The sequence below is a fragment of the Capricornis sumatraensis genome, unplaced genomic scaffold (assembly GCF_032405125.1).
Source record: "Capricornis sumatraensis isolate serow.1 unplaced genomic scaffold, serow.2 scaffold10, whole genome shotgun sequence".
In the NCBI taxonomy this organism is placed as follows: domain Eukaryota; kingdom Metazoa; phylum Chordata; class Mammalia; order Artiodactyla; family Bovidae; genus Capricornis; species Capricornis sumatraensis.
In genome coordinates this window covers 3,052,940-3,196,670 of record NW_027184621.1, presented here as the reverse complement: position 1 = coordinate 3,196,670, position 143,731 = coordinate 3,052,940, and positions in this window count along the sequence as shown.

Sequence of the window (143,731 nt, the reverse complement as noted above, 5' to 3'; positions counted from 1 at the left end):
CCCGTCGTAACTCGAGAACACCTGCCGCAACTCGAGAAAATCCAGGAAATTCTCCCTTTCAGGCGAGATGAGGCCTATTTCCGATGAGGCGTCTGGAGACTAATGACACCTAACCTCTGGAACTTCGAAAGGGTCTTTCAAACCCTTGCTGCAACTCAAGAAGTTCACCGCCATACCCGTCTCCACTCGAGAGGAAGCACGATGGTCCCGCCCACATCCAGAGGAGCCCCGTTTCCCCCTCGTATCTCGAGATGAGGGAACCTTTCCCTGCTTTAGACGGGAAAGAATTCCCGGCGTTCCCGTCGCATCTCAAGAGGAGGCACTCTCAACAGGAAAGGCGAGAGGAACTCCATGGTCGTACCACCTTTCCAGGAGTCCCCAGATGTCTCAGTCCATTCCAGAGGAACCTCTTTGCCCTGCACTGGCTCATCTTTCACGCCGAGGATCGACTCACACCACGGTGGCACATGGGACAGCCCTGTGGGAAAGCCTCGAGGGAAAGCCTCGAGGGAAAACCACAGATCCTTTGATCCACGCGACAGGAAGCGTGACATTGCTGCTACAGCCTGGAAGGAAAGCGCACGTGCATGCCCCCACTCGAGACGAGGCCTGACTCCCCTGGGGAGACTCCAGAAGTACCCAAAGATCCATGTCAGCCCCTGAGAGGAATCCTCGGTTCCGGCCCTGACTCCACACAAGGTTTTTGGCCCCGGTATCGACGGGAGAGGAATCCCGAGAGGCCCCCTAGCACATCGCATGGGGACTGGCCTCTCCTGAGGCCACCAGGGCGGGTCCCTGAGGTCCCCGTCGTAACTCGAGAACACCTGCCCCAACTCGAGAAAATCCAGGAAGTTCTCCCTTCCAGGCGAGATGAGGCCTATTTCCGATGAGGCGTCTGGAGACTAATGACACCTAACCTCTGGAACTTAGAAAGGGTCTTTCACACCCTTGCTGCAACTCAAGAAGTTCACCGCCATACCCGTGTCCACTCGAGAGGAAGCACGATGGTCCCGCCCACATCCAGAGGAGCCCCGTTTCCCCCTCGTAGCTCGAGATGAGGAATCCTTTCCCTGCTTTCAACGGGAAAGAATTCCCGGCGTTCCCGTCGCATCTCAAGAGGAGGCACTCTCAACAGGAAAGGCGAGAGGAACTCCATGGTCGTACCACCATTCCAAGAGTCCCCCAGATGTCTCAGTCCATTCCAGAGGAACCTCTTTGCCCTGCACTGGCTCATCTTTCACGCCGAGGATCGACTCACACCACGGTGGCACGTGGGACAGCCCTGTGGGAAAGACTCGAGGGAAAAACACAGATCCTTTGATACACGCCACGGGAAGCGTGACATTGCTGCTACAGCCTGGAAGGAAAGCGCACGTGCATGCCCCCACTCGAGTCGAGGCCTAACTCCGCTGGGGAGACTCCAGAAGTACCCAAAGATCCATGTCAGCCCCTGAGAGGAATCCTCGGTTCCGGCCCTGACTCCACACAAGCTTTTTGGCCCCGGTATCGAAGGGAGAGGAATCCCGAGAGGCCCCCTAGCACCTCGCATGGGGACTGGCCTCTCCTGAGGCCACCAGGGCGGGTCCCTGAGGTCCCCGTCTTAACTCGAGAACACCTGACGCAACTCGAGAAAATCCAGGAAGTTCTCCCTTCCAGGCGAGATGAGGCCTATTTCCGATGAGGCGTCTGGAGACTAATGACACCTAACCTTTGGAATTTCGAAAGGGTCTTTCACACCCTTGCTGCAACTCAAGAAGTTCACCGCCATACCCGTCTCCACTCGAGAGGAAGCACGATGTTCCCGCCCACATCCAGAGGAGCCCCGTTTCCCTCTCGGAGCTCGAGATAAGGGATCCTTTCCTGCTTTCAACGGGAAGGAATTCCCGGCGTTCCCGTCGCATCTCAAGAGGAGGCACTCTCAACAGGAAAGGCGAGAGGAACTCCATGGTCGTACCACCATTCCAAGAGTCCCCCAGATGTCTCAGTCCATTCCACAGGAACCTCTTTGCCCTGCACTGGCTCATCTTTCACGCCGAGGATCGACTCTCACCACGGAGGCACGTGGGACAGCCCTGTGGGAAAGCCTCGAGGGAAAGCCTCGAGGGAAAACCACAGATCCTTTGATGCACGCGACGGGAAGCGTGACATTGCTGCTACAGCCTGGAAGGAAAGCGCACGTGCATGCCCCCACTCGAGACGAGGCCTGTCTCCCCTTGCGAGACTCCAGAAGTACCCAAAGATCCATATAAGCCCCTGAGAGGAATCCTCGGTTCCGACCCTGACTCCAGACAAGGTTTTTGGCCCCCGTATCGACGGGAGAGGAATCCCGAGAGGCCCCCTAGCACCTCGCATGGGGACTGGCCTCTCCTGAGGCCACCAGGGCGGGTCCCTGAGGTCCCCGTCGTAACTCGAGAACACCTGCCGCAACTCGAGAAAATCCAGGAAGTTCTCCCTTGCAGGCGAGATGAGGCCTATTTTCGATGAGTCGTCTGGAGACTAATGACACCTAACCTCTGGAACTTCGAAAGGGTCTTTCACACCCTTGCTGCAACTCAAGAAGTTCACCGCCATACCCGTCTCCACTCGAGAGGAAGCACGATGGTCCCGCCCACATCCAGAGGAGCCCCGTTTCCCCCTCGTAGCTCGAGATGAGGGATCCTTTCCCTGCTTTCAACGGGAAAGAATTCCCGGCGTTCCCGTCGCATCTCAAGAGGAGGCACTCTCAACAGGAAAGGCGAGAGGAACTCCATGGTCGTACCACCATTCCTAGAGTCCCCCAGATGTCTCAGTCCATTCCAGAGGAACCTCTTTGCCCTGCACTGGCTCATCTTTCACGCCGAGGATCGACTCACACCACGGAGGCACGTGGGACAGCCCTGTGGGAAAGCCTCGAGGGAAAGCCTCGAGGGAAAACCACAGATCCTTTGATCCACGCGACGGGAAGCGTGACATTGCTGCTACAGCCTGGAAGGAAAGCGCACGTGCATGCCCCCACTCGAGACGAGGCCTGTCTCCCCTGGCGAGACTCCAGAAGTACCCAAAGATCCATGTCAGCCCCTGAGAGGAATCCTCGGTTCCGGCCCTGACTCCACACAAGGTTTTTGGCCCCGGTATCGACGGGAGAGGAATCCCGAGAGGCCCCCTAGCAACTCGCATGGGGACTGGCCTCTCCTGAGGCCACCAGGGCGGGTCCCTGAGGTCCCCGTCGTAACTCGAGAACACCTGCCCCAACTCGAGAAAATCCAGGAAGTTCTCCCTTCCAGGTGAGATGAGGCCTATTTCCGATGAGGCGTCTGGAGACTAATGACACCTAACCTCTGGAACTTCGAAAGAGTCTTTCACACCCTTGCTGCAACTCAAGAAGTTCACCGCCATACCCGTCTCCACTCGAGAGGAAGCACGATGGTCCCGCCCACATCCAGAGGAGCCCCGTTTCCCCCTCGTAGCTCGAGATGAGGGATCCTTTGCCTGCTTTCAACGGGAAAGAATTCCCGGCGTTCCCGTCGCATCTCAAGAGGAGGAACTCTCAACAGGAAAGGCGAGAGGAACTCCATGGTCGTACCACCATTCCAAGAGTCCCCCAGATGTCTCAGTCCATTCCAGAGGAACCTCTTTGCCCTGCACTGGCTCATCTTTCACGCCGAGGATCGACTCACACCACGGAGGCACGTGGGACAGCCCTGTGGGAAAGCCTAGAGGGAAAGCCTCGAGGGAAAACCACAGATCCTTTGATCCACGCGACGGGAAGCGTGACAGTGCTGCTACAGCCAGGAAGGAAAGCGCACGTGCATGCCCCCACTCGAGACGAGGCCTGACTCCACTGGGGAGTCTCCAGACGTACCCAAAGATCCATGTCAGCCCATGAGAGGAATCCTCGGTTACGGCCCTGACTCCACACAAGGTTTTTGGCCCCGGTATCGACGGGAGAGGAATCCCGAGAGGCCCCCTAGCAACTCGCATAGGGACTGGCCTCTCCTGAGGCCACCAGGGCGGGTCCCTGAGGTCCCCGTCGTAACTCGAGAACACCTGCCGCAAGTCGAGAAAATCCAGGAAGTTCTCCCTTCCAGGCGAGATGAGGCCTATTTCTGATGAGGCGTCTGGAGACTAATGACACCTAACCTCTGGAACTTCGAAAGGGTCTTTCACACCCTTGCTGCAACTCAAGAAGTTCACCGCCATACCCGTCTCCACTCGAGATGAAGCACGATGGTCCCGCCCACATCCAGAGGAGCCCCGTTTTCCCCTCGTAGCTCGAGATGAGGGATCCTTTCCCTGGTTTCAAAGGGAAAGAGTTCCCGGCGTTCCCGTCGCATCTCAAGAGGAGGCACTCTCAACAGGAAAGGCGAGAGGAACTCCATGGTCGTACCACCATTCCAAGAGTCCCCCAGATATCTCAGTCCATTCCAGAGGAACCTCTTTGTCCTGCACTGGCTCATCTTTCACGCCGAGGATCGACTCACACCACGGTGGCACGTGGGACAGCCCTGTGGGAAAGCCTCGAGGGAAAACCACAGATCCTTTGATCCACGCGACGGGAAGCCTGACATTGCTGCTACAGCCTGGAAGGAAAGTGCACGTGCATACCCCCACTCGAGACGAGGCCTGACTCCCCTGGGGAGACTCCAGAAGTACCCAAAGATCCATGTCAGCCCCTGAGAGGAATCCTCGGTTCCAGCCCTGACTCCATACAAGGTTTTTGGCCCCGGTATCGACGGGAGAGGAATCCCGAGAGGCCCCCTAGCAACTCGCATAGGGACTGGCCTCTCCTGAGGCCACCAGGGCGGGTTCCTGAGGTCCCCGTCGTAACTCCAGAACACCTGCCGCAACTCGAGAAAATCCAAGAAGTTCTCCCTTCCTGGCGAGATGAGGCCTATTTCCTATGTGGCGTCTGGAGACTAATGACACCTAACCTCTGGAACTTCGAAAGGGTCTTTCACACCCTTGCTGCAACTCAAGAAGTTCACCACCATACCCGTCTCCACTAGAGAGGAAGCACGATGGTCCCGCCCACATCCAGCGGAGCCCCGTTTCCCCCTCGTAGCTCGAGATAAGGGATCCTTTTCCTGCTTTCAACAGGAAAGAATTCCCGGCGTTCCCGTCGCATCTCAAGAGGAGGCACTCTCAACAGGAAAGGCGAGAGGAACTCCATGGTCGTATCACCATTCCAAGAGTCCCCCAGATGTCTCAGTCCATTCCAGAGGAACCTCTTTGCCCTGCACTGGCTCATCTTTCACGCCGAGGATCGACTCACACCACGGTGGCACGTGGGACAGCCCTGTGGGAAAGCCTCGAGGGAAAGCCTCGAGGGAAAACCACATATCCTTTGATCCACGCGACTGGAAGCGTGACATTGCTGCTACAGCCTGGAAGGAAAGCGCACGTGCATGCCCCCACTCGAGACGAGGCCTGACTCCCCTGGGGGGACTCCAGAATAACCCAAAGATCCATGTCAGCCCCTGAGAGGAATCCTCGGTTCCGGCCCTGACTCCATACAAAGTTTTTGGCCCCGGTATCGACGGGAGAGGAATCCCGAGAGGCCCCCTAGCAACTCGCATGGGGACTGGCCTCTCCTGAGGCCACCAGGGCGGGTCCCTGAGGTCCCCGTCGTAACTCGAGAACACCTGCCCCAACTCGAGAAAATCCAGGAAGTTCTCCCTTCCAGGCGAGATGAGGCCTATTTCCGATGAGGCGTCTGGAGACTAATGACACCTAACCTCTGGAACTTCGAAAGGGTCTTTCACACCCTTGCTGCAACTCAAGAAGTTCACCGCCATACCCGTCTCCACACGAGAGGAAGCATGATGGTCCCGCCCACATCCAAAGGAGCCCCGTTTCCCCCTCGGAGCTCGAGATGATGGATCCTTTCCCTGCTTTCAACGGGGAAGATTTCCCGGCGTTCCCGTCGCATCTCAAGAGGAGGCACTCTCAACAGGAAAGGCGAGAGGAACTCCATGGTCGTACCACCATTCCAAGAGTCCCCCAGATGTCTCAGTCCATTCCAGAGGAACCTCTTTGCCCTGCACTGGCTCATCTTTCACGCCGAGGATCGACTCACACCACGGTGGCACGTGGGACAGCCCTGTGGGAAAGCCTCGAGGGAAAACCACAGATCCTTTGATCCACGCGACGGGAAGCGTGACTTTGCTGCTACAGCCGGGAAGGAAAGCGCACGTGCATGCCCCCACTCGAGAAGAGGCCTAACTCCCCTGGGGAGACTCCACAAGTACCCCAAGATCCATGTCAGCCCCTGAGAGGAATCCTCGGTTCCGGCCCTGACTCCACACAAGGTTTTTGGCCCCGGTATCGACGGGAGAGGAATCCCGAGAGGCCCCCTAGCAACTCGCATGGGGACTGGCCTCTCCTGAGGCCACCAGGGCGGGTCCCTGAGGTCCCCGTCGTAACTCGAGAACACCTGCCACAACTCGAGAAAATCCAGGAAGTTCTCCCTTTCAGGCGAGATGAGGCCTATTTCCGATGAGGCGTCTGGAGACTAATGACACCTAACCTCTGGAACTTCGAAAGGGTCTTTCACACCCTTGCTGCAACTCAAGAAGTTCACCGCCATACCCGTCTCCACTCGAGAGGAAGCACGATGGTCCCGCCCACATCCAGAGGAGCCCCGTTTCCCCCTCGTATCTCGAGATGAGGGAACCTTTCCCTGCTTTAGACGGGAAAGAATTCCCGGCGTTCCCGTCGCATCTCAAGAGGAGGAACTCTCAACAGGAAAGGCGAGAGGAACTCCATGGTCGTACCACCATTCAAGGAGTCCCCAAGATGTCTCAGTCCATTCCAGAGGAACCTCTTTGCCCTGCACTGGCTCATCTTTCACGCCGAGGATCGACTCACACCACGGTGGCACGTGGGACAGCCCTGTGGGAAAGCCTCGAGGGAAAGCCTCGAGGGAAAACCACAGATCCTTTGATCCACGCGACAGGAAGCGTGACATTGCTGCTACAGCCTGGAAGGAAAGCGCACGTGCATGCCCCCACTCGAGACGAGGCCTGACTCCCCTGGGGAGACTCCAGAAGTACCCAAAGATCCATGTCAGCCCCTGAGAGGAATCCTCGGTTCCGGCCCTGACTCCACACAAGATTTTTGGCCCCGGTATCGACGGGAGAGGAATCCCGAGAGGCCCCCTAGCACATCGCATGGGGACTGGCCTCTCCTGAGGCCACCAGGGCGGGTCCCTGAGTTCCCCGTCGTAACTCGAGAACACCTGCCGCAACTCGAGAAAATCCAGGAAGTTCTCCCTTCCAGGCGAGATGAGGCCTAATTCCGATGAGGCGTCTGGAGACTAATGACACCTAACCTCTCGAACTTCGAAAGGGTCTTTCACACCCTTGCTGCAACTCAAGAAGTTCACCGCCATACCCGTGTCCACTCGAGAGGAAGCACGATGGTCCCGCCCACATCCAGAGGAGCCCCGTTTCCCCCTCGTAGCTCGAGATGAGGGAACCTTTCCTTGCTTTCAACGGGAAAGAATTCCCGGCGTTCCCGTCGCAACTCAAGAGGAGGCACTCTCAACAGGAAAGGCGAGAGGAACTCCATGGTCGTACCACCATTCCAAGAGTCCCCCAGATGTCTCAGTCCATTCCAGAGGAACCTCTTTGCCCTGCACTGGCTCATCTTTCACGCCGAGGATCGACTCACACCACGGTGGCACGTGGGACAGCCCTGTGGGAAAGTCTCGAGGGAAAACCACAGATCCTTTGATATACGCCACGGGAAGCATGACATTGCTGCTACAGCCTGGAAGGAAAGCGCACGTGCATGCCCCCACTCGAGTCGAGGCCTGACTCCCCTGGGGAGACTCCAGAAGTACCCAAAGATCCATGTCAGCCCCTGAGAGGAATCCTCGGTTCCGGCCCTGACTCCACACAAGCTTTTTGGCCCCGGTATCGACGGGAGAGGAATCCCGAGAGGCCCCCTAGCACCTCGCATGGGGACTGGCCTCTCCTGAGGCCACCAGGGCGGGTCCCTGAGGTCCCCGTATTAACTCGAGAACACCTGCCGCAACTCGAGAAAATCCAGGAAGTTCTCCCTTCCAGGTGAGATGAGGCCTATTTCCGATGAGGCGTCTGGAGACTAATGACACCTAACCTTTGGAATTTCGAAAGGGTCTTTCACACCCTTGCTGCAACTCAAGAAGTTCACCGCCATACCCGTCTCCACTCGAGAGGAAGCACGATGGTCCCGCCCACATCCAGAGGAGCCCCGTTTCCCTCTCGGAGCTCGAGATGAGGGATCCTTTCCTGCTTTCAACGGGAAGGAATTCCCGGCGTTCCCGTCGCATTTCAAGAGGAGGCACTCTCAACAGGAAAGGCGAGAGGAACTCCATGGTCGTACCACCATTCCTAGAGTCCCCCAGATGTCTCAGTCCATTCCAGAGGAACCTCTTTGCCCTGCACTGGCTCATCTTTCACGCCGAGGATCGACTTACACCACGAAGGCACGTGGGACAGCCCTGTGGGAAAGCCTCGAGGGAAAGCCTCGAGGGAAAACCACAGATCCTTTGATCCACGCGACGGGAAGCGTGACATTGCTGCTACAGCCTGGAAGGAAAGCGCACGTGCATGCCCCCACTCGAGACGAGGCCTGTCTCCCCTGGCGAGACTCCAGAAGTACCCAAAGATCCATATAAGCCCCTGAGAGGAATCCTCGGTTCCGACCCTGACTCCACACAAGGTTTTTGGCCTTGGTATCGACGGGAGAGGAATCCTGAGAGGCCCCCTAGCAACTCGCATGGGGACTGGCCTCTCCTGAGGCCACCAGGGCGGGTCCCTGAGGTCCCCGTCGTAACTCTAGAACACCTGCCGCAACTCGAGAAAATCCAGGAAGTTCTCCCTTCCAGGAGAGATGAGGCCTATTTCCGATGAGGCGTCTGGAGACTAATGACACCTAACCTCTCGAACTTCGAAAGGGTCTTTCACACCCTTGCTGCAACTCAAGAAGTTCAACTCCATACCCGTCTCCACTCGAGAGGAAGCACGATGGTCCCGCCCACATCCAGAGGAGCCCCGTTTCCCCCTCTTAGCTCGAGATGAGGGATCCTTTCCCTGCTTTCAACGGGAAACAATTCCCGGTGTTCCCGTCGTATCTCAAGAGGAGGCACTCTCAACAGGAAAGGCGAGAGGAACTCCATGGTCGTACCACCATTCCAAGAGTCCCCCAGATGTCTCAGTCCATTCCAGAGGAACCTCTTTGCCCTGCACTGGCTAATCTTTCACGCCGAGGATCGACTCACACCACGGTGGCACGTGGGACAGCCCTGTGGGAAAGCCTCGAGGGAAAGCCTCGAGGGAATACCACAGATCCTTTGATCCACGCGACGGGAAGCGTGACATTGCTGCTACAGCCTGGAAGGAAAGCGCACGTGCATGCCCCCACTCGAGTCGAGGCCTGACTCCCCTGGGGAGACTCCAGAAGTACCCAAAGATCCATGTCAGCCCCTGAGAGGAATCCTCGGTTCCGGCCCTGACTCCACACAAGCTTTTTGGCCCCGGTATCGACGGGAGAGGAATCCCGAGAGGCCCCCTAGCACCTCGCATGGGGACTGGCCTCTCCTGAGGCCACCAGGGCGGGTCCCTGAGGTCCCAGTCTTAACTCGAGAACACCTGCCGCAACTCGAGAAAATCCAGGAAGTTCTCCCTTCCAGGCGAGATGAGGCCTATTTCCGATGAGGCGTCTGGAGACTAATGACACCTAACCTTTGGAATTTTGAAAGGGTCTTTTACACCCTTGCTGCAACTCAAGAAGTTCACCGCCATACCCGTCTCCACTCGAGAGGAAGCACGATGGTCCCGCCCACATCCAGAGGAGCCCCGTTTCCCTCTCGGAGCTCGAGATGAGGGATCCTTTCCTGCTTTCAACGGGAAGGAATTCCCGGCGTTCCCGTCGCATCTCAAGAGGAGGCACTCTCAACAGGAAAGGCGAGAGGAACTCCATGGTCGTACCACCATTCCTAGAGTCCCCCAGATGTCTCAGTCCATTCCAGAGGAACCTCTTTGCCCTGCACTGGCTCATCTTTCACGCCGAGGATCGACTCACACCACGGTGGCACGTGGGACAGCCCTGTGGGAAAGCCTCGAGGGAAAGCCTCGAGGGAAAACCACAGATCCTTTGATCCACGCGACGGGAAGCGTGACATTGCTGCTACAGCCTGGAAGGAAAGCGCACGTGCATGCCCCCACTCGAGACGAGGCCTGTCTCCCCTGGCGAGACTCCAGAAGTACCCAAAGATTCATATAAGCCCCTGAGAGGAATCCTCGGTTCCGACCCTGACTCCACACAAGGTTTTTGGCCTTGGTATCGACGGGAGAGGAATCCCGAGAGGCCCCCTAGCACCTCGCATGGGGACTGGCCTCTCCTGAGGCCACCAGGGCGGGTCCCTGAGGTCCCCGTCGTAACTCGAGAACACCTGCCGCAACTCGAGAAAATCCAGGAAGTTCTCCCTTCCAGGCGAGATGAGGCCTATTTCCGATGAGGCGTCTGGAGACTAATGACACCTAACCTCTCGAACTTCGAAAGGGTCTTTCACACCCTTGCTGCAACTCAAGAAGTTCACCGCCATACCCGTCTCCACTCGAGAGGAAGCACGATGGTCCCGCCCACATCCAGAGGAGCCCCGTTTCCCCCTCTTAGCTCGAGATGAGGGATCCTTTCCCTGCTTTCAACGGGAAAGAATTCCCGGCGTTCCCGTCGCATCTCAAGAGGAGGCACTCTCAACAGGAAAGGCGAGAGGAACTCCATGTTCGTACCACCATTCCAAGAGTCCCCCAGATGTCTCAGTCCATTGCAGAGGAACCTCTTTGCCCTGTACTGGCTCATCATTCACGCCGAGGATCGACTCACACCACGGTGGCACGTGGGACAGCCCTGTGGGAAAGCCTCGAGGGAAAGCCTCGAGGGAAAACCACAGATCCTTTGATCCACGCGACGGGAAGCGTGACATTGCTGCTACAGCCTGGAAGGAAAGCGCACGTGCATGCCCCCACTCGAGACGAGGCCTGACTCCCGTGGGGAGACTCCAGAAGTACCCAAAGATCCAAGTCAGCCCCTGAGAGGAATCCTCGGTTCCGGCCCTGACTGCACACAAGGTTTTTGGCCCCGGTATCGACGGGAGAGGAATCCCGAGAGGCCCCCTAGCACCTCGCATGGGGACTGGCCTCTCCTGAGGCCACCAGGGCGGGTCCCTGAGGTCCCCGTCGTAACTCGAGAACACCTGCCGCAACTCGAGAAAATCCAGGAAGTTCTCCCTTCCAGGCGAGATGAGGCCTATTTCCGATGAGGCGTCTGGAGACTAATGACACCTAACCTCTCGAACTTCGAAGGGGTCTTTCACACCCTTGCTGCAACTCAAGAAGTTCACCGCCATACCCGTCTCCACTCGAGAGGAAGCACGATGGTCCCGCCCACATCCAGAGGAGCCCTGTTTCCCCCTCGTAGCTCAAGATGAGGGATCCTTTCCCTGCTTTCAACGGGAAAGAATTCCCGGCGTTCCCGTCGCATCTCAAGAGGAGGCACTCTCAACAGGAAAGGCGAGAGGAACTCCATGGTCGTACCACCATTCCAAGAGTCCCCCAGATGTCTCAGTCCATTCCAGAGGAACCTCTTTGCCCTGCACTGGCTCATCTTTCACGCCGAGGATCGACTCACACCACGGTGGCACGTGGGACAGCCCTGTGGGAAAGCCTCGAGGGAAAACCACAGATCCTTTGATCCACGCCACGGGAAGCGTGACATTGCTGCTACAGCCTGGAAGGAAAGCGCACGTGCATGCCCCCACTCGAGACGAGGCCTGTCTCCCCTGGCGAGACTCCAGAAGTACCCAAAGATCCATATAAGCCCCTGAGAGGAATCCTCGGTTCCGACCCTGACTCCACACAAGGTTTTTGGCCTTGGTATCGACGGGAGAGGAATCCCGAGAGGCCCCCTAGCACCTCGCATGGGGACTGGCCTCTCCTGAGGCCACCAGGGCGGGTCCCTGAGGTCCCCGTCGTAACTCGAGAACACCTGCCGCAACTCGAGAAAATCCAGGAAGTTCTCCCTTCCAGGCGAGATGAGGCCTATTTCCGATGAGGCGTCTGGAGACTAATGACACCTAACCTCTCGAACTTCGAAAGGGTCTTTCACACCCTTGCTGCAACTCAAGAAGTTCACCGCCATACCCGTCTCCACTCGAGAGGAAGCACGATGGTCCCGCCCACATCCAGAGGAGCCCCGTTTCCCCCTCTTAGCTCGAGATGAGGGATCCTTTCCCTGCTTTCAACGGGAAAGAATTCCCGGTGTTCCCATCGTATCTCAAGAGGAGGCACTCTCAACAGGAAAGGCGAGAGGAACTCCATGTTCGTACCACCATTCCAAGAGTCCCCCAGATGTCTCAGTCCATTGCAGAGGAACCTCTTTGCCCTGCACTGGCTCATCTTTCACGCCGAGGATCGACTCACACCACGGTGGCACGTGGGACAGCCCTGTGGGAAAGCCTCGAGGGAAAGCCTCGAGGGAATACCACAGATCCTTTGATCCACGCGACGGGAAGCGTGACATTGCTGCTACAGCCTGGAAGGAAAGCGCACGTGCATGCCCCCACTCGAGACGAGGCCTGACTCCCGTGGGGAGACTCCAGAAGTACCCAAAGATCCATGTCAGCCCCTGAGAGGAATCCTCGGTTCCGGCCCTGACTGCACACAAGGTTTTTGGCCCCGGTATCGACGGGAGAGTAATCCCGAGAGGCCCCCTAGCACCTCGCATGGGGACTGGCCTCTCCTGAGGCCACCAGGGCGGGTCCCTGAGGTCCCCGTCGTAACTCGAGAACACCTGCCGCAACTCGAGAAAATCCAGGAAGTTCTCCCTTCCAGGCGAGATGAGGCCTATTTCCGATGAGGCGTCTGGAGACTAATGACACCTAACCTCTCGAACTTCGAAGGGGTCTTTCACACCCTTGCTGCAACTCAAGAAGTTCACCGCCATACCCGTCTCCACTCGAGAGGAAGCACGATGGTCCCGCCCACATCCAGAGGAGCCCCGTTTCCCCCTCGTAGCTCAAGATGAGGGATCCTTTCCCTGCTTTCAACGGGAAAGAATTCCCGGCGTTCCCGTCGCATCTCAAGAGGAGGCACTCTCAACAGGAAAGGCGAGAGGAACTCCATGGTCGTACCACCATTCCAAGAGTCCCCCAGATGTCTCAGTCCATTCCAGAGGAACCTCTTTGCCCTGCACTGGCTCATCTTTCACGCCGAGGATCGACTCACACCACGGAGGCACGTGGGACAGCCCTGTGGGAAAGCCTTGAGGGAAAGCCTCGAGGGAAAACCACAGATCCTTTGATCCACGCGACGGGAAGCGTGACATTGCTGCTACAGCCTGGAAGGAAAGCGCACGTGCATGCCCCCACTCGAGACGAGGCCTGACTCCCGTGGGGAGACTCCAGAAGTACCCAAAGATCCATATAAGCCCCTGAGAGGAATCCTCGGTTCCGGCCCTGACTGCACAAAAGGTTTTTGGCCACGGTATCGACGGGAGAGGAATCCCGAGAGGCCCCCTAGCACCTCGCATGTGGACTGGCCTCTCCTGAGGCCACCAGGGCGGGTCCCTGAGGTCCCCGTCGTAACTCGAGAACACCTGCCGCAACTCGAGAAAATCCAGGAAGTTCTCCCTTCCAGGCGAGATGAGGCCTATTTCCGATGAGGCGTCTGGAGACTAATGACACCAAACCTCTCGAACTTCGAAAGGGTCTTTCACACCCTTGCTGCAACTCAAGAAGTTCCCCGCCATACCCGTCTCCACTCGAGAGGAAGCACGATGGTCCCGCCCACATCCAGAGGAGCCCCGTTTCCCCCTCGTAGCTCGAGATGAGGGATCCTTTCCCTGCTTTCAACGGGAAAGAATTCCCGGCGTTCCCGTCGCATCTCAAGAGGAGGCACTCTCAACAGGAAAGGCGAGAGGAACTCCATGGTCGTACCACCATTCCAAGAGTCCCCCAGATGTCTCAGTCCATTCCAGAGGAACCTCTTTGCCCTGCACTGGCTCATCTTTCACGCCGAGGATCGACTCACACCACGGTGGCACGTGGGACAGCCCTGTGGGAAAGCCTCGAGGGAAAGCCTCGAGGGAAAACCACAGATCCTTTGATGCACGCGACGGGAAGCGTGACATTGCTGCTACAGCCTGGAAGGAAAGCGCACGTGCATGTCCCCACTCGAGACGAGGCCTGACTCCCCTGGGGAGGCTCCAGAAGTGCCCAAAGATCCATGTCACCCCTGAGAGGAATCCTCGGTTCCGGCCCTGACTCCACACAAGGTTTTTGGCCCCGGTATCGACGGATGAGGTATCCCGAGAGGCCCCCTAGCAACTCGCATGGGGACTGGCCTCTCCTGAGGCCACCAGGGCGGGTCCCTGAGGTCCCCGTCATAACTCGAGAACACCTGCCGCAAATCGAGAATATCCAGGAAGTTCTCCCTTCCAGGCGAGATGAGGCCTATTTCCGATGAGGCGTCTGGAGACTAATGACGCCTAACCTCTGGAATTTCGAAAGGGTCTTTCACACCCTTGCTGCAACTCAAGAAGTTCACCGCCATACCCGTCTCCACTCGAGAGGAAGCACGATGGTCTCGCCCACATCCAGAGGAGCCCCATTTCCCCCTCGTAGCTCGAGATGAGGGATCCTTTCCCTGCTTTCAACGGGAAAGAATTCCCGGCGTTCCCGTCGCATCTCAAGAGGAGGCACTCTCAACAGGAAAGGCGAGAGGAACTCCATGGTCGTACCACCATTCCAAGAGTCCCCCAGATGTCTCAGTCCATTCCAGAGGAACCTCTTTGCCCTGCACTGGCTCATCTTTCACGCCGAGGATCGACTCACAACACCGTGGAACGTGGGACAGCCCTGCGGGAAAGCCTCGAGGGAAAGCCTCGAGGGAAAACCACAGATCCTTTGATGCACGCGACGGGAAGCGTGACATTGCTGCTACAGCCTGGAAGGAAAGCGCACGTGCATGCCCCCACTCGAGACGAGGCCTGACTCCCCTGGGGAGACTCCAGAAGTACACAAAGATCCATATCACCACTGAGAGGAATCCTCGGTTCCGGCCCTGACTCCACACAAGGTTTTAGGCCCCGGTATCGACGGGAGAGGAATCCCGAGAGGCCCCCTAGCAACTCGCATGGGGACTGGCCTCTCCTGAGGCCACCAGGGCGTGTCCATGAGGTCCCCGTCATAACTCGAGAACACCTGCCGCAACTCGAGAAAATCCAGGAAGTTCTCCCTTCCAGGCGAGATGAGGCGTATTTCCGATGAGGCGTCTGGAGACTAATGACACCTAACCTCTGGAACTTCGAAAGGGTCTTTCACACCCTTGCTGCAACTCAAGAAGTTCACCGCCATACCCGTCTCCACTCGAGAGGAAGCACGATGGTCCCGCCCACATCCAGAGGAGCCCCGTTTCCCCCTCGGAGCTCGAGATGTGGGATCCTTTCCCTGCTTTCAACGGGAAAGAATTCCCGGCGTTCCCGTCGCATCTCAAGAGGAGGCACTCTCAACAGGAAAGGCGAGAGGAACTCCATGGTCGTACCACCATTCCAAGAGTCCCCCAGATGTCTCAGTCCATTCCAGAGGAACCTCTTTGCCCTGCACTGGCTCATCTTCCACGCCGAGGATCGACTCACACCACGCTGGCACGTGGGACAGCCCTGTGGGAAAGCCTCGAGGGAAAGCCTCGAGGGAAAACCACAGATCCTTTGATCCACGCGACGGGAAGTGTGACATTGCTGCTACAGCCTGGAAGGAAAGCGCACGTGCATGCCCCCACTGGAGACGAGGCCTGACTCCCCTGGGGAGACTCCAGAAGTACCCAAAGATCCATGTCAGCCCCTGAGAGGAATCCTCGGTTCCAGCCTTGACTCCACACAAGGTTTTTGGCCCCGGTATCGACGGGAGAGGAATCCCGAGAGGCCCCCTAGCAACTCGCATGGGGACTGGCCTCTCCTGAGGCCACCAGGGCGGGTCCCTGAGGTCCCCGTCGTAACTCGAGAACACCTGCCCCAACTCGAGAAAATCCAGGAAGTTCTCCCTTCCAGGCGAGATGAGGCCTATTTCCGATGAGGCGTCTGGAGACTAATGACACCTAACCTCTGGAACTTCGAAAGGGTCTTTCACACCCTTGCTGCAACTCAAGAAGTTCACCGCCATACCCGTCTCCACTCGAGAGGAAGCATGATGGTCCCGCCCACATCCAAAGGAGCCCCGTTTCCCCCTCGGAGCTCGAGATGATGGATCCTTTCCCTGCTTTCAACGGGGAAGATTTCCCGGCGTTCCCGTCGCATCTCAAGAGGAGGCACTCTCAACAGGAAAGGCGAGAGGAACTCCATGGTCGTACCACCATTCCAAGAGTCCCCCAGATGTCTCAGTCCATTCCAGAGGAACCTCTTTGCCCTGCACTGGCTCATCTTTCACGCCGAGGATCGACTCACACCACGGTGGCACGTGGGACAGCCCTGTGGGAAAGCCTCGAGGGAAAACCACAGATCCTTTGATCCACGCGACGGGAAGCGTGACAGTGCTGCTACAGCCGGGAAGGAAAGCGCACGTGCATGCCCCCACTCGAGAAGAGGCCTAACTCCCCTGGGGAGACTCCAGAAGTACCCAAAGATCCATGTCAGCCCCTGAGAGGAATCCTCGGTTCCGGCCCTGACTCCACACTAGGTTTTTGGCCCCGGTATCGACGGGAGAGGAATCCCGAGAGGCCCCCTAGCACCCCGCATGGGGACTGGCCTCTCCTGAGGCCACCAGGGCGGGTCCCTGAGGTCCCCGTCGTAACTCGAGAACACCTGCCACAACTCGAGAAAATCCAGGAAGTTCTCCCTTTCAGGCGAGATGAGGCCTATTTCCGATGAGGCGTCTGGAGACTAATGACACCTAACCTCTGGAACTTCGAAAGGGTCTTTCACACCCTTGCTGCAACTCAAGAAGTTCACCGCCATACCCGTCTCCACTCGAGAGGAAGCACGATGGTCCCGCCCACATCCAGAGGAGCCCCGTTTCCCCCTCGTATCTCGAGATGAGGGAACCTTTCCCTGCTTTAGACGGGAAAGAATTCCCGGCGTTCCCGTCGCATCTCAAGAGGAGGCACTCTCAACAGGAAAGGCGAGAGGAACTCCATGGTCGTACCACCATTCAAGGAGTCCCCAAGATGTCTCAGTCCATTCCAGAGGAACCTCTTTGCCCTGCACTGGCTCATCTTTCACGCCGAGGATCGACTCACACCACGGTGGCACGTGGGACAGCCCTGTGGGAAAGCCTCGAGGGAAAGCCTCGAGGGAATACCACAGATCCTTTGATCCACGCGACGGGAAGCGTGACATTGCTGCTACAGCCTGGAAGGAAAGCGCACGTGCATGCCCCCACTCGAGACGAGGCCTGACTCCCCTGGGGAGACTCCAGAAGTACCCAAAGATCCATGTCAGCCCCTGAGAGGAATCCTCGGTTCCGGCCCTGACTCCACACAAGCTTTTTGGCCCCGGTATCGACGGGAGAGGAATCCCGAGACGCCCCCTAGCACCTCGCATGGGGACTGGCCTCTCCTGAGGCCACCAGGGCGGGTCCCTGAGGTCCCAGTCTTAACTCGAGAACACCTGCCGCAACTCGAGAAAATCCAGGAAGTTCTCCCTTCCAGGCGAGATGAGGCCTATTTCCGATGAGGCGTCTGGAGACTAATGACACCTAACCTTTGGAACTTCGAAAGGGTCTTTCACACCCTTGCTGCAACTCAAGAAGTTCACCGCCATACCCGTCTCCACTCGAGAGGAAGCACGATGGTCCCGCCCACATCCAGAGGAGCCCCGTTTCCCTCTCGGAGCTCGAGATGAGGGATCCTTTCCTGCTTTCAACGGGAAGGAATTCCCGGCGTTCCCGTCGCATCTCAAGAGGAGGCACTCTCAACAGGAAAGGCGAGAGGAACTCCATGGTCGTACCACCATTCCTAGAGTCCCCCAGATGTCTCAGTCCATTCCAGAGGAACCTCTTTGCCCTGCACTGGCTCATCTTTCACGCCGAGGATCGACTCACACCACGGAGGCACGTGGGACAGCCCTGTGGGAAAGCCTCGAGGGAAAGCCTCGAGGGAAAACCACAGATCCTTTGATCCACGCGACGGGAAGCGTGACATTGCTGCTACAGCCTGGAAGGAAAGCGCACGTGCATGCCCCCACTCGAGACGAGGCCTGTCTCCCCTGGCGAGACTCCAGAAGTACCCAAAGATCCATATAAGCCCCTGAGAGGAATCCTCGGTTCCGACCCTGACTCCACACAAGGTTTTTGGCCTTGGTATCGACGGGAGAGGAATCCCGAGAGGCCCCCTAGCACCTCGCATGGGGACTGGCCTCTCCTGAGGCCACCAGGGCGGGTCCCTGAGGTCCCCGTCGTAACTCGAGAACACCTGCCGCAACTCGAGAAAATCCAGGAAGTTCTCCCATCCAGGCGAGATGAGGCCTATTTCCGATGAGGCGTCTGGAGACTAATGACACCTAACCTCTCGAACTTCGAAAGGGTCTTTCACACCCTTGCTGCAACTCAAGAAGTTCACCGCCATACCCGTCTCCACTCGAGAGGAAGCACGATGGTCCCGCCCACATCCAGAGGAGCCCCGTTTCCCCCTCTTAGCTCGAGATGAGGGATCCTTTCCCTGCTTTCAACGGGAAAGAATTCCCGGTGTTCCCATCGTATCTCAGGAGGAGGCATTCTCAACAGGAAAGGCGAGAGGAACTCCATGTTCGTACCACCATTCCAAGAGTCCCCCAGATGTCTCAGTCCATTGCAGAGGAACCTCTTTGCCCTGCACTGGCTCATCTTTCACGCCGAGGATCGACTCACACCACGGTGGCACGTGGGACAGCCCTGTGGGAAAGCCTCGAGGGAAAGCCTCGAGGGAAAACCACAGATCCTTTGATCCACGCGACGGGAAGCGTGACATTGCTGCTACAGCCTGGAAGGAAAGCGCACGTGCATGCCCCCACTCGAGACGAGGCCTGACTCCCGTGGGGAGACTCCAGAAGTACCCAAAGATCCATGTCAGCCCCTGAGAGGAATCCTCGGTTCCGGCCCTGACTGCACACAAGGTTTTTGGCCCCGGTATCGACGGGAGAGGAATCCCGAGAGGCCCCCTAGCACCTCGCATGGGGACTGGCCTCTCCTGAGGCCACCAGGGCGGGTCCCTGAGGTCCCCGTCGTAACTCGAGAACACCTGCCGCAACTCGAGAAAATCCAGGAAGTTCTCCCTTCCAGGCGAGATGAGGCCTATTTCCGATGAGGCGTCTGGAGACTAATGACACCTAACCTCTCGAACTTCGAAGGGGTCTTTCACACCCTTGCTGCAACTCAAGAAGTTCACCGCCATACCCGTCTCCACTCGAGAGGAAGCACGATGGTCCCGCCCACATCCAGAGGAGCCCCGTTTCCCCCTCGTAGCTCAAGATGAGGGATCCTTTCCCTGCTTTCAACGGGAAAGAATTCCCGGCGTTCCCGTCGCATCTCAAGAGGAGGCACTCTCAACAGGAAAGGCGAGAGGAACTCCATGGTCGTACCACCATTCCAAGAGTCCCCCAGATGTCTCAGTCCATTCCAGAGGAACCTCTTTGCCCTGCACTGGCTCATCTTTCACGCCGAGGATCGACTCACACCACGGTGGCACGTGGGACAGCCCTGTGGGAAAGCCTCGAGGGAAAACCACAGATCCTTTGATCCACGCCACGGGAAGCGTGACATTGCTGCTACAGCCTGGAAGGAAAGCGCACGTGCATGCCCCCACTCGAGACGAGGCCTGACTCCCCTGGGGAGACTCCAGAAGTACCCAAAGATCCATGTCAGCCCCTGAGAGGAATCCTCGGTTCCGGCCCTGACTCCACACAAGGTTTTTGGCCCCGGTATCGACGGGAGAGGAATCCCGAGAGGCCCCCTAGCACCTCGCATGGGGACTGGCCTCTCCTGAGGCCACCAGGGCGGGTCCCTGAGGTCCCCGTCGTAACTCGAGAACACCTGCCGCAACTCGAGAAAATCCAGGAAGTTCTCCCTTCCAGGCGAGATGAGGCCTATTTCCGATGAGTCGTCTGGAGACTAATGACACCTAACCTCTGGAAATTCGAAAGGGCCTTTCACCCCCTTGCTGCAACTCAAGAAGTTCACCGCCATACCCGTCTCCACTCGAGAGGAAGCACGATGGTCCCGCCCACATCCAGAGGAGCCCCGTTTCCCCCTCGTAGCTCGAGATGAGGGATCCTTTCCCTGCTTTCAACGGGAAAGAATTCCCGGTGTTCCCATCGTATCTCAAGAGGAGGCACTCTCAACAGGAAAGGCGAGAGGAACTCCATGTTCGTACCACCATTCCAAGAGTCCCCCAGATGTCTCAGTCCATTCCAGAGGAACCTCTTTGCCCTGCACTGGCTCATCTTTCACGCAGAGGATCGACTCACACCACGGAGGCACGTGGGACAGCCCTGTGGGAAAGCCTCGAGGGAAAGCCTCGAGGGAAAACCACAGATCCTTTGATCCACGCGACGGGAAGCGTGACATTGCTGCTACAGCCTGGAAGGAAAGCGCACGTGCATGCCCCCACTCGAGACGAGGCCTGTCTCCCCTGGCGAGACTCCAGAAGTACCCAAAGATCCATATAAGCCCCTGAGAGGAATCCTCGGTTCCGACCCTGACTCCACACAAGGTTTTTGGCCTTGGTATCGACGGGAGAGGAATCCCGAGAGGCCCCCTAGCACCTCGCATGGGGACTGGCTTCTCCTGAGGCCACCAGGGCGGGTCCCTGAGGTCCCCGTCGTAACTCGAGAACACCTGCCGCAACTCGAGAAAATCCAGGAAGTTCTCCCTTCCAGGCGAGATGAGGCCTATTTCCGATGAGGCGTCTGGAGACTAATGACACCTAACCTCTGGAACTTCGAAAGGGTCTTTCACACCCTTGCTGCAACTCAAGAAGTTCACCGCCATACCCGTCTCCACTCGAGAGGAAGCACGATGGTCCCGCCCACATCCAGAGGAGCCCCGTTTCCCCCTCGTAGCTCGAGATGAGGGATCCTTTGCCTGCTTTCAACGGGAAAGAATTCCCGGCGTTCCCGTCGCATCTCAAGAGGAGGAACTCTCAACAGGAAAGGCGAGAGGAACTCCATGGTCGTACCACCATTCCAAGAGTCCCCCAGATGTCTCAGTCCATTCCAGAGGAACCTCTTTGCCCTGCACTGGCTCATCTTTCACGCCGAGGATCGACTCACACCACGGAGGCACGTGGGACAGCCCTGTGGGAAAGCCTAGAGGGAAAGCCTCGAGGGAAAACCACAGATCCTTTGATCCACGCGACGGGAAGCGTGACAGTGCTGCTACAGCCAGGAAGGAAAGCGCACGTGCATGCCCCCACTCGAGACGAGGCCTGACTCCACTGGGGAGTCTCCAGACGTACCCAAAGATCCATGTCAGCCCATGAGAGGAATCCTCGGTTACGGCCCTGACTCCACACAAGGTTGTTGGCCCCGGTATCGACGGGAGAGGAATCCCGAGAGGCCCCCTAGCAACTCGCATAGGGACTGGCCTCTCCTGAGGCCACCAGGGCGGGTCCCTGAGGTCCTCGTCGTAACTCGAGAACACCTGCCGCAAGTCGAGAAAATCCAGGAAGTTCTCCCTTCCAGGCGAGATGAGGCCTATTTCTGATGAGGCGTCTGGAGACTAATGACACCTAACCTCTGGAACTTCGAAAGGGTCTTTCACACCCTTGCTGCAACTCAAGAAGTTCACCGCCATACCCGTCTCCACTCGAGATGAAGCACGATGGTCCCGCCCACATCCAGAGGAGCCCCGTTTTCCCCTCGTAGCTCGAGATGAGGGATCCTTTCCCTGGTTTCAAAGGGAAAGAGTTCCCGGCGTTCCCGTCGCATCTCAAGAGGAGGCACTCTCAACAGGAAAGGCGAGAGGAACTCCATGGTCGTACCACCATTCCAAGAGTCCCCCAGATATCTCAGTCCATTCCAGAGGAACCTCTTTGCCCTGCACTGGCTCATCTTTCACGCCGAGGATCGACTCACACCACGGTGGCACGTGGGACAGCCCTGTGGGAAAGTCTCGAGGGAAAACCACAGATCCTTTGATATACGCCACGGGAAGCATGACATTGCTGCTACAGCCTGGAAGGAAAGCGCACGTGCATGCCCCCACTCGAGTCGAGGCCTGACTCCCCTGGGGAGACTCCAGAAGTACCCAAAGATCCATGTCAGCCCCTGAGAGGAATCCTCGGTTCCGGCCCTGACTCCACACAAGCTTTTTGGCCCCGGTATCGACGGGAGAGGAATCCCGAGAGGCCCCCTAGCACCTCGCATGGGGACTGGCCTCTCCTGAGGCCACCAGGGCGGGTCCCTGAGGTCCCCGTATTAACTCGAGAACACCTGCCGCAACTCGAGAAAATCCAGGAAGTTCTCCCTTCCAGGTGAGATGAGGCCTATTTCCGATGAGGCGTCTGGAGACTAATGACACCTAACCTTTGGAATTTCGAAAGGGTCTTTCACACCCTTGCTGCAACTCAAGAAGTTCACCGCCATACCCGTCTCCACTCGAGAGGAAGCACGATGGTCCCGCCCACATCCAGAGGAGCCCCGTTTCCCTCTCGGAGCTCGAGATGAGGGATCCTTTCCTGCTTTCAACGGGAAGGAATTCCCGGCGTTCCCGTCGCATTTCAAGAGGAGGCACTCTCAACAGGAAAGGCGAGAGGAACTCCATGGTCGTACCACCATTCCTAGAGTCCCCCAGATGTCTCAGTCCATTCCAGAGAAACCTCTTTGCCCTGCACTGGCTCATCTTTCACGCCGAGGATCGACTTACACCACGAAGGCACGTGGGACAGCCCTGTGGGAAAGCCTCGAGGGAAAGCCTCGAGGGAAAACCACAGATCCTTTGATCCACGCGACGGGAAGCGTGACATTGCTGCTACAGCCTGGAAGGAAAGCGCACGTGCATGCCCCCACTCGAGACGAGGCCTGTCTCCCCTGGCGAGACTCCAGAAGTACCCAAAGATCCATATAAGCCCCTGAGAGGAATCCTCGGTTCCGACCCTGACTCCACACAAGGTTTTTGGCCTTGGTATCGACGGGAGAGGAATCCTGAGAGGCCCCCTAGCAACTCGCATGGGGACTGGCCTCTCATGAGGCCACCAGGGCGGGTCCCTGAGGTCCCCGTCGTAACTCTAGAACACCTGCCGCAACTCGAGAAAATCCAGGAAGTTCTCCCTTCCAGGAGAGATGAGGCCTATTTCCGATGAGGCGTCTGGAGACTAATGACACCTAACCTCTCGAACTTCGAAAGGGTCTTTCACACCCTTGTTGCAACTCAAGAAGTTCAACTCCATACCCGTCTCCACTCGAGAGGAAGCACGATGGTCCCGCCCACATCCAGAGGAGCCCCGTTTCCCCCTCTTAGCTCGAGATGAGGGATCCTTTCCCTGCTTTCAACGGGAAACAATTCCCGGTGTTCCCGTCGTATCTCAAGAGGAGGCACTCTCAACAGGAAAGGCGAGAGGAACTCCATGGTCGTACCACCATTCCAAGAGTCCCCCAGATGTCTCAGTCCATTCCAGAGGAACCTCTTTGCCCTGCACTGGCTAATCTTTCACGCCGAGGATCGACTCACACCACGGTGGCACGTGGGACAGCCCTGTGGGAAAGCCTCGAGGGAAAGCCTCGAGGGAATACCACAGATCCTTTGATCCACGCGACGGGAAGCGTGACATTGCTGCTACAGCCTGGAAGGAAAGCGCACGTGCATGCCCCCACTCGAGTCGAGGCCTGACTCCCCTGGGGAGACTCCAGAAGTACCCAAAGATCCATGTCAGCCCCTGAGAGGAATCCTCGGTTCCGGCCCTGACTCCACACAAGCTTTTTGGCCCCGGTATCGACGGGAGAGGAATCCCGAGAGGCCCCCTAGCACCTCGCATGGGGACTGGCCTCTCCTGAGGCCACCAGGGCGGGTCCCTGAGGTCCCAGTCTTAACTCGAGAACACCTGCCGCAACTCGAGAAAATCCAGGAAGTTCTCCCTTCCAGGCGAGATGAGGCCTATTTCCGATGAGGCGTCTGGAGACTAATGACACCTAACCTTTGGAATTTTGAAAGGGTCTTTTACACCCTTGCTGCAACTCAAGAAGTTCACCGCCATACCCGTCTCCACTCGAGAGGAAGCACGATGGTCCCGCCCACATCCAGAGGAGCCCCGTTTCCCTCTCGGAGCTCGAGATGAGGGATCCTTTCCTGCTTTCAACGGGAAGGAATTCCCGGCGTTCCCGTCGCATCTCAAGAGGAGGCACTCTCAACAGGAAAGGCGAGAGGAACTCCATGGTCGTACCACCATTCCTAGAGTCCCCCAGATGTCTCAGTCCATTCCAGAGGAACCTCTTTGCCCTGCACTGGCTCATCTTTCACGCCGAGGATCGACTCACACCACGGTGGCACGTGGGACAGCCCTGTGGGAAAGCCTCGAGGGAAAGCCTCGAGGGAAAACCACAGATCCTTTGATCCACGCGACGGGAAGCGTGACATTGCTGCTACAGCCTGGAAGGAAAGCGCACGTGCATGCCCCCACTCGAGACGAGGCCTGTCTCCCCTGGCGAGACTCCAGAAGTACCCAAAGATTCATATAAGCCCCTGAGAGGAATCCTCGGTTCCGACCCTGACTCCACACAAGGTTTTTGGCCTTGGTATCGACGGGAGAGGAATCCCGAGAGGCCCCCTAGCACCTCGCATGGGGACTGGCCTCTCCTGAGGCCACCAGGGCCGGTCCCTGAGGTCCCCGTCGTAACTCGAGAACACCTGCCGCAACTCGAGAAAATCCAGGAAGTTCTCCCTTCCAGGCGAGATGAGGCCTATTTCCGATGAGGCGTCTGGAGACTAATGACACCTAACCTCTGGAACTTCGAAAGGGTCTTTCACACCCTTGCTGCAACTCAAGAAGTTCACCGCCATACCCGTCTCCACTCGAGAGGAAGCACGATGGTCCCGCCCACATCCAGAGGAGCCCCGTTTCCCCCTCTTAGCTCGAGATGAGGGATCCTTTCCCTGCTTTCAACGGGAAAGAATTCCCGGCGTTCCCGTCGCATCTCAAGAGGAGGCACTCTCAACAGGAAAGGCGAGAGGAACTCCATGTTCGTACCACCATTCCAAGAGTCCCCCAGATGTCTCAGTCCATTGCAGAGGAACCTCTTTGCCCTGTACTGGCTCATCATTCACGCCGAGGATCGACTCACACCACGGTGGCACGTGGGACAGCCCTGTGGGAAAGCCTCGAGGGAAAGCCTCGAGGGAAAACCACAGATCCTTTGATCCACGCGACGGGAAGCGTGACATTGCTGCTACAGCCTGGAAGGAAAGCGCACGTGCATGCCCCCACTCGAGACGAGGCCTGACTCCCGTGGGGAGACTCCAGAAGTACCCAAAGATCCAAGTCAGCCCCTGAGAGGAATCCTCGGTTCCGGCCCTGACTGCACACAAGGTTTTTGGCCCCGGTATCGACGGGAGAGGAATCCCGAGAGGCCCCCTAGCACCTCGCATGGGGACTGGCCTCTCCTGAGGCCACCAGGGCGGGTCCCTGAGGTCCCCGTCGTAACTCGAGAACACCTGCCGCAACTCGAGAAAATCCAGGAAGTTCTCCCTTCCAGGCGAGATGAGGCCTATTTCCGATGAGGCGTCTGGAGACTAATGACACCTAACCTCTCGAACTTCGAAGGGGTCTTTCACACCCTTGCTGCAACTCAAGAAGTTCACCGCCATACCCGTCTCCACTCGAGAGGAAGCACGATGGTCCCGCCCACATCCAGAGGAGCCCTGTTTCCCCCTCGTAGCTCAAGATGAGGGATCCTTTCCCTGCTTTCAACGGGAAAGAATTCCCGGCGTTCCCGTCGCATCTCAAGAGGAGGCACTCTCAACAGGAAAGGCGAGAGGAACTCCATGGTCGTACCACCATTCCAAGAGTCCCCCAGATGTCTCAGTCCATTCCAGAGGAACCTCTTTGCCCTGCACTGGCTCATCTTTCACGCCGAGGATCGACTCACACCACGGTGGCACGTGGGACAGCCCTGTGGGAAAGCCTCGAGGGAAAACCACAGATCCTTTGATCCACGCCACGGGAAGCGTGACATTGCTGCTACAGCCTGGAAGGAAAGCGCACGTGCATGCCCCCACTCGAGACGAGGCCTGTGTCCCCTGGCGAGACTCCAGAAGTACCCAAAGATCCATATAAGCCCCTGAGAGGAATCCTCGGTTCCGACCCTGACTCCACACAAGGTTTTTGGCCTTGGTATCGACGGGAGAGGAATCCCGAGAGGCCCCCTAGCACCTCGCATGGGGACTGGCCTCTCCTGAGGCCACCAGGGCGGGTCCCTGAGGTCCCCGTCGTAACTCGAGAACACCTGCCGCAACTCGAGAAAATCCAGGAAGTTCTCCCTTCCAGGCGAGATGAGGCCTATTTCCGATGAGGCGTCTGGAGACTAATGACACCTAACCTCTCGAACTTCGAAAGGGTCTTTCACACCCTTGCTGCAACTCAAGAAGTTCACCGCCATACCCGTCTCCACTCGAGAGGAAGCACGATGGTCCCGCCCACATCCAGAGGAGCCCCGTTTCCCCCTCTTAGCTCGAGATGAGGGATCCTTTCCCTGCTTTCAACGGGAAAGAATTCCCGGTGTTCCCATCGTATCTCAAGAGGAGGCACTCTCAACAGGAAAGGCGAGAGGAACTCCATGTTCGTACCACCATTCCAAGAGTCCCCCAGATGTCTCAGTCCATTGCAGAGGAACCTCTTTGCCCTGCACTGGCTCATCTTTCACGCCGAGGATCGACTCACACCACGGTGGCACGTGGGACAGCCCTGTGGGAAAGCCTCGAGGGAAAGCCTCGAGGGAATACCACAGATCCTTTGATCCACGCGACGGGAAGCGTGACATTGCTGCTACAGCCTGGAAGGAAAGCGCACGTGCATGCCCCCACTCGAGACGAGGCCTGACTCCCGTGGGGAGACTCCAGAAGTACCCAAAGATCCATGTCAGCCCCTGAGAGGAATCCTCGGTTCCGGCCCTGACTGCACACAAGGTTTTTGGCCCCGGTATCGACGGGAGAGTAATCCCGAGAGGCCCCCTAGCACCTCGCATGGGGACTGGCCTCTCCTGAGGCCACCAGGGCGGGTCCCTGAGGTCCCCGTCGTAACTCGAGAACACCTGCCGCAACTCGAGAAAATCCAGGAAGTTCTCCCTTCCAGGCGAGATGAGGCCTATTTCCGATGAGGCGTCTGGAGACTAATGACACCTAACCTCTCGAACTTCGAAGGGGTCTTTCACACCCTTGCTGCAACTCAAGAAGTTCACCGCCATACCCGTCTCCACTCGAGAGGAAGCACGATGGTCCCGCCCACATCCAGAGGAGCCCCGTTTCCCCCTCGTAGCTCAAGATGAGGGATCCTTTCCCTGCTTTCAACGGGAAAGAATTCCCGGCGTTCCCGTCGCATCTCAAGAGGAGGCACTCTCAACAGGAAAGGCGAGAGGAACTCCATGGTCGTACCACCATTCCAAGAGTCCCCCAGATGTCTCAGTCCATTCCAGAGGAACCTCTTTGCCCTGCACTGGCTCATCTTTCACGCCGAGGATCGACTCACACCACGGAGGCACGTGGGACAGCCCTGTGGGAAAGCCTTGAGGGAAAGCCTCGAGGGAAAACCACAGATCCTTTGATCCACGCGACGGGAAGCGTGACATTGCTGCTACAGCCTGGAAGGAAAGCGCACGTGCATGCCCCCACTCGAGACGAGGCCTGACTCCCGTGGGGAGACTCCAGAAGTACCCAAAGATCCATATAAGCCCCTGAGAGGAATCCTCGGTTCCGGCCCTGACTGCACAAAAGGTTTTTGGCCACGGTATCGACGGGAGAGGAATCCCGAGAGGCCCCCTAGCACCTCGCATGTGGACTGGCCTCTCCTGAGGCCACCAGGGCGGGTCCCTGAGGTCCCCGTCGTAACTCGAGAACACCTGCCGCAACTCGAGAAAATCCAGGAAGTTCTCCCTTCCAGGCGAGATGAGGCCTATTTCCGATGAGGCGTCTGGAGACTAATGACACCAAACCTCTCGAACTTCGAAAGGGTCTTTCACACCCTTGCTGCAACTCAAGAAGTTCCCCGCCATACCCGTCTCCACTCGAGAGGAAGCACGATGGTCCCGCCCACATCCAGAGGAGCCCCGTTTCCCCCTCGTAGCTCGAGATGAGGGATCCTTTCCCTGCTTTCAACGGGAAAGAATTCCCGGCGTTCCCGTCGCATCTCAAGAGGAGGCACTCTCAACAGGAAAGGCGAGAGGAACTCCATGGTCGTACCACCATTCCAAGAGTCCCCCAGATGTCTCAGTCCATTCCAGAGGAACCTCTTTGCCCTGCACTGGCTCATCTTTCACGCCGAGGATCGACTCACACCACGGTGGCACGTGGGACAGCCCTGTGGGAAAGCCTCGAGGGAAAGCCTCGAGGGAAAACCACAGATCCTTTGATGCACGCGACGGGAAGCGTGACATTGCTGCTACAGCCTGGAAGGAAAGCGCACGTGCATGTCCCCACTCGAGACGAGGCCTGACTCCCCTGGGGAGGCTCCAGAAGTGCCCAAAGATCCATGTCACCCCTGAGAGGAATCCTCGGTTCCGGCCCTGACTCCACACAAGGTTTTTGGCCCCGGTATCGACGGATGAGGTATCCCGAGAGGCCCCCTAGCAACTCGCATGGGGACTGGCCTCTCCTGAGGCCACCAGGGCGGGTCCCTGAGGTCCCCGTCATAACTCGAGAACACCTGCCGCAAATCGAGAATATCCAGGAAGTTCTCCCTTCCAGGCGAGATGAGGCCTATTTCCGATGAGGCGTCTGGAGACTAATGACGCCTAACCTCTGGAATTTCGAAAGGGTCTTTCACACCCTTGCTGCAACTCAAGAAGTTCACCGCCATACCCGTCTCCACTCGAGAGGAAGCACGATGGTCTCGCCCACATCCAGAGGAGCCCCATTTCCCCCTCGTAGCTCGAGATGAGGGATCCTTTCCCTGCTTTCAACGGGAAAGAATTCCCGGCGTTCCCGTCGCATCTCAAGAGGAGGCACTCTCAACAGGAAAGGCGAGAGGAACTCCATGGTCGTACCACCATTCCAAGAGTCCCCCAGATGTCTCAGTCCATTCCAGAGGAACCTCTTTGCCCTGCACTGGCTCATCTTTCACGCCGAGGATCGACTCACAACACCGTGGAACGTGGGACAGCCCTGCGGGAAAGCCTCGAGGGAAAGCCTCGAGGGAAAACCACAGATCCTTTGATGCACGCGACGGGAAGCGTGACATTGCTGCTACAGCCTGGAAGGAAAGCGCACGTGCATGCCCCCACTCGAGACGAGGCCTGACTCCCCTGGGGAGACTCCAGAAGTACACAAAGATCCATATCACCACTGAGAGGAATCCTCGGTTCCGGCCCTGACTCCACACAAGGTTTTAGGCCCCGGTATCGACGGGAGAGGAATCCCGAGAGGCCCCCTAGCAACTCGCATGGGGACTGGCCTCTCCTGAGGCCACCAGGGCGTGTCCATGAGGTCCCCGTCATAACTCGAGAACACCTGCCGCAACTCGAGAAAATCCAGGAAGTTCTCCCTTCCAGGCGAGATGAGGCGTATTTCCGATGAGGCGTCTGGAGACTAATGACACCTAACCTCTGGAACTTCGAAAGGGTCTTTCACACCCTTGCTGCAACTCAAGAAGTTCACCGCCATACCCGTCTCCACTCGAGAGGAAGCACGATGGTCCCGCCCACATCCAGAGGAGCCCCGTTTCCCCCTCGGAGCTCGAGATGTGGGATCCTTTCCCTGCTTTCAACGGGAAAGAATTCCCGGCGTTCCCGTCGCATCTCAAGAGGAGGCACTCTCAACAGGAAAGGCGAGAGGAACTCCATGGTCGTACCACCATTCCAAGAGTCCCCCAGATGTCTCAGTCCATTCCAGAGGAACCTCTTTGCCCTGCACTGGCTCATCTTCCACGCCGAGGATCGACTCACACCACGCTGGCACGTGGGACAGCCCTGTGGGAAAGCCTCGAGGGAAAGCCTCGAGGGAAAACCACAGATCCTTTGATCCACGCGACGGGAAGTGTGACATTGCTGCTACAGCCTGGAAGGAAAGCGCACGTGCATGCCCCCACTGGAGACGAGGCCTGACTCCCCTGGGGAGACTCCAGAAGTACCCAAAGATCCATGTCAGCCCCTGAGAGGAATCCTCGGTTCCAGCCTTGACTCCACACAAGGTTTTTGGCCCCGGTATCGACGGGAGAGGAATCCCGAGAGGCCCCCTAGCAACTCGCATGGGGACTGGCCTCTCCTGAGGCCACCAGGGCGGGTCCCTGAGGTCCCCGTCGTAACTCGAGAACACCTGCCCCAACTCGAGAAAATCCAGGAAGTTCTCCCTTCCAGGCGAGATGAGGCCTATTTCCGATGAGGCGTCTGGAGACTAATGACACCTAACCTCTGGAACTTCGAAAGGGTCTTTCACACCCTTGCTGCAACTCAAGAAGTTCACCGCCATACCCGTCTCCACTCGAGAGGAAGCATGATGGTCCCGCCCACATCCAAAGGAGCCCCGTTTCCCCCTCGGAGCTCGAGATGATGGATCCTTTCCCTGCTTTCAACGGGGAAGATTTCCCGGCGTTCCCGTCGCATCTCAAGAGGAGGCACTCTCAACAGGAAAGGCGAGAGGAACTCCATGGTCGTACCACCATTCCAAGAGTCCCCCAGATGTCTCAGTCCATTCCAGAGGAACCTCTTTGCCCTGCACTGGCTCATCTTTCACGCCGAGGATCGACTCACACCACGGTGGCACGTGGGACAGCCCTGTGGGAAAGCCTCGAGGGAAAACCACAGATCCTTTGATCCACGCGACGGGAAGCGTGACATTGCTGCTACAGCCTGGAAGGAAAGCGCACGTGCATGCCCCCACTCGAGTCGAGGCCTGACTCCCCTGGGGAGACTCCAGAAGTACCCAAAGATCCATGTCAGCCCCTGAGAGGAATCCTCGGTTCCGGCCCTGACTCCACACAAGCTTTTTGGCCCCGGTATCGACGGGAGAGGAATCCCGAGACGCCCCCTAGCACCTCGCATGGGGACTGGCCTCTCCTGAGGCCACCAGGGCGGGTCCCTGAGGTCCCAGTCTTAACTCGAGAACACCTGCCGCAACTCGAGAAAATCCAGGAAGTTCTCCCTTCCAGGCGAGATGAGGCCTATTTCCGATGAGGCGTCTGGAGACTAATGACACCTAACCTTTGGAACTTCGAAAGGGTCTTTCACACCCTTGCTGCAACTCAAGAAGTTCACCGCCATACCCGTCTCCACTCGAGAGGAAGCACGATGGTCCCGCCCACATCCAGAGGAGCCCCGTTTCCCTCTCGGAGCTCGAGATGAGGGATCCTTTCCTGCTTTCAACGGGAAGGAATTCCCGGCGTTCCCGTCGCATCTCAAGAGGAGGCACTCTCAACAGGAAAGGCGAGAGGAACTCCATGGTCGTACCACCATTCCTAGAGTCCCCCAGATGTCTCAGTCCATTCCAGAGGAACCTCTTTGCCCTGCACTGGCTCATCTTTCACGCCGAGGATCGACTCACACCACGGAGGCACGTGGGACAGCCCTGTGGGAAAGCCTCGAGGGAAAGCCTCGAGGGAAAACCACAGATCCTTTGATCCACGCGACGGGAAGCGTGACATTGCTGCTACAGCCTGGAAGGAAAGCGCACGTGCATGCCCCCACTCGAGACGAGGCCTGTCTCCCCTGGCGAGACTCCAGAAGTACCCAAAGATCCATATAAGCCCCTGAGAGGAATCCTCGGTTCCGACCCTGACTCCACACAAGGTTTTTGGCCTTGGTATCGACGGGAGAGGAATCCCGAGAGGCCCCCTAGCACCTCGCATGGGGACTGGCCTCTCCTGAGGCCACCAGGGCGGGTCCCTGAGGTCCCCGTCGTAACTCGAGAACACCTGCCGCAACTCGAGAAAATCCAGGAAGTTCTCCCATCCAGGCGAGATGAGGCCTATTTCCGATGAGGCGTCTGGAGACTAATGACACCTAACCTCTCGAACTTCGAAAGGGTCTTTCACACCCTTGCTGCAACTCAAGAAGTTCACCGCCATACCCGTCTCCACTCGAGAGGAAGCACGATGGTCCCGCCCACATCCAGAGGAGCCCCGTTTCCCCCTCTTAGCTCGAGATGAGGGATCCTTTCCCTGCTTTCAACGGGAAAGAATTCCCGGTGTTCCCATCGTATCTCAGGAGGAGGCATTCTCAACAGGAAAGGCGAGAGGAACTCCATGTTCGTACCACCATTCCAAGAGTCCCCCAGATGTCTCAGTCCATTGCAGAGGAACCTCTTTGCCCTGCACTGGCTCATCTTTCACGCCGAGGATCGACTCACACCACGGTGGCACGTGGGACAGCCCTGTGGGAAAGCCTCGAGGGAAAGCCTCGAGGGAATACCACAGATCCTTTGATCCACGCGACGGGAAGCGTGACATTGCTGCTACAGCCTGGAAGGAAAGCGCACGTGCATGCCCCCACTCGAGACGAGGCCTGACTCCCGTGGGGAGACTCCAGAAGTACCCAAAGATCCATGTCAGCCCCTGAGAGGAATCCTCGGTTCCGGCCCTGACTGCACACAAGGTTTTTGGCCCCGGTATCGACGGGAGAGGAATCCCGAGAGGCCCCCTAGCACCTCGCATGGGGACTGGCCTCTCCTGAGGCCACCAGGGCGGGTCCCTGAGGTCCCCGTCGTAACTCGAGAACACCTGCCGCAACTCGAGAAAATCCAGGAAGTTCTCCCTTCCAGGCGAGATGAGGCCTATTTCCGATGAGGCGTCTGGAGACTAATGACACCTAACCTCTCGAACTTCGAAGGGGTCTTTCACACCCTTGCTGCAACTCAAGAAGTTCACCGCCATACCCGTCTCCACTCGAGAGGAAGCACGATGGTCCCGCCCACATCCAGAGGAGCCCCGTTTCCCCCTCGTAGCTCAAGATGAGGGATCCTTTCCCTGCTTTCAACGGGAAAGAATTCCCGGCGTTCCCGTCGCATCTCAAGAGGAGGCACTCTCAACAGGAAAGGCGAGAGGAACTCCATGGTCGTACCACCATTCCAAGAGTCCCCCAGATGTCTCAGTCCATTCCAGAGGAACCTCTTTGCCCTGCACTGGCTCATCTTTCACGCCGAGGATCGACTCACACCACGGTGGCACGTGGGACAGCCCTGTGGGAAAGCCTCGAGGGAAAACCACAGATCCTTTGATCCACGCCACGGGAAGCGTGACATTGCTGCTACAGCCTGGAAGGAAAGCGCACGTGCATGCCCCCACTCGAGACGAGGCCTGACTCCCCTGGGGAGACTCCAGAAGTACCCAAAGATCCATGTCAGCCCCTGAGAGGAATCCTCGGTTCCGGCCCTGACTCCACACAAGGTTTTTGGCCCCGGTATCGACGGGAGAGGAATCCCGAGAGGCCCCCTAGCACCTCGCATGGGGACTGGCCTCTCCTGAGGCCACCAGGGCGGGTCCCTGAGGTCCCCGTCGTAACTCGAGAACACCTGCCGCAACTCGAGAAAATCCAGGAAGTTCTCCCTTCCAGGCGAGATGAGGCCTATTTCCGATGAGTCGTCTGGAGACTAATGACACCTAACCTCTGGAAATTCGAAAGGGCCTTTCACCCCCTTGCTGCAACTCAAGAAGTTCACCGCCATACCCGTCTCCACTCGAGAGGAAGCACGATGGTCCCGCCCACATCCAGAGGAGCCCCGTTTCCCCCTCGTAGCTCGAGATGAGGGATCCTTTCCCTGCTTTCAACGGGAAAGAATTCCCGGTGTTCCCATCGTATCTCAAGAGGAGGCACTCTCAACAGGAAAGGCGAGAGGAACTCCATGTTCGTACCACCATTCCAAGAGTCCCCCAGATGTCTCAGTCCATTCCAGAGGAACCTCTTTGCCCTGCACTGGCTCATCTTTCACGCAGAGGATCGACTCACACCACGGAGGCACGTGGGACAGCCCTGTGGGAAAGCCTCGAGGGAAAGCCTCGAGGGAAAACCACAGATCCTTTGATCCACGCGACGGGAAGCGTGACATTGCTGCTACAGCCTGGAAGGAAAGCGCACGTGCATGCCCCCACTCGAGACGAGGCCTGTCTCCCCTGGCGAGACTCCAGAAGTACCCAAAGATCCATATAAGCCCCTGAGAGGAATCCTCGGTTCCGACCCTGACTCCACACAAGGTTTTTGGCCTTGGTATCGACGGGAGAGGAATCCCGAGAGGCCCCCTAGCACCTCGCATGGGGACTGGCTTCTCCTGAGGCCACCAGGGCGGGTCCCTGAGGTCCCCGTCGTAACTCGAGAACACCTGCCGCAACTCGAGAAAATCCAGGAAGTTCTCCCTTCCAGGCGAGATGAGGCCTATTTCCGATGAGGCGTCTGGAGACTAATGACACCTAACCTCTCGAACTTCGAAAGGGTCTTTCACACCCTTGCTGCAACTCAAGAAGTTCACCGCCATACCCGTCTCCACTCGAGAGGAAGCACGATGGTCCCGCCCACATCCAGAGGAGCCCCGTTTCCCCCTCGTTGCTCGAGATGAGGGATCCTTTCCCTGCTTTCAACGGGAAAGAATTCCCGGCGTTCCCGTCGCATCTCAAGAGGAGGCACTCTCAACAGGAAAGGCGAGAGGAACTCCATGGTCGTACCACCATTCCAAGAGTCCTCCAGATGTCTCAGTCCATTCCAGAGGAACCTCTTTGCCCTGCACTGGCTCATCTTTCACGCCGAGGATCGACTCACACCACGGTGGCACGTGGGACAGCCCTGTGGGAAAGCCTCGAGGGAAAACCACAGATCCTTTGATGCACGCGACGGGAAGCGTGACATTGCTGCTACAGCCTGGAAGGAAAACGCACGTGCATGTCCCCACTCGAGACGAGGCCTGACTCCCCTGGGGAGACTCCAGAAGTGCCCAAAGATCCATGTCACCCCTGAGAGGAATCCTCGGTTCCGGCCCTGACTCCACACAAGGTTTTTGGCCCCGGTATCGACGGGAGAGGAATCCCGAGAGGCCCCCTAGCAACTCGCATGGGGACTGGCCTCTCCTGAGGCCACCAGGGCGGGTCCCTGAGGTCCCCGTCATAACTCGAGAACACCTGCCGCAAATCGAGAATATCCAGGAAGTTCTCCCTTCCAGGCGAGATGAGGCCTATTTCCGATGAGGCGTCTGGAGACTAATGACACCTAACCTCTGGAATTTCGAAAGGGTCTTTCACACCCTTGCTGCAACTCAAGAAGTTCACCGCCATACCCGTCTCCACTCGAGAGGAAGCACGATGGTCCCGCCCACATCCAGAGGAGCCCCGTTTCCCCCTCGTAGCTCGAGATGAGGGATCCTTTCCCTGCTTTCAACGGGAAAGAATTCCCGGCGTTCCCGTCGCATCCAAAGAGGAGGCACTCTCAACAGGAAAGGCGAGAGGAACTCCATGGTCGTACCACCATTCCAAGAGTCCCCCAGATGTCTCAGTCCATTCCAGAGGAACCTCTTTGCCCTGCACGGGCTCATCTTTCACGCCGAGGATCGACTCACACCACGGTGGCACGTGGGACAGCCCTGTGGGAAAGCCTCGAGGGAAAGCCTCGAGGGAAAACCACAGATCCTTTGATGCACGCGACGGGAAGCGTGACATTGCTGCTACAGCCTGGAAGGAAAGCGCACGTGCATGCCCCCACTCGAGACGAGGCCTGACTCCCCTGGGGAGACTCCAGAAGTACCCAAAGATCCATGTCACCCCTGAGAGGAATGCTCGGTTCCGGCCCTGACTCCACACAAGGCTTTTGGCCCCGGTATCGACGGGAGAGGAATCCCGAGAGGCCCCCTAGCAACTCGCCTGGGGACTGGCCTCTCCTGAGGCCACCAGGGCGGGTCCCTGAGGTCCCCGTCGTAACTCGAGAACACCTGCCGCAACTCGAGAAAATCCAGGAAGTTCTCCCTTCCAGGCGAGATGAGGCCTATTTCCGATGAGGCGTCTGCAGACTAATGACACCTAAACTCTGGAACTTCAAAAGGGTCTTTCACACCCTTGCTGCAACTCAAGAAGTTCACCGCCATACCCGTGTCCACTCGGGAGGAAGCACGATGGTCCCGCCCACATCCAGAGGAGCCCCATTTCCCCCTCGGAGCTCGAGATGAGGGATCCTTTCCCTGCTTTCAACGGGAAAGAATTCCCGGCGTTCCCGTCGCATCTCAAGAGGAGGCACTCTCAACAGGAAAGGCGAGAGGAACTCCATGGTCGTACCACCATTCCAAGAGTCCCCCAGATGTCTCAGTCCATTCCAGAGGAACCTCTTTGCCCTGCACTGGCTCATCTTTCACGCCGAGGATCGACTCACACCACGGTGGCACGTGGGACAGCCCTGAGGGAAAGCCTCGAGGGAAAACCACAGATCCTTTGATCCACGCGACGGGAAGCGTGACATTGCTGCTACAGCCTGGAAGGAAAGCACACGTGCATGCCCCCAATCGAGAAAAGGCCTGACTCCCCTGGTGGGACTCCAGAAGTACCCAAAGATCCATGTCAGCTCCTGAGAGGAATCCTCGGTTCCAGCCCTGACTCCACACAAGGTTTTTGGCCCCGGTATCGACGGGAGAGGAATCCCGAGAGGCCCCCTAGCAACTCGCATGGGGACTGGCCTCTCCTGAGGCCACCAGGGCGGGTCCCTGAGGTCCCCGTCGTAACTCGAGAACACCGGCCGCACCTCGAGAAAATCCGGGAAGTTCTCCCTTCCAGGCGAGATGAGGCCTATTTCCGATGAGGCGTCTGGAGACTAATGACACCTAACCTCTGGAACGTCGAAAGGGTCTTTCACACCCTTGCTGCAACTCAAGAAGTTCACCGCCATACCCGTCTCCACTCGAGAGGAAGCACGATGGTCCCGCCCACATCCAGAGGAGCCCCGTTTCCCCCTCGGAGCTCGAGATGAGGGATCCTTTCCCTCCTTTCAACGGGAAAGAATTCCCGGCGTTCCCGTCGCATCTCAAGAGGAGGCACTCTCAACAGGAAAGGCGAGAGGAACTCCATGGTCGTACCACCATTCCAAGAGTCCCCCAGATGTCTCAGTCCATTCCAGAGGAACCTCTTTGCCCTGCACTGGCTCATCTTTCACGCCGAGGATCGACTCACACCACGGTGGCACGTGGGACAGCCCTGTGGGAAAGCCTCGAGGGAAAGCCTCGAGGGAAAACCACAGATCCTTTGATGCACGCTACGGGAAGCGTGACATTGCTGCTACAGCCTGGAAGGAAAGCGCACGTGCATGTCCCCACTCGAGACGAGGCCTGACTCCCCTGGGGAGACTCCAGAAGTGCCCAAAGATCCATGTCACCCCTGAGAGGAATCCTCGGTTCCGGCCCTGACTCCACACAAGGTTTTTGGCCCCGGTATCGACGGGAGAGGAATCCCGAGAGGCCCCCTAGCAACTCGCATGGGGACTGGCCTCTCCTGAGGCCACCAGGGCGTGTCCATGAGGTCCCCGTCATAACTCGAGAACACCTGCCGCAAATCGAGAATATCCAGGAAGTTCTCCCTTCCAGGCGAGATGAGGCCTATTTCCGATGAGGCGTCTGGAGACTAATGACACCTAACCTCTGGAATTTCGAAAGGGTCTTTCACACCCTTGCTGCAACTCAAGAAGTTCACCGCCATACCCGTGTCCACTCGAGAGGAAGCACGATGGTCCCGCCCACATCCAGAGGAGCCCCGTTTCCCCCTCGTAGCTCGAGATGAGGGATCCTTTCCCTGCATTCAACGGGAAAGAATTCCCGGCGTTCCCGTCGCATCCAAAGAGGAGGCACTCTCAACAGGAAAGGCGAGAGGAACTCCATGGTCGTACCACCATTCCAAGAGTCCCCCAGATGTCTCAGTCCATTCCAGAGGAACCTCTTTGCCCTGCACTGGCTCATCTTTCACGCCGAGGATCGACTCACACCACGGTGGCACGTGGGACAGCCCTGTGGGAAAGCCTCGAGGGAAAGCCTCGAGGGAAAACCACAGATCCTTTGATGCACGCGACGGGAAGCGTGACATTGCTGCTACAGCCTGGAAGGAAAGCGCACGTGCATGCCCCCACTCGAGACGAGGCCTGTCTCCCCTGGCGAGACTCCAGAAGTACCCAAAGATCCATATAAGCCCCTGAGAGGAATCCTCGGTTCCGACCCTGACTCCACACAAGGTTTTTGGCCTTGGTATCGACGGGAGAGGAATCCCGAGAGGCCCCCTAGCACCTCGCATGGGGACTGGCCTCTCCTGAGGCCACCAGGGCGGGTCCCTGAGGTCCCCGTCGTAACTCGAGAACACCTGCCCCAACTCGAGAAAATCCAGGAAGTTCTCCCTTCCAGGCGAGATGAGGCCTATTTCCGATGAGGCGTCTGGAGACTAATGACACCTAACCTCTGGAACTTCGAAAGGGTCTTTCACACCCTAGCTGCAACTCAAGAAGTTCACCGCCATACCCGTCTTAACTCCAGAGGAAGCACGATGGTCCCGCCCACATCCAGAGGAGCCCCGTTTCCCCCTCGTAGCTCGAGATGAGGGATCCTTTCCCTACTTTCAACGGGAAAGACTTCCCGGCGTTCCCGTCGCATCTCAAGAGGAGGCACTCTCAACAGGAAAGGCGAGAGGAACTCCATGGTCGTACCACCATTCCAAGAGTCCCCCAGATGTCTCAGTCCATTCCAGAGGAACCTCTTTGCCCTGCACTGGCTCATCTTTCACGCCGAGGATCGACTCACACCACGGTGCCACGTGGGACAGCCCTGTGGGAAAGCCTCGAGGGAAAGCCTCGAGGGAAAACCACAGATCCTTTGATCCACGCCACGGGAAGCGTGACATTGCTGCTACAGCCTGGAAGGAAAGCGCACGTGCATGCTCCCACTCAAGTCGAGGCCTGACTCCCCTGGGGAGACTCCAGAAGTACCCAAAGATCCATGTCAGCCCCTGACAGGAATCCTCGGTTCCGGGCCTGACTCCACAGAAGGTTTTTGGGCCCGGTATCGACGGGAGAGGAATCCCGAGAGGCCCCCTAGCAACTCGCATGAGGACTGGCCTCTCCTGAGGCCACCAGGGCGGGTCCCTGAGGTCCCCGTCGTAACTCGAGAACACCTGCCGCAACTCGAGCAAATCCAGGAAGTTCTCCCTTCCAGGCGAGATGAGGCCTATTTCCGATGAGGCGTCTGGAGCCTAATGACACCTAACCTCTGGAACTTCGAAAGGGTCATTCACACCCTTGCTGCAACTCAAGAAGTTCACCGCCATACCCGTCTCCACTCGGGAGGAAGCACGATGGTCCCGCCCACATCCAGAGGAGCCCCGTTTCCCCCTCGTAGCTCGAGATGAGGGATCCTTTCCCTCCTTTCAACGGGAAAGAATTCCCGGCGTTCCCGTCGCATCTCAAGAGGAGGCACTCTCAACAGGAAAGGCGAGAGGAACTCCATGGTCGTACCACCATTCCAAGAGTCCCCCAGATGTCTCAGTCCATTCCAGAGGAACCTCTTTGCCCTGCACTGGCTCATCTTTCACGCCGAGGATCGACTCACACCACGGTGGCACGTGGGACAGCCCTGTGGGAAAGCCTCAAGGGAAAGCCTCGAGGGAAAACCACAGATCCTTTGATCCACGCCACGGGAAGCGTGACGTTGCTGCTACAGCATGGAAGGAAAGCGCACGTGCATGCCCCCACTCGAGACGAGGCCTGACTCCCCTGGGGAGACTCCAGAAGTACCCAAAGATCCATGTCAGCCCCTGAGAGGAATCCTCGGATCCGGCCCTGACTCCAAACAAGGTTTTTGGCCCCGGTATCGACAGAAGAGGAATCCCGAGAGGCCCCCTAGCAACTCGCATGGGGAATGGCCTCTCCTGAGGCAACCAGGGCGGGTCCCTGAGGTCCCCGTCGTAACTCGAGAACACCTGCCGCAACTCGAGAAAATCCAGGAAGTTCTCCCTTCCAGGCGAGATGAGGCCTATTTCCGATGAGGCGTCTGGAGACTAATGACACCTAAACTCTGGAACTTCGAAAGGGTCTTTCACACCCTTGCTGCAACTCAAGAAGTTCACCGCCATACCCGTCTCCACTCGAGAGGAAGCACGATGGTCCCGCCCACATCCAGAGGAGCCCCGTTTCCCCCTCGTAGCTCGAGATGAGGGATCCTTTCCCTGCTTTCAACGGGAAAGAATTCCCGGCGTTACCGTCGCATCTCAAGAGGAGGCACTCTCAACAGGAAAGGCGAGAGAAACTCCATGGTCGTACCACCATTCCAAAAGTCCCCCAGATGTCTCAGTCCATTCCAGAGGAACCTCTTTGCCCTGCACTGGCTCATCTTTCACGCCGAGGATCGACTCACACCACGGTGGCACGTGGGGCAGCCCTGTGGGAAAGCCTCGAGGGAAAGCCTCGAGGGAAAACCACAGATCCTTTGATCCACGCGACGGGAAGCGTCACATTGCTGCTACAGCCTGGAAGGAAAGCGCACGTGCATGCCTCCACTCGAGACGAGGCCTGACTCCCCTGGGGAGACTCCAGAAGTACCCAAAGATCCATGTCAGCCCTTGAGAGGAATTCTCGGTTCCGGCCCTGACTCCACACAAGGTTTTTGGCCCCGGTATCGACGGGAGAGGAATCCCGAGAGGCCTCCCAGCAACTCGCATGGGGACTGGCCTCTCCTGAGGCCACCAGGGCGGGTCCCTGAGGTCCCCGTCGTAACTCGAGAACACCTGCCGCAACTCGAGAAAATTCAGGAAGTTCTCCCTTCCAGGCGAGATGAGGCCTATTTCCGATGAGGCGTCTGGAGACTAATGACACCTAACCTCTGGAACTTCTTAAGGGTCTTTCACACCCTTGCTGCAACTCAAGAAGTACACCGCCATACCCGTCTCCACTCGAGAGGAAGCACGATGGTCCCGCCCACATCCAGAGGAGCCCCGTTTCCCCCTCGTAGCTCGAGATGAGGGATCCTTTCCCTGCTTTCAACGGGAAAGAATTCCCGGCGTTCCCGTCGCATCTCAAGAGGAGGCACTCTCAACAGGAAAGGCGAGCGGAACTCCATGGTCGTACCACCATTCCAAGAGTCCCCCAGATGTCTCAGTCCATTCCAGAGGAACCTCTTTGCCCTTCACTGGCTCATCTTTCACGCCGAGGATCGACTCACACCACGGTGGCACGTGGGACAGCCCTGTGGGAAAGCCTCGAGGGAAAACCACAGATCCATTACTCCACGCGACGGGATGCGTGACATTGCTGCTACAGCCTGGAAGGAAAGCGCACGTGCATGCCCCCACTCGAGCCGAGGCCTGACTCCCCTGGGGAGACTCCAGAAGTACCCATAGATCCATGTCAGTCCCTGAGAGGAATCCTCGGTTCCGGCCCTGACTCCACACAAGGTTTTTGGCCCCGGTATCGACGGGAGATTAATCCCGAGAGGCCCCCTAGCAACTCGCATGGGTACTGGCCTCCCCTGAGGCCACCAGGGCGGGTCCCTGAGGTCCCCGTCGTAACTCGAGAACACCTGCCGCAACTCGAGAAAATCCAGGAAGTTCTCCCTTCCAGGCGAGATGAAGCCTATTTCCGATGAGGCGTCTGGAAACGAATGACACCTAACCTCTGGAACTTCGAAAGGATCTTTCACACCCTTGCTGCAACTCAAGAAGTTCACCGCCATACCCGTCTCCACTCGAGAGGAAGCACGATGGTCCCGCCCACATCGAGAGGAGCCCCGTTTCCCCCTCGAAGCTCGAGATGAGGGATCCTTTCCCTGCTTTCAACGCAAAGAATTCCCAGCGTTCCCGTCACATCTCTAGAGGAGGCACTCTCAACAGGAAAGGCGAGAGGAACTCCATGGTCGTACCACCATTCCAAGAGTCCCCGAGATGTCTCAGTCCATTCCAGAGGAACCTCTTTGCCCTGCACTGGCTCATCTTTCACGCCGAGGATCGACTCACACCACGGTGGCACGTGGGACAGCCCTGTGGGAAAGCCTCGAGGGAAAGCCTCGAGGGAAAACCACAGATCCTTTGATCCACGCCACGGGAAGCGTGACATTGCTGCTACAGCCTGGAAGGAAAGCGCACGTGCATGCCCCCACTCGAGACGAGGCCTGACTCCCCTGGGGAGACTCCAGAAGTACCCAAAGATACATGTCAGCCCTTGAGAGGAATTCTCGGTTCCGGCCCTGACTCCACACAAGGTTTTTGGCCCCGGTATCGACGGGAGAGGAATCCCGAGAAGCCTCCCAGCAACTCGCATGGGGACTGGCCTCTCCTGAGGCCACCAGGGCGGGTTCCTGAGGTCCCCGTCGTAACTCGAGAACACCTGCCGCAACTCGAGAAAATCCAGGAAGTTCTCCCTTCCAGGCGAGATGAGGCCTATTTCCGATGAGGCGTCTGGAGACTAATGACACCTAACCTCTGGAACTTCGAAAGGGTCTTTCACACCCTTGCTGCAACTCAAGAAGTTCACCGCCATACCCGTCTCCACTCGAGAGGAAGCACGATGGTCCCGCCCACATCCAGAGGAGCCCCGTTTCCCCCTCGTAGCTCGAGATGAGGGATCCTTTCCTGCTTTCAACGGGAAAGAATTCCCGGCGTTCCCGTCGCATCTCAAGAGGTGGCACTCTCAACAGGAAAGGCGAGCGGAACTCCATGGTCGTACCACCATTCCAAGAGTCCCCCAGATGTCTCAGTCCATTCCAGAGGAACCTCTTTGCCCTGCACTGGCTCATCTTTCACGCCGAGGATCGACTCACACCACGGTGGCACGTGGGACAGCCCTGTGGGAAAGCCTCGAGGGAAAGCCTCGAGGGAAAACCACAGATCCTTTGATCCACGCGACGGGAAGCGTGACATTGCTGCTACAGCCTGGAAGGAAAGCGCACGTGCATGCCCCCACTCGAGACGAGGCCTGACTCCCCTGGGGAGACTCCAGAAGTACCCAAAGATCCATGTCAGCCCCTGAGAGGAATCCTCGGTTCCGGCCCTGACTCTACACAAGGTTTTTGGCCCCGGTATCGACGGGAGAGGAATCTCGAGAGGCCCCCTAGCAACTCGCATGGGGACTGGCCTCTCCTGAGGCCACCAGGGCGGGTCCCTGAGGTCCCCGTCGTAACTCCAGAACACCTGCCGCAACTCGAGAAAATCCAGGAAGTTCTCCCTTCCAGCGAGATGAGGCCTATTTCCGATGAGGCGTCTGGAGACTAATGACACCTAACCTCTGGAACTTCGAAAGGGTCTTTCACACCCTTGCTGCATCTCAAGAAGTTCACCGCCATACCCGTCTCCACTCGAGAGGAAGAACGATGGTCCCGCCCCCATCCAGAGGAGCCCCGTTTCCCCCTCGGAGATCGAGATGAGGGATCCTTTCCCTGCTTTCAACGGGAAAGAATTCCTGCGTTCCCGTCGCATCTCAAGAGGAGGCACTCTCAACAGGAAAGGCGAGAGGAACTCCATGGCCGTACCACCATTCCAAGAGTCCCCCAGATGTCTCATTCCATTCCAGAGGAACCTCTTTGCCCTGCACTGGCTCATCTTTCACGCCGAGGATCGACTCACACCACGGTGGCACGTGGGACAGCCCTGTGGGAAAGCCTCGAGGGAAAACCACAGATCCTTTGATCCACGCCACGGGAAGCGTGACATTGCTGCTACAGCCTGGAAGGAAAGCACACGTGCATGCCCCCACTCGAGACGAGGCCTGACTCCCCTGGGGAGACTCCAGAAATACCCAAAGATCCATGTCAGCCCCTGAGAGGAATCCTCGGTTCCGGCCCTGACTCCAGACAAGGTTTTTGGCCCCGGTATCGACGGGAGAGGAATCCCGAGAGGCCCCCTAGCAACTCGCATGGGGACTGGCCTTTACTGAGGCCACCAGGGCGGGTCCCTGAGGTCCCCGTCATAACTCGAGAACACCTGCCACAACTCGAGAATATCCAGGAAGTTCTCCCTTCTAGGCGAGATGAGGCCTATTTCCGATGATGCGTCTGGAGACGAATGACACCTAACCTCTGGAACTTCGAAAGGGTCTTTCACACCCTTGCTGCAACTCAAGAAGTTCACCGCCATACCCGTCTCCACTCGAGAGGAAGCACGATGGTCCCGCCCACATCCAGAGGAGCCCAGTTTCCCCCTCGAAGCTCGAGATGAGGGATTCTTTCCCTGCTTTCAACGCAAAGAATTCCCGGCCTTCCCGTCACATCTCAAGAGGAGGCACTCTCAACAGGAAAGGAGAGAGGAACTCCATGGTCGTACCACCATTCCAAGAGTCCCCCAGATGTCTCAGTCCATTCCAGAGGAACCTCTTTGCCGTACACTGGCTCATCTTTCACGCCGAGGATCGACTCACACCACGGTGGCACGTGGGACAGCCCTGTGGGAAAGCCTCGAGGGAAAGCCTCGAGGGAAAACCACAGATCCTTTGATCCACGCCACGGGAAGCGTGACATTGCTGCTACAGCCTGGAAGGAAAGCGCACGTGCATGCCCCCACTCGAGCCGAGGCCTGACTCCCCTGGGGAGACTCCAGAAGTACCCAAACATCCATGTCAGCCCCTGAGAGGAATCCTCGGTTCCGGCCCTGACTCCACACAAGGTTTTTGGCGCCGGTATCGACGGTAGAGGAATCCCGAGAGGCCCCCTAGCAACTCGCATGGGGACTGGCCTCTCCTGAGGCCATCAGGGCGGGTCCCTGTGGTTCCCGTCGTAACTCGAGAACACCTGCCGCAACTCGAGAAAATCCAGGAATTTCTCCCTTCCAGGCGAGATGAGGCCTATTTCCGATGAGGCGTCTGGAGACTAATGACACCTAACCTCTGGAATTTCGAAAGGGTCTTTCACACCCTTGCTGCAACTCAAGAAGTTCACCGCCATACCCGTCTCCACTCTAGAGGAAGCACGATGGTCCCGCCCACATCCAGAGGAGCCCCGTTTCCCCCTCGGAGCTCGAGATGAGGGATCGTTTCCCTGCTTTCAACAGGAAGAAATTCCCAGCATTCCCGTCGCATCTCAAGAGGAGGCACTCTCAACAGGAAAGGCGAGAGGAACTCAATGGTCGTACCACCATTCCTAGAGTACCCTAGATGTCTCAGTCCATTCCAGAGGAACCTCTTTGACCTGCACTGGCTCATCTTTCACGCCGAGGATCGACTCACACCACGGTGGCACGTGGGACAGCCCTGTGGGAAAGCCTCAAGGGAAAGCCTCGAGGGAAAGCCACAGATCCTTTGATAAATGCGACGGGAAGAGTGACATTGCTGCTACAGCCTGGAAGGAAAGCGCACGTGCATGCCCCCACTCGAGACGAGGCCTGACTCCCCTGGGGAGACTCCAGAAGTACCCAAAGATCCATGTCAGCCCCTGAGAGGAATCCTCGGTTCCGGCCCTGACTCCACACAAGGTTTTTTGCCCCGGTATCGACGGGAGAGGAATCCCGAGGGGCCCCCTAGCAACTAGCATGGGGACTGGCCTCTCCTGAGGCCACCAGGGCGGGTCCCTGAGGTCCCCGTCGTAACTCGAGAACACCTGCCGCAACTCGAGCAAATCCAGGAAGTTCTCCCTTCCAGGCGAGATGAGGCCTATTTCCGATGAGGCGTCTGGAGACTAATGACACCTAACCTCAGGAACTTCGAAAGGGTCATTTACACCCTTGCTGCAACTCAAGAAGCTCACCGAAATACCCGTCTCCACTCGGGAGGAAGCACGATGGTCCCGCCCACATCCAGAGGAGCCCCGTTTCCCCCTCGGAGCTTGAGATGAGGGATCCTTTCCCTGCTTTCAACGGGGAAGATTTCCCGGCGTTCCCGTCGCATCTCAAGAGGAGGCACTCTCAACAGGAAAGGCGAGAGGAACTCCATGGTCGTACCACCATTCCAAGCTTCCCCCAGATGTCTCAGTCAATTCCAGAGGAACCTCTTTGCCCTGCATCGGCTCATCTTTCACGCCGAGGATCGACTCACACCACGGTGGCACGTGGGACAGCCCTGTGGGAAAGCCTCGAGGGGAAGTCTCGAGGGAAAGCCACAGATCCTTTGATAAATGCGACGGGAAGAATGACATTGCTGCTACAGCCTGGAAGGAAAGCGCACGTGCATGCACCCACTCGAGACGAGGCCTGACTCCCCTGGGGAGACTCCAGAAGTACCCAAAGATCCATGTCAGCCCCTGAGAGGAATCCTCGGTTCCGGCCCTGACTCCACACAAGGTTTTTGGCCCAGGTATGGAAGGGAGAGGAATCCCGAGGGGCCCCCTAGCAACTAGCATGGGGACTGGCCTCTCCTGAGGCCACCAGGGCGGGTCCCTGAGGTCCCCGTCGTAACTCGAGAACACCTGCCGCAACTCGAGGAAATCCAGGAAGTTCTCCCTTCCAGGCCAGATGAGGCCTATTTCCGATGAGGCGTCTGGAGACTAATGACACCTAACCTCTGTAACTTCGAAAGGGTCATTCACACCCTTGCTGCAACTCAAGAAGTTCACCGCCATACCCGTCTCCACTCGGGAGGAAGCACGATGGTCCCGCCCACATCCAGAGTAGCCCCGTTTCCCCCTCGTATCTCGAGATGAGGGATCCTTTCCCTGCTTTCAACGGGAAAGAATTCCCGGCGTTCCCGTCGCATCTCAAGAGGAGGCACTCTCAACAGGAAAGGCGAGAGGAACTCCATGGTCGTACCACCATTCCAAGAGTCCCCCAGATGTCTCAGTCCATTCCAGAGGAACCTCTTTGCCCTGCACTGGCTCATCTTTCACGCCGAGGATCGACTCACACCACGGTGGCACGTGGGACAGCCCTGTGGGAAAGCCTCGAGGGAAAGCCTCGAGGGAAAACCACAGATCCTTTGATCCACGCGACAAGAAGCGTGACATTGCTGCTACAGCCTGGAAGGAAATCGCACGGGCATGCCCCCACTCGAGACGAGGCCTGACTCCCCTGGGGAGACTCCAGAAGTACCCAAAGATCCATGTCAGCCCCTGAGAGGAATCCTCGGTTCCGGCCCTGACTCCACACAAGGTTTTTGGCCCGGGTATCGACGGGAGAGGAATCCCGAGAGGCCCCCTAGCAACTCGCATGGGGACTGGCCTCTCCTGAGGCCACCAGGGCGGGTCCCTGAGGTCCCCGTCGTAACTCGAGAACACCTGCCGCAACTCGAGAAATTCCAGGAAGTTCCCCCTTCTAGGCGAGATGAGGCCTATTTCCGATGAGGCGTCTGGAGACTAATGACACCTAACCTCTGGAAATTCGAAAGGGTCTTTCACACCCTTGCGGCAACTCAAGAAGTTCACCGCCATACCCATCTCCACTCCAGAGGAAGCACGATGATCCCGCGCACATCCAGAGGAGCCCCGTATCCCCCTCTTAGCTCGAGATGACGGATCCTTTCCCTGCTTTCAACGGGAAAGAATTCCCGGCGTTCCCGTCGCATCTCAAGAGGAGGCACTCTCAACAGGGAAGGCGAGCGGAACTCCATGGTCGTACCACCATTCCAAGAGTCCCCCAGATGTCTCAGTCCATTCCAGAGGAACCTCTTTGCCCTGCACTGGCTCATCTTTCACGCCGAGGATCGACTCACACCACGGTGGCACGTGGGACAGCCCTGTGGGAAAGCCTCGAGGGAAAGCCTCGAGGGAAAACCACAGATCCTTTGATCCACGCCACGGGAAGCGTGACATTGCTGCTACAGCCTGGAAGGAAAGCGCACGTGCATGCTCCCACTCAAGTCGAGGCCTGACTCCCCTGGGGAGACTCCAGAAGTACCCAAAGATCCATGTCAGCCCCTGACAGGAATCCTCGGTTCCGGGCCTGACTCCACAGAAGGTTTTTGGCCCCGGTATCGACGGGAGAGGAATCCCGAGAGGCCCCCTAGCAACTCGCATGGGGACTGGCCTCTCCTGAGGCCACCAGGGCGGGTCCCTGAGGTCCCCGTCGTAACTCGAGAACACCTGCCGCAACTCGAGCAAATCCAGGAAGTTCTCCCTTCCAGGCGAGATGAGGCCTATTTCCGATGAGGCGTCTGGAGCCTAATGACACCTAACCTCTGGAACTTCGAAAGGGTCATTCACACCCTTGCTGCAACTCAAGAAGTTCACCGCCATACCCGTCTCCACTCGGGAGGAAGCACGATGGTCCCGCCCACATCCAGAGGAGCCCCGTTTCCCCCTCTTAGCTCGAGATGAGGGATCCTTTCCCTGCTTTCAACGGGAAAGAATTCCCGGCGTTCCCGTCGCATCTCAAGAGGAGGCACTCTCAACAGGAAAGGCGAGAGGAACTCCATGGTCGTACCACCATTCCAAGAGTCCCCCAGATGTCTCAGTCCATTCCAGAGGAACCTCTTTGCCCTGCACTGGCTCATCTTTCACGCCGAGGATCGACTCACACCACGGTGGCACGTGGGACAGCCCTGTGGGAAAGCCTCGAGGGAAAGCCTCGAGGGAAAACCACAGATCCTTTGATCCACGCCACGGGAAGCGTGACATTGCTGCTACAGCCTGGAAGGAAAGCGCACGTGCATGCTCCCACTCAAGTCGAGGCCTGACTCCCCTGGGGAGACTCCAGAAGTACCCAAAGATCCATGTCAGCCCCTGAGAGGAATCCTCGGTTCCGGCCCTGACTCCACACAAGGTTTTTTGCCCCGGTATCGACGGGAGAGGAATCCCGAGGGGCCCCCTAGCAACTAGCATGGGGACTGGCCTCTCCTGAGGCCACCAGGGCGGGTCCCTGAGGTCCCCGTCGTAACTCGAGAACACCTGCCGCAACTCGAGCAAATCCAGGAAGTTCTCCCTTCCAGGCGAGATGAGGCCTATTTCCGATGAGGCGTCTGGAGACTAATGACACCTAACCTCAGGAACTTCGAAAGGGTCATTTACACCCTTGCTGCAACTCAAGAAGCTCACCGAAATACCCGTCTCCACTCGGGAGGAAGCACGATGGTCCCGCCCACATCCAGAGGAGCCCCGTTTCCCCCTCGGAGCTTGAGATGAGGGATCCTTTCCCTGCTTTCAACGGGAAAGATTTCCCGGCGTTCCCGTCGCATCTCAAGAGGAGGCACTCTCAACAGGAAAGGCGAGAGGAACTCCATGGTCGTACCACCATTCCAAGCTTCCCCCAGATGTCTCAGTCAATTCCAGAGGAACCTCTTTGCCCTGCATCGGCTCATCTTTCACGCCGAGGATCGACTCACACCACGGTGGCACGTGGGACAGCCCTGTGGGAAAGCCTCGAGGGGAAGTCTCGAGGGAAAGCCACAGATCCTTTGATAAATGCGACGGGAAGAATGACATTGCTGCTACAGCCTGGAAGGAAAGCGCACGTGCATGCACCCACTCGAGACGAGGCCTGACTCCCCTGGGGAGACTCCAGAAGTACCCAAAGATCCATGTCAGCCCCTGAGAGGAATCCTCGGTTCCGGCCCTGACTCCACACAAGGTTTTTGGCCCAGGTATGGAAGGGAGAGGAATCCCGAGGGGCCCCCTAGCAACTAGCATGGGGACTGGCCTCTCCTGAGGCCACCAGGGCGGGTCCCTGAGGTCCCCGTCGTAACTCGAGAACACCTGCCGCAACTCGAGGAAATCCAGGAAGTTCTCCCTTCCAGGCCAGATGAGGCCTATTTCCGATGAGGCGTCTGGAGACTAATGACACCTAACCTCTGGAACTTCGAAAGGGTCATTCACACCCTTGCTGCAACTCAAGAAGTTCACCGCCATACCCGTCTCCACTCGGGAGGAAGCACGATGGTCCCGCCCACATCCAGAGTAGCCCCGTTTCCCCCTCGTATCTCGAGATGAGGGATCCTTTCCCTGCTTTCAACGGGAAAGAATTCCCGGCGTTCCCGTCGCATCTCAAGAGGAGGCACTCTCAACAGGAAAGGCGAGAGGAACTCCATGGTCGTACCACCATTCCAAGAGTCCCCCAGATGTCTCAGTCCATTCCAGAGGAACCTCTTTGCCCTGCACTGGCTCATCTTTCACGCCGAGGATCGACTCACACCACGGTGGCACGTGGGACAGCCCTGTGGGAAAGCCTCGAGGGAAAGCCTCGAGGGAAAACCACAGATCCTTTGATCCACGCGACAAGAAGCGTGACATTGCTGCTACAGCCTGGAAGGAAATCGCACGGGCATGCCCCCACTCGAGACGAGGCCTGACTCCCCTGGGGAGACTCCAGAAGTACCCAAAGATCCATGTCAGCCCCTGAGAGGAATCCTCGGTTCCGGCCCTGACTCCACACAAGGTTTTTGGCCCGGGTATCGACGGGAGAGGAATCCCGAGAGGCCCCCTAGCAACTCGCATGGGGACTGGCCTCTCCTGAGGCCACCAGGGCGGGTCCCTGAGGTCCCCGTCGTAACTCGAGAACACCTGCCGCAACTCGAGAAATTCCAGGAAGTTCCCCCTTCTAGGCGAGATGAGGCCTATTTCCGATGAGGCGTCTGGAGACTAATGACACCTAACCTCTGGAAATTCGAAAGGGTCTTTCACACCCTTGCGGCAACTCAAGAAGTTCACCGCCATACCCATCTCCACTCCAGAGGAAGCACGATGATCCCGCGCACATCCAGAGGAGCCCCGTATCCCCCTCTTAGCTCGAGATGACGGATCCTTTCCCTGCTTTCAACGGGAAAGAATTCCCGGCGTTCCCGTCGCATCTCAAGAGGAGGCACTCTCAACAGGGAAGGCGAGCGGAACTCCATGGTCGTACCACCATTCCAAGAGTCCCCCAGATGTCTCAGTCCATTCCAGAGGAACCTCTTTGCCCTGCACTGGCTCATCTTTCACGCCGAGGATCGACTCACACCACGGTGGCACGTGGGACAGCCCTGTGGGAAAGCCTCGAGGGAAAGCCTCGAGGGAAAACCACAGATCCTTTGATCCACGCCACGGGAAGCGTGACATTGCTGCTACAGCCTGGAAGGAAAGCGCACGTGCATGCTCCCACTCAAGTCGAGGCCTGACTCCCCTGGGGAGACTCCAGAAGTACCCAAAGATCCATGTCAGCCCCTGACAGGAATCCTCGGTTCCGGGCCTGACTCCACAGAAGGTTTTTGGCCCCGGTATCGACGGGAGAGGAATCCCGAGAGGCCCCCTAGCAACTCGCATGGGGACTGGCCTCTCCTGAGGCCACCAGGGCGGGTCCCTGAGGTCCCCGTCGTAACTCGAGAACACCTGCCGCAACTCGAGCAAATCCAGGAAGTTCTCCCTTCCAGGCGAGATGAGGCCTATTTCCGATGAGGCGTCTGGAGCCTAATGACACCTAACCTCTGGAACTTCGAAAGGGTCATTCACACCCTTGCTGCAACTCAAGAAGTTCACCGCCATACCCGTCTCCACTCGGGAGGAAGCACGATGGTCCCGCCCACATCCAGAGGAGCCCCGTTTCCCCCTCTTAGCTCGAGATGAGGGATCCTTTCCCTGCTTTCAACGGGAAAGAATTCCCGGCGTTCCCGTCGCATCTCAAGAGGAGGCACTCTCAACAGGAAAGGCGAGAGGAACTCCATGGTCGTACCACCATTCCAAGAGTCCCCCAGATGTCTCAGTCCATTCCAGAGGAACCTCTTTGCCCTGCACTGGCTCATCTTTCACGCCGAGGATCGACTCACACCACGGTGGCACGTGGGACAGCCCTGTGGGAAAGCCTCGAGGGAAAGCCTCGAGGGAAAACCACAGATCCTTTGATCCACGCCACGGGAAGCGTGACATTGCTGCTACAGCCTGGAAGGAAAGCGCACGTGCATGCTCCCACTCAAGTCGAGGCCTGACTCCCCTGGGGAGACTCCAGAAGTACCCAAAGATCCATGTCAGCCCCTGACAAGAATCCTCGGTTCCGGGCCTGACTCCACAGAAGGTTTTTGGCCCCGGTATCGACGGGAGAGGAATCCCGAGAGGCCCCCTAGCAACTCGCATGGGGACTGGCCTCTCCTGAGGCCACCAGGGCGGGTCCCTGAGGTCCCCGTCGTAACTCGAGAACACCTGCCGCAACTCGAGCAAATCCAGGAAGTTCTCCCTTCCAGGCGAGATGAGGCCTATTTCCGATGAGGCGTCTGGAGCCTAATGACACCTAACCTCTGGAACTTCGAAAGGGTCATTCACACCCTTGCTGCAACTCAAGAAGTTCACCGCCATACCCGTCTCCACTCGGGAGGAAGCACGATGGTCCCGCCCACATCCAGAGGAGCCCCGTTTCCCCCTCTTAGCTCGAGATGAGGGATCCTTTCCCTGCTTTCAACGGGAAAGAATTCCCGGCGTTCCCGTCGCATCTCAAGAGGAGGCACTCTCAACAGGAAAGGCGAGAGGAACTCCATGGTCGTACCACCATTCCAAGAGTCCCCCAGATGTCTCAGTCCATTCCAGAGGAACCTCTTTGCCCTGCACTGGCTCATCTTTCACGCCGAGGATCGACTCACACCACGGTGGCACGTGGGACAGCCCTGTGGGAAAGCCTCGAGGGAAAGCCTCGAGGGAAAACCACAGATCCTTTGATCCACGCGACGGGAAGCGTGACATTGCTGCTACAGCCTGGAAGGAAAGCGCACGTGCATGCTCCCACTCAAGACGAGGCCTGACTCCCCTGGGGAGACTCCAGAAGTACCAAAAGATCCATGTCAGCCCCTGACAGGAATCCTCGGTTCCGGGCCTGACTCCACAGAAGGTTTTTGGCCCCGGTATCGACGGGAGAGGAATCCCGAGGAGCCCCCTAGCAACTCGCATGGGGACTGGCCTCTCCTGAGGCCACCAGGGCGGGTCCCTGAGGTCCCCGTCGTAATTCGAGAACACCTGCCGCAACTCGAGCAAATCCAGGAAGTTCTCCCTTCCAGGCGAGATGAGGCCTATTTCCGATGAGGCGTCTGGAGCCTTATGACACCTAACCTCTGGAACTTCGAAAGGGTCATTCACAAACTTGCTGTAACTAAGAATTTCACCGCCATACCCGTCTCCACTCGGGAGGAAGCACGATGGTCCCGCCCACATCCAGAGGAGCCCCGTTTCCCCCTCAGAGCTCGAGATGAGGGATCCTTTCCCTGCTTTCAACGGAAAAGAATTCCTGGCGTTCCCGTCGCATCTCAAGAGGAGGCACTCTCAACAGGAAAGGCGAGAGGAACTCCATGGTCGTACCACCATTCCAAGAGTCCCCCAGATGTCTCAGTCCATTCCAGAGGAACCTCTTTGCCCTGCACTGGCTCATCTTTCACGCCGAGGATCGACTCACACCACGGTGGCACGTGGGACAGCCCTGTGGGAAAGCCTCGAGGGAAAACCACAGACCCTTTGATCCACGCCACGGGAAGCGTGACATTGCTGCTACAGCCTGTAAGGAAAGCGCACGTGCATGCCCCCACTCGAGACGAGGCCTGACTCCCCTGGGGAGACTCCAGAAGTACCCAAAGATCCATGTCAGCCCCTGAGAGGAATCCTCGGATCCGGCCCTGACTCCAAACAAGGTTTTTGGCCCCGGTATCGACAGAAGAGGAATCCCGAGAGGCCCCCTAGCAACTCGCATGGGGAATGGCCTCTCCTGAGGCAACCAGGGCGGGTCCCTGAGGTCCCCGTCGTAACTCGAGAACACCTGCCGCAACTCGAGAAAATCCAGGAAGTTCTCCCTTCCAGGCGAGATGAGGCCTATTTCCGATGAGGCGTCTGGAGACTAATGACACCTAAACTCTGGAACTTCGAAAGGGTCTTTCACACCCTTGCTGCAACTCAAGAAGTTCACCGCCATACCCGTCTCCACTCGAGAGGAAGCACGATGGTCCCGCCCACATCCAGAGGAGCCCCGTTTCCCCCTCGTAGCTCGAGATGAGGGATCCTTTCCCTGCTTTCAACGGGAAAGAATTCCCGGCGTTACCGTCGCATCTCAAGAGGAGGCACTCTCAACAGGAAAGGCGAGAGAAACTCCATGGTCGTACCACCATTCCAAAAGTCCCCCAGATGTCTCAGTCCATTCCAGAGGAACCTCTTTGCCCTGCACTGGCTCATCTTTAACGCCGAGGATCGACTCACACCACGGTGGCACGTGGGGCAGCCCTTTGGGAAAGCCTCGAGGGAAAGCCTCGAGGGAAAACCACAGATCCTTTGATCCACGCGACGGGAAGCGTCACATTGCTGCTACAGCCTGGAAGGAAAGCGCACGTGCATGCCCCCACTCGAGACGAGGCCTGACTCCCCTGGGGAGACTCCAGAAGTACCCAAAGATCCATGTCAGCCCTTGAGAGGAATTCTCGGTTCCGGCCCTGACTCCACACAAGGTTTTTGGCCCCGGTATCGACGGGAGAGGAATCCCGAGAGGCCTCCCAGCAACTCGCATGGGGACTGGCCTCTCCTGAGGCCACCAGGGCGGGTCCCTGAGGTCCCCGTCGTAACTCGAGAACACCTGCCGCAACTCGAGAAAATCCAGGAAGTTCTCCCTTCCAGGCGAGATGAGGCCTATTTCCGATGAGGCGTCTGGAGACTAATGACACCTAACCTCTGGAACTTCTTAAGGGTCTTTCACACCCTTGCTGCAACTCAAGAAGTACACCGCCATACCCGTCTCCACTCGAGAGGAAGCACGATGGTCCCGCCCACATCCAGAGGAGCCCCGTTTCCCCCTCGTAGCTCGAGATGAGGGATCCTTTCCCTGCTTTCAACGGGAAAGAATTCCCGGCGTTCCCGTCGCATCTCAAGAGGAGGCACTCTCAACAGGAAAGGCGAGCGGAACTCCATGGTCGTACCACCATTCCAAGAGTCCCCCAGATGTCTCAGTCCATTCCAGAGGAACCTCTTTGCCCTTCACTGGCTCATCTTTCACGCCGAGGATCGACTCACACCACGGTGGCACGTGGGACAGCCCTGTGGGAAAGCCTCGAGGGAAAACCACAGATCCATTACTCCACGCGACGGGATGCGTGACATTGCTGCTACAGCCTGGAAGGAAAGCGCACGTGCATGCCCCCACTCGAGCCGAGGCCTGACTCCCCTGGGGAGACTCCAGAAGTACCCATAGATCCATGTCAGTCCCTGAGAGGAATCCTCGGTTCCGGCCCTGACTCCACACAAGGTTTTTGGCCCCGGTATCGACGGGAGATTAATCCCGAGAGGCCCCCTAGCAACTCGCATGGGTACTGGCCTCCCCTGAGGCCACCAGGGCGGGTCCCTGAGGTCCCCGTCGTAACTCGAGAACACCTGCCGCAACTCGAGAAAATCCAGGAAGTTCTCCCTTCCAGGCGAGATGAAGCCTATTTCCGATGAGGCGTCTGGAAACGAATGACACCTAACCTCTGGAACTTCGAAAGGGTCTTTCACACCCTTGCTGCAACTCAAGAAGTTCACCGCCATACCCGTCTCCACTCGAGAGGAAGCACGATGGTCGCGCCCACATCGAGAGGAGCCCCGTTTCCCCCTCGAAGCTCGAGATGAGGGATCCTTTCCCTGCTTTCAACGCAAAGAATTCCCAGCGTTCCCGTCACATCTCTAGAGGAGGCACTCTCAACAGGAAAGGCGAGAGGAACTCCATGGTCGTACCACCATTCCAAGAGTCCCCGAGATGTCTCAGTCCATTCCAGAGGAACCTCTTTGCCCTGCACTGGCTCATCTTTCACGCCGAGGATCGACTCACACCACGGTGGCACGTGGGACAGCCCTGTGGGAAAGCCTCGAGGGAAAGCCTCGAGGGAAAACCACAGATCCTTTGATCCACGCCACGGGAAGCGTGACATTGCTGCTACAGCCTGGAAGGAAAGCGCACGTGCATGCCCCCACTCGAGACGAGGCCTGACTCCCCTGGGGAGACTCCAGAAGTACCCAAAGATACATGTCAGCCCTTGAGAGGAATTCTCGGTTCCGGCCCTGACTCCACACAAGGTTTTTGGCCCCGGTATCGACGGGAGAGGAATCCCGAGAGGCCTCCCAGCAACTCGCATGGGGACTGGCCTCTCCTGAGGCCACCAGGGCGGGTTCCTGAGGTCCCCGTCGTAACTCGAGAACACCTGCCGCAACTCGAGAAAATCCTGGAAGTTCTCCCTTCCAGGCGAGATGAGGCCTATTTCCGATGAGGCGTCTGGAGACTAATGACACCTAACCTCTGGAACTTCGAAAGGGTCTTTCACACCCTTGCTGCAACTCAAGAAGTTCACCGCCATACCCGTCTCCACTCGAGAGGAAGCACGATGGTCCCGCCCACATCCAGAGGAGCCCCGTTTCCCCCTCGTAGCTCGAGATGAGGGATCCTTTCCCTGCTTTCAACGGGAAAGAATTCCCGGCGTTCCCGTCGCATCTCAAGAGGTGGCACTCTCAACAGGAAAGGCGAGCGGAACTCCATGGTCGTACCACCATTCCAAGAGTCCCCCAGATGTCTCAGTCCATTCCAGAGGAACCTCTTTGCCCTGCACTGGCTCATCTTTCACGCCGAGGATCGACTCACACCACGGTGGCACGTGGGACAGCCCTGTGGGAAAGCCTCGAGGGAAAGCCTCGAGGGAAAACCACAGATCCTTTGATCCACGCGCCGGGAAGCGTGACATTGCTGCTACAGCCTGGAAGGAAAGCGCACGTGCATGCCCCCACTCGAGACGAGGCCTGACTCCCCTGGGGAGACTCCAGAAGTACCCAAAGATCCATGTCAGCCCCTGAGAGGAATCCTCGGTTCCGGCCCTGACTCTACACAAGGTTTTTGGCCCCGGTATCGACGGGAGAGGAATCTCGAGAGGCCCCCTAGCAACTCGCATGGGGACTGGCCTCTCCTGAGGCCACCAGGGCGGGTCCCTGAGGTCCCCGTCGTAACTCCAGAACACCTGCCGCAACTCGAGAAAATCCAGGAAGTTCTCCCTTCCAGCGAGATGAGGCCTATTTCCGATGAGGCGTCTGGAGACTAATGACACCTAACCTCTGGAACTTCGAAAGGGTCATTAACACCCTTGCTGCAACTCAAGAAGTTCACCGCCATACCCGTCTCCACTCGAGAGGAAGAACGATGGTCCCGCCCCCATCCAGAGGAGCCCCGTTTCCCCCTCGGAGATCGAGATGAGGGATCCTTTCCCTGCTTTCAACGGGAAAGAATTCCTGCGTTCCCGTCGCATCTCAAGAGGAGGCACTCTCAACAGGAAAGGCGAGAGGAACTCCATGGCCGTACCACCATTCCAAGAGTCCCCCAGATGTCTCATTCCATTCCAGAGGAACCTCTTTGCCCTGCACTGGCTCATCTTTCACGCCGAGGATCGACTCACACCACGGTGGCACGTGGGACAGCCCTGTGGGAAAGCCTCGAGGGAAAGCCTCGAGGGAAAACCACAGATCCTTTGATCCACGCCACGGGAAGCGTGACATTGCTGCTACAGCCTGGAAGGAAAGCGCACGTGCATGCCCCCACTCGAGACGAGGCCTGACTCCCCTGGGGAGACTCCAGAAGTACCCAAAGATACATGTCAGCCCTTGAGAGGAATTCTCGGTTCCGGCCCTGACTCCACACAAGGTTTTTGGCCCCGGTATCGACGGGAGAGGAATCCCGAGAGGCCTCCCAGCAACTCGCATGGGGACTGGCCTCTCCTGAGGCCACCAGGGCGGGTTCCTGAGGTCCCCGTCGTAACTCGAGAACACCTGCCGCAACTCGAGAAAATCCAGGAATTTCTCCCTTCCAGGCGAGATGAGGCCGATTTCCGATGAGGCGTCTGGAGACTAATGACACCTAAACTCTGGAACTTCGAAAGGGTCTTTCACACCCTTGCTGCAACTCAAGAAGTTCACCGCCATACCCGTCTCCACTCTAGAGGAAGCACGATGGTCCCGCCCACATCCAGAGGAGCCCCGTTTCCCCCTCGGAGCTCGAGATGAGGGATCGTTTCCCTGCTTTCAACAGGAAAAAATTCCCAGCATTCCCGTCGCATCTCAAGAGGAGGCACTCTCAACAGGAAAGGCGAGAGGAACTCAATGGTCGTACCACCATTCCTAGAGTCCCCTAGATGTCTCAGTCCATTCCAGAGGAACCTCTTTGACCTGCACTGGCTCATCTTTCACGCCGAGGATCGACTCACACCACGGTGGCACGTGGGACAGCCCTGTGGGAAAGCCTCAAGGGAAAGCCTCGAGGGAAAGCCACAGATCCTTTGATAAATGCGACGGGAAGAGTGACATTGCTGCTACAGCCTGGAAGGAAAGCGCACGTGCATGCCCCCACTCGAGACGAGGCCTGACTCCCCTGGGGAGACTCCAGAAGTACCCAAAGATCCATGTCAGCCCTTGAGAGGAATTCTCGGTTCCGGCCCTGACTCCACACAAGGTTTTTGGCCCCGGTATCGACGGGAGAGGAATCCCGAGAGGCCTCCCAGCAACTCGCATGGGGACTGGCCTCTCCTGAGGCCACCAGGGCGGGTCCCTGAGGTCCCCGTCGTAACTCGAGAACACCTGCCGCAACTCGAGAAAATCCAGGAAGTTCTCCCTTCCAGGCGAGATGAGGCCTATTTCCGATGAGGCGTCTGGAGACTAATGACACCTAACCTCTGGAACTTCTTAAGGGTCTTTCACACCCTTGCTGCAACTCAAGAAGTACACCGCCATACCCGTCTCCACTCGAGAGGAAGCACGATGGTCCCGCCCACATCCAGAGGAGCCCCGTTTCCCCCTCGTAGCTCGAGATGTGGGATCCTTTCCCTGCTTTCAACGGGAAAGAATTCCTGGCGTTCCCGTCGCATCTCAAGAGGTGGCACTCTCAACAGGAAAGGCGAGCGGAACTCCATGGTCGTACCACCATTCCAAGAGTCCCCCAGATGTCTCAGTCCATTCCAGAGGAACCTCTTTGCCCTGCACTGGCTCATCTTTCACGCCGAGGATCGACTCACACCACGGTGGCACGTGGGACAGCCCTGTGGGAAAGCCTCGAGGGAAAGCCTCGAGGGAAAACCACAGATCCTTTGATCCACGCGACGGGAAGCGTGACATTGCTGCTACAGCCTGGAAGGAAAGCGTACGTGCATGCCCCCACTGGAGACGAGGCCTGACTCCCCTGGGGAGACTCCAGAAGTACCCAAAGATCCATGTCAGCCCCTGAGAGGAATCCTCGGTTCCGGCCCTGACTCTACACAAGGTTTTTGGCCCCGGTATCGACGGGAGAGGAATCTCGAGAGGCCCCCTAGCAACTCGCATGGGGACTGGCCTCTCCTGAGGCCACCAGGGCGGGTCCCTGAGGTCCCCGTCGTAACTCCAGAACACCTGCCGCAACTCGAGAAAATCCAGGAAGTTCTCCCTTCCAGCGAGATGAGGCCTATTTCCGATGAGGCGTCTGGAGACTAATGACACCTAACCTCTGGAACTTCGAAAGGGTCATTCACACCCTTGCTGCAACTCAAGAAGTTCACCGCCATACCCGTCTCCACTCGAGAGGAAGAACGATGGTCCCGCCCCCATCCAGAGGAGCCCCGTTTCCCCCTCGGAGATCGAGATGAGGGATCCTTTCCCTGCTTTCAACGGGAAAGAATTCCTGCGTTCCCGTCGCATCTCAAGAGGAGGCACTCTCAACAGGAAAGGCGAGAGGAACTCCATGGCCGTACCACCATTCCAAGAGTCCCCCAGATGTCTCAGTCCATTCCAGAGGAACCTCTTTGCCCTGCACTGGCTCATCTTTCACGCCGAGGATCGACTCACACCACGGTGGCACGTGGGACAGCCCTGTGGGAAAGCCTCGAGGGAAAACCACAGATCCTTTGATCCACGCCACGGGAAGCGTGACATTGCTGCTACAGCCTGGAAGGAAAGCACACGTGCATGCCCCCACTCGAGACGAGGCCTGACTCCCCTGGGGAGACTCCAGAAATACCCAAAGATCCATGTCAGCCCCTGAGAGGAATCCTCGGTTCCGGCCCTGACTCCAGACAAGGTTTTTGGCCCCGGTATCGACGGGAGAGGAATCCCGAGAGGCCCCCTAGCAACTCGCATGGGGACTGGCCTTTACTGAGGCCACCAGGGCGGGTCCCTGAGGTCCCCGTCATAACTCGAGAACACCTGCCACAACTCGAGAATATCCAGGAAGTTCTCCCTTCTAGGCGAGATGAGGCCTATTTCCGATGATGCGTCTGGAGACGAATGACACCTAACCTCTGGAACTTCGAAAGGGTCTTTCACACCCTTGCTGCAACTCAAGAAGTTCACCGCCATACCCGTCTCCACTCGAGAGGAAGCACGATGGTCCCGCCCACATCCAGAGGAGCCCAGTTTCCCCCTCGAAGCTCGAGATGAGGGATTCTTTCCCTGCTTTCAACGCAAAGAATTCCCGGCCTTCCCGTCACATCTCAAGAGGAGGCACTCTCAACAGGAAAGGAGAGAGGAACTCCATGGTCGTACCACCATTCCAAGAGTCCCCCAGATGTCTCAGTCCATTCCAGAGGAACCTCTTTGCCGTACACTGGCTCATCTTTCACGCCGAGGATCGACTCACACCACGGTGGCACGTGGGACAGCCCTGTGGGAAAGCCTCGAGGGAAAGCCTCGAGGGAAAACCACAGATCCTTTGATCCACGCCACGGGAAGCGTGACATTGCTGCTACAGCCTGGAAGGAAAGCGCACGTGCATGCCCCCACTCGAGCCGAGGCCTGACTCCCCTGGGGAGACTCCAGAAGTACCCAAACATCCATGTCAGCCCCTGAGAGGAATCCTCGGTTCCGGCCCTGACTCCACACAAGGTTTTTGGCGCCGGTATCGACGGTAGAGGAATCCCGAGAGGCCCCCTAGCAACTCGCATGGGGACTGGCCTCTCCTGAGGCCATCAGGGCGGGTCCCTGTGGTTCCCGTCGTAACTCGAGAACACCTGCCGCAACTCGAGAAAATCCAGGAATTTCTCCCTTCCAGGCGAGATGAGGCCTATTTCCGATGAGGCGTCTGGAGACTAATGACACCTAACCTCTGGAACTTCGAAAGGGTCTTTCACACCCTTGCTGCAACTCAAGAAGTTCACCGCCATACCCGTCTCCACTCTAGAGGAAGCACGATGGTCCCGCCCACATCCAGAGGAGCCCCGTTTCCCCCTCGTAGCTCGAGATGTGGGATCCTTTCCCTGCTTTCAACGGGAAAGAATTCCTGGCGTTCCCGTCGCATCTCAAGAGGTGGCACTCTCAACAGGAAAGGCGAGCGGAACTCCATGGTCGTACCACCATTCCAAGAGTCCCCCAGATGTCTCAGTCCATTCCAGAGGAACCTCTTTGCCCTGCACTGGCTCATCTTTCACGCCGAGGATCGACTCACACCACGGTGGCACGTGGGACAGCCCTGTGGGAAAGCCTCGAGGGAAAGCCTCGAGGGAAAACCACAGATCCTTTGATCCACGCGACGGGAAGCGTGACATTGCTGCTACAGCCTGGAAGGAAAGCGTACGTGCATGCCCCCACTGGAGACGAGGCCTGACTCCCCTGGGGAGACTCCAGAAGTACCCAAAGATCCATGTCAGCCCCTGAGAGGAATCCTCGGTTCCGGCCCTGACTCTACACAAGGTTTTTGGCCCCGGTATCGACGGGAGAGGAATCTCGAGAGGCCCCCTAGCAACTCGCATGGGGACTGGCCTCTAATGAGGCCACCAGGGCGGGTCCCTGAGGTCCCCGTCGTAACTCCAGAACACCTGCCGCAACTCGAGAAAATCCAGGAAGTTCTCCCTTCCAGCGAGATGAGGCCTATTTCCGATGAGGCGTCTGGAGACTAATGACACCTAACCTCTGGAACTTCGAAAGGGTCATTCACACCCTTGCTGCAACTCAAGAAGTTCACCGCCATACCCGTCTCCACTCGAGAGGAAGAACGATGGTCCCGCCCCCATCCAGAGGAGCCCCGTTTCCCCCTCGGAGATCGAGATGAGGGATCCTTTCCCTGCTTTCAACGGGAAAGAATTCCTGCGTTCCCGTCGCATCTCAAGAGGAGGCACTCTCAACAGGAAAGGCGAGAGGAACTCCATGGCCGTACCACCATTCCAAGAGTCCCCCAGATGTCTCAGTCCATTCCAGAGGAACCTCTTTGCCCTGCACTGGCTCATCTTTCACGCCGAGGATCGACTCACACCACGGTGGCACGTGGGACAGCCCTGTGGGAAAGCCTCGAGGGAAAACCACAGATCCTTTGATCCACGCCACGGGAAGCGTGACATTGCTGCTACAGCCTGGAAGGAAAGCACACGTGCATGCCCCCACTCGAGACGAGGCCTGACTCCCCTGGGGAGACTCCAGAAATACCCAAAGATCCATGTCAGCCCCTGAGAGGAATCCTCGGTTCCGGCCCTGACTCCAGACAAGGTTTTTGGCCCCGGTATCGACGGGAGAGGAATCCCGAGAGGCCCCCTAGCAACTCGCATGGGGACTGGCCTTTACTGAGGCCACCAGGGCGGGTCCCTGAGGTCCCCGTCATAACTCGAGAACACCTGCCACAACTCGAGAATATCCAGGAAGTTCTCCCTTCTAGGCGAGATGAGGCCTATTTCCGATGATGCGTCTGGAGACGAATGACACCTAACCTCTGGAACTTCGAAAGGGTCTTTCACACCCTTGCTGCAACTCAAGAAGTTCACCGCCATACCCGTCTCCACTCGAGAGGAAGCACGATGGTCCCGCCCACATCCAGAGGAGCCCAGTTTCCCCCTCGAAGCTCGAGATGAGGGATTCTTTCCCTGCTTTCAACGCAAAGAATTCCCGGCCTTCCCGTCACATCTCAAGAGGAGGCACTCTCAACAGGAAAGGAGAGAGGAACTCCATGGTCGTACCACCATTCCAAGAGTCCCCCAGATGTCTCAGTCCATTCCAGAGGAACCTCTTTGCCGTACACTGGCTCATCTTTCACGCCGAGGATCGACTCACACCACGGTGGCACGTGGGACAGCCCTGTGGGAAAGCCTCGAGGGAAAGCCTCGAGGGAAAACCACAGATCCTTTGATCCACGCCACGGGAAGCGTGACATTGCTGCTACAGCCTGGAAGGAAAGCGCACGTGCATGCCCCCACTCGAGCCGAGGCCTGACTCCCCTGGGGAGACTCCAGAAGTACCCAAACATCCATGTCAGCCCCTGAGAGGAATCCTCGGTTCCGGCCCTGACTCCACACAAGGTTTTTGGCGCCGGTATCGACGGTAGAGGAATCCCGAGAGGCCCCCTAGCAACTCGCATGGGGACTGGCCTCTCCTGAGGCCATCAGGGCGGGTCCCTGTGGTTCCCGTCGTAACTCGAGAACACCTGCCGCAACTCGAGAAAATCCAGGAATTTCTCCCTTCCAGGCGAGATGAGGCCTATTTCCGATGATGCGTCTGGAGACTAATGACACCTAACCTCTGGAATTTCGAAAGGGTCTTTCACACCCTTGCTGCAACTCAAGAAGTTCACCGCCATACCCGTCTCCACTCTAGAGGAAGCACGATGGTCCCGCCCACATCCAGAGGAGCCCCGTTTCCCCCTCGGAGCTCGAGATGAGGGATCGTTTCCCTGCTTTCAACAGGAAAAAATTCCCAGCATTCCCGTCGCATCTCAAGAGGAGGCACTCTCAACAGGAAAGGCGAGAGGAACTCAATGGTCGTACCACCATTCCTAGAGTCCCCTAGATGTCTCAGTCCATTCCAGAGGAACCTCTTTGACCTGCACTGGCTCATCTTTCACGCCGAGGATCGACTCACACCACGGTGGCACGTGGGACAGCCCTGTGGGAAAGCCTCAAGGGAAAGCCTCGAGGGAAAGCCACAGATCCTTTGATAATTGCGACGGGAAGAGTGACATTGCTGCTACAGCCTGGAAGGAAAGCGCACGTGCATGCCCCCACTCGAGACGAGGCCTGACTCCCCTGGGGAGACTCCAGAAGTACCCAAAGATCCATGTCAGCCCCTGAGAGGAATCCTCGGTTCCGGCCCTGACTCCACACAAGGTTTTTTGCCCCGGTATCGACGGGAGAGGAATCCCGAGGGGCCCCCTAGCAACTAGCATGGGGACTGGCCTCTCCTGAGGCCACCAGGGCGGGTCCCTGAGGTCCCCGTCGTAACTCGAGAACACCTGCCGCAACTCGAGCAAATCCAGGAAGTTCTCCCTTCCAGGCGAGATGAGGCCTATTTCCGATGAGGCGTCTGGAGACTAATGACACCTAACCTCAGGAACTTCGAAAGGGTCATTTACACCCTTGCTGCAACTCAAGAAGTTCACCGAAATACCCGTCTCCACTCGGGAGGAAGCACGATGGTCCCGCCCACATCCAGAGGAGCCCCGTTTCCCCCTCGGAGCTTGAGATGAGGGATCCTTTCCCTGCTTTCAACGGGAAAGATTTCCCGGCGTTCCCGTCGCATCTCAAGAGGAGGCACTCTCAACAGGAAAGGCGAGAGGAACTCCATGGTCGTACCACCATTCCAAGCTTCCCCCAGATGTCTCAGTCCATTCCAGAGGAACCTCTTTGCCCTGCACTGGCTCATCTTTCACGCCGAGGATCGACTCACACCACGGTGGCACGTGGGACAGCCCTGTGGGAAAGCCTCGAGGGAAAGCCTCGAGGGAAAACCACAGATCCTTTGATCCACGCGACGAGAAGCGTGACATTGCTGCTACAGCCTGGAAGGAAATCGCACGGGCATGCCCCCACTCGAGACGAGGCCTGACTCCCCTGGGGAGACTCCAGAAGTACCCAAAGATCCATGTCAGCCCCTGAGAGGAATCCTCGGTTCCGGCCCTGACTCCACAAAAGGTTTTTGGCCCCGGTATCGACGGGAGAGGAATCCCGAGAGGCCACCTAGCAACTCGCATGGGGAGTGGCCTCTCCTGAGGCCACCAGGGCGGGTCCCTGAGTTCCCCGTCGTAACTCGAGAACACCTGCCGCAACTCGAGAAAATCCAGGAAGTTCTCCCTTCCAGGCGATATGAGGCCTATTTCCGATGAGGCGTCTGGAGACTAATGACACCTAACCTCTGGAACTTCGAAAGGGTCTTTCACACAATTGCTGCAACTCAAGAAGTTCACCGCCATACCCGTCTCCACTCGAGAGGAAGCACGACGGTCCCGCCCACATCGAGAGGAGCCCCGTTTCCCCCTCGAAGCTCGAGATGAGGGATCCTTTCCCTGCTTTCAACGCAAAGAATTCCCAGCGTTCCCGTCACATCTCAAGAGGAGGCACTCTCAACAGGAAAGGCGAGAGGAACTCCATGGTCGTACCACCATTCCAAGAGTCCCCGAGATGTCTCAGTCCATTCCAGAGGAACCTCTTTGCCCTGCACTGGCTCATCTTTCACGCCGAGGATCGACTCACACCACGGTGGCACGTGGGACAGTTCTGTGGGAAAGCCTCGAGGGAAAGCCTCGAGGGAAAACCACAGATCCTTTGATCCACGCCACGGGAAGCGTGACATTGCTGCTACAGCCTGGAAGGAAAGCGCACGTGCATGCCCCCACTCGAGACGAGGCCTGACTCCCCTGGGGAGACTCCAGAAATACCCAAAGATACATGTCAGCCCTTGAGAGGAATTCTCGGTTCCGGCCCTGACTCCACACAAGGATTTGGCCCCGGTATCGACGGGAGAGGAATCCCGAGAGGCCTCCCAGCAACTCGCATGGGGACTGGCCTCTCCTGAGGCCACCAGGGCGGGTTCCTGAGGTCCCCGTCGTAACTCGAGAACACCTGCCGCAACTCGAGAAAATCCAGGAAGTTCTCCCTTCCAGGCGAGACGAGGCCTATTTCCGATGAGGCGTCTGGAGACTAATGACACCTAACCTCTGGAACTTCGAAAGGGTCTTTCACACCCTTGCTGCAACTCAAGAAGTTCACCGCCATACCCGTCTCCACTCGAGAGGAAGCACGATGGTCCCGCCCACATCCAGAGGAGCCCCGTTTCCCCCTCGTAGCTCGAGATGAGGGATCCTTTCCCTGCTTTCAACGGGAAAGAATTCCCGGCGTTTCCGTCGCATCTCAAGAGGTGGCACTCTCAACAGGAAAGGCGAGCGGAACTCCATGGTCGTACCACCATTCCAAGAGTCCCCCAGATGTCTCAGTCCATTCCAGAGGAACCTCTTTGCCCTGCACTGGCTCATCTTTCACGCCGAGGATCGACTCACACCACGGTGGCACGTGGGACAGCCCTGTGGGAAAGCCTCGAGGGAAAGCCTCGAGGGAAAACCACAGATCCTTTGATCAACGCGACGGGAAGCGTGACATTGCTGCTACAGCCTGGAAGGAAAGCGCACGTGCATGCCCCCACTCGAGACGAGGCCTGACTCCCCTGGGGAGACTCCAGAAGTACCCAAAGATCCATGTCAGCCCCTGAGAGGAATCCTCGGTTCCGGCCCTGACTCTACACAAGGTTTTTGGCCCCGGTATCGACGGGAGAGGAATCTCGAGAGGCCCCCTAGCAACTCGCATGGGGACTGGCCTCTCCTGAGGCCACCAGGGCGGGTCCCTGAGGTCCCCGTCGTAACTCCAGAACACCTGCCGCAACTCGAGAAAATCCAGGAAGTTCTCCCTTCCAGCGAGATGAGGCCTATTTCCGATGAGGCGTCTGGAGACTAATGACACCTAACCTCTGGAACTTCGAAAGGGTCTTTCACACCCTTGCTGCAACTCAAGAAGTTCACCGCCATACCCGTCTCCACTCGAGAGGAAGAACGATGGTCCCGCCCCCATCCAGAGGAGCCCCGTTTCCCCCTCGGAGATCGAGATGAGGGATCCTTTCCCTGCTTTCAACGGGAAAGAATTCCTGCGTTCCCGTCGCATCTCAAGAGGAGGCACTCTGAACAGGAAAGGCGAGAGGAACTCCATGGCCGTACCACCATTCCAAGAGTCCCCCAGATGTCTCATTCCATTCCAGAGGAACCTCTTTGCCCTGCACTGGCTCATCTTTCACGCCGAGGATCGACTCACACCACGGTGGCACGTGGGACAGCCCTGTGGGAAAGCCTCGAGGGAAAGCCTCGAGGGAAAACCACAGATCCATTACTCCACGCGACGGGATGCGTGACATTGCTGCTACAGCCTGGAAGGAAAGCGCACGTGCATGCCCCCACTCGAGCCGAGGCCTGACTCCCCTGGGGAGACTCCAGAAGTACCCATAGATCCATGTCAGTCCCTGAGAGGAATCCTCGGTTCCGGCCCTGACTCCACACAAGGTTTTTGGCCCCGGTATCGACGGGAGATTAATCCCGAGAGGCCCCCTAGCAACTCGCATGGGTACTGGCCTCCCCTGAGGCCACCAGGGCGGGTCCCTGAGGTCCCCGTCGTAACTCGAGAACACCTGCCGCAACTCGAGAAAATCCAGGAAGTTCTCCCTTCCAGGCGAGATGAAGCCTATTTCCGATGAGGCGTCTGGAAACGAATGACACCTAACCTCTGGAACTTCGAAAGGGTCTTTCACACCCTTGCTGCAACTCAAGAAGTTCACCGCCATACCCGTCTCCACTCGAGAGGAAGCACGATGGTCGCGCCCACATCGAGAGGAGCCCCGTTTCCCCCTCGAAGCTCGAGATGAGGGATCCTTTCCCTGCTTTCAACGCAAAGAATTCCCAGCGTTCCCGTCACATCTCTAGAGGAGGCACTCTCAACAGGAAAGGCGAGAGGAACTCCATGGTCGTACCACCATTCCAAGAGTCCCCGAGATGTCTCAGTCCATTCCAGAGGAACCTCTTTGCCCTGCACTGGCTCATCTTTCACGCCGAGGATCGACTCACACCACGGTGGCACGTGGGACAGCCCTGTGGGAAAGCCTCGAGGGAAAGCCTCGAGGGAAAACCACAGATCCTTTGATCCACGCCACGGGAAGCGTGACATTGCTGCTACAGCCTGGAAGGAAAGCGCACGTGCATGCCCCCACTCGAGACGAGGCCTGACTCCCCTGGGGAGACTCCAGAAGTACCCAAAGATACATGTCAGCCCTTGAGAGGAATTCTCGGTTCCGGCCCTGACTCCACACAAGGTTTTTGGCCCCGGTATCGACGGGAGAGGAATCCCGAGAGGCCTCCCAGCAACTCGCATGTGGACTGGCCTCTCCTGAGGCCACCAGGGCGGGTTCCTGAGGTCCCCGTCGTAACTCGAGAACACCTGCCGCAACTCGAGAAAATCCAGGAAGTTCTCCCTTCCAGGCGAGATGAGGCCTATTTCCGATGAGGCGTCTGGAGACTAATGACACCTAACCTCTGGAACTTCGAAAGGGTCTTTCACACCCTTGCTGCAACTCAAGAAGTTCACCGCCATACCCGTCTCCACTCGAGAGGAAGCACGATGGTCCCGCCCACATCCAGAGGAGCCCCGTTTCCCCCTCGTAGCTCGAGATGAGGGATCCTTTCCCTGCTTTCAACGGGAAAGAATTCCCGGCGTTCCCGTCGCATCTCAAGAGGTGGCACTCTCAACAGGAAAGGCGAGCGGAACTCCATGGTCGTACCACCATTCCAAGAGTCCCCCAGATGTCTCAGTCCATTCCAGAGGAACCTCTTTGCCCTGCACTGGCTCATCTTTCACGCCGAGGATCGACTCACACCACGGTGGCACGTGGGACAGCCCTGTGGGAAAGCCTCGAGGGAAAGCCTCGAGGGAAAACCACAGATCCTTTGATCCACGCGACGGGAAGCGTGACATTGCTGCTACAGCCTGGAAGGAAAGCGCACGTGCATGCCCCCACTCGAGACGAGGCCTGACTCCCCTGGGGAGACTCCAGAAGTACCCAAAGATCCATGTCAGCCCCTGAGAGGAATCCTCGGTTCCGGCCCTGACTCTACACAAGGTTTTTGGCCCCGGTATCGACGGGAGAGGAATCTCGAGAGGCCCCCTAGCAACTCGCATGGGGACTGGCCTCTCCTGAGGCCACCAGGGCGGGTCCCTGAGGTCCCCGTCGTAACTCCAGAACACCTGCCGCAACTCGAGAAAATCCAGGAAGTTCTCCCTTCCAGCGAGATGAGGCCTATTTCCGATGAGGCGTCTGGAGACTAATGACACCTAACCTCTGGAACTTCGAAAGGGTCTTTCACACCCTTGCTGCAACTCAAGAAGTTCACCGCCATACCCGTCTCCACTCGAGAGGAAGAACGATGGTCCCGCCCCCATCCAGAGGAGCCCCGTTTCCCCCTCGGAGATCGAGATGAGGGATCCTTTCCCTGCTTTCAACGGGAAAGAATTCCTGCGTTCCCGTCGCATCTCAAGAGGAGGCACTCTGAACAGGAAAGGCGAGAGGAACTCCATGGCCGTACCACCATTCCAAGAGTCCCCCAGATGTCTCATTCCATTCCAGAGGAACCTCTTTGCCCTGCACTGGCTCATCTTTCACGCCGAGGATCGACTCACACCACGGTGGCACGTGAGACAGCCCTGTGGGAAAGCCTCGAGGGAAAGCCTCGAGGGAAAACCACAGATCCATTACTCCACGCGACGGGATGCGTGACATTGCTGCTACAGCCTGGAAGGAAAGCGCACGTGCATGCCCCCACTCGAGCCGAGGCCTGACTCCCCTGGGGAGACTCCAGAAGTACCCATAGATCCATGTCAGTCCCTGAGAGGAATCCTCGGTTCCGGCCCTGACTCCACACAAGGTTTTTGGCCCCGGTATCGACGGGAGATTAATCCCGAGAGGCCCCCTAGCAACTCGCATGGGTACTGGCCTCCCCTGAGGCCACCAGGGCGGGTCCCTGAGGTCCCCGTCGTAACTCGAGAACACCTGCCGCAACTCGAGAAAATCCAGGAAGTTCTCCCTTCCAGGCGAGATGAAGCCTATTTCCGATGAGGCGTCTGGAAACGAATGACACCTAACCTCTGGAACTTCGAAAGGGTCTTTCACACCCTTGCTGCAACTCAAGAAGTTCACCGCCATACCCGTCTCCACTCGAGAGGAAGCACGATGGTCGCGCCCACATCGAGAGGAGCCCCGTTTCCCCCTCGAAGCTCGAGATGAGGGATCCTTTCCCTGCTTTCAACGCAAAGAATTCCCAGCGTTCCCGTCACATCTCTAGAGGAGGCACTCTCAACAGGAAAGGCGAGAGGAACTCCATGGTCGTACCACCATTCCAAGAGTCCCCGAGATGTCTCAGTCCATTCCAGAGGAACCTCTTTGCCCTGCACTGGCTCATCATTCACGCCGAGGATCGACTCACACCACGGTGGCACGTGGGACAGCCCTGTGGGAAAGCCTCGAGGGAAAGCCTCGAGGGAAAACCACAGATCCTTTGATCCACGCCACGGGAAGCGTGACATTGCTGCTACAGCCTGGAAGGAAAGCGCACGTGCATGCCCCCACTCGAGACGAGGCCTGACTCCCCTGGGGAGACTCCAGAAGTACCCAAAGATACATGTCAGCCCTTGAGAGGAATTCTCGGTTCCGGCCCTGACTCCACACAAGGTTTTTGGCCCCGGTATCGACGGGAGAGGAATCCCGAGAGGCCTCCCAGCAACTCGCATGGGGACTGGCCTCTCCTGAGGCCACCAGGGCGGGTTCCTGAGGTCCCCGTCGTAACTCGAGAACACCTGCCGCAACTCGAGAAAATCCAGGAAGTTCTCCCTTCCAGGCGAGATGAGGCCTATTTCCGATGAGGCGTCTGGAGACTAATGACACCTAACCTCTGGAACTTCGAAAGGGTCTTTCACACCCTTGCTGCAACTCAAGAAGTTCACCGCCATACCCGTCTCCACTCGAGAGGAAGCACGATGGTCCCGCCCACATCCAGAGGAGCCCCGTTTCCCCCTCGTAGCTCGAGATGAGGGATCCTTTCCCTGCTTTCAACGGGAAAGAATTCCCGGCGTTCCCGTCGCATCTCAAGAGGTGGCACTCTCAACAGGAAAGGCGAGCGGAACTCCATGGTCGTACCACCATTCCAAGAGTCCCCCAGATGTCTCAGTCCATTCCAGAGGAACCTCTTTGCCCTGCACTGGCTCATCTTTCACGCCGAGGATCGACTCACACCACGGTGGCACGTGGGACAGCCCTGTGGGAAAGCCTCGAGGGAAAGCCTCGAGGGAAAACCACAGATCCTTTGATCCACGCGACGGGAAGCGTGACATTGCTGCTACAGCCTGGAAGGAAAGCGCACGTGCATGCCCCCACTCGAGACGAGGCCTGACTCCCCTGGGGAGACTCCAGAAGTACCCAAAGATCCATGTCAGCCCCTGAGAGGAATCCTCGGTTCCGGCCCTGACTCTACACAAGGTTTTTGGCCCCGGTATCGACGGGAGAGGAATCTCGAGAGGCCCCCTAGCAACTCGCATGGGGACTGGCCTCTCCTGAGGCCACCAGGGCGGGTCCCTGAGGTCCCCGTCGTAACTCCAGAACACCTGCCGCAACTCGAGAAAATCCAGGAAGTTCTCCCTTCCAGCGAGATGAGGCCTATTTCCGATGAGGCGTCTGGAGACTAATGACACCTAACCTCTGGAACTTCGAAAGGGTCATTAACACCCTTGCTGCAACTCAAGAAGTTCACCGCCATACCCGTCTCCACTCGAGAGGAAGAACGATGGTCCCGCCCCCATCCAGAGGAGCCCCGTTTCCCCCTCGGAGATCGAGATGAGGGATCCTTTCCCTGCTTTCAACGGGAAAGAATTCCTGCGTTCCCGTCGCATCTCAAGAGGAGGCACTCTCAACAGGAAAGGCGAGAGGAACTCCATGGCCGTACCACCATTCCAAGAGTCCCCCAGATGTCTCATTCCATTCCAGAGGAACCTCTTTGCCCTGCACTGGCTCATCTTTCACGCCGAGGATCGACTCACACCACGGTGGCACGTGGGACAGCCCTGTGGGAAAGCCTCGAGGGAAAACCACAGATCCTTTGATCCACGCCACGGGAAGCGTGACATTGCTGCTACAGCCTGGAAGGAAAGCACACGTGCATGCCCCCACTCGAGACGAGGCCTGACTCCCCTGGGGAGACTCCAGAAATACCCAAAGATCCATGTCAGCCCCTGAGAGGAATCCTCGGTTCCGGCCCTGACTCCAGACAAGGTTTTTGGCCCCGGTATCGACGGGAGAGGAATCCCGAGAGGCCCCCTAGCAACTCGCATGGGGACTGGCCTTTACTGAGGCCACCAGGGCGGGTCCCTGAGGTCCCCGTCATAACTCGAGAACACCTGCCACAACTCGAGAATATCCAGGAAGTTCTCCCTTCTAGGCGAGATGAGGCCTATTTCCGATGATGCGTCTGGAGACGAATGACACCTAACCTCTGGAACTTCGAAAGGGTCTTTCACACCCTTGCTGCAACTCAAGAAGTTCACCGCCATACCCGTCTCCACTCGAGAGGAAGCACGATGGTCCCGCCCACATCCAGAGGAGCCCCGTTTCCCCCTCGTAGCTCGAGATGTGGGATCCTTTCCCTGCTTTCAACGGGAAAGAATTCCCGGCGTTCCCGTCGCATCTCAAGAGGTGGCACTCTCAACAGGAAAGGCGAGCGGAACTCCATGGTCGTACCACCATTCCAAGAGTCCCCCAGATGTCTCAGTCCATTCCAGAGGAACCTCTTTGCCCTGCACTGGCTCATCTTTCACGCCGAGGATCGACTCACACCACGGTGGCACGTGGGACAGCCCTGTGGGAAAGCCTCGAGGGAAAGCCTCGAGGGAAAACCACAGATCCTTTGATCCACGCGACGGGAAGCGTGACATTGCTGCTACAGCCTGGAAGGAAAGCGTACGTGCATGCCCCACTCGAGACGAGGCCTGACTCCCCTGGGGAGACTCCAGAAGTACCCAAAGATCCATGTCAGCCCCTGAGAGGAATCCTCGGTTCCGGCCCTGACTCTACACAAGGTTTTTGGCCCCGGTATCGACGGGAGAGGAATCTCGAGAGGCCCCCTAGCAATTCGCATGGGGACTGGCCTCTCCTGAGGCCACCAGGGCGGGTCCCTGAGGTCCCCGTCGTAACTCCAGAACACCTGCCGCAACTCGAGAAAATCCAGGAAGTTCTCCCTTCCAGCGAGATGAGGCCTATTTCCGATGAGGCGTCTGGAGACTAATGACACCTAACCTCTGGAACTTCGAAAGGGTCATTCACACCCTTGCTGCAACTCAAGAAGTTCACCGCCATACCCGTCTCCACTCGAGAGGAAGAACGATGGTCCCGCCCCCATCCAGAGGAGCCCCGTTTCCCCCTCGGAGATCGAGATGAGGGATCCTTTCCCTGCTTTCAACGGGAAAGAATTCCTGCGTTCCCGTCGCATCTCAAGAGGAGGCACTCTCAACAGGAAAGGCGAGAGGAACTCCATGGTCGTACCACCATTCCAAGAGTCCCCCAGATGTCTCAGTCCATTCCAGAGGAACCTCTTTGCCCTGCACTGGCTCATCTTTCACGCCGAGGATCGACTCACACCACGGTGGCACGTGGGACAGCCCTGTGGGAAAGCCTCGAGGGAAAACCACAGATCCTTTGATCCACGCCACGGGAAGCGTGACATTGCTGCTACAGCCTGGAAGGAAAGCACACGTGCATGCCCCCACTCGAGACGAGGCCTGACTCCCCTGGGGAGACTCCAGAAATACCCAAAGATCCATGTCAGCCCCTGAGAGGAATCCTCGGTTCCGGCCCTGACTCCAGACAAGGTTTTTGGCCCCGGTATCGACGGGAGAGGAATCCCGAGAGGCCCCCTAGCAACTCGCATGGGGACTGGCCTTTACTGAGGCCACCAGGGCGGGTCCCTGAGGTCCCCGTCATAACTCGAGAACACCTGCCACAACTCGAGAATATCCAGGAAGTTCTCCCTTCTAGGCGAGATGAGGCCTATTTCCGATGATGCGTCTGGAGACGAATGACACCTAACCTCTGGAACTTCGAAAGGGTCTTTCACACCCTTGCTGCAACTCAAGAAGTTCACCGCCATACCCGTCTCCACTCGAGAGGAAGCACGATGGTCCCGCCCACATCCAGAGGAGCCCAGTTTCCCCCTCGAAGCTCGAGATGAGGGATTCTTTCCCTGCTTTCAACGCAAAGAATTCCCGGCCTTCCCGTCACATCTCAAGAGGAGGCACTCTCAACAGGAAAGGAGAGAGGAACTCCATGGTCGTACCACCATTCCAAGAGTCCCCCAGATGTCTCAGTCCATTCCAGAGGAACCTCTTTGCCGTACACTGGCTCATCTTTCACGCCGAGGATCGACTCACACCACGGTGGCACGTGGGACAGCCCTGTGGGAAAGCCTCGAGGGAAAGCCTCGAGGGAAAACCACAGATCCTTTGATCCACGCCACGGGAAGCGTGACATTGCTGCTACAGCCTGGAAGGAAAGCGCACGTGCATGCCCCCACTCGAGCCGAGGCCTGACTCCCCTGGGGAGACTCCAGAAGTACCCAAACATCCATGTCAGCCCCTGAGAGGAATCCTCGATTCCGGCCCTGACTCCACACAAGGTTTTTGGCGCCGGTATCGACGGTAGAGGAATCCCGAGAGGCCCCCTAGCAACTCGCATGGGGACTGGCCTCTCCTGAGGCCATCAGGGCGGGTCCCTGTGGTTCCCGTCGTAACTCGAGAACACCTGCCGCAACTCGAGAAAATCCAGGAATTTCTCCCTTCCAGGCGAGATGAGGCCTATTTCCGATGAGGCGTCTGGAGACTAATGACACCTAACCTCTGGAACTTCGAAAGGGTCTTTCACACCTTTGCTGCAACTCAAGAAGTTCACCGCCATACCCGTCTCCACTCTAGAGGAAGCACGATGGTCCCGCCCACATCCAGAGGAGCCCCGTTTCCCCCTCGGAGCTCGAGATGAGGGATCGTTTCCCTGCTTTCAACAGGAAAAAATTCCCAGCATTCCCGTCGCATCTCAAGAGGAGGCACTCTCAACAGGAAAGGCGAGAGGAACTCAATGGTCGTACCACCATTCCTAGAGTCCCCTAGATGTCTCAGTCCATTCCAGAGGAACCTCTTTGACCTGCACTGGCTCATCTTTCACGCCGAGGATCGACTCACACCACGGTGGCACGTGGGACAGCCCTGTGGGAAAGCCTCAAGGGAAAGCCTCGAGGGAAAGCCACAGATCCTTTGATAATTGCGACGGGAAGAGTGACATTGCTGCTACAGCCTGGAAGGAAAGCGCACGTGCATGCCCCCACTCGAGACGAGGCCTGACTCCCCTGGGGAGACTCCAGAAGTACCCAAAGATCCATGTCAGCCCCTGAGAGGAATCCTCGGTTCCGGCCCTGACTCCACACAAGGTTTTTTGCCCCGGTATCGACGGGAGAGGAATCCCGAGGGGCCCCCTAGCAACTAGCATGGGGACTGGCCTCTCCTGAGGCCACCAGGGCGGGTCCCTGAGGTCCCCGTCGTAACTCGAGAACACCTGCCGCAACTCGAGCAAATCCAGGAAGTTCTCCCTTCCAGGCGAGATGAGGCCTATTTCCGATGAGGCGTCTGGAGACTAATGACACCTAACCTCAGGAACTTCGAAAGGGTCATTTACACCCTTGCTGCAACTCAAGAAGTTCACCGAAATACCCGTCTCCACTCGGGAGGAAGCACGATGGTCCCGCCCACATCCAGAGGAGCCCCGTTTCCCCCTCGGAGCTTGAGATGAGGGATCCTTTCCCTGCTTTCAACGGGAAAGATTTCCCGGCGTTCCCGTCGCATCTCAAGAGGAGGCACTCTCAACAGGAAAGGCGAGAGGAACTCCATGGTCGTACCACCATTCCAAGCTTCCCCCAGATGTCTCAGTCAATTCCAGAGGAACCTCTTTGCCCTGCATCGGCTCATCTTTCACGCCGAGGATCGACTCACACCACGGTGGCACGTGGGACAGCCCTGTGGGAAAGCCTCGAGGGGAAGTCTCGAGGGAAAGCCACAGATCCTTTGATAAATGCGACGGGAAGAATGACATTGCTGCTACAGCCTGGAAGGAAAGCGCACGTGCATGCCCCCACTCGAGACGAGGCCTGACTCCCCTGGGGAGACTCCAGAAGTACCCAAAGATCCATGTCAGCCCCTGAGAGGAATCCTCGGTTCCGGCCCTGATTCCACACAAGGTTTTTGGCCCAGGTATCGAAGGGAGAGGAATCCCGAGGGGCCCCCTAGCAACTAGCATGGGGACTGGCCTCTCCTGAGGCCACCAGGGCGGGTCCCTGAGGTCCCCGTCGTAACTCGAGAACACCTGCCGCAACTCGAGCAAATCCAGGAAGTTCTCCCTTCCAGGCCAGATGAGGCCTATTTCCGATGAGGCGTCTGGAGACTAATGACACCTAACCTCTGGAACTTCGAAAGGGTCATTCACACCCTTGCTGCAACTCAAGAAGTTCACCGCCATACCCGTCTCCACTCGGGAGGAAGCACGATGGTCCCGCCCACATCCAGAGTAGCCCCGTTTCCCCCTCGTATCTCGAGATGAGGGATCCTTTCCCTGCTTTCAACGGGAAAGAATTCCCGGCGTTCCCGTCGCATCTCAAGAGGAGGCACTCTCAACAGGAAAGGCGAGAGGAACTCCATGGTCGTACCACCATTCCAAGAGTCCCCCAGATGTCTCAGTCCATTCCAGAGGAACCTCTTTGCCCTGCACTGGCTCATCTTTCACGCCGAGGATCGACTCACACCACGGTGGCACGTGGGACAGCCCTGTGGGAAAGCCTCGAGGGAAAGCCTCGAGGGAAAACCACAGATCCTTTGATCCACGCCACGAGAAGCGTGACATTGCTGCTACAGCCTGGAAGGAAATCGCACGGGCATGCCCCCACTCGAGACGAGGCCTGACTCCCCTGGGGAGACTCCAGAAGTACCCAAAGATCCATGTCAGCCCCTGAGAGGAATCCTCGGTTCCGGCCCTGACTCCACAAAAGGTTTTTGGCCCCGGTATCGACGGGAGAGGAATCCCGAGAGGCCACCTAGCAACTCGCATGGGGAGTGGCCTCTCCTGAGGCCACCAGGGCGGGTCCCTGAGTTCCCCGTCGTAACTCGAGAACACCTGCCGCAACTCGAGAAAATCCAGGAAGTTCTCCCTTCCAGGCGATATGAGGCCTATTTCCGATGAGGCGTCTGGAGACTAATGACACCTAACCTCTGGAACTTCGAAAGGGTCTTTCACACAATTGCTGAAACTCAAGAAGTTCACCGCCATACCCGTCTCCACTCGAGAGGAAGCACGATGGTCCCGCCCACATCGAGAGGAGCCCCGTTTCCCCCTCGAAGCTCGAGATGAGGGATCCTTTCCCTGCTTTCAACGCAAAGAATTCCCAGCGTTCCCGTCACATCTCAAGAGGAGGCACTCTCAACAGGAAAGGCGAGAGGAACTCCATGGTCGTACCACCATTCCAAGAGTCCCCGAGATGTCTCAGTCCATTCCAGAGGAACCTCTTTGCCCTGCACTGGCTCATCTTTCACGCCGAGGATCGACTCACACCACGGTGGCACGTGGGACAGCCCTGTGGGAAAGCCTCGAGGGAAAGCCTCGAGGGAAAACCACAGATCCTTTGATCCACGCCACGGGAAGCGTGACATTGCTGCTACAGCCTGGAAGGAAAGCGCACGTGCATGCCCCCACTCGAGACGAGGCCTGACTCCCCTGGGGAGACTCCAGAAATACCCAAAGATACATGTCAGCCCTTGAGAGGAATTCTCGGTTCCGGCCCTGACTCCACACAAGGATTTGGCCCCGGTATCGACGGGAGAGGAATCCCGAGAGGCCTCCCAGCAACTCGCATGGGGACTGGCCTCTCCTGAGGCCACCAGGGCGGGTTCCTGAGGTCCCCGTCGTAACTCGAGAACACCTGCCGCAACTCGAGAAAATCCAGGAAGTTCTCCCTTCCAGGCGAGATGAGGCCTATTTCCGATGAGGCGTCTGGAGACTAATGACACCTAACCTCTGGAACTTCGAAAGGGTCTTTCACACCCTTGCTGCAACTCAAGAAGTTCACCGCCATACCCGTCTCCACTCGAGAGGAAGCACGATGGTCCCGCCCACATCCAGAGGAGCCCCGTTTCCCCCTCGTAGCTCGAGATGAGGGATCCTTTCCCTGCTTTCAACGGGAAAGAATTCCCGGCGTTCCCGTCGCATCTCAAGAGGTGGCACTCTCAACAGGAAAGGCGAGCGGAACTCCATGGTCGTACCACCATTCCAAGAGTCCCCCAGATGTCTCAGTCCATTCCAGAGGAACCTCTTTGCCCTGCACTGGCTCATCTTTCACGCCGAGGATCGACTCACACCACGGTGGCACGTGGGACAGCCCTGTGGGAAAGCCTCGAGGGAAAGCCTCGAGGGAAAACCACAGATCCTTTGATCCACGCGACGGGAAGCGTGACATTGCTGCTACAGCCTGGAAGGAAAGCGCACGTGCATGCCCCCACTCGAGACGAGGCCTGACTCCCCTGGGGAGACTCCAGAAGTACCCAAAGATCCATGTCAGCCCCTGAGAGGAATCCTCGGTTCCGGCCCTGACTCTACACAAGGTTTTTGGCCCCGGTATCGACGGGAGAGGAATCTCGAGAGGCCCCCTAGCAACTCGCATGGGGACTGGCCTCTCCTGAGGCCACCAGGGCGGGTCCCTGAGGTCCCCGTCGTAACTCCAGAACACCTGCCGCAACTCGAGAAAATCCAGGAAGTTCTCCCTTCCAGCGAGATGAGGCCTATTTCCGATGAGGCGTCTGGAGACTAATGACACCTAACCTCTGGAACTTCGAAAGGGTCTTTCACACCCTTGCTGCAACTCAAGAAGTTCACCGCCATACCCGTCTCCACTCGAGAGGAAGAACGATGGTCCCGCCCCCATCCAGAGGAGCCCCGTTTCCCCCTCGGAGATCGAGATGAGGGATCCTTTCCCTGCTTTCAACGGGAAAGAATTCCTGCGTTCCCGTCGCATCTCAAGAGGAGGCACTCTGAACAGGAAAGGCGAGAGGAACTCCATGGCCGTACCACCATTCCAAGAGTCCCCCAGATGTCTCATTCCATTTCAGAGGAACCTCTTTGCCCTGCACTGGCTCATCTTTCACGCCGAGGATCGACTCACACCACGGTGGCACGTGGGACAGCCCTGTGGGAAAGCCTCGAGGGAAAACCACAGATCCTTTGATCCACGCCACGGGAAGCGTGACATTGCTGCTACAGCCTGGAAGGAAAGCACACGTGCATGCCCCCACTCGAGACGAGGCCTGACTCCCCTGGGGAGACTCCAGAAATACCCAAAGTTCCATGTCAGCCCCTGAGAGGAATCCTCGGTTCCGGCCCTGACTCCACACAAGGTTTTTGGCCCCGGTATCGACGGGAGAGGAATCCCGAGAGGCCCCCTAGCAACTCGCATGGGGACTGGCCTTTACTGAGGCCACCAGGGCGGGTCCCTGAGGTCCCCGTCATAACTCGAGAACACCTGCCACAACTCGAGAATATCCAGGAAGTTCTCCCTTCTAGGCGAGATGAGTCCTATTTCCGATGATGCGTCTGGAGACGAATGACACCTAACCTCTGGAACTTCGAAAGGGTCTTTCACACCCTTGCTGCAACTCAAGAAGTTCACCGCCATACCCGTCTCCACTCGAGAGGAAGCACGATGGTCCCGCCCACATCCAGAGGAGCCCAGTTTCCCCCTCGAAGCTCGAGATGAGGGATTCTTTCCCTGCTTTCAACGCAAAGAATTCCCGGCCTTCCCGTCACATCTCAAGAGGAGGCACTCTCAACAGGAAAGGAGAGAGGAACTCCATGGTCGTACCACCATTCCAAGAGTCCCCCAGATGTCTCAGTCCATTCCAGAGGAACCTCTTTGCCGTACACTGGCTCATCTTTCACGCCGAGGATCGACTCACACCACGGTGGCACGTGGGACAGCCCTGTGGGAAAGCCTCGAGGGAAAGCCTCGAGGGAAAACCACAGATCCTTTGATCCACGCCACGGGAAGCGTGACATTGCTGCTACAGCCTGGAAGGAAAGCGCACGTGCATGCCCCCACTCGAGCCGAGGCCTGACTCCCCTGGGGAGACTCCAGAAGTACCCAAACATCCATGTCAGCCCCTGAGAGGAATCCTCGGTTCCGGCCCTGACTCCACACAAGGTTTTTGGCGCCGGTATCGACGGTAGAGGAATCCCGAGAGGCCCCCTAGCAACTCGCATGGGGACTGGCCTCTCCTGAGGCCATCAGGGCGGGTCCCTGTGGTTCCCGTCGTAACTCGAGAACACCTGCCGCAACTCGAGAAAATCCAGGAATTTCTCCCTTCCAGGCGAGATGAGGCCTATTTCCGATGAGGCGTCTGGAGACTAATGACACCTAACCTCTGGAACTTCGAAAGGGTCTTTCACACCCTTGCTGCAACTCAAGAAGTTCACCGCCATACCCGTCTCCACTCTAGAGGAAGCACGATGGTCCCGCCCACATCCAGAGGAGCCCCGTTTCCCCCTCGGAGCTCGAGATGAGGGATCGTTTCCCTGCTTTCAACAGGAAAAAATTCCCAGCATTCCCGTCGCATCTCAAGAGGAGGCACTCTCAACAGGAAAGGCGAGAGGAACTCAATGGTCGTACCACCATTCCTAGAGTCCAGTAGATGTCTCAGTCCATTCCAGAGGAACCTCTTTGACCTGCACTGGCTCATCTTTCACGCCGAGGATCGACTCACACCACGGTGGCACGTGGGACAGCCCTGTGGGAAAGCCTCAAGGGAAAGCCTCGAGGGAAAGCCACAGATCCTTTGATAAATGCGACGGGAAGAGTGACATTGCTGCTACAGCCTGGAAGGAAAGCGCACGTGCATGCCCCCACTCGAGACGAGGCCTGACTCCCCTGGGGAGACTCCAGAAGTACCCAAAGATCCATGTCAGCCCCTGAGAGGAATCCTCGGTTCCGGCCCTGACTCCACACAAGGTTTTTTGCCCCGGTATCGACGGGAGAGGAATCCCGAGGGGCCCCCTAGCAACTAGCATGGGGACTGGCCTCTCCTGAGGCCACAAGGGCGGGTCCCTGAGGTCCCCGTCGTAACTCGAGAACACCTGCCGCAACTCGAGCAAATCCAGGAAGTTCTCCCTTCCAGGCCAGATGAGGCCTATTTCCGATGAGGCGTCTGGAGACTAATGACACCTAACCTCTGGAACTTCGAAAGGGTCATTCACACCCTTGCTGCAACTCAAGAAGTTCACCGCCATACCCGTCTCCACTCGGGAGGAAGCACGATGGTCCCGCCCACATCCAGAGTAGCCCCGTTTCCCCCTCGTATCTCGAGATGAGGGATCCTTTCCCTGCTTTCAACGGGAAAGAATTCCCGGCGTTCCCGTCGCATCTCAAGAGGAGGCACTCTCAACAGGAAAGGCGAGAGGAACTCCATGGTCGTACCACCATTCCAAGAGTCCCCCAGATGTCTCAGTCCATTCCAGAGGAACCTCTTTACCCTGCACTTGCTCATCTTTCACGCCGAGGATCGACTCACACCACGGTGGCACGTGGGACAGCCCTGTGGGAAAGCCTCGAGGGAAAGCCTCGAGGGAAAACCACAGATCCTTTGATCCACGCGACGAGAAGCGTGACATTGCTGCTACAGCCTGGAAGGAAATCGCACGGGCATGCCCCCACTCGAGACGAGGCCTGACTCCCCTGGGGAGACTCCAGAAGTACCCAAAGATCCATGTCAGCCCCTGAGAGGAATCCTCGGTTCCGGCCCTGACTCCACAAAAGGTTTTTGGCCCCGGTATCGAAGGGAGAGGAATCCCGAGAGGCCGCCTAGCAACTCGCATGGGGAGTGGCCTCTCCTGAGGCCACCAGGGCGGGTCCCTGAGTTCCCCGTCGTAACTCGAGAACACCTGCCGCAACTCGAGAAAATCCAGGAAGTTCTCCCTTCCAGGCGATATGAGGCCTATTTCCGATGAGGCGTCTGGAGACTAATGACACCTAACCTCTGGAACTTCGAAAGGGTCTTTCACACAATTGCTGCAACTCAAGAAGTTCACCGCCATACCCGTCTCCACTCGAGAGGAAGCACGATGGTCCCGCCCACATCCAGAGGAGCCCCGTTTCCCCCTCGTAGCTCGAGATGAGGGATCCTTTCCCTGCTTTCAACGGGAAAGAATTCCCAGCGTTCCCGTCGCATCTCAAGAGGAGGCACTCTCAACAGAAAAGGCGAGAGGAACTCCATGGTCGTACCACCATTCCAAGAGTCCCCCAGATGTCTCAGTCTATTCCAGAGGAACCTCTTTGCCCTGCTCTGGCTCATCTTTCACGCCGAGGATCGACTCACACCAAGGTGGCACGTGGGGCAGCCCTGTGGGAAAGCCTCGAGGGAAAACCACAGATCCTTTGATACACGCGACGGGAAGCGTGACATTGCTGCTACAGCCTGGAAGGAAAGCGCACGTGCATGCCCCCACTCGAGACGAGGCCTGACTCCCCTGGGGAGACTCCAGAAGTACCCAAAGATCCATGTCAGCCCCTGAGAGGAATCCTCGGTTCCGGCCCTGACTCCACACAAGGTTTTTGGCCCCGGTATGGACGGGAGAGGAATCCCGAGAGGTCCCCTAGCAACTCGCATGGGGACTGGCCTCTCCTGAGGCCACCAGGGCGGGTCCCTGAGGTCCCCGTCGTAACTCGAGAACACCTGCCGCAACTCGAGAAAATCCAGGAAGTTCTCCCTTCCAGGCGAGATGAGGCCTATTTCCGATGAGGCGTCTGGAGTCTAATGACACCTAACCTCTGGAACTTCGAAAGGGTCTTTCACACCCTTGCTGCAACTCAAGAAGTTCACCGCCATACCCGTCTCCACTCTAGAGGAAGCACGATGGTCCCGCCCACATCCAGAGGAGCCCCGTTTCCCCCTCGTAGCGCGAGATGAGGGATCCTTTCCCTGCTTTCAACGGGAAAGGATTCCCAGCGTTCCCGTCGCATCTCAAGAGAAGGCACTCTCAACAGAAAAGGCGAGAGAAACTCCATGGTCGTACCACCATTCCAAGAGTCCCCCAGATGTCTCAGTCCATTCCAGAGGAACCTCTTTGCCCTGCACTGGCTCATCTTTCACGCCGAGGATCGACTCACACCACGGTGGCACGTGGGACAGCTCTGTGGGAAAGCCTCGAGGGAAAACCACAGATGCTTTGATCCACGCCACGGGAAGCGTGACATTGCTGCTACAGCCTGTAAGGAAAGCGCACGTGCATGCCCCCACTCGAGACGAGGCCTGACTCCCCTGGGGAGACTCCAGAAGTACCCAAAGATCCATGTCAGCCCCTGAGAGGAATCCTCGGATCCGGCCCTGACTCCAAACAAGGTTTTTGGCCCCGGTATCGACAGAAGAGGAATCCCGAGAGGCCCCCTAGCAACTCGCATGGGGAATGGCCTCTCCTGAGGCAACCAGGGCGGGTCCCTGAGGTCCCCGTCGTAACTCGAGAACACCTGCCGCAACTCGAGAAAATCCAGGAAGTTCTCCCTTCCAGGCGAGATGAGGCCTATTTCCGATGAGGCGTCTGGAGACTAATGACACCTAACCTCTGGAACTTCGAAAGGGTCTTTCACACCCTTGCTGCAACTCAAGAAGTTCACCGCCATACCCGTCTCCACTCGAGAGGAAGCACGATGGTCCCGCCCACATCCAGAGGAGCCCCGTTTCCCCCTCGTAGCTCGAGATGAGGGATCCTTTCCCTGCTTTCAACGGGAAAGAATTCCCGGCGTTACCGTCGCATCTCAAGAGGAGGCACTCTCAACAGGAAAGGCGAGAGAAACTCCATGGTCGTACCACCATTCCAAAAGTCCCCCAGATGTCTCAGTCCATTCCAGAGGAACCTCTTTGCCCTGCACTGGCTCATCTTTCACGCCGAGGATCGACTCACACCACGGTGGCACGTGGGGCAGCCCTGTGGGAAAGCCTCGAGGGAAAGCCTCGAGGGAAAACCACAGATCCTTTGATCCACGCGACGGGAAGCGTCACATTGCTGCTACAGCCTGGAAGGAAAGCGCACGTGCATGCCCCCACTCGAGACGAGGCCTGACTCCCCTGGGGAGACTCCAGAAGTACCCAAAGATCCATGTCAGCCCTTGAGAGGAATTCTCGGTTCCAGCCCTGACTCCACACAAGGTTTTTGGCCCCGGTATCGACGGGAGAGGAATCCCGAGAGGCCTCCCAGCAACTCGCATGGGGACTGGCCTCTCCTGAGGCCACCAGGGCGGGTCCCTGAGGTCCCCGTCGTAACTCGAGAACACCTGCCGCAACTCGAGAAAACCCAGGAAGTTCTCCCTTCCAGGCGAGATGAGGCCTATTTCCGATGAGGCGTCTGGAGACTAATGACACCTAACCTCTGGAACTTCTTAAGGGTCTTTCACACCCTTGCTGCAACTCAAGAAGTTCACCGCCATACCCGTCTCCACTCGAGAGGAAGCACGATGGTCCCGCCCACATCCAGAGGAGCCCCGTTTCCCCCTCGTAGCTCGAGATGAGGGATCCTTTCCCTGCTTTCAACGGGAAAGAATTCCCGGCGTTCCCGTCGCATCTCAAGAGGAGGCACTCTCAACAGGAAAGGCGAGCGGAACTCCATGGTCGAACCACCATTCCAAGAGTCCCCCAGATGTCTCAGTCCATTCCAGAGGAACCTCTTTGCCCTTCACTGGCTCATCTTTCACGCCGAGGATCGACTCACACCACGGTGGCACGTGGGACAGCCCTGTGGGAAAGCCTCGAGGGAAAACCACAGATCCATTACTCCACGCGACGGGATGCGTGACATTGCTGCTACAGCCTGGAAGGAAAGCGCACGTGATGCCCCCACTCGAGCCGAGGCCTGACTCCCCTGGGGAGACTCCAGAAGTACCCATAGATCCATGTCAGCCCTTGAGAGGAATTCTCGGTTCCGGCCCTGACTCCACACAAGGTTTTTGGCCCCGGTATCGACGGGAGAGGAATTCCGAGAGGCCTCCCAGCAACTCGCATGGGTACTGGCCTCCCCTGAGGCCACCAGGGCGGGTCCCTGAGGTCCCCGTCGTAACTCGAGAACACCTGCCGCAACTCGAGAAAATCCAGGAAGTTCTCCCTTCCAGGCGAGATGAAGCCTATTTCCGATGAGGCGTCTGGAAACGAATGACACCTAACCTCTGGAACTTCGAAAGGGTCTTTCACACCCTTGCTGCAACTCAAGAAGTTCACCGCCATACCCGTCTCCACTCGAGAGGAAGCACGATGGTCCCGCCCACATCGAGAGGAGCCCCATTTCCCCCTCGAAGCTCGAGATGAGGGATCCTTTCCCTGCTTTCAACGCAAAGAATTCCCAGCGTTCCCGTCACATCTCAAGAGGAGGCACTCTCAACAGGAAAGGCGAGAGGAACTCCATGGTCGTACCACCATTCCAAGAGTCCCCGAGATGTCTCAGTCCATTCCAGAGGAACCTCTTTGCCCTGCACTGGCTCATCTTTCACGCCGAGGATCGACTCACACCACGGTGGCACGTGGGACAGCCCTGTGGGAAAGCCTCGAGGGAAAGCCTCGAGGGAAAACCACAGATCCTTTGATCCACGCCACGGGAAGAGTGACATTGCTGCTACAGCCTGGAAGGAAAGCGCACGTGGATGCCCCCACTCGAGACGAGGCCTGACTCCCCTGGGGAGACTCCAGAAGTACCCAAAGATACATGTCAGCCCTTGAGAGGAATTCTCGGTTCCGGCCCTGACTCCACACAAGGTTTTTGGCCCCGGTATCGACGGGAGAGGAATCCCGAGAGGCCTCCCAGCAACTCGCATGGGGACTGGCCTCTCCTGAGGCCACCAGGGCGGGTTCCTGAGGTCCCCGTCGTAACTCGAGAACACCTGCCGCAACTCGAGAAAATCCAGGAGGTTCTCCCTTCCAGGCGAGATGAGGCCTATTTCCGATGAGGCGTCTGGAGACTAATGACACCTAACCTCTGGAACTTCGAAAGGGTCTTTCACACCCTTGCTGCAACTCAAGAAGTTCACCGCCATACCCGTCTCCACTCGAGAGGAAGCACGATGGTCCCACCCACATCCAGAGGAGCCCCGTTTCCCCCTCGTACCTCGAGATGAGGGATCCTTTCCCTGCTTTCAACGGGAAAGAATTCCCGGCGTTCCCGTCGCATCTCAAGAGGAGGCACTCTCAACAGGAAAGGCGAGGGGAACTCCATGGTCGTACCACCATTCCAAGAGTCCCCCAGATGTCTCAGTCCATTCCAGAGGAACCTCTTTGCCCTGCACTGGCTCATCTTTCACGCCGAGGATCGACTCACACCACGGTGGCACGTGGGACAGCCCTGTGGGAAAGCCTCGAGGGAAAGCCTCGAGGGAAAATCACAGATCCTTTGATCCACGCCACGGGAAGCGTGACATTGCTGCTACAGCCTGGAAGGAAAGCGCACGTGCATGCCCCCACTCGAGACGAGGCCATACTCCCATGGGGAGACTCCAGAAGTACCCAAAGATCCATGTCAGCCCCTGAGAGGAATCCTCGGTTCAGGCCGTGACTCCACACAAGGTTTTTGGCCCCGGTATCGACGGGAGAGGAATCCCGAGAGGCCCCCTAGCAACTCGCATGGGGACTGGCCTCTCCTGAGGCCACCAGGGCGGGTCCCTGAGGTCCCCGTCGTAACTCGAGAACACCTGCCGCAACTCGAGAAAATCCAGGAAGTTCTCCCTTCCAGGCGAGATGAGGCCTATTTCCGATGAGGCGTCTGGAGACTAATGACACCTAACCTCTGGAACTTCGAAAGGGTCTTTCACACCCTTGCTGCAACTCAAGAAGTTCACCGCCATACCCGTCTCCACTCTAGAGGAAGCACGATGGTCCCGCCCACATCCAGAGGAGCCCCGTTTCCCCCTCCTAGCTCGAGATGAGCGATCCTTTCCCTGCTTTCAACGGGAAAGAATTCCCGGCGTTCTCGTCGCATCTCAAGAGGAGGCACTCTCAACAGGAAAGGCGAGAGGAACTCCATGGTCGTACCACCATTCCAAGAGTCCCCCAGATGTCTCAGTCCATTTCAGAGGAACCTCTTTGCCCTGCACTGGCTCATCTTTCACGCCGAGGATCGACTCACACCACGGTGGCACGTGGGACAGCCCTGTGGGAAAGCCTCGAGGGAAAGCCTCGAGGGAAAACCACAGATCCTTTGATCCACGCGATGGGAAGCGTGACATTGCTGCTACAGCCTGGAAGGAAAGCGCACGTGCATGCACCAAGTCGAGATAAGGCCTGTCTCCCCTGGCGAGACTCCAGAAGTACCCAAAGATCCATATCAGTCCGTGAGAGGAATCCTCGGTTCCGGCCCTGACTCCACACAAGGTTTTTGGCCCGGGTATCGACGGGAGAGGAATCCCGAGAGTCCCCCTAGCAACTCGCATGGGGACTGGCCTCTCCTGAGGCCACCAGGGCGGGTCCCTGAGGTCCCCGTCGTAACTCGAGAACACCTGCCGCAACTCGAGAAAATCCAGGAAGTTCTCCCTTCCAGGCGAGATGAGGCCTATTTCCGATGAGGCGTCTGGAGACTAATGACACCTAACCTCTGGAACTTCGAAAGGGTCTTTCACACCCTTGCTGCAACTCAAGAAGTTCACCGCCATACCCGTCTCCACTCTAGAGGAAGCACGATGGTCCCGCCCACATCCAGAGGAGCCCCGTTTCCCCCTCCTAGCTCGAGATGAGCGATCCTTTCCCTGCTTTCAACGGGAAAGAATTCCCGGCGTTCCCGTCGCATCTCAAGAGGAGGCACTCTCAACAGGAAAGGCGAGAGGAACTCCATGGTCGTACCACCATTCCAAGAGTCCCCCAGATGTCTCAGTCCATTTCAGAGGAACCTCTTTGCCCTGCACTGGCTCATCTTTCACGCCGAGGATCGACTCACACCACGGTGGCACGTGGGACAGCCCTGTGGGAAAGCCTCGAGGGAAAGCCTCGAGGGAAAACCACAGATCCTTTGATCCACGCGATGGGAAGCGTGACATTGCTGCTACAGCCTGGAAGGAAAGCGCACGTGCATGCACCAAGTCGAGATAAGGCCTGTCTCCCCTGGCGAGACTCCAGAAGTACCCAAAGATCCATATCAGTCCGTGAGAGGAATCCTCGGTTCCGGCCCTGACTCCACACAAGGTTTTTGGCCCGGGTATCGACGGGAGAGGAATCCCGAGAGTCCCCCTAGCAACTCGCATGGGGACTGGCCTCTCCTGAGGCCACCAGGGCGGGTCCCTGAGGTCCCCGTCGTAACTCGAGAACACCTGCCGCAACTCGAGAAAATCCAGGAAGTTCTCCCTTCCAGGCGAGATGAGGCCTATTTCCGATGAGGCGTCTGGAGACTAATGACACCTAACCTCTGGAACTTCGAAAGGGTCTTTCACACCCTTGCTGCAACTCAAGAAGTTCACCGCCATACCCGTCTCCACTCTAGAGGAAGCACGATGGTCCCGCCCACATCCAGAGGAGCCCCGTTTCCCCCTCCTAGCTCGAGATGAGCGATCCTTTCCCTGCTTTCAACGGGAAAGAATTCCCGGCGTTCCCGTCGCATCTCAAGAGGAGGCACTCTCAACAGGAAAGGCGAGAGGAACTCCATGGTCGTACCACCATTCCAAGAGTCCCCCAGATGTCTCAGTCCATTTCAGAGGAACCTCTTTGCCCTGCACTGGCTCATCTTTCACGCCGAGGATCGACTCACACCACGGTGGCACGTGGGACAGCCCTGTGGGAAAGCCTCGAGGGAAAGCCTCGAGGGAAAACCACAGATCCTTTGATCCACGCGATGGGAAGCGTGACATTGCTGCTACAGCCTGGAAGGAAAGCGCACGTGCATGCACCAAGTCGAGATAAGGCCTGTCTCCCCTGGCGAGACTCCAGAAGTACCCAAAGATCCATATCAGTCCGTGAGAGGAATCCTCGGTTCCGGCCCTGACTCCACACAAGGTTTTTGGCCCGGGTATCGACGGGAGAGGAATCCCGAGAGTCCCCCTAGCAACTCGCATGGGGACTGGCCTCTCCTGAGGCCACCAGGGCGGGTCCCTGAGGTCCCCGTCGTAACTCGAGAACACCTGCCGCAACTCGAGAAAATCCAGGAAGTTCTCCCTTCCAGGCGAGATGAGGCCTATTTCCGATGAGGCGTCTGGAGACTAATGACACCTAACCTCTGGAACTTCGAAAGGGTCTTTCACACCCTTGCTGCAACTCAAGAAGTTCACCGCCATACCCGTCTCCACTCGAGAGGAAGCACGATCGTCCCGCCCACATCCAGAGGATCCCCCTTTCCCCCTCGTAGCTCGAGATGAGGAATCCTTTCCCTGCTTTCAATGGGAAAGAATTCCCGGCGTTCCCGTCGCATCTCAAGCGGAGGCACTCTCAACAGGAAAGGCGAGAGGAACTCCATGGTCGTACCACCATTCCAAGAGTCCCCCAGATGTCTCAGTCCATTCCAGAGGAACCTCTTTGCCCTGCACTGGCTCATCTTTCACGCCGAGGATCGACTCACACCACGGTGGCACGTGGGACAGCCCTGTGGGAAAGCCTCGAGGGAAAACCACAGATCCTTTGATCCACGCCACGGGAAGAGTGACATTGCTGCTACAGGCTGGAAGGAAAGTGCACGTGCATGCCCCGACACGAGACGAGGCCTGACTCCCCTGGGGAGACTCCAGAAGTACCCAAAGATCCATGTCAGCCCCTGAGAGGAATCCTCGGTTCCGGCCCTGACTCCATGCAAGGTTTTTGGCCCCGGTATCGGCGGGAGAGTAATCCCGAGAGGCCCCCTAGCAACTCGCATGGGGACTGGCCTCTCCTGAGGCCACCAGGGCGTGTCCCTGAGGTCCCCGTCGTAACTCGAGAACACCTGCCGCAACTCGAGAAAATCCAGGAAGTTCTCCCTTCCAGGCGAGATGAGGCCTATTTCCGATCAGGCGTCTGGAGACTAATGACACCTAAACTCTGGAACTTCGAAAGGGTCTTTCACACCCTTGCTGCAACTCAAGAAGTTCACCGCCATACGCGTCTCCACTCTAGAGGAAGCACGATGGTCCCGCCCACATCCAGAGGAGCCCCGTTTCCCCCTCGTAGCTCGAGATGAGCGATCCTTTCCCTGCTTTCAACGGGAAAGAATTCCAGGCGTTCCCGTCGCTTCTCAAGAGGAGGCACTCTCAACAGAAAAGGCGAGAGGAACTCCATTGTCGTACCACCATTCCAAGAGTCCCCCAGATGTCTCAGTCCATTCCAGAGGAACCTCTTTGCCCTGCACTGGCTCATCTTTCACGCCGAGGATCGACTCACACCACGGTGGCACGTGGGACAGCCCTGTGGGAAAGACTCGAGGGAAAGCCTCGAGGGAAAACCACAGATCCTTTGATCCACGCGATGGGAAGCGTGACATTGCTGCTACAGCCTGGAAGGAAAGCGCACGTGCATGGCCCCACTCGAGACGAGGCCTGACTCCCCTGGGGAGACTCCAGAAGTACCCAAAGATCCATGTCAGCCCCTGAGAGGAATCCTCGTTTCCGGCCCTGACTCCACACAAGGATTTTGGCCCCGGTATCGACGGGAGAGGAATCCCGAGAGGCCCCCTAGCAACTCGCCTGGGGACTGGCCTCTCCTGAGGCCACCAGGGCGGGTCCCTGATGTCCCCGTCGCAACTCGAGAACACCTGCCGCAACTCGAGAAAATCCAGGAAGTTCTCCCTTCCAGGCGAGATGAGTCCTATTTCCGATGAGGCGTCTGGAGACTAATGACACCTAAACTCTGGAACTTCGAAAGGGTCTTTCACACCCTTGCTGCAACTCAAGAAGTTCACCGCCATACCCGTCTCCACTCGAGAGGAAGCACGATCGTCCCGCCCACATCCAGAGGAGCCCCCTTTCCCCCTCCTAGCTCGAGATGAGCGATCCTTTCCCTGCTTTCAACGGGAAAGAATTCCCGGCGTTCCCGTCGCATCTCAAGAGGAGGCACTCTCAACAGGAAAGGCGAGAGGAACTCCATGGTCTTACCACCATTCCAAGAGTCCCCCAGATGTCTCAGTCCATTCCAGAGGAACCTCTTTGCCCTGCACTGGCTCATCTTTCACGCCGAGGATCGACTCACACCACGGTGGCACGTGGGACAGCCCAGTGGGAAAGCCTCGAGGGAAAACCACAGATCCTTTGATCCACGCCACGGGAAGCGTGACATTGCTGCTACAGCCTGGAAGGAAAGCGCACGTGCATGCCCCCACTCGAGCCGAGGCCTGACTCCCCTGGGGAGACTCCAGAAGTACCCAAACATCCATGTCAGCCCCTGAGAGGAATCCTCGGTTCCGGCCCTGACTCCACACAAGGTTTTTGGCCCCGGTATCGACGGGAGAGGAATCCCGAGAGGCCCCCTAGCAACTCGCATGGGGACTGGCCTCTCCTGAGGCCATCAGGGCGGGTCCCTGTGGTCCCCGTCGTAACTCGAGAACACCTGCCGCAACTCGAGAAAATCCAGGAATTTCTCCCTTCCAGGCGAGATGAGGCCTATTTCCGATTAGGCGTCTGGAGACTAATGACACCTAACCTCTGGAACTTCGAGAGGGTTTTTCACACCCTTGCTGCAACTCAAGAAGTTCACCGCCATACCCGTCTCCACTCGAGAGGAAGCACGATGGTCCCGCCCACATCCAGAGGAGCCCCGTTTCCCCCTCGTAGCTCGAGATGAGGGATCCTTTCCCTGCTTTCAACGGGAAAGAATTCCCGGCGTTCCCGTCGCATCTCAAGAGGAGGCACTCTCAACAGGAAAGGCGAGAGGAACTCCATGGTCGTACCACCATTCCAAGAGTCCCCCAGATGTCTCAGTCCATTCCAGAGGAACCTCTTTGCCCTGCACTGGCTCATCTTTCACGCCGAGGATCGACTCACACCACGGTGGCACGTGGGACAGCCCTGTGGGAAAGCCTCGAGGGAAAGCCTCGAGGGAAAACCACAGATCCTTTGATCCACGCGATGGGAAGCGTGACATTGATGCTACAGCCTGGAAGGAAAGTGCACGTGCATGCCCCCACTCGAGATGAGGCCTTTCTCCCCTGGCGAGACTCCAGAAGTACCCAAAGATCCATATCAGCACGTGAGAGGAATCCTCGGTTCCGGCCCAGACTCCACACAAGGTTTTTGGCCCGGGTATCGACGGGAGAGGAATCCCGAGAGGCCCCCTAGCAACTCGCATGGGGACTGGCCTCTCCTGAGGCCACCAGGGCGGGTCCCTGAGGTCCCCGTCGTAACTCGAGAACACCTGCCGCAACTCGAGAAAATCCAGGAAGTTCTCCCTTCCAGCGAGATGAGGCCTATTTCCGATGAGGCGTCTGGAGACTAATGACACCTAACCTCTGGAACTTCGAAAGGGTCTTTCACACCCTTGCTGCAACTCAAGAAGTTCACCGCCATACCCATCTCCACTCGAGAGGAAGAACGATGGTCCCGCCCCCATCCAGAGGAGCCCCGTTTCCCCCTCGGAGATCGAGATGAGGGATCCTTTCCCTGCTTTCAACGGGAAAGAATTCCTGCGTTCCCGTCGCATCTCAAGAGGAGGCACTCTCAACAGGAAAGGCGAGAGGCACTCCATGGCCGTAGCACCATTCCAAGAGTCCCCCAGATGTCTCTTTTCATTCCAGAGGAACCTCTTTGCCATGCACTGGCTCATCTTTCACGGAGAAGTCGACTCACACCACAGTGGCACGTGGGACAGCCCTGTGGGAAAGCCTCGAGGGGAAACCACAGATCCTTTGATCCACGCCACGGGAAGCGTGACATTGCTGCTACAGCCTGGAAGGAAAGCACACGTGCATGCCCCCACTCGAGACGAGGCCTGACTCCCCTGGGGAGACTCCAGAAATACCCAAAGATCCATGTCAGCCCCTGAGAGGAATCCTCGGTTCCGGCCCTGACTCCAGACAAGGATTTTGGCCCCGGTATCGACGGGAGAGGAATCCCGAGAGGCCCCCTAGCAACTCGCATGGGGACTGGCCTTTACTGAGGACACCAGGGCGGGTCCCTGAGGTCCCCGTCATAACACGAGAACACCTGCCACAACTCGAGAATATCCAGGAAGTTCTCCCTTCTAGGCGAGATGAGGCCTATTTCCGATGATGCGTCTGGAGACGAATGACACCTAACCTCTGGAACTTCGAAAGGGTCTTTCACACCCTTGCTGCAACTCAAGAAGTTCACCGCCATACCCGTCTCCACTCTAGAGGAAGCACGATGGTCCCGCCCACATCCAGAGGAGCCCCGTTTCCCCCTCCTAGCTCGAAATGAGCGATCCTTTCCCTGCTTTCAACGGGAAAGAATTCCCGGCGTTCCCGTCGCATCTCAAGCGGAGGCACTCTCAACAGGAAAGGCGAGAGGAACTCCATGGTCGTACCACCATTCCAAGAGTCCCCCAGATGTCTCAGTCCATTCCAGAGGAACCTCTTTGCCCTGCACTGGCTCATCTTTCACGCCGAGGATCGACTCACACCACGGCGGCACGTGGGACATCCCTGTGGGAAAGCCTCGAGGGAAAGCCTCGAGGGAAAACCACAGATCCTTTGATCCACGCCACGGGAAGCGTGACATTGCTGCTACAGCCTGGAAGGAAAGTGCACGTGCATGCCCCGACTCGAGACGAGGCCTGACTCCCCTGGGGAGACTCCAGAAGTACCCAAAGATCCATGTCAGCCCCTGAGAGGAATCCTCGGTTCCGGCCCTGAATCCACACAAGGTTTTTGCCCCGGTATCGACGGGAGAGGAATCCCGAGAGGCCCCCTAGCAACTCGCATGGGGACTGGCCTCTCCTGAGGCCACCAGGGCGGGTCCCTGAGGTCCCCGTCGTAACTCGAGAACACCTGCCACAACTCGAGAAATTCCAGGAAGTTCCCCCTTCCAGGCGAGATGAGGCCTATTTCCGATGAGGCGTCTGGAGACTAATGACACCTAAACTCTGGAACTTCAAAAGGGTCTTTCACACCCTTGCTGCAACTCAAGAAGTTCACCGCCACACCCGTCTCCACTCGAGAGGAAGCACGATGGTCCCGCCCACATCCAGAGGAGCCCCGTTTCCCCCTCGTAGCTCGAGATGAGGGATCCTTTCCCTGCTTTCAACGGGAAAGAATTCCTGGCGTTCCCGTCGCATCTCAAGAGGAGGCACTCTCAACAGGAAAGGCGAGGGGAACTCCATGGTCGTACCACCATTCCAAGAGTCCCCCAGATGTCTCAGTCCATTCCAGAGGAACCTCTTTGCCCTGCACTGGCTCATCTTTCACGCCGAGGATCGACTCACACCACGGTGGCACGTGGGACAGCCATGTGGGAAAGCCTCAAGGGAAAGCCTCGAGGGAAAACCACAGATCCTTTGATCCACGCCACAGGAAGCGTGACATTGCTGCTACAGCCTGGAAGGAAAGCGCACGTGCATGCCCCCACTCGAGACGAGGCCATACTCCCATGGGGAGACTCCAGAAGTACCCAAATATCCATGTCAGCCCCTGAGAGGAATCCTCCGTTCCGGCCGTGACTCCACACGAGGTTTTTGGCCCCGGTATCGACGGGAGAGGAATCCCGAGAGGCCCCCTAGCAACTCGCATGGGGACTGGCCTCTCCTGAGGCCACCAGGGCGGGTCCCTGAGGTCCCCGTCGTAACTCGAGAACACCTGCCGCAACTCGAGAAAATCCAGGAAGTTCTCCCTTCCAGGCGAGATGAGGCCTATTTCCGATGAGGCGTCTGGTGACTAATGACACCTAACCTTTGGAACTTCGAAAGGGTCTTTCACACCCTTGCTGCAACTCAAGAAGTTCACCGCCATACCCGTCTCCATTCTAGAGGAAGCACGATGGTCCCGCCCACATCCAGAGGAGCCCCGTTTCCCCCTCGTAGCTCGAGATGAGCGATCCTTTCCCTGCTTTCAACGGGAAAGAATTCCCGGCGTTCCCGTCGCATCTCAAGAGGAGGCACTCTCAACAGGAAAGGCGAGAGGAACTCCATGGTCGTACCACCATTCCAAGAGTCCCCCAGATGTCTCAGTCCATTTCAGAGGAACCTCTTTGCCCTGCACTGGCTCATCTTTCACGCCGAGGATCGACTCACACCACGGTGGCACGTGGGACAGCCCTGTGGGAAAGCCTCGAGGGAAAGCCTCGAGGGAATACCACAGATCGTTTGATTCACGCCACGGGAAGCGTGACATTGCTGCTACAGCCTTGAAGGAAAGCGCACGTGCATGCCCCCACTCGAGACGAGGCCTGACTCCCCTGGGGAGACTCCAGAAGTACCCAAAGATCCATGTCAACCACTGAGAGGAATCCTCGGTTCCGGCCCTGACTCCACACAAGGTTTTTGGCCCCGGTATCGACGGGAGAGGAATCCCGAGAGGCCCCCTAGCAACTCGCATGGGGACTGGCCTCTCCTGAGGCCACCAGGGCGGGTCCCTGAGGTCCCCGTCGTAACTCGAGAACACCTGCCGCAACTCGAGAAAATCCAGGAAGTTCTCCCTTCCAGGCGAGATGAGGCCTATTTCCGATCAGGCGTCTGGAGACTAATGACACCTAAACTCTGGAACTTCGAAAGGGTCTTTCACACCCTTGCTGCAACTCAAGAAGTTCACCGCCATACCCGTCTCCACTCTAGAGGAAGCACGATGGTCCCGCCCACATCCAGAGGAGCCCCGTTTCCCCCTCGGAGATCGAGATGAGGGATCCTTTCCCTGCTTTCAACGGGAAAGAATTCCTGCGTTCCCGTCGCATCTCAAGAGGAGGCACTCTCAACAGGAAAGGCGAGAGGAACTCCATGGCCGTACCACCATTCCAAGAGTCCCCCAGATGTCTCTTTCCATTCCAGAGGAACCTCTTTGCCCTGCACTGGCTCATCTTTCACGGAGAAGTCGACTCACACCACAGTGGCACGTGGGACAGCCCTGTGGGAAAGCCTCGAGGGAAAACCACAGATCCTTTGATCCACGACACGGGAAGCGTGACATTGCTGCTACAGGCTGGAAGGAAAGTGCACGTGCATGCCCCGACACGAGACGAGGCCTGACTCCCCTGGGGAGACTCCAGAAGTACCCAAAGATCCATGTCAGCCCCTGAGAGGAATCCTCGGTTCCGGCCCTGACTCCACGCAAGGTTTTTGGCCCCGGTATCGACGGGAGAGTAATCCCGAGAGGCCCCCTAGCAACTCGCATGGGGACTGGCCTCTCCTGAGGCCACCAGGGCGGGTCCCTGAGGTCCCCGTCGTAACTCGAGAACACCTGCCGCAACTCGAGAAAATCCAGGAAGTTCTCCCTTCCAGGCGAGATGAGGCCTATTTCCGATCAGGCGTCTGGAGACTAATGACACCTAAACTCTGGAACTTCGAAAGGGTCTTTCACACCCTTGCTGCAACTCAAGAAGTTCACCGCCATACCCGTCTCCACTCTAGAGGAAGCACGATGGTCCCGCCCACATCCAGAGGAGCCCCGTTTCCCCCTCGTAGCTCGAGATGAGCGATCCTTTCCCTGCTTTCAACGGGAAAGAATTCCAGGCGTTCCCGTCACTTCTCAAGAGGAGGCACTCTCAACAGAAAAGGCGAGAGGAACTCCATTGTCGTACCACCATTCCAAGAGTCCCCCAGATGTCTCAGTCCATTCCAGAGGAACCTCTTTGCCCTGCACTGGCTCATCTTTCACGCCGAGGATCGACTCACACCACGGTGGCACGTGGGACAGCCCTGTGGGAAAGACTCGAGGGAAAGCCTCGAGGGAAAACCACAGATCCTTTGATCCACGCGATGGGAAGCGTGACATTGCTGCTACAGCCTGGAAGGAAAGCGCACGTGCATGCCCCCACTCGAGCCGAGGCCTGACTCCCCTGGGGAGACTCCAGAAGTACCCAAACATCCATGTCAGCCCCTGAGAGGAATCCTCGGTTCCGGTCCTGACTCCACACAAGGTTTTTGGCGCCGGTATCGACGGTAGAGGAATCCCGAGAGGCCCCCTAGCAACTCGCATGGGGACTGGACTCTCCTGAGGCCATCAGGGCGGGTCCCTGTGGTTCCCGTCGTAACTCGAGAACACCTGCCGCAACTCGAGAAAATCCAGGAATTTCTCCCTTCCAGGCGAGATGAGGCCTATTTCCGATGAGGCGTCTGGAGACTAATGACACCTAACCTCTGGAACTTCGAAAGGGTCTTTCACACCCTTGCTGCAACTCAAGAAGTTCACCGCCATACCCGTCTCCACTCGAGAGGAAGCACGATGGTCCCGCCCACATCCAGAGGAGCCCCGTTTCCCCCTCGTAGCTCGAGATGAGGGATCCTTTCCCTGCTTTCAACGGGAAAGAATTCCCGGCGTTCCCGTCGCATCTCAAGAGGAGGCACTCTCAACAAGAAAGGCGTGAGGAACTGCATGGTCGTACCACCATTTCAAGAGTCCCCCAGATGTCTCAGTCCATTCCAGAGGAACCTCTTTGCCCTGCACTGGCTCATCTTTCACGCCGAGGATCGACTCACACCACGGTGGCACGTGGGACAGCCCTGTGGGAAAGACTCGAGGGAAAGCCTCGAGGGAAAACCACAGATCCTTTGATCCACGCGATGGGAAGCGTGACATTGCTGCTACAGCCTGGAAGGAAAGCGCACGTGCATGCCCCCACTCGAGCCGAGGCCTGACTCCCCTGGGGAGACTCCAGAAGTACCCAAACATCCATGTCAGCCCCTGAGAGGAATCCTCGGTTCCGGCCCTGACTCCACACAAGGTTTTTGGCGCCGGTATCGACGGTAGAGAAATCCCGAGAGGCCCCCTAGCAACTCGCATGGGGACTGGCCTCTCCTGAGGCCATCAGGGCGGGTCCCTGTGGTTCCCGTCGTAACTCGAGAACACCTGCCGCAACTCGAGAAAATCCAGGAATTTCTCCCTTCCAGGCGAGATGAGGCCTATTTCCGATGAGGCGTCTGGAGACTAATGACACCTAACCTCTGGAACTTCGAAAGGGTCTTTCACACCCTTGCTGCAACTCAAGAAGTTCACCGCCATACCCGTCTCCACTCGAGAGGAAGCACGATGGTCCCGCCCACATCCAGAGGAGCCCCGTTTCCCCCTCGTAGCTCGAGATGAGGGATCCTTTCCCTGCTTTCAACGGGAAAGAATTCCCGGCGTTCCCGTCGCATCTCAAGAGGAGGCACTCTCAACAAGAAAGGCGTGAGGAACTGCATGGTCGTACCACCATTTCAAGAGTCCCCCAGATGTCTCAGTCCATTCCAGAGGAACCTCTTTGCCCTGCACTGGCTCATCTTTCACACCGAGGATCGACTCACACCACGGTGGCACGTGGGACAGCCCTGTGGGAAAGCCTCGAGGGAAAGCCTCGAGGGAAAACCACAGATCGTTTGATTCACGCCACGGGAAGCGTGACATTGCTGCTACAGCCTTGAAGGAAAGCGCACGTGCATGCCCCCACTCGAGACGAGGCCTGACTCCCCTGGGGAGACTCCAGAAGTACCCAAAGATCCATGTCAGCCACTGAGAGGAATCCTCGGTTCCGGCCCTGACTCCACACAAGGTTTTTGGCCCCGGTATCGACGGGAGAGGAATCCCGAGAGGCCCCCTAGCAACTCGCATGGGGACTGGCCTCTCCTGAGGCCACCAGGGCGGGTCCCTGAGGTCCCCGTCGTAACTCGAGAACACCTGCCGCAACTCGAGAAAATCCAGGAAGTTCTCCCTTCCAGGCGAGATGAGGCCTATTTCCGATGAGGCGACTGGAGACTAATGACACCTAAACTCTGGAACTTCGAAAGGGTCTTTGACACCCTTGCTGCAACTCAAGAAGTTCACCGCCATACCCATCTCCACTCGAGAGGAAGAACGATGGTCCCGCCCCCATCCAGAGGAGCCCCGTTTCCCCCTCGTAGCTCGAGATGAGGGATCCTTTCCCTGCTTTCAACGGGAAAGAATTCCTGCGTTCCCGTCGCATCTCAAGAGGAGGCACTCTCAACAGGAAAGGCGAGAGGAACTCCATGGCCGTACCACCATTCCAAGAGTCCCCCAGATGTCTCTTTCCATTCCAGAGGAACCTCTTTGCCCTGCACTGGCTCATCTTTCACGGAGAAGTCGACTCACACCACAGTGGCACGTGGGACAGCCCTGTGGGAAAGCCTCGAGGGAAAACCACAGATCCTTTGATCCACGCCACGGGAAGCGTGACATTGCTGCTACAGCCTGGAAGGAAAGCACACGTGCATGCCCCCACTCGAGACGAGGCCTGACTCCCCTGGGGAGACTCCAGAAATACCCAAAGATCCATGTCAGCCCCTGAGATGAATCCTCGGTTCCGGCCCTGACTCCAGACAAGGATTTTGGCCCCGGTATCGACGGGAGAGGAATCCCGAGAGGCCCCCTAGCAACTCGCATGGGGACTGGCCTTTACTGAGGACACCAGGGCGGGTCCCTGAGGTCCCCGTCATAACTCGAGAACACCTGCCACAACTCGAGAATATCCAGGAAGTTCTCCCTTCTAGGCGAGATGAGGCCTATTTCCGATGATGCGTCTGGAGACGAATGACACCTAACCTCTGGAACTTCGAAACGGTCTTTCACACCCTTGCTGCAACTCAAGAAGTTCACCGCCATACCCGTCTCCACTCTAGAGGAAGCACGATGGTCCCGCCCACATCCAGAGGAGCCCCGTTTCCCCCTCCTAGCTCGAAATGAGCGATCCTGTCCCTGCTTTCAACGGGAAAGAATTCCCGGCGTTCCCGTCGCATCTCAAGCGGAGGCACTCTCAACAGGAAAGGCGAGAGGAACTCCATGGTCGTACCACCATTCCAAGAGTCCCCCAGATGTCTCAGTCCGTTCCAGAGGAACCTCTTTGCCCTGCACTGGCTCATCTTTCACGCCGAGGATCGACTCACACCACGGTGGCACGTGGGACAGCCCTATGGGAAAGCCTCGAGGGAAAGCCTCGAGGGAAAACCACAGATCCTTTGATCCACGCCACGGGAAGAGTGACATTGCTGCTACAGCCTGGAAGGAAAGTGCACGTGCATGCCCCGACTCGAGACGAGGCCTGACTCCCCTGGGGAGACTCCAGAAGTACCCAAAGATCCATGTCAGCCCCTGAGAGGAATCCTCAGTTCCGGCCCTGACTCCACACAAGGTTTTTGCCCCGGTATCGACGGGAGAGGAATCCCGAGAGGCCCCCTAGCAACTCGCATGGGGACTGGCCTCTCCTGAGGCCACCAGGGCGGGTCGCTGAGGTCCCCGTCGTAACTCGAGAACACCTGCCGCAACTCGAGAAAATCCAGGAAGTTCTCCCTTCCAGGCGAGATGAGGCCTATTTCCGATGAGGCGTCTGGTGACTAATGACACCTAACCTCTGGAACTTCGAAAGGGTCTTTCACACCCTTGCTGCAACTGAAGAAGTTCACCGCCATACCCGTCTCCACTCTAGAGGAAGCACGATGGTCCCGCCCACATCCAGAGGAGCCCCGTTTCCCCCTCCTAGCTCGAGATGAGCGATCCTTTCCCTGCTTTCAACGGGAAAGAATTCCCGGCGTTCCCGTCGCATCTCAAGAGGAGGCACTCTCAACAGGAAAGGCGAGAGGAACTCCATGGTCGTACCACCATTCCAAGAGTCCCCCAGATGTCTCAGTCCATTTCAGAGGAACCTCTTTGCCCTGCACAGGCTCATCTTTCACGCCGAGGATCGACTCACACCACGGTGGCACGTGGGACAGCCCTGTGGGAAAGCCTCGAGGGAAAACCACAGATCCTTTGATCCACGCGATGGGAAGCGTGACATTGCTGCTACAGCCTGGAAGGAAAGCGCACGTGCATGCCCCCACTCGAGATGAGGCCTGTCTCCCCTGGCGAGACTCCAGAAGTACCCAAAGATCCATATCAGCCACTGAAAGGAATCCTCGGTTCCGGCCCTAACTCCACACAAGGTTTTTGACCCCGGTATCGATGGGAGAGGAATACCGAGAGGCCCCCTAGCAACTCGCATGGGGACTGGCCTCTTCTGAGGCCACCAGGGCGGGTCCCTGAGGTCCCCGTCGTAACTCGAGAACACCTGCCGCAACTCGAGAAAATCCAGCAAGTGCTCCCTTCCAGGCGAGATGAGGCCTATTTCCGATGAGGCGTCTGGAGACTAATGACACCTAACCTCTGGAACTTCGAAAGGGTCTTTCACACCCTTGCTGCAACTCAAGAAGTTCACCGCCATACCCGTCTCCACTCGAGAGGAAGCACGATAGTCCCGCCCACATCCAGAGGAGCCCCCTTTCCCCTCGTAGCTCGAGATGAGGGATCCTTTCCCTGCTTTCAACGGGAAAGAATTCCCGGCGTTCCCGTCGCATCTCAAGAGGAGACACTCTCAACAGGAAAGGCGAGAGGAACTCCATGGTCGTACCACCATTCCAAGAGTCCCCCAGATGTCTCAGTCCATTCCAGAGGAACCTCTTTGCCCTACACTGGCTCATCTTTCACGCCGAGGATCGACTCACACCACGGTGGCACGTGGGACAGCCCTGTGGGAAAGCCTCGAGGGAAAGCCTCGAGGGAAAACCACAGATCCTTTGATCCACGCCACGGGAAGCGTGACATTGCTGCTACAGCCTGGAAGGAAAGCGCACGTGCATGCCCCGACTCGAGACAAGGCCTGACTCCCCTGGGGAGACTCCAGAAGTACCCAAAGATACATGTCAGCCCCTGAGAGAAATCCTCGGTTCCGGCCTTGACACCACACAAGGTTTTTGGCCCCAGTATCGACGGGAGAGGAATCCCGAGAGGGCCCCTAGCAACTCGCATGGGGACTGGCCTCTCCTGAGGCCACCAGAGCGGGTCCCTGAGGTCCCCGTCGTAACTCGAGAACACCTGCCGCAACTCGAGAAAATCCAGGAAGTTCTCCCTTCCAGGCGAGATGAGGCCTATTTCCGATGAGGCGTCTGGAGACTAATGACACCTAAACTCTGGAACTTCGAAAGGGTCTTTCACACCCTTGCTGCAACTCAAGAAGTTCACCGCCATACCCGTCTCCACTCTAGAGGAAGCACGATGGTCCCGCCCACATCCAGAGGAGCCCCGTTTCCCCCTCCTAGCTCGAGATGAGCGATCCTTTCCCTGCTTTCAACGGGAAAGAATTCCCGGCGTTCCCGTCGCATCTCAAGAGGAGGCACTCTCAACAGGAAAGGCGAGAGGAACTCCATGGTCGTACCACCATTCCAAGAGTCCCCCAGATGTCTCAGTCCATTCCAGAGGAACCTCTTTGCCCTGCACTGGCTCATCTTTCACGCCGAGGATCGACTCACACCACGGTGGCACGTGGGACAGCCCTGTGGGAAAGCCTCGAGGGAAAGCCTCGAGGGAAAACCACAGATCCTTTGATCCACGCGACGGGAAGCGTGACATTGCTGCTACAGCCTGGAAGGAAAGCGCACGTGCATGCCCCCACTCGAGACGAGGCCATACTCCCATGGGGAGACTCCAGAAGTACCCAAAGATCCATGTCAGCCCCTGAGAGGAATCCTCCGTTCCGGCCGTGACTCCACACAAGGTTTTTGGCCCCGGTATCGACGGGAGAGGAATCCCGAGAGGCCCCCTAGCAACTCGCATGGGGACTGGCCTCTCCTGAGGCCACCAGGGCGGGTCCCTGAGGTCCCCGTCGTAACTCGAGAACACCTGCCGCAACTCGAGAAAATCCAGGAAGTTCTCCCTTCCAGGCGAGATGAGGCCTATTTCCGATGAGGCGTCTGGAGACTAATGACACCTAACCTCTGGAACTTCGAAAGGGTCTTTCACACCCTTGCTGCAACTCAAGAAGTTCACCGCCATACCCGTCTCCACTCGAGAGGAAGCACGATCGTCCCGCCCACATCCAGAGGATCCCCCTTTCCCCCTCGTAGCTCGAGATGAGGAATCCTTTCCCTGCTTTCAATGGGAAAGAATTCCCGGCGTTCCCGTCGCATCTCAAGCGGAGGCACTCTCAACAGGAAAGGCGAGAGGAACTCCATGGTCGTACCACCATTCCAAGAGTCCCCCAGATGTCTCAGTCCATTCCAGAGGAACCTCTTTGCCCTGCACTGGCTCATCTTTCACGCCGAGGATCGACTCACACCACGGTGGCACGTGGGACAGCCCTGTGGGAAAGCCTCGAGGGAAAGCTTAGAGGGAAAACCACAGATCCTTTGATCCACGCCACGGGAAGCGTGACATTGCTGCTACAGGCTGGAAGAAAAGTGCACGTGCATGCCCCGACACGAGACGAGGCCTGACTCCCCTGGGGAGACTCCAGAAGTACCCAAAGATCCATGTCAGCCCCTGAGAGGAATCCTCGGTTCCGGCCCTGACTCCACGCAAGGTTTTTGGCCCCGGTATCGACGGGAGAGTAATCCCGAGAGGCCCCCTAGCAACTCGCATGGGGACTGGCCTCTCCTGAGGCCACCAGGGCGGGTCCCTGAGGTCCCCGTCGTAACTCGAGAACACCTGCCGCAACTCGAGAAAATCCAGGAAGTTCTCCCTTCCAGGCGAGATGAGGCCTATTTCCGATCAGGCGTCTGGAGACTAATGACACCTAAACTCTGGAACTTCGAAAGGGTCTTTCACACCCTTGCTGCAACTCAAGAAGTTCACCGCCATACCCGTCTCCACTCTAGAGGAAGCACGATGGTCCCGCCCACATCCAGAGGAGCCCCGTTTCCCCCTCGTAGCTCGAGATGAGCGATCCTTTCCCTGCTTTCAACGGGAAAGAATTCCAGGCGTTCCCGTCGCTTCTCAAGAGGAGGCACTCTCAACAGAAAAGGCGAGAGGAACTCCATGGTCTTACCACCATTCCAAGAGTCCCCCAGATGTCTCAGTCCATTCCAGAGGAACCTCTTTGCCCTGCACTGGCTCATCTTTCACGCCGAGGATCGACTCACACCACGGTGGCACGTGGGACAGCCCAGTGGGAAAGCCTCGAGGGAAAGCCTCGAGGGAAAACCACAGATCCTTTGATCCACGCCACGGGAAGCGTGACATTGCTGCTACAGCCTGGAAGGAAAGCGCACGTGCATGCCCCCACTCGAGACGAGGCCTGACTCCCCTGGGGAGACTCCAGAAGTACCCAAACATCCATGTCAGCCCCTGAGAAGAATCATCGGTTCCGGCCCTGACTCCACACAAGGTTTTTGGCCCCGGTATCGACGGGAGAGGAATCCCGAGAGGCCCCCTAGCAACTCGCAGGGGGACTGGCCTCTCCTGAGGCCATCAGGGCGGGTCCCTGTGGTCCCCGTCGTAACTCGAGAACACCTGCCGCAACTCGAGAAAATCCAGGAAGTTCTCCCTTCCAGGCGAGATGAGGCCTATTTCCGATCAGGCGTCTGTAGACTAATGACACCTAACCTCTGGAACTTCGAAAGGGTCTTTCACACCCTTGCTGCAACTCAAGAAGTTCACCGCCATACCCGTCTCCACTCGAGAGGAAGCACGATGGTCCCGCCCACATCCAGAGGAGCCCCGTTTCCCCCTCGGAGCTCGAGATGAGGGATCCTTTCCCTGCTTTCAACGGGAAAGAATTCCCGGCGTTCCCGTCGCATCTCAAGAGGAGGCACTCTCAACAAGAAAGGCGAGAGGAACTGCATGGTCGTACCACCATTTCAAGAGTCCCCCAGATGTCTCAGTCCATTCCAGAGGAACCTCTTTGCCCTGCACTGGCTCAGCTTTCACGCCGAGGATCGACTCACACCACGGTGGCACGTGGGACAGCCCTGTGGGAAAGCCTCGAGGGAAAACCACAGATCCTTTGATCCACGCGATGGGAAGCGTGACATTGCTGCTACAGCCTGGAAGGAAAGCGCACGTGCATGCCCCCACTCGAAATGAGGCCTGTCTCCCCTGGCGAGACTCCAGAAGTACCCAAAGATCCATATCAGCCACTGAAATGAATCCTCGGTTCCGGCCCTAACTCCACACAAGGTTTTTGGCCCCGGTATCGATGGGAGAGGAATACCGAGAGGCCCCCTAGCAACTCGCATGGGGACTGGCCTCTTCTGAGGCCACCAGGGCGGGTCCCTGAGGTCCCCGTCGTAACTCGAGAACACCTGCCGCAACTCGAGAAAATCCAGCAAGTGCTCCCTTCCAGGCGAGATGAGGCCTATTTCCGATGAGGCGTCTGGAGACTAATGACACCTAACCTCTGGAACTTCGAAAGGGTCTTTCACACCCTTGCTGCAACTCAAGAAGTTCACCGCCATACCCGTCTCCTCTCGAGAGGAAGCACGATAGTCCCGCCCACATCCAGAGGAGCCCCCTTTCCCCTCGTAGCTCGAGATGAGGGATCCTTTCCCTGCTTTCAACGGGAAAGAATTCCCGGCGTTCCCGTCGCATCTCAAGAGGAGACACTCTCAACAGGAAAGGCGAGAGGAACTCCATGGTCGTACCACCATTCCAAGAGTCCCCCAGATGTCTCAGTCCATTCCAGAGGAACCTCTTTGCCCTACACTGGCTCATCTTTCACGCCGAGGATCGACTCACACCACGGTGGCACGTGGGACAGCCCTGTGGGAAAGCCTCGAGGGAAAGCCTCGAGGGAAAACCACAGATCCTTTGATCCACGCGACGGGAAGCGTGACATTGCTGCTACAGCCTGGAAGGAAAGCGCACGTGCATGCCCCGACTCGAGACAAGGCCTGACTCCCCTGCGGAGACTCCAGAAGTACCCAAAGATCCATGTCAGCCCCTGAGAGAAATCCTCGGTTCCGGCCTTGACACCACACAAGGTTTTTGGCCCCAGTATCGACGGGAGAGGAATCCCGAGAGGGCCCCTAGCAACTCGCATGGGGACTGGCCTCTCCTGAGGCCACCAGGGCGGGTCCCTGAGGTCCCCGTCGTAACTCGAGAACACCTGCCGCAACTCGAGAAAATCCAGGAAGTTCTCCCTTCCAGGCGAGATGAGGCCTATTTCCGATGAGGCGTCTGGAGACTAATGACACCTAAACTCTGGAACTTCGAAAGGGTCTTTCACACCCTTGCTGCAACTCAAGAAGTTCACCGCCATACCCGTCTCCACTCGAGAGGAAGCACGATGGTCCCGCCCACATCCAGAGGAGCCCCGTTTCCCCCTCCTAGCTCGAGATGAGCGATCCTTTCCCTGCTTTCAACGGGAAAGAATTCCCGGCGTTCCCGTCGCATCTCAAGAGGAGGCACTCTCAACAGGAAAGGCGAGAGGAACTCCATGATCGTACCACCATTCCAAGAGTCCCCCAGATGTCTCAGTCCATTCCAGAGGAACCTCTTTGCCCTGCACTGGCTCATCTTTCACGCCGAGGATCGACTCACACCACGGTGGCACGTGGGACAGCCCTGTGGGAAAGCCTCGAGGGAAAGCCTCGAGGGAAAACCACAGATCCTTTGATCCACGCGACGGGAAGCGTGACATTGCTGCTACAGCCTGGAAGGAAAGCGCACGTGCATGCCCCCACTCGAGATGAGGCCTGTCTCCCCTGGCGAGACTCCAGAAGTACCCAAAGATCCATATCAGCCCGTGAGAGGAATCCTCGGTTCCGGCCCTGACTCCACACAAGGTTTTTGGCCCGGGTATCGACGGGAGAGGAATCCCGAGAGGCCCCCTAGCAACTCGCATGGGGACTGGCCTCTCCTGAGGCCACCAGGGCGGTTCCCTGAGGTCCCCGTCGTAACTCGAGAACACCTGCCGCAACTCGAGAAAATCCAGGAAGTTCTCCCTTCCAGGCGAGATGAGGCCTATTTCCGATGAGGCGTCTGGAGACTAATGACACCTAACCTCTGGAACTTCGAAAGGGTCTTTCACACCCTTGCTGCAACTCAAGAAGTTCACCGCCATACCCGTCTCCACTCGAGAGGAAGCACGATCGTCCCGCCCACATCCAGAAGATCCCCCTTTCCCCCTCGTAGCTCGAGATGAGGAATCCTTTCCCTGCTTTCAATGGGAAAGAATTCCCGGCGTTCCCGTCGCATCTCAAGTGGAGGCACTCTCAACAGGAAAGGCGAGAGGAACTCCATGGTCGTACCACCATTCCAAGAGTCCCCCAGATGTCTCAGTCCATTCCAGAGGAACCTCTTTGCCCTGCACTGGCTCATCTTTCACGCCGAGGATCGACTCACACCACGGTGGCACGTGGGACAGCCCTGTGGGAAAGCCTCGAGGGAAAGCCTCGAGGGAAAACCACAGATCCTTTGATCCACGCCACGGGAAGCGTGATATTGCTGCTACAGCCTGGAAGGAAAGTGCACCTGCATGCCCCGACACGAGACGAGGCCTGACTCCCCTGGGGAGACTCCAGAAGTACCCAAAGATCCATGTCAGCCCCTGAGAGGAATCCTCGTTTCCGGCCATGACTCCACACAAGGTTTTTGGCCCGGGTATCGACGGGAGAGGAATCCCGAGAGGCCCCCTAGCAACTCGCATGGGGACTGGCCTCTCCTGAGGCCACCACGGCGGGTCCCTGAGGTCCCCGTCGTAACTCGAGAACACCTGCCGCAACTCGAGAAATTCCAGGAAGTTCGCCCTTCCAGGCGAGATGAGGCCTATTTCCGATGAGGCGTCTGGAGACTAATGACACCTAACCTCTGGAACTTCGAAAGGGTCTTTCACACCCTTGGTGCAGCTCAAGAAGTTCACCGCCATACCCGTCTCCACTCGAGAGGAAGGACGATCGTCCCGCCCACATCCAGAGGAGCCCCCTTTCCCCCTCATAGCTCGAGATGAGGAATCCTTTCCCTGCTTTCAATGGGAAAGAATTCCCGGCGTTCCCGTCGCATCTCAAGCGGAGGCACTCTCAACAGGAAAGGCGAGAGGAACTCGATGGTCGTACCACCATTCCAAGAGTCCCCCAGATGTCTCAGTCCATTCCAGAGGAACCTCTTTGCCCTGCACTGGCTCATCTTTCACGCCGAGGATCGACTCACACCACGGTGGCACGTGGGACAGCCCTGTGGGAAAGCCTCGAGGGAAAGCCTCGAGGGAAAACCACAGATCCTTTGATCCACGCCACGGGAAGCGTGACATTGCTGCTACAGCCTGGAAGGAAAGTGCACGTGCATGCCCCGACACGAGACGAGGCCTGACTCCCCTGGGGAGACTCCAGAAGCACCCAAAGATCCATGTCAGCCCCTGAGAGGAATCCTCGGTTCCGGCCCTGACTCCACACAAGGTTTTTGGCCCCGGTATCGACGGGAGAGGAATCCCGAGAGGCCCCCTAGCAACTCGCTTGGGGACTGGCCTCTCCTGAGGCCACCAGGGCGGGTCCCTGAGGTCCCCGTCGTAACTCGAGAACACCTGCCGCAACTCGAGAAAATCCAGGAAGTTCTCCCTTCCAGGCGAGATGAGGCCTATTTCCGATGAGGCGTCTGGAGACTAATGACACCTAAACTCTGGAACTTCGAAAGGGTCTTTCACACCCTTGCTGCAACTCAAGAAGTTCACCGCCATACCCGTCTCCACTCGAGAGGAAGCACGATCGTCCCGCCCACATCCAGAGGAGCCCCGTTTCCCCCTCGTAGCTCGAGATGAGGGATCCTTTCCCTGCTTTCAACGGGAAAGAATTCCCGGCGTTCCCGTCGCTTCTCAAGAGGAGGCACTCTCAACAGAAAAGGCGAGAGGAACTCCATGGTCGTACCACCATTCCACGAGTCCCCCAGATGTCTCAGTCCATTGCAGAGGAACCTCTTTGCCCTGCACTGGCTCATCTTTCACGCCGAGGATCGACTCACACCACGGTGGCACGTGGGACAGCCCTGTGGGAAAGCCTCGAGGGAAAGCCTCGAGGGAAAACCACAGATCCTTTGATCCACGCGATGGGAAGCGTGACATTGCTGCTACAGCCTGGAAGGAAAGCGCACGTGCATGGCCCCACTCGAGCCGAGGCCTGACTCCCCTGGGGAGACTCCAGAAGTCCCCAAAGGTCCATGTCAGCCCCTGAGAGGAATCCTCGTTTCCGGCCCTGACTCCACACAAGGATTTTGGCCCCGGTATCGACGGGAGAGGAATCCCGAGAGGCCCCCTAGCAACTCGCCTGGGGACTGGCCTCTCCTGAGGCCACCAGGGCGGGTACCTGAGGTCCCCGTCGTAACTCGAGAACACCTGCCGCAACTCGAGAAAATCCAGGAAGTTCTCCCTTCCAGGCGAGATGAGTCCTATTTCCGATGAGGCGTCTGGAGTCTAATGACACCTAAACTCTGGAACTTCGAAAGGGTCTTTCACACCCTTGCTGCAACTCAAGAAGTTCACCGCCATACCCGTCTCCACTCGAGAGGAAGCACGATCGTCCCGCCCACATCCAGAGGAGCCCCCTTTCCCCCTCTTAGCTCGAGATGAGCGATCCTTTCCCTGCTTTCAACGGGAAAGAATTCCCGGCGTTCCCGTCGCATCTCAAGAGGAGGCACTCTCAACAGGAAAGGCGAGAGGAACTCCATGGTCTTACCACCATTCCAAGAGTCCCCCAGATGTCTCAGTCCATTCCAGAGGAACCTCTTTGCCCTGCACTGGCTCATCTTTCACGCCGAGGATCGACTCACACCACGGTGGCACGTGGGACAGCCCAGGGGGAAAGCCTCGAGGGAAAGCCTCGAGGGAAAACCACAGATCCTTTGATCCACGCCACGGGAAGCGTGACATTGCTGCTACAGCCTGGAAGGAAAGCGCACGTGCATGCCCCCACTCGAGCCGAGGCCTGACTCCCCTGGGGAGACTCCAGAAGTACCCAAACATCCATGTCAGCCCCTGAGAGGAATCCTCGGTTCCGGCCCTGACTCCACACAAGGTTTTTGGCCCCGGTATCGACGGGAGAGGAATCCCGAGAGGCCCCCTAGCAACTCGCATGGGGACTGGCCTCTCCTGAGGCCATCAGGGCGGGTCCCTGTGGTCCCCGTCGTAACTCGAGAACACCTGCCGCAACTCGAGAAAATCCAGGAATTTCTCCCTTCCAGGCGAGATGAGGCCTATTTCCGATCAGGCGTCTAGAGACTAATGACACCTAACCTCTGGAACTTCGAAAGGGTCTTTCACACCCTTTCTGCCACTCAAGAAGTTCACCGCCATACCCGTCTCCACTCGAGAGGAAGCACGATGGTCCCGCCCACATCCAGAGGAGCCCCGTTTCCCCCTCGTAGCTCGAGATGAGGGATCCTTTCCCTGCTTTCAACGGGAAAGAATTCCCGGCGTTCCCGTCGCATCTCAAGAGGAGGCACTCTCAACAAGAAAGGCGAGAGGAACTGCATGGTCGTACCACCATTTCAAGAGTCCCCCAGATGTTTCAGTCCATTCCAGAGGATCCTCTTTGCCCTGCACTGGCTCATCTTTCACGCCGAGGATCGACTCACACCACGGTGGCACGTGGGACAGCCCTGTGGGAAAGCCTCGAAGGAAAGCCTCGAGGGAAAACCACAGATCCTTTGATCCACGCGACGGGAAGCGTGACATTGCTGCTACAGCCTGAAAGGAAAGCGCACGTGTATGCCCCGACTCGAGACGAGGCCTGACTCCCCTGGGGAGACTCCAGAAGTACCCAAAGATCCATGTCAGCCCCTGAGAGAAATCCTCGGTTCCGGCCTTGACACCACACAAGGTTTTTGGCCCCAGTATCGACGGGAGAGGAATCACGAGAGGGCCCCTAGCAACTCGCATGGGGACTGGCCTCTCCTGAGGCCACCAGGGCGGGTCCCTGAGGTCCCCGTCGTAACTCGAGAACACCTGCCACAACTCGAGAAAATCCAGGAAGTTCTCCCTTCCAGGCGAGATGAGGCCTATTTCCGATGAGGCGTCTGGAGACTAATGACACCTAAACTCTGGAACTTCGAAAGGGTCTTTCACAACCTTGCTGCAACTCAAGAATTTCACCGCCATACCCGTCTCCACTCTAGAGGAAGCACGATGGTCCCGCCCACATCCAGAGGAGCCCCGTTTCCCCCTCCTAGCTTGAAATGAGCGATCCTTTCCCTGCTTTCAACGGGAAAGAATTCCCGGCGTTCCCGTCGCATCTCAAGCGGAGGCACTCTCAACAGGAAAGGCGAGAGGAACTCCATGGTCCTACAACCATTCCAAGAGTCCCCCAGATGTCTCAGTCCATTCCAGAGGAAACTCTTTGCCCTGCACTGGCTCATCTTTCACGCCGAGGATCGACTCACACCACGGTGGCACGTGGGACAGCCCTGTGGGAAAGCCTCGAGGGAAAGCCTCGAGGGAAAACCACAGATCCTTTGATCCACTCGACGGGAAGCGTGACATTGATGCTACAGCCTGGAAGGAAAGTGCACGTGCATGCCCCGACTCGAGACGAGGCCTGACTCCCCTGGGGAGACTCCAGAAGTACCCAAAGATCCATGTCAGCCCCTGAGAGGAATCCTCGTTTCCGGCCCTGACTCCACACAAGGTTTTTGCCCCGGTATCGACGGGAGAGGAATCCCGAGAGGCCCCCTAGCAACTCGCATGGGGACTGGCCTCTCCTGAGGCCACCAGGGCGGGTCCCTGAGGCCCCCGTCGTAACTCGAGAACACCTGCCACAACTCGAGAAATTCCAGGAAGTTCCCCCTTCCAGGCGAGATGAGGCCTATTTCCGATGAGGCGTCTGGAGACTAATGACACCTAACCTCTGGAACTTCGAAAGGGTCTTTCACACCCTTGCTGCAACTCAAGAAGTTCACCGCCACACCCGTCTCCACTCGAGAGGAAGCACGATGGTCCCGCCCACATCCAGAGGAGCCCCGTTTCCCCCTCGTAGCTCGAGATGAGGGATCCTTTCCCTGCTTTCAACGGGAGAGATTTCCTGGCGTTCCCGTCGCATCTCAATAGGAGGCACTCTCAACAGGAAAGGCGAGGGGAACTCCATGGTCGTACCACCATTCCAAGAGTCCCCCAGATGTCTCAGTCCATTCCAGAGGAACCTCTTTGCCCTGCACTGGCTCATCTTTCACGCCGAGGATCGACTCACACCACGGTGGCACGTGGGACAGCCCTGTGGGAAAGCCTCGAGGGAAAGCCTCGAGGGAATACCACAGATCCTTTGATCCACGCCACGGGAAGCGTGACATTGCTGCTACAGCCTGGAAGGAAAGCGCACGTGCATGCCCCCACTCGAGACGAGGCCATACTCCCATGGGGAGACTCCAGAAGTACCCAAAGATCCATGTCAGCCCCTGAGAGGAATCCTCGGTTCCGGCCGTGACTCCACACAAGGTTTTTGGCCCTGGTATCGACGGGAGAGGAATCCCGAGAGGCCCCCTAGCAACTCGCATGGGGACTGGCCTCTCCTGAGGCCACCAGGGCGGGTCCCTGAGGTCCCCGTCGTAACTCGAGAACACCTGCCGCAACTCGAGAAAATCCAGGAAGTTCTCCCTTCCAGGCGAGATGAGGCCTATTTCCGATGAGGCGTCTGGAGACTAATGACACCTAACCTCTGGAACTTCGAAAGGGTCTTTCACACCCTTGCTGCAACTCAAGAAGTTCACCGCCATACCCGTCTCCACTCGAGAGGAAGCACGATGGTCCCGCCCACATCCAGAGGAGCCCCGTTTCCCCCTCCTAGCTCGAGATGAGCGATCCTTTCCCTCCTTTCAACGGGAAAGAATTCCCGGCGTTCCCGTCGCATCTCAAGAGGAGGCACTCTCAACAGGAAAGGCGAGAGGAACTCCATGGTCGTACCACCATTCCAAGAGTCCCCCAGATGTCTCAGTCCATTTCATGGGAACCTCTTTGCCCTGCACTGGCTCATCTTTCACGCCGAGAATCGACTCACACCACGGTGGCACGTGGGACAGCCCTGTGGGAAAGCCTCGAGGGAAAGCCTCGAGGGAAAACCACAGATCCTTTGATCCAGGCGATGGGAAGCGTGACATTGCTGCTACAGCCTGGAAGGAAAGCGCACGTGCATGGCCCCACTCGAGCCGAGGCCTGACTCCCCTGGGGAGACTCCAGAAGTCCCCAAAGGTCCATGTCAGCCCCTGAGAGGAATCCTCGTTTCCGGCCCTGACTCCACACAAGGATTTTGGCCCCGGTATCGACGGGAGAGGAATCCCGAGAGGCCCCCTAGCAACTCGCCTGGGGACTGGCCTCTCCTGAGGCCACCAGGGCGGGTACCTGAGGTCCCCGTCGTAACTCGAGAACACCTGCCGCAACTCGAGAAAATCCAGGAAGTTCTCCCTTCCAGGCGAGATGAGTCCTATTTCCGATGAGGCGTCTGGAGTCTAATTACACCTAAACTCTGGAACTTCGAAAGGGTCTTTCACACCCTTGCTGCAACTCAAGAAGTTCACCGCCATACCCGTCTCCACTCGAGAGGAAGCACGATCGTCCCGCCCACATCCAGAGGAGCCCCCTTTCCCCCTCTTAGCTCGAGATGAGCGATCCTTTCCCTGCTTTCAACGGGAAAGAATTCCCGGCGTTCCCGTCGCATCTCAAGAGGAGGCACTCTCAACAGGAAAGGCGAGAGGAACTCCATGGTCTTACCACCATTCCAAGAGTCCCCCAGATGTCTCAGTCCATTCCAGAGGAACCTCTTTGCCCTGCACTGGCTCATCTTTCACGCCGAGGATCGACTCACACCACGGTGGCACGTGGGACAGCCCAGGGGGAAAGCCTCGAGGGAAAGCCTCGAGGGAAAACCACAGATCCTTTGATCCACGCCACGGGAAGCGTGACATTGCTGCTACAGCCTGGAAGGAAAGCGCACGTGCATGCCCCCACTCGAGCCGAGGCCTGACTCCCCTGGGGAGACTCCAGAAGTACCCAAACATCCATGTCAGCCCCTGAGAGGAATCCTCGGTTCCGGCCCTGACTCCACACAAGGTTTTTGGCCCCGGTATCGACGGGAGAGGAATCCCGAGAGGCCCCCTAGCAACTCGCATGGGGACTGGCCTCTCCTGAGGCCATCAGGGCGGGTCCCTGTGGTCCCCGTCGTAACTCGAGAACACCTGCCGCAACTCGAGAAAATCCAGGAATTTCTCCCTTCCAGGCGAGATGAGGCCTATTTCCGATCAGGCGTCTAGAGACTAATGACACCTAACCTCTGGAACTTCGAAAGGGTCTTTCACACCCTTTCTGCCACTCAAGAAGTTCACCGCCATACCCGTCTCCACTCGAGAGGAAGCACGATGGTCCCGCCCACATCCAGAGGAGCCCCGTTTCCCCCTCGTAGCTCGAGATGAGGGATCCTTTCCCTGCTTTCAACGGGAAAGAATTCCCGGCGTTCCCGTCGCATCTCTAGAGGAGGCACTCTCAACAAGAAAGGCGAGAGGAACTGCATGGTCGTACCACCATTTCAAGAGTCCCCCAGATGTTTCAGTCCATTCCAGAGGATCCTCTTTGCCCTGCACTGGCTCATCTTTCACGCCGAGGATCGACTCACACCACGGTGGCACGTGGGACAGCCCTGTGGGAAAGCCTCGAGGGAAAGCCTCGAGGGAAAACCACAGATCCTTTGATCCACTCGACGGGAAGCGTGACATTGATGCTACAGCCTGGAAGGAAAGTGCACGTGCATGCCCCGACTCGAGACGAGGCCTGACTCCCCTGGGGAGACTCCAGAAGTACCCAAAGATCCATGTCAGCCCCTGAGAGGAATCCTCGTTTCCGGCCCTGACTCCACACAAGGTTTTTGCCCCGGTATCGACGGGAGAGGAATCCCGAGAGGCCCCCTAGCAACTCGCATGGGGACTGGCCTCTCCTGAGGCCACCAGGGCGGGTCCCTGAGGCCCCCGTCGTAACTCGAGAACACCTGCCACAACTCGAGAAATTCCAGGAAGTTCCCCCTTCCAGGCGAGATGAGGCCTATTTCCGATGAGGCGTCTGGAGACTAATGACACCTAACCTCTGGAACTTCGAAAGGGTCTTTCACACCCTTGCTGCAACTCAAGAAGTTCACCGCCACACCCGTCTCCACTCGAGAGGAAGCACGATGGTCCCGCCCACATCCAGAGGAGCCCCGTTTCCCCCTCGTAGCTCGAGATGAGGGATCCTTTCCCTGCTTTCAACGGGAGAGATTTCCTGGCGTTCCCGTCGCATCTCAATAGGAGGCACTCTCAACAGGAAAGGCGAGGGGAACTCCATGGTCGTACCACCATTCCAAGAGTCCCCCAGATGTCTCAGTCCATTCCAGAGGAACCTCTTTGCCCTGCACTGGCTCATCTTTCACGCCGAGGATCGACTCACACCACGGTGGCACGTGGGACAGCCCTGTGGGAAAGCCTCGAGGGAAAGCCTCGAGGGAATACCACAGATCCTTTGATCCACGCCACGGGAAGCGTGACATTGCTGCTACAGCCTGGAAGGAAAGCGCACGTGCATGCCCCCACTCGAGACGAGGCCATACTCCCATGGGGAGACTCCAGAAGTACCCAAAGATCCATGTCAGCCCCTGAGAGGAATCCTCGGTTCCGGCCGTGACTCCACACAAGGTTTTTGGCCCTGGTATCGACGGGAGAGGAATCCCGAGAGGCCCCCTAGCAACTCGCATGGGGACTGGCCTCTCCTGAGGCCACCAGGGCGGGTCCCTGAGGTCCCCGTCGTAACTCGAGAACACCTGCCGCAACTCGAGAAAATCCAGGAAGTTCTCCCTTCCAGGCGAGATGAGGCCTATTTCCGATGAGGCGTCTGGAGACTAATGACACCTAACCTCTGGAACTTCGAAAGGGTCTTTCACACCCTTGCTGCAACTCAAGAAGTTCACCGCCATACCCGTCTCCACTCGAGAGGAAGCACGATGGTCCCGCCCACATCCAGAGGAGCCCCGTTTCCCCCTCCTAGCTCGAGATGAGCGATCCTTTCCCTCCTTTCAACGGGAAAGAATTCCCGGCGTTCCCGTCGCATCTCAAGAGGAGGCACTCTCAACAGGAAAGGCGAGAGGAACTCCATGGTCGTACCACCATTCCAAGAGTCCCCCAGATGTCTCAGTCCATTTCATGGGAACCTCTTTGCCCTGCACTGGCTCATCTTTCACGCCGAGAATCGACTCACACCACGGTGGCACGTGGGACAGCCCTGTGGGAAAGCCTCGAGGGAAAGCCTCGAGGGAAAACCACAGATCCTTTGATCCAGGCGATGGGAAGCGTGACATTGCTGCTACAGCCTGGAAGGAAAGCGCACGTGCATGGCCCCACTCGAGCCGAGGCCTGACTCCCCTGGGGAGACTCCAGAAGTCCCCAAAGGTCCATGTCAGCCCCTGAGAGGAATCCTCGTTTCCGGCCCTGACTCCACACAAGGATTTTGGCCCCGGTATCGACGGGAGAGGAATCCCGAGAGGCCCCCTAGCAACTCGCCTGGGGACTGGCCTCTCCTGAGGCCACCAGGGCGGGTACCTGAGGTCCCCGTCGTAACTCGAGAACACCTGCCGCAACTCGAGAAAATCCAGGAAGTTCTCCCTTCCAGGCGAGATGAGTCCTATTTCCGATGAGGCGTCTGGAGTCTAATTACACCTAAACTCTGGAACTTCGAAAGGGTCTTTCACACCCTTGCTGCAACTCAAGAAGTTCACCGCCATACCCGTCTCCACTCGAGAGGAAGCACGATCGTCCCGCCCACATCCAGAGGAGCCCCCTTTCCCCCTCTTAGCTCGAGATGAGCGATCCTTTCCCTGCTTTCAACGGGAAAGAATTCCCGGCGTTCCCGTCGCATCTCAAGAGGAGGCACTCTCAACAGGAAAGGCGAGAGGAACTCCATGGTCTTACCACCATTCCAAGAGTCCCCCAGATGTCTCAGTCCATTCCAGAGGAACCTCTTTGCCCTGCACTGGCTCATCTTTCACGCCGAGGATCGACTCACACCACGGTGGCACGTGGGACAGCCCAGGGGGAAAGCCTCGAGGGAAAGCCTCGAGGGAAAACCACAGATCCTTTGATCCACGCCACGGGAAGCGTGACATTGCTGCTACAGCCTGGAAGGAAAGCGCACGTGCATGCCCCCACTCGAGCCGAGGCCTGACTCCCCTGGGGAGACTCCAGAAGTACCCAAACATCCATGTCAGCCCCTGAGAGGAATCCTCGGTTCCGGCCCTGACTCCACACAAGGTTTTTGGCCCCGGTATCGACGGGAGAGGAATCCCGAGAGGCCCCCTAGCAACTCGCATGGGGACTGGCCTCTCCTGAGGCCATCAGGGCGGGTCCCTGTGGTCCCCGTCGTAACTCGAGAACACCTGCCGCAACTCGAGAAAATCCAGGAATTTCTCCCTTCCAGGCGAGATGAGGCCTATTTCCGATCAGGCGTCTAGAGACTAATGACACCTAACCTCTGGAACTTCGAAAGGGTCTTTCACACCCTTTCTGCCACTCAAGAAGTTCACCGCCATACCCGTCTCCACTCGAGAGGAAGCACGATGGTCCCGCCCACATCCAGAGGAGCCCCGTTTCCCCCTCGTAGCTCGAGATGAGGGATCCTTTCCCTGCTTTCAACGGGAAAGAATTCCCGGCGTTCCCGTCGCATCTCTAGAGGAGGCACTCTCAACAAGAAAGGCGAGAGGAACTGCATGGTCGTACCACCATTTCAAGAGTCCCCCAGATGTTTCAGTCCATTCCAGAGGATCCTCTTTGCCCTGCACTGGCTCATCTTTCACGCCGAGGATCGACTCACACCACGGTGGCACGTGGGACAGCCCTGTGGGAAAGCCTCGAGGGAAAACCACAGATCCTTTGATCCACGCGATGGGAAGCGTGACATTGCTGCTACAGCCTGGAAGGAAAGCGCACGTGCATGCCCCCACTCGAGATGAGGCCTGTCTCCCCTGGCGAGACTCCAGAAGTACCCAATGATACATATCAGCCACTGAATGGAATCCTCGGTTGCGGCCCTAACTCCACACAAGGTTTTTGGCCCCGGTATCGACGGGAGAGGAATACCGAGAGGCCCCCTAGCAACTCGCATGGGGACTGGCCTCTTCTGAGGCCACCAGGGCGGGTCCCTGAGGTCCCCGTCGTAACTCGAGAACACCTGCCGAAACTCGAGAAAATCCAGGAAGTTCTCCCTTCCAGGCGAGATGAGGCCTATTTCCCATGAGGCGTCTGGATACTAATGACACCTAACCTCTGGAACTTCGAAATGGTCTTTCACACCCTTTGTGCAACTCAAGAAGTTCACCGCCATACCCGTCTCCACTCGAGAGGAAGCACGATAGTCCCGCCCACATCCAGAGGAGCCCCGTTTCCCCTCGTAGCTCGAGATGAGGGATCCTTTCCCTGCTTTCAACGGGAAAGAATTCCCGGCGTTCCCGTCGCATCTCAAGAGGAGACACTCTCAACAGGAAAGGCGAGAGGAACTCCATGGTCGTACCACCATTCCAAGAGTCCCCCAGATGTCTCAGTCCATTCCAGAGGAAGCTCTTTGCCCTACACTGGCTCATCTTTCACGCCGAGGATCGACTCACACCACGGTGGCACGTGGGACAGCCCTGTGGGAAAGCCTCGAAGGAAAGCCTCGAGGGAAAACCACAGATCCTTTGATCCACGCGACGGGAAGCGTGACATTGCTGCTACAGCCTGAAAGGAAAGCGCACGTGTATGCCCCGACTCGAGACAAGGCCTGACTCCCCTGGGGAGACTCCAGAAGTACCCAAAGATCCATGTCAGCCCCTGAGAGAAATCCTCGGTTCCGGCCTTGACACCACACAAGGTTTTTGGCCCCAGTATCGACGGGAGAGAAATCCCGAGAGGGCCCCTAGCAACTCGCATGGGGACTGGCCTCTCCTGAGGCCACCAGGGCGGGTCCCTGAGGTCCCCGTCGTAACTCGAGAACACCTGCCACAACTCGAGAAAATCCAGGAAGTTCTCCCTTCCAGGCGAGATGAGGCCTATTTCCGATGAGGCGTCTGGAGACTAATGACACCTAAACTCTGGAACTTCGAAAGGGTCTTTCACAACCTTGCTGCAACTCAAGAATTTCACCGCCATACCCGTCTCCACTCTAGAGGAAGCACGATGGTCCCGCCCACATCCAGAGGAGCCCCGTTTCCCCCTCCTAGCTTGAAATGAGCGATCCTTTCCCTGCTTTCAACGGGAAAGAATTCCCGGCGTTCCCGTCGCATCTCAAGCGGAGGCACTCTCAACAGGAAAGGCGAGAGGAACTCCATGGTCCTACAACCATTCCAAGAGTCCCCCAGATGTCTCAGTCCATTCCAGAGGAAACTCTTTGCCCTGCACTGGCTCATCTTTCACGCCGAGGATCGACTCACACCACGGTGGCACGTGGGACAGCCCTGTGGGAAAGCCTCGAGGGAAAGCCTCGAGGGAAAACCACAGATCCTTTGATCCACTCGACGGGAAGCGTGACATTGATGCTACAGCCTGGAAGGAAAGTGCACGTGCATGCCCCGACTCGAGACGAGGCCTGACTCCCCTGGGGAGACTCCAGAAGTACCCAAAGATCCATGTCAGCCCCTGAGAGGAATCCTCGTTTCCGGCCCTGACTCCACACAAGGTTTTTGCCCCGGTATCGACGGGAGAGGAATCCCGAGAGGCCCCCTAGCAACTCGCATGGGGACTGGCCTCTCCTGAGGCCACCAGGGCGGGTCCCTGAGGCCCCCGTCGTAACTCGAGAACACCTGCCACAACTCGAGAAATTCCAGGAAGTTCCCCCTTCCAGGCGAGATGAGGCCTATTTCCGATGAGGCGTCTGGAGACTAATGACACCTAACCTCTGGAACTTCGAAAGGGTCTTTCACACCCTTGCTGCAACTCAAGAAGTTCACCGCCACACCCGTCTCCACTCGAGAGGAAGCACGATGGTCCCGCCCACATCCAGAGGAGCCCCGTTTCCCCCTCGTAGCTCGAGATGAGGGATCCTTTCCCTGCTTTCAACGGGAGAGAATTCCTGGCGTTCCCGTCGCATCTCAATAGGAGGCACTCTCAACAGGAAAGGCGAGGGGAACTCCATGGTCGTACCACCATTCCAAGAGTCCCCCAGATGTCTCAGTCCATTCCAGAGGAACCTCTTTGCCCTGCACTGGCTCATCTTTCACGCCGAGGATCGACTCACACCACGGTGGCACGTGGGACAGCCCTGTGGGAAAGCCTCGAGGGAAAGCCTCGAGGGAATACCACAGATCCTTTGATCCACGCCACGGGAAGCGTGACATTGCTGCTACAGCCTGGAAGGAAAGCGCACGTGCATGCCCCCACTCGAGACGAGGCCATACTCCCATGGGGAGACTCCAGAAGTACCCAAAGATCCATGTCAGCCCCTGAGAGGAATCCTCGGTTCCGGCCGTGACTCCACACAAGGTTTTTGGCCCTGGTATCGACGGGAGAGGAATCCCGAGAGGCCCCCTAGCAACTCGCATGGGGACTGGCCTCTCCTGAGGCCACCAGGGCGGGTCCCTGAGGTCCCCGTCGTAACTCGAGAACACCTGCCGCAACTCGAGAAAATCCAGGAAGTTCTCCCTTCCAGGCGAGATGAGGCCTATTTCCGATGAGGCGTCTGGAGACTAATGACACCTAACCTCTGGAACTTCGAAAGGGTCTTTCACACCCTTGCTGCAACTCAAGAAGTTCACCGCCATACCCGTCTCCACTCGAGAGGAAGCACGATGGTCCCGCCCACATCCAGAGGAGCCCCGTTTCCCCCTCCTAGCTCGAGATGAGCGATCCTTTCCCTCCTTTCAACGGGAAAGAATTCCCGGCGTTCCCGTCGCATCTCAAGAGGAGGCACTCTCAACAGGAAAGGCGAGAGGAACTCCATGGTCGTACCACCATTCCAAGAGTCCCCCAGATGTCTCAGTCCATTTCATAGGAACCTCTTTGCCCTGCACTGGCTCATCTTTCACGCCGAGAATCGACTCACACCACGGTGGCACGTGGGACAGCCCTGTGGGAAAGCCTCGAGGGAAAGCCTCGAGGGAAAACCACAGATCCTTTGATCCAGGCGATGGGAAGCGTGACATTGCTGCTACAGCCTGGAAAGAAAGCGCACGTGCATGCACCCACTCGAGATAAGGCCTGTCTCCCCTGGCGAGACTCCAGAAGTACCCAAAGATCCATATCAGCCCGTGAGAGGAATCCTCGGTTCCGGCCCTGAATCCACACAAGGTTTTTGGCCCGGGTATCGACGGGAGAGGAATACCGAGAGGCCCCCTAGCAACTCGCATGGGGACTGGCCTCTCCTGAGGCCACCAGGGCGGGTCCCTGAGGTCCCCGTCGTAACTCGAGAACACCTGCCGCAACTCGAGAAAATCCAGGAAGTTCTCCCTTCCAGGCGAGATGAGGCCTATTTCCGATGAGGCGTCTGGAGACTAATGACACCTAACCTCTGGAACTTCGAAAGGGTCTTTCACACCGTTGCTGCAACTCAAGAAGTTCACCGCCATACCCGTCTCCACTCGAGAGGAAGCACGATCGTCCCGCCCACATCCAGAGGAGCCCCCTTTCCCCCTCGTTGCTCGAGATGAGGAATCCTTTCCCTGCTTTCAATGGGAAAGAATTCCCGGCGTTCCCGTCGCATCTCAAGCGGAGGCACTCTCAACAGGAAAGGCGAGAGGAACTCCATGGTCGTACCACCATTCCAAGAGTCCCCCAGATGTCTCAGTCCATTCCAGAGGAACCTCTTTGCCCTGCACTGGCTCATCTTTCACGCCGAGGATCGACTCACACCACGGTGGCACGTGGGACAGCCCTGTGGGAAAGCCTCGAGGGAAAGCCTCGAGGGAAAACCACAGATTCTTTGATCCACGCCACGGGAAGCGTGACATTGATGCTACAGCCTGGAAGGAAAGTGCACGTGCATGCCCCGACTCGAGACGAGGCCTGACTCCCCTGGGGAGACTCCAGAAGTACCCAAAGATACATGTCAGCCCCTGAGAGGAATCCGCGGTTCCGGCCCTGAATCCACACAAGGTTTTTGCCCCGGTATCGACGGGAGAGGAATCCCGAGAGGCCCCCTAGCAACTCGCATGGGGACTGGCCTCTCCTGAGGCCACCAGGGCGGGTCCCTGAGGCCCCCGTCGTAACTCGAGAACACCTGCCACAACTCGAGAAATTCCAGGAAGTTCCCCCTTCCAGGCGAGATGAGGCCTATTTCCGATGAGGCGTCTGGAGACTAATGACACCTAACCTCTGGAACTTCGAAAGGGTCTTTCACACCCTTGCTGCAACTCAAGAAGTTCACGGCCACACCCGTCTCCACTCGAGAGGAAGCACGATGGTCCCGCCCACATCCAGAGGAGCCCCGTTTCCCCCTCGTAGCTCGAGATGAGGGATCCTTTCCCTGCTTTCAACGGGAAAGAATTCCTGGCGTTCCCGTCGCATCTCAAGAGGAGGCACTCTCAACAGGAAAGGCGAGGGGAACTCCATGGTCGTACCACCATTCCAAGAGTCCCCCAGATGTCTCAGTCCATTCCAGAGGAACCTCTTTGCCCTGCACTGGCTCATCTTTCACGCCGAGGATCGACTCACACCACGGTGGCACGTGGGACAGCCCTGTGGGAAAGCCTCAAGGGAAAGCCTCGAGGGAAAACCACAGATCCTTTGATCCACGCCACGGGAAGCGTGACATTGCTGCTACAGCCTGGAAGGAAAGCGCACGTGCATGCCCCCACTCGAGACGAGGCCATACTCCCATGGGGAGACTCCAGAAGTACCCAAAGATCCATGTCAGCCCCTGAGAGGAATCCTCGGTTCCGGCCGTGACTCCACACAAGGTTTTTGGCCCCGGTATCGACGGGAGAGGAATCCCGAGAGGCCCCCTAGCAACTCGCATGGGGACTGGCCTCTCCTGAGGCCACCAGGGCGGGTCCCTGAGGTCCCCGTCGTAACTCGAGAACACCTGCCGCAACTCGAGAAAATCCAGGAAGTTCTCCCTTCCAGGCGAGATGAGGCCTATTTCCGATGAGGCGTCTGGAGACTAATGACACCTAACCTCTGGAACTTCGAAAGGGTCTTTCACACCGTTGCTGCAACTCAAGAAGTTCACCGCCATACCCGTCTCCACTCGAGAGGAAGCACGATCGTCCCGCCCACATCCAGAGGAGCCCCCTTTCCCCCTCGTTGCTCGAGATGAGGAATCCTTTCCCTGCTTTCAATGGGAAAGAATTCCCGGCGTTCCCGTCGCATCTCAAGCGGAGGCACTCTCAACAGGAAAGGCGAGAGGAACTCCATGGTCGTACCACCATTCCAAGAGTCCCCCAGATGTCTCAGTCCATTCCAGAGGAACCTCTTTGCCCTGCACTGGCTCATCTTTCACGCCGAGGATCGACTCACACCACGGTGGCACGTGGGACAGCCCTGTGGGAAAGCCTCGAGGGAAAGCCTCGAGGGAAAACCACAGATCCTTTGATCCACGCCACGGGAAGCGTGACATTGCTGCTACAGCCTGGAAGGAAAGTGCACGTGCATGCCCCGACACGAGACGAGGCCTGACTCCCCTGGGGAGACTCCAGAAGTACCCAAAGATCCATGTCAGCCCCTGAGAGGAATCCTCGGTTCCGGCCCTGACTCCACACAAGGTTTTTGGCCCCGGGATCGACGGGAGAGTAATCCCGAGAGGCCCCCTAGCAACTCGCATGGGGACTGGCCTCTCCTGAGGCCACCAGGGCGGGTCCCTGAGGTCCCCGTCGTAACTCGAGAACACCTGCCGCAACTCGAGAAAATCCAGGAAGTTCTCCCTTCCAGGCGAGATGAGGCCTATTTCCGATCAGGCGTCTGGAGACTAATGACACCTAAACTCTGGAACTTCGAAAGGGTCTTTCACACCCTTGCTGCAACTCAAGAAGTTCACCGCCATACCCGTCTCCACTCTAGAGGAAGCACGATGGTCCCGCCCACATCCAGAGGAGCCCCGTTTCCCCCTCGTAGCTCGAGATGAGCGATCCTTTCCCTGCTTTCAACGGGAAAGAATTCCAGGCGTTCGCGTCGCTTCTCAAGAGGAGGCACTCTCAACAGAAAAGGCGAGAGGAACTCCATGGTCGTACCACCATTCCAAGAGTCCCCCAGATGTCTCAGTCCATTCCAGAGGAACCTCTTTGCCCTGCACTGGCTCATCTTTCACGCCGAGGATCGACTCACACCACGGTGGCACGTGGGACAGCCCTGTGGGAAAGACTCGAGGGAAAGCCTCGAGGGAAAACCACAGATCCTTTGATCCACGCGATGGGAAGCGTGACATTGCTGCTACAGCCTGGAAGGAAAGCGCACGTGCATGGCCCCACTCGAGCCGAGGCCTGACTCCCCTGGGGAGACTCCAGAAGTACCCAAAGATTCATGTCAGCCCCTGAGAGGAATCCTCGTTTCCGGCCCTGACTCCACACAAGGATTTTGGCCCCGGTATCGACGGGAGAGGAATCCCGAGAGGCCCCCTAGCAACTCGCCTGGGGACTGGCCTCTCCTGAGGCCACCAGGGCGGGTCCCTGATGTCCCCGTCGTAACTCGAGAACACCTGCCGCAACTCGAGAAAATCCAGGAAGTTCTCCCTTCCAGGCGAGATGAGTCCTATTTCCGATGAGGCGTCTGGAGACTAATGACATCTAAACGCTGGAACTTCGAAAGGGTCTTTCACACCCTTGCTGCAACTCAAGAAGTTCACCGCCATACCCGTCTCCACTCGAGAGGAAGCACGATCGTCCCGCCCACATCCAGAGGAGCCCCCTTTCCCCCTCCTAGCTCGAGATGAGCGATCCTTTCCCTGCTTTCAACGGGAAAGAATTCCCGGCGTTCCCGTCGCATCTCAAGAGGAGGCACTCTCAACAGGAAAGGCGAGAGGAACTCCATGGTCTTATCACCATTCCAAGAGTCCCCCAGATGTCTCAGTCCATTCCAGAGGAACCTCTTTGCCCTACACTGGCTCATCTTTCACGCCGAGGATCGACTCACACCACGGTGGCACGTGGGACAGCCCAGTGGGAAAGCCTCGAGGGAAAGCCTCGAGGGAAAACCACAGATCCTTTGATCCACGCCACGGGAAGCGTTACATTGCTGCTACAGCCTGGAAGGAAAGCGCACGTGCATGCCCCCACTCGAGCCGAGGCCTGACTCCCCTGGGGAGACTCCAGAAGTACCCAAACATCCATGTCAGCCCCTGAGAGGAATCCTCGGTTCCGGCCCTGACTCCACACAAGGTTTTTGGCCCCGGTATCGATGGGAGAGGAATCCCGAGAGGCCCCCTAGCAACTCGCATGGGGACTGGCCTCTCCTGAGGCCATCAAGGCGGGTCCCTGTGGTCCCCGTCGTAACTCGAGAACACCTGCCGCAACTCGAGAAAATCCAGGAATTTCTCCCTTCCAGGCGAGATGAGGCCTATTTCCGATCAGGCGTCTGGAGACTAATGACACCTAACCTCTGGAACTTCGAAAGGGTCTTTCACACCCTTGCTGCAACTCAAGAAGTTCACCGCCATACCCGTCTCCACTCGAGAGGAAGCACGATCGTCCCGCCCACATCCAGAGGAGCCCCCTTTCCCCCTCGTAGCTCGAGATGAGGAATCCTTTCCCTGCTTTCAATGGGAAAGAATTCCCGGCGTTCCCGTCGCATCTCAAGCGGAGGCACTCTCAACAGGAAAGGCGAGAGGAACTCCATGGTCGTACCACCATTCCAAGAGTCCCCCAGATGTCTCAGTCCATTCCAGAGGAACCTCTTTGCCCTGCACTGGCTCATCTTTCACGCCGAGGATCGACTCACACGACGGTGGCACGTGGGACAGCCCTGTGGGAAAGCCTCGAGGGAAAGCCTCGAGGGAAAACAACAGATCCTTTGATCCACGCCACGGGAAGCGTGACATTGCTGCTACAGCCTGGAAGGAAAGTGCACGTGCATGCCCCGACTCGAGACGAGGCCTGACTCCCCTGGGGAGACTCCAGAAGTACCCAAAGATCCATGTCAGCCCCTGAGAGGAATCCTCGGTTCCGGCCCTGACTCCACACAAGGTTTTTGCCCCGGTATCGACGAGAGAGGAATTCCGAGAGGCCCCCTAGCAAGTCGCATGGGGACTGGCCTCTCCTGAGGCCACCAGGGCGGGTCCCTGAGGTCCCCGTCATAACTCGAGAACACCTGCCGCAACTCGAGAAAATCCAGGAAGTTCTCCCTTCCAGGCGAGATGAGGCCTATTTCCGATGAGGCGTCTGGAGACTAATGACACCTAACCTCTGGAACTTCGAAAGGGTCTTTCACACCCTTGCTGCAACTCAAGAAGTTCACCGCCATACCCGTCTCCACTCGAGAGGAAGCACGATAGTCCCGCCCACAGCCAGAGGAGCCCCGTTTCCCCCTCGTAGCTCGAGATGAGGGATCCTTTCCCTGCTTTCAACGGGAAAGAATTCCCGGCGTTCCCGTCGCATCTCAAGATGAGGCACTCTTAACAGGAAAGGCGAGAGGAACTCCATGGTCGTACCACCATTCCAAGAGTCGCCCAGATGTCTCAGTCCATTCCAGAGGAAGCTCTTTGCCCTACACTGGCTCATCTTTCACGCCGAGGATCGACTCACACCACGGTGGCACGTGGGACAGCCCTGTGGGAAAGCCTCGAGGGAAAGCCTCGAGGGAAAACCACAGATCCTTTTATCCACGCGACGGGAAGCGTGACATTGCTGCTACAGCCTGGAAGGAAAGCGCACGTGCATGCCCCGACTCGAGACAAGGCCTGACTCCCCTGGGGAGACTTCAGAAGTACCCAAAGATCCATGTCAGCCCCTGAGAGAAATCCTCGGTTCCGGCCTTGACACCACACAAGGTTTTTGGCCCCAGTATCGACGGGAGAGGAATCCCGAGAGGGCCCCTAGCAACTCGCATGGGGACTGGCCTCTCCTGAGGCCACCATGGCGGATCCCTGAGGTCCCCGTCGTAACTCGAGAACACCTGCCGCAACTCGAGAAAATCCAGGAAGTTCTCCCTTCCAGGCGAGATGAGGCCTATTTCCGATGAGGCGTCTGGAGACTAATGACACCTAAACTCTGGAACTTCGAAAGGGTCTTTCACACCCTTGCTGCAACTCAAGAAGTTCACCGCCATACCCGTCTCCACTCTAGAGGAAGCACGATGGTCCCGCCCACATCCAGAGGAGCCCCGTTTCCCCCTCCTAGCTCGAGATGAGCGATCCTTTCCCTGCTTTCAACGGGAAAAAATTCCCGGCGTTCCCGTCGCATCTCAAGAGGAGGCACTCTCAACAGGAAAGGCGAGAGGAACTCCATGGTCGTACCACCATTCCAAGAGTCCCCCAGATGTCTCAGTCCATTCCAGAGGAAGCTCTTTGCCCTGCACTGGCTCATCTTTCACGCCGAGGATCGACTCACACCACGGTGGCACGTGGGACAGAACTGTGGGAAAGCCTCGAGGGAAAGCCTCGAGGGAAAACCACAGATCCTTTGATCCACTCGACGGGAAGCGTGACATTGCTGCTACAGCCTGGAAGGAAAGCGCACGTGCATGCCCACACTCGAGATGAGGCCTGTCTCCCCTGGCGAGACTCCAGAAGTACCCAAAGATCCATATCAGCCCCTGAAAGGAATCCTCGGTTCCGGCCCTAAATCCACACAAGGTTTTTGGCCCCGGTATCGATGGGAGAGGAATCCCGAGAGGCTCCCTAGCAAGTCGCATGGAGACTGGCCTCTCCTGAGGCCACCAGGGCGGGTCCCTGAGGTCCCCGTCGTAACTCGAGAACACCTGCCGCAACTCGAGAAAATCCAGGAAGTTCTCCCTTCCAGGCGAGATGAGGCCTATTTCCGATGAGGCGTCTGGAGACTAATGACACCTAACCTCTGGAACTTCGAAAGGGTCTTTCACACCCTTGCTGCAACTCAAGAAGTTCACCGCCATACCCGTCTCCACTCGAGAGGAAGCACGATGGTCCCGCCCACATCCAGAGGAGCCCCGTTTCCCCCTCGTAGCTCGAGATGAGGGATCCTTTCCCTGCTTTCAACGGGAAAGAATTCCCGGCGTTCCCTTCGCATCTCAAGAGGAGGCACTCTCAACAGGAAAGGCGAGAGGAACTCCATGGTCGTACCACCATTCCAATAGTCCCCCAGATGTCTCAGTCCATTCAAGAGGAACCTCTTTGCCCTGCACTGGCTCATCTTTCACGCCGAGGATCGACTCACACCACGGTGGCACGTGGGACAGCCCTGTGGGAAAGCCTCGAGGGAAAGCCTCGAGGGAAAACCACAGATCGTTTGATTCACGCCACGGGAAGCGTGACATTGCTGCTACAGCCTTGAAGGAAAGCACACGTGCATGCCCCCACTCGAGACGAGGCCTGACTCCCCTGGGGAGACTCCAGAAGTACCCAAAGATACATGTCAGCCACTGAGAGGAATCCTCGGTTCCGGCCCTGACTCCACACAAGGTTTTTGGCCCTGGTATCGACGGGAGAGGAATCCCGAGAGGCCCCCTAGCAACTCGCATGGGGACTGGCCTCTCCTAAGGCCACCAGGGCGGGTCCCTGAGGTCCCCGTCGTAACTCGAGAACACCTGCCACAACTCGAGAAATTCCTGGAAGTTCCCCCTTCCAGGCGAGATGAGGCCTATTTCCAATGAGGCGTCTGGAGACTAATGACACCTAACCTCTGGAACTTCGAAAGGGTCTTTCACACCCTTGCTGCAACTCAAGAAGTTCACGGCCACACCCGTCTCCACTCGAGAGGAAGCACGATGGTCCCGCCCACATCCAGAGGAGCCCCGTTTCCCCTCGTAGCTCGAGATGAGGGATCCTTTCCCTGCTTTCAACGGGAAAGAATTCCCGGCGTTCCCGTTGCATCTCAAGAGGAGGCACTCTCAACAGGAAAGGCGAGAGGAACTCCATGGTCGTACCACCATTCCAAGAGTCCCCCAGATGTCTCAGTCCATTCCAGAGGAACCTCTTTGCCCTGCACTGGCTCATCTTTCACGCCGAGGATCGACTCACACCACGGTGGCACGTGGGACAGCCCTGTGGGAAAGCCTCGAGGGAAAACCACAGATCTTTTGATCCACGCAATGGGAAGCGTGACATTGCTGCTACTGCCTGGAAGGAAAGCGCACGTGCATGCCCCCACTCGAGATGAGGCCTGTCTCCCCTGGCGAGACTCCAGAAGTACCCAAAGATTCATATCAGCCCCTGAAAGGAATCCTCGGTTCCGGCCCTAACTCCACACAAGGTTTTTGGCCCCGGTATCGATGGGAGAGGAATCCCGAGAGGCCCCCTAGCAACTCGCATGGGGACTGGCCTCTCCTGAGGCCACCAGGGCGGGTCCCTGAGGTCCCCGTCGTAACTCGAGAACACCTGCCGCAACTCGAGAAAATCCAGGAAGTTCTCCCTTCCAGGAGAGATGAGGCCTATTTCCGATGAGGCGTCTGGAGACTAATGACACCTAACCTCTGGAACTTCGAAAGGGTCTTTCACACCCTTGCTGCAACTCAAGAAGTTCACCGCCATACCCGTCTCCACTCGAGAGGAAGCACAATGGTCCCGCCCACATCCAGAGGAGCCCCGTTTCCCCCTCGTAGCTCGAGATGAGGCATCCTTTCCCTGCTTTCAACGGGAAAGTATTCCCGGCGTTCCCTTCGCATCTCAAGAGGAGGCACTCTCAACAGGAAAGGCGAGAGGAACTCCATGGTCGTACCACCATTCCAAGAGTCCCCCAGATGTCTCAGTCCATTCAAGAGGAAAATCTTTGCCCTGCACTGGCTCATCTTTCACGCCGAGGATCGACTCACACCACGGTGGCACGTGGGACAGCCCTGTGGGAAAGCCTCGAGGGAAAGCCTCGAGGGAAAACCACAGATCCTTTGATCCACGCCACGGGAAGCGTGACATTGCTGCTACAGCCTGGAAGGAAAGTGCACGTGCATGCCCCGACTCGAGACGAGGCCTGACTCCCCTGGGGAGACTCCAGAAGTACCCAAAGATCCATGTCAGCCCCTGACAGGAATCCTCGGTTCCGGCCCTGACTCCACACAAGGTTTTTGGCCCCGGTATCGACGGGAGAGGAATCCCGAGAGGCCCCCTAGCAAGTCGCATGGGGAGTGGCCTCTCCTGAGGCCACCAGGGCGGGTCCCTGAGGTCCCCGTCGTAACTCGAGAACACCTGCCGCAACTCGAGAAAATCCAGGAAGTTCTCCCTTCCAGGCGAGATGAGGCCTATTTCCGATGAGGCGTCTGGAGACTAATGACACCTAACCTCTGGAACTTCGAAAGGGTCTTTCACACCCTTGCTGCAACTCAAGAAGTTCACCGCCATACCCGTCTCCACTCGAGAGGAAGCACGATGGTCCCGCCCACATCCAGAGGAGCCCCGTTTCCCCCTCGTAGCTCGAGATGAGGGATCCTTTCCCTGCTTTCAACGGGAAAGAATTCCCGGTGTTCCCGTCCCATCTCAAGAGGAGGCACTCTCAACAGCAAAGGCGAGAGGAACTCCATGGTCGTACCACCATTCCAAGAGTCCTCCAGATGTCTCAGTCCATTCCAGAGGAACCTCTTTGCCCTGCACTGGCTCATCTTTCACGCCGAGGATCGAATCACACCACGGTGGCACGTGGGACAGCCCTGTGGGAAAGCCTCGAGGGAAAGCCTCGAGGGAAAACCACAGATCCTTTGATCCACGCCACGGGAAGCGTGACATTGCTGCTACAGCCTGGAAGGAAAGCGCACGTGCATGCCCCCACTCGAGACGAGGCCTGACTCCCATGGGGAGACTCCAGAAGTACCCACAGATCCATGTCAGCCCCTGAGAGGAATCCTCGGTTCCGGCCCTGACTCCACACCAGGTTTTTGGCCCGGGTATCGACGGGAGAGGAATCACGAGAGGCCCCCTAGCAAGTCGCATGGGGACTGGCCTCTCCTGAGGCCACCAGGGCGGGTCCCTGAGGTCCCCGTCGTAACTCGAGAACACCTGCCGCAACTCGAGAAAATCCAGGAAGTTCTCCCTTCCAGGCGAGATGAGGCCTATTTCCGATGAGGCGTCTGGAGACTAATGACACCTAACCTCTGGAACTTCGAAAGGGTCTTTCACACCCTTGCTGCAACTCAAGAAGTTCACCGCCATACCCGTCTCCACTCGAGAGGAAGCACGATGGTCCCGCCCACATCCAGAGGAGCCCCGTTTCCCCCTCCTAGCTCGAGATGAGCGATCCTTTCCCTGCTTTCAACGGGAAAGAATTCCCGGCGTTCCCGTCGCATCTCAAGAGGAGGCACTCTCAACAGGAAAGGCGAGAGGAACTCCATGGTCGTACCACCATTCCAAGAGTCCCCCAGATGTCTCAGTCCATTCCAGAGGAACCTCTTTGCCCTGCACTGGCTCATCTTTCACTCCGAGGATCGACTCACACCACGGTGGCACGTGGGACAGCCCTGTGGGAAAGCCTCAAGGGAAAGCCTCGAGGGAAAACCACAGATCCTTTGATCCACGCGATGGGAAGCGTGACATTGCTGCTACAGCCTGGAAGGAAAGCGCACGTGCATGCCCCCACTCGAGATGAGGCCTGTCTCCCCTGGCAAGACTCCAGAAGTACCCAAAGATCCATATCAGGCAGTGAGAGGAATCCTCGGTTCCGGCCCTGACTCCACACAAGGTTTTTGGCCCGGGTATCGATGGGAGAGGAATCCCGAGAGGCCCCCTAGCAACTCGCATGGGGACTGGCCTCTCCTGAGGCCACCAGGGCCGGTCCCTGAGGTCCCCGTCGTAACTCGAGAACACCTGCCGCAACTCGAGAAAATCCAGGAAGTTCTCCCTTCCAGGCGAGATGAGGCCTATTTCCGATGAGGCGTCTGGAGACTAATGACACCTAACCTCTGGAACTTCGAAAGGGTCTTTCACACCCTTGCTGCAACTCAAGAAGTTCACCGCCATACCCGTCTCCACTCGAGAGGAAGCACGATCGTCCCGCCCACATCCAGAGGAGCCCCCTTTCCCCCTCGTAGCTCGAGATGAGGAATCCTTTCCCTGCTTTCAATGGGAAAGAATTCCCGGCGTTCCCGTCGCATTTCAAGCGGAGGCACTCTCAACAGGAAAGGCGAGAGGAACTCCATGGTCGTACCACCATTCCAAGAGTCCCCCAGATGTCTCAGTCCATTCCAGGGGAACCTCTTTGCCCTGCACTGGCTCATCTTTCACGCCGAGGATCGACTCACACCACGGTGGCACGTGGGACAGCCCTGTGGGAAAGACTCGAGGGAAAGCTTCGAGGGAAAACCACAAATCCTTTGATCCACGCCACGGGAAGCGTGATATTGCCGCTACAGCCTGGAAGGAAAGTGCACGTGCATGCCCCGACTCGAGACGAGGCCTGACTCCCCTGGGGAGACTCCAGAAGTACCCAAAGATCCATGTCAGCCCCTGGGAGGAATCCTCGGTTACGGCCCTGACTCCACACAAGGTTTTTGGCCCCGGTATCGACGGGAGAGGAATCCCGAGAGGCCCCCTAGCAACTCGCATGGGGACTGGCCTCTCCTGAGGCCACCAGGGCGGGTCCCTGAGGTCCCCGTCTTAACTCGAGAACACCTGCCGCAACTCGAGATATTCCAGGAAGTTCCCCCTTCCAGGCGAGATGAGGCCTATTTCCGATGAGGCGTCTGGAGACTAATGACACCTAAACTCTGGAACTTCGAAAGGGTCTTTCACACCCTTGCTGCAACTCAAGAAGTTCACCGCCATACCCGGCTCCACTCGAGAGGAAGTACGATCGTCCCGCCCACATCCAGAGGAGCCCCCTTTCCCCCTCGTAGCTCGAGATGAGGAATCCTTTCCCTGCTTTCAATGGGAAAGAATTCCCGGCGTTCCCGTCGCATCTCAAGTGGAGGCACTCTCAACAGGAAAGGCGAGAGGAACTCCATGGTCGTACCACCATTCCAAGAGTCCCCCAGATGTCTCAGTCCATTCCATAGGAAGCTCTTTGCCCTGCACTGGCTCATCTTTCACGCCGAGGATCGACTCACACCACGGTGGCACGTGGGACAGCCCTGTGGGAAAGCCTCGAGGGAAAGCCTCGAGGGAAAACCACAGATCCTTTGATCCACGCCACGGGAAGCGTGACATTGCTGCTACAGCCTGGAAGGAAAGTGCCCGTGCATGCCCCGACTCGAGACGAGGCCTGACTCCCCTGGGGAGACTCCAGAAGTACCCAAAGATCCATGTCAGCCCCTGAGAGGAATCCTCGGTTCAGGCCCTGACTCCACACAAGGTTTTTGGCCCCGGTATCGGCGGGAGAGGAATCCCGAGAGGCCCCCTAGCAACTCGCATGGGGACTGGCCTCTCCTGAGGCCACCATGGCGGGTCCCTGAGGTCCCCGTAGTAACTCGAGAACACCTGCCACAACTCGAGAAATTCCAGGAAGTTCCCCCTTCCAGGCGAGATGAGGCCTATTTCCGATGAGGCGTCTGGAGACTAATGACACCTAACCTCTGGAACTTCGAAAGGGTCTTTCACACCCTTGCTGCAACTCAAGAAGTTCACCGCCACACCCGTCTCCACTCGAGAGGAAGCACGATGGTCCCGCCCACATCCAGAGGAGCCCCGTTTCCCCCTCGTAGCTCGAGATGAGGGATCCTTTCCCTGCTTTCAACGGAAAAGAATTCCCGGCGTTCCCGTCGCATCTCAAGAGGAGGCAGTCTCAACAGGAAAGGCGAGAGGAACTCCATGGTCGTACCACCATTCCAAGAGTCCCACAGATGTCTCAGTCCATTCCAGAGGAACCTCTTTGCCCTGCACTGGCTCATCTTTCACGCCGAGGATCGACTCACACCACGGTGGCACGTGGGACAGCCCTGTGGGAAAGACTCGAGGGAAAGCTTCGAGGGAAAACCACAAATCCTTTGATCCACGCCACGGGAAGCGTGACATTGCTGCTACAGCCTGGAAGGAAAGTGCACGTGCATGCCCCGACTCGAGACGAGGCCTGACTCCCCTGGGGAGACTCCAGAAGTACCCAAAGATCCATGTCAGCCCCTGAGAGGAATCCTCGGTTACGGCCCTGACTCCACACAAGGTTTTTGGCCCCGGTATCGACGGGAGAGGAATCCCGAGAGGCCCCCTAGCAACTCGCATGGGGACTGGCCTCTCCTGAGGCCACCAGGGCGGGTCCCTGAGGTCCCCGTCTTAACTCGAGAACACCTGCCGCAACTCGAGATATTTCAGGAAGTTCCCCCTTCCAGGCGAGATGAGGCCTATTTCCGATGAGGCGTCTGGAGACTAATGACACCTAACCTCTGGAACTTCGAAAGGGTCTTTCACACCCTTGCTGCAACTCAAGAAGTTCACCGCCATACCCGGCTCCACTCGAGAGGAAGCACGATCGTCCCGCCCACATCCAGAGGAGCCCCCTTTCCCCCTCGTAGCTCGAGATGAGGAATCCTTTCCCTGCTTTCAATGGGAAAGAATTCCCGGCGTTCCCGTCGCATCTCAAGCGGAGGCACTCTCAACAGGAAAGGCGAGAGGAACTCCATGGTCGTACCACCATTCCAAGAGTCCCCCAGATGTCTCAGTCCATTCCAGAGGAAGCTCTTTGCCCTGCACTGGCTCATCTTTCACGCCGAGGATCGACTCACACCACGGTGGCACGTGGGACAGCCCTGTGGGAAAGCCTCGAGGGAAAGCCTCGAGGGAAAACCACAGATCCTTTGATCCACGCCACGGGAAGCGTGACATTGCTGCTACAGCCTGGAAGGAAAGTGCACGTGCATGCCCCGACTCGAGACGAGGCCTGACTCCCCTGGGGAGACTCCAGAAGTACCCAAAGATCCATGTCAGCCCCTGAGAGGAATCCTCGGTTCAGGCCCTGACTCCACACAAGGTTTTTGGCCCCGGTATGGGAGGGAGAGGAATCCCGAGAGGCCCCCTAGCAACTCGCATGGGGACTGGCCTCTCCTGAGGCCACCAGGGCGGGTCCCTGAGGTCCCCGTAGTAACTCGAGAACACCTGCCACAACTCGAGAAATTCCAGGAAGTTCCCCCTTCCAGGCGAGATGAGGCCTATTTCCGATGAGGCGTCTGGAGACTAATGACACCTAACCTCTGGAACTTCGAAAGGGTCTTTCACACCCTTGCTGCAACTCAAGAAGTTCACCGCCACACCCGTCTCCACTCGAGAGGAAGCACGATGGTCCCGCCCACATCCAGAGGAGCCCCGTTTCCCCCTCGTAGCTCGAGATGAGGGATCCTTTCCCTGCTTTCAACGGAAAAGAATTCCCGGCGTTCCCGTCGCATCTCAAGAGGAGGCAGTCTCAACAGGAAAGGCGAGAGGAACTCCATGGTCGTACCACCATTCCAAGAGTCCCACAGATGTCTCAGTCCATTCCAGAGGAACCTATTTGCCCTGCACTGGCTCATCTTTCACGCCGAGGATCGACTCACACCACGGTGGCACGTGGGACAGCCCTGTGGGAAAACCTCGAGGGAAAGCCTCGAGGGAAAACCACAAATCCTTTGATCCACGCGATGGGAAGCGTGACATTGCTGCTACAGCCTGGAAGGAAAGCGCACGTGCATGCCCCCACTCGAGACGAGGCCTGACTCCCATGGGGAGACTCCAGAAGTACCCACAGATCCATGTCAGCCCCTGAGAGGAATCCTCGGTTCCGGCCCTGACTCCACACAAGGTTTTTGGCCCGGGTATCGATGGGAGAGGAATCCCGAGAGGCCCCCTAGCAACTCGCATGGGGACTGGCCTCTCCTGAGGCCACCAGGGCCGGTCCCTGAGGTCCCCGTCGTAACTCGAGAACACCTGCCGCAACTCGAGAAAATCCAGGAAGTTCTCCCTTCCAGGCGAGATGAGGCCTTTTTCCGATGAGGCGTCTGGAGACTAATGACACCTAACCTCTGGAACTTCGAAAGGGTCTTTCACACCCTTGTTGCAACTCAAGAAGTTCACCGCCATACCCGTCTCCACTCGAGAGGAAGCACGATCGTCCCGCCCACATCCAGAGGAGCCCCCTTTCCCCCTCGTAGCTCGAGATGAGGAATCCTTTCCCTGCTTTCAATGGGAAAGAATTCCCGGCGTTCCCGTCGCATTTCAAGCGGAGGCACTCTCAACAGGAAAGGCGAGAGGAACTCCATGGTCGTACCACCATTCCAAGAGTCCCCCAGATGTCTCAGTCCATTCCAGAGGAAGCTCTTTGCCCTGCACTGGCTCATCTTTCACGCCGAGGATCGACTCACACCACGGTGGCACGTGGGACAGCCCTGTGGGAAAGCCTCGAGGGAAAGCTTCGAGGGAAAACCACAGATCCTTTGATCCACGCCACGGGAAGTGTGACATTGCTGCTACAGCCTGGAAGGAAAGTGCACGTGCATGCCCCGACTCGAGACGAGGCCTGACTCCCCTGGGGAGACTCCAGAAGTACCCAAAGATCCATGTCAGCCCTTGAGAGGAATCCTCGGTTACGGCCCTGACTCCACACAAGGTTTTTGGCCCCGGTATCGACGGGAGAGGAATCCCGAGAGGCCCCCTAGTAACTCACATGGGGACTGGCCTCTCCTGAGGCCACCACGGCGGGTCTCTGAGGTCCCCGTCTTAACTCGAGAACACCTGCCGCAACTCGAGATATTCCAGGAAGTTCCCCCTTCCAGGCGAGATGAGGCCTATTTCCGATGAGGCGTCTGGAGACTAATGACACCTAACCTCTGGAACTTCGAAAGGGTCTTTCACACCCTTGCTGCAACTCAAGAAGTTCACCGCCATACCCGGCTCCACTCGAGAGGAAGCACGATCGTCCCGCCCACGTCCAGAGGAGCCCACTTTCCCCCTCGTAGCTCGAGATGAGGAATCCTTTCCCTGCTTTCAATGGGAAAGAATTCCCGGCGTTCCCGTCGCATCTCAAGCGGAGGCACTCTCAACAGGAAAGGCGAGAGGAACTCCATGGTCGTACCACCATTCCAAGAGTCCCCCAGATGTCTCAGTCCATTCCAGAGGCAGCTCTTTGCCCTGCACTGGCTCATCTTTCACGCCGAGGATCGACTCACACCACGGTGGCACGTGGGACAGCCCTGTGGGAAAGCCTCGAGGGAAAGCCTCGAGGGAAAAACACAGAACCTTTGATCCACGCCACGGGAAGCGTGACATTGCTGCTACAGCCTGGAAGGAAAGCGCACGTGCATGCCCCCACTCGAGACGAGGCCTGACTCCCATGGGGAGACTACAGAAGTACCCAAAGATTCATGTCAGCCCCTGAGAGGATTCCTCGGTTCCGGCCCTGACTCCACACAAGGTTTTTGGCCCCGGTATCGACGGGAGAGGAATCCCGAGAGGCCCCCTAGCAACTCGCATGGGGACTGGCCTCTCCTGAGGCCACCAGGGCGGGTAGTTGAGGTCCCCGTCGTAACTCGAGAACACCTGCCGCAACTCGAGAAAATCCAGGAAGTTCTCCCTTCCAGGCGAGATAAGGCCTATTTCCGATGAGGCGTCTGGAGACTAATGACACCTAACCTCTGGAACTTCGAAAGGGTCTTTCACACCCTTGCTGCAACTCAAGAAGTTCACCGCCATACCCGTCTCCACTCGAGAGGAAGCACGATAGTCCCGCCCACATCCAGAGGAGCCCCGTTTCCCCCTCGTAGCTCGAGATGAGGGATCCTTTCCCTGCTTTCAACGGGAAAGAATTCCCGGCGTTCCCGTCGCATCTCAAGAGGAGGCACTCTCAACAGGAAAGGCGAGAGGAACTCCATGGTCGTACCACCATTCCAAGAGTCCCCCAGATGTCTCAGTCCATTCCAGAGGAAGCTCTTTGCCCTACACTGGCTCATCTTTCACGCCGAGGATCGACTCACACCACGGTGGCACGTGGGACAGCCCTGTGGGAAAGCCTCGAGGGAAAGCCTCGAGGGAAAACCACAGATCGTTTGATTCACGCCACGGGAAGCGTGACATTGCTGCTACAGCCTTGAAGGAAAGCGCACGTGCATGCCCCCACTCGAGACGAGGCCTGACTCCCCTGAGGAGACTCCAGAAGTACCCAAAGATCCATGTCAGCCACTGAGAGGAATCCTCGGTTCGGGCCCTGACTCCACACAAGGTTTTTGGCCCCGGTATCGACGGGAGAGGAATCCCGAGAGGCCCCCTAGCAACTCGCATGGGGACTGGCCGTTCCTGAGGCCACCAGGGCGGGTCCCTGAGGTCCCCGTCGTAACTCGAGAACACCTGCCGCAACTCGAGAAAATCCAGGAAGTTCTCCCTTCCAGGCGAGATGAGGCCTATTTCCGATGAGGCGTCTGGAGACTAATGACACCTAACCTCTGGAACTTCGAAAGGGTCTTTCACACCCTTGCTGCAACTCAAGAAGTTCACCGCCATACCCGTCTCCACTCGAGAGGAAGCACGATAGTCCCGCCCACATCCAGAGGAGCCCCGTTTCCCCCTCGTAGCTCGAGATGAGGGATCCTTTCCCTGCTTTCAATGGGAAAGAATTCCCGGCGTTCCCGTCGCATCTCAAGAGGAGGCACTCTCAACAGGAAAGGCGAGAGGAACTCCATGGTCGTACCACTATTCCAAGAGTCCCCCAGATGTCTCAGTCCATTCCAGAGGAAGCTCTTTGCCCTACACTGGCTCATCTTTCACGCCGAGGATCGACTCACACCACGGTGGCACGTGGGACAGCCCTGTGGGAAAGCCTCGAGGGAAAGCCTCGAGGGAAAACCACTGATCGTTTGATTCACGCCACGGGAAGCGTGACATTGCTGCTACAGCCTTGAAGGAAAGCGCACGTGCATGCCCCCACTCGAGACGAGGCCTGACTCCCATGGTGAGACTCCAGAAGTACCCAAAGATCCATGTCAGCCACTGAGAGGAATCCTCGGTTCCGGCCCTGACTCCACACAAGGTTTTTGGCCCCGGTATCGACGGGAGAGGAATCCCGAGAGGCCCCCTAGCAACTCGCATGGGGACTGGCCTCTCCTGAGGCCACCAGGGCGGGTCCCTGAGGTCCCCGTCGTAACTCGAGAACACCTGCCGCAACTCGAGAAAATCCAGGAAGTTCTCCCTTCCAGGCGATATGAGGCCTATTTCCGATGAGGCGTCTGGAGACTAATGACACCTAAACTCTGGAACTTCGAAAGGGTCTTTCACACCCTTGCTGCAACTCAAGAAGTTCACCGCCATACCCATCTCCACTCTAGAGGAAGCACGATGGTCCCGCCCACATCCAGAGGAGCCCCGTTTCCCCCTCCTAGCTCGAGATGAGCGATCCTTTCCCTGCTTTCAACGGGAAAGAATTCCCGGCGTTCCCGTCGCATCTCAAGAGGAGGCACTCTCAACAGGAAAGGCGAGAGGAACTCCATGGTCGTACCACCATTCCAAGAGTCCCACAGATGTCTCAGTCCATTCCAGAGGAAGCTCTTTGCCCTGCACTGGCTCATCTTTCACGCCGAGGATCGACTCACACCACGGTGGCACGTGGGACAGCCCTGTGGGAAAGCCTCGAGGGAAAGCCTCGAGGGAAAACCACAAATCCTTTGATCCACGCGATGGGAAGGGTGACATTGCTGCTACAGCCTGGAAGGAAAGCGCACGTGCATGCCCCCACTCGAGATGAGGCCTGTCTCCCCTGGCGAGACTCCAGAAGTACCCAAAGATCCATATCAGCCACTGAGAGGAATCCTCGGTTCCGGCCCTGACTCCACACAAGGTTTTTGGCCCGGGTATCGAAGGGAGAGGAATCCCGAGAGGCCCCCTAGCAACTCGCATGGGGACTGGCCTCTCCTGAGGCCACCAGGGCGGGTCCCTGAGGTCCCCGTCGTAACTCGAGAACACCTGCCGCAACTCGAGAAAATCCAGGAAGTTCTCCCTTCCAGGCGAGATGAGGCCTATTTCCGATGAGGCGTCTGGAGACTAATGACACCTAACCTCTGGAACTTCGAAAGGGTCTTTCACACCCTTGCTGCAACTCAAGAAGTTCACCGCCATACCCGTCTCCACTCGAGAGGAAGCACGATCGTCCCGCCCACATCCAGAGGAGCCCCCTATCCCCCTCGTAGCTCGAGATGAGGAATCCTTTCCCTGCTTTCAATGGGAAAGAATTCCCGGCGTTCCCGTCGCATCTGAAGCGGAGGCACTCTCAACAGGAAAGGAGAGAGGAACTCCATGGTCGTACCACCATTCCAAGAGTCCCCCAGATGTCTCAGTCCATTCCAGAGGAAGCTCATTGCCCTGCACTGGCTCATCTTTCACGCCGAGGATCGACTCACACCACGGTGGCACGTGGGACAGCCCTGTGGGAAAGCCTCGAGGGAAAGCCTCGAGGGAAAACCACAGATCCTTTGATCCACGCCACGGGAAGCGTGACATTGCTGCTACAGCCTGGAAGGAAAGTGCACGTGCATGCCCCGACTCGAGACGAGGCCTGACTCCCCTGGGGAGACTCCAGAAGTACCCAAAGATCCATGTCAGCCCCTGACAGGAATCCTCGGTTCCGGCCCTGACTCCACACAAGGTTTTTGGCCCCGGTATCGACGGGAGAGGAATCCCGAGAGGCCCCCTAGCAACTCGCATGGGGACTGGCCTCTCCTAAGGCCACCAGGGCGGGTCCCTGATGTCCCCGTCGTAACTCGAGAACACCTGCCACAACTCGAGAAATTCCTGGAAGTTCCCCCTTCCAGGCGAGATGAGGCCTATTTCCAATGAGGCGTCTGGAGACTAATGACACCTAACCTCTGGAACTTCGAAAGGGTCTTTCACACCCTTGCTGCAACTCAAGAAGTTCACCGCCACACCCGTCTCCACTCGAGAGGAAGCACGATGGTCCCGCCCACATCCAGAGGAGCCCCGTTTCCCCCTCCTAGCTCGAGATGAGCGATCGTTTCCCTGCTTTCAACAGGAAAGAATTCCCGGCGTTCCCGTCGCATCTCAAGAGGAGGCACTCTCAACAAGAAAGGCGAGTGGAACTCCATGGTCGTACTACCATTCCAAGAGTCCCGCAGATGTCTCAGTCCATTCCAGAGGAACCTCTTTGCCCTGCACTGGCTCATCTTTCACGCCGAGGATCGACTCACACCACGGTGGCACGTGGGACAGCCCTGTGGGAAAGCCTCGAGGGAAAGCCTCGAGGGAAAACCACAGATCCTTTGATCCACGCGATGGGAAGCGTGACATTGCTGCTACAGCCTGGAAGGAAAGCGCACGTGCATGCCCCCACTCGAGATGAGGCCTGTCTCCCCTGGCGAGACTCCAGAAGTACCCAAAGATCCATATCAGCCCGTGAGAGGAATCCTCGGTTCCGGCCCTGACTCCACACAAGGTTTTTGGCCCGGGTATCGACGGGAGAGGAATCCCGAGAGGCCCCCTAGCAACTCGCATGGGGACTGGCCTCTCCTGAGGCCACCAGGGCCGGTCCCTGAGGTCCCCGTCGTAACTCGAGAACACCTGCCGCAACTCGAGAAAATCCAGGAAGTTCTCCCTTCCAGGCGAGATGAGGCCTATTTCCGATGAGGCGTCTGGAGACTAATGACACCTAACCTCTGGAACTTCGAAAGGGTCTTTCACACCCTTGCTGCAACTCAAGAAGTTCACCGCCATACCCGTCTCCACTCGAGAGGAAGCACGATCGTCCCGCCCACATCCAGAGGAGCCCCCTTTCCCCCTCGTAGCTCGAGATGAGGAATCCTTTCCCTGCTTTCAATGGGAAAGAATTCCCGGCGTTCCCGTCGCATTTCAAGCGGAGGTACTCTCAACAGGAAAGGCGAGAGGAACTCCATGGTCGTACCACCATTCCAAGAGTCCCCCAGATGTCTTAGTCCATTCCAGAGGAAGCTCTTTGCCCTGCACTGGCTCATCTTTCACGCCGAGGATCGACTCACACCACGGTGGCAAGTGGAACAGCCCTGTGGGAAAGCCTCGAGGGAAAGCCTCGAGGGAAAACCACAGATCCTTTGATCCACGCCACGGGAAGCGTGACATTGCTGCTACAGCCTGGAAGGAAAGTGCACGTGCATGCCCCGACTCGAGACGAGGCCTGACTCCCCTGGGGAGACTCCAGAAGTACCCAAAGATCCATGTCAGCCCCTGAGAGGAATCCTCGGTTACGGCCCTGACTCCACACAAGGTTTTTGGCCCCGGTATCGACGGGAGAGGAATCCCGAGAGGCCCCCTAGCAACTCGCATGGGGACTGGCCTCTCCTGAGGCTACCAGGGCGGGTCACTGAGGTCCCCATCGTAACTCGAGAACACCTGCCGCAACTCGAGAAAATCCAGGAAGTTCTCCCTTCCAGGCGAGATGAGGCCTATTTCTGATGAGGCGTCTGGAGACTAATGACACCTAACCTCTGGAACTTCGAAAGGGTCTTTCACACCCTTGCTGCAACTCAAGAAGTTCACCGCCATACCCGTCTCCACTCGAGAGGAAGCACGATGGTCCCGCCCACATCCAGAGGAGCCCCGTTTCCCCCTCCTAGCTCGAGATGAGCGATCCTTTCCCTGCTTTCAACGGGAAAGAATTCCCGGCGTTCCCGTCGCATCTCAAGAGGAGGCACTCTCAACAGGAAAGGCGAGAGGAACTCCATGGTCGTACCACCATTCCAAGAGTCCCCCAGATGTCTCAGTCCATTCCAGAGGAACCTCTTTGCCCTGCACTGGCTCATCTTTCACGCCGAGGATCGACTCACACCACGGTGGCATGTGGGACAGCCCTGTGGGAAAGCCTCGAGGGAAAGCCTCGAGGGAAAACCACAGATCCTTTGATCCACGCGATGGGAAGCGTGACATTGCTGCTACAGCCTGGAAGGAAAGCGCACGTGCATGCCCCCACTCGAGATGAGGCCTGTCTCCCCTGGCGAGACTCCAGAAGTACCCAAAGATCCATATCAGCCAGTGAGAGGAATCCTCGGTTCCGGCCCTGACTCCACACAAGGTTTTTGGCCCGGGTATCGATGGGAGAGGAATCCCGAGAGGCCCCCTAGCAACTCGCATGGGGACTGGCCTCTCCTGAGGCCACCAGGGCCGGTCCCTGAGGTCCCCGTCGTAACTCGAGAACACCTGCCGCAACTCGAGAAAATCCAGGAAGTTCTCCCTTCCAGGCGAGATGAGGCCTATTTCCGATGAGGCGTCTGGAGACTAATGACACCTAACCTCTGGAACTTCGAAAGGGTCTTTCACACCCTTGTTGCAACTCAAGAAGTTCACCGCCATACCCGGCTCCACTCGAGAGGAAGCACGATCGTCCCGCCCACATCCAGAGGAGCCCCCTATCCCCCTCGTAGCTCGAGATGAGGAATCCTTTCCCTGCTTTCAATGGGAAAGAATTCCCGGCGTTCCCGTCGCATCTCAAGCGGAGGCACTCTCAACAGGAAAGGCGAGAGGAACTCCATGGTCGTACCACCATTCCAAGAGTCCCCCAGATGTCTCAGTCCATTCCAGAGGAAGCTCTTTGCCCTGCACTGGCTCATCTTTCACGCCGAGGATCGACTCACACCACAGTGGCAGGTGGGACAGCCCTGTGGGAAAGCCTCGAGGGAAAGCCTCGAGGGAAAACCACAGATCGTTTGATCCACGCCACGGGAAGCGTGACATTGCTGCTACAGCCTGGAAGGAAAGTGCACGTGCATGCCCCGACTCGAGACGAGGCCTGACTCCCCTGGGGAGACTCCAGAAGTACCCAAAGATCCATGTCAGCCCCTGAGAGGAATCCTCGGTTCAGGCCCTGACTCCACACAAGGTTTTTGGCCCCGGTATCGACGGGAGAGGAATCCCGAGAGGCCCCCTAGCAACTCGCATGGGGACTGGCCTCTCCTGAGTCCACCAGGGCGGGTCCCTGAGGTCCCCGTCGTAACTCGAGAACACCTGCCGCAACTCGAGAAAATCCAGGAAGTTCTCCCTTCCAGGCGAGATGAGGCCTATTTCCGATGAGGCGTCTGGAGACTAATGACACCTAAACTCTGGAACTTCGAAAGGGTCTTTCACACCCTTGCTGCAACTCAAGAAGTTCACCGCCATACCCGTCTCCACTCTAGAGGAAGCACGATGGTCCCGCCCACATCCAGAGGAGCCCCGTTTCCCCCTCCTAGCTCGAGATGAGCGATCCTTTCCCTGCTTTCAACGGGAAAGAATTCCCGGCGTTCCCGTCGCATCTCAAGAGGAGGCACTCT